Below are 144,179 nucleotides of genomic sequence, written 5' to 3' on the forward strand. Positions count from 1 at the left end.
TGTCTGAGTTCAAGATGCATTCGGATAACGATGTCAGGCACATGGTGGGGTTCTTGGGGTGTCCTGTGCAGGCCTAAGAGTTGGACTCAGTGATCCTTGTGAGTCCCTTCCAACTCACTGCATTCTACAATTTGATAATTACCAGCTCCCCAGCAGGGCCAAAGGCGTCAGTCATAAGCACAGATAAGCCTAAGTCCCTTCCTTTCATGGTCTGCACTGGAATCATCAGGGAACCATACCACAAACTGTTCTCATAATGGGTAATACCAGCAGGCAGCAGTGCTTTTCCCTAAAGGGGAAAAGTGAAGCATTCACTACAGCAAAATGCCTCATAGTGCTCCTCTTGCTTGGGAAACATGCAACTAAGAGACTCCATGAGACAGAAGTGTGGTCTAGAGAAGGCAAGGACTCTCACCTTCCTGGCAAAGCCATGTTGCCAAGCACAGGCCCATTTCCCCATCACTTCTGTGCCGTATGAAGCTGTGTTGATGTTTTCCAGTGACAAGCAACTCCTCATGCTTCCACACTGGGGAGTGCTGGGAACATGAAGAAGGAGGGGGAGCTGTATTTATTCCATGCTGATTCACAGATCCGTTCAAGTTAGCAAAACTGGTCAGCATGCGTGAAGTAATTTTTTACTGAAAAATCCTAAGCTGTTTTGCAAGAATATGTTCTTTTTACTGATACTTTCATTACAGGAGGCAAAAGTGCTCTTTGTCAGTTAGTGTCATATGATAGTCCTGCAAGGAGAAGGGAGTTAGACTTGATGATCTTTATGGGTCCCTTCTAACTTGAGACATTCTATGGTTCTATGAAAAGTGGGGTTTTTTACTTTTTAACCAATAAGGATGGAAAAATTTTCATGAGCTAAAAATGCCTCATTACATCTTTCTTATTTTGGACATTACTTCTGTATCAATACACTATTGTATCTTCATGTTAAACATGTAGATGTTTTCTCTCATTTTGTCTTTATTGCAACCGAATTGTTTTACTCAATCAAAATGTCTCATTGTGGTCTTACCAAAGTGATTGCTTCAGCCTGGATGTAACTGGTGATCACTTGTCTGTGTGACTCTGGTAAACAGTCACTGGATGTGGTCCTAATCAGGGTCTGCAGATTCACTCCTCATCAGCACGGCTTTGCCTCATGATGAGGAGTTTTGTCTGAATCTGGTTGCCATCTCTGGGTCTGCCCTGTTCAGCACACCTTCCCTGGTACAGTGTAGATGGGGCTTGGCTGATGAGGACCCTGCTCCAGCGGTTTTGGTTTCATGCTTGGGTTCTGGCTCACTGACTGACCTGCCAGGAATTTCTGGCCCCCACTGCATCCTGACAATCTGATTCTTAAGAGATATCCAGTTTCTGATTATTTATTCTGATTCAAAATAAAAACATATTACCAACTATCATTGCTTCTCCAACTTCTCATGTGCTTTGGGCCTGAAATGTTTGCAGTGTTTTTCTTTCACTTTAGACAAAAATGAATTCATTATAATTGCACTGGAATAGAGGGAAGTTACCTCATGTTTCAAGAAAAAGCAGCTTTAAAATGCTATTGTGAACAGAAAAATCATACATACAGACAAAATCAAAACTGAAATAAAAATACAACCTTAATGAAATTTAAAAATTTAAATGTTATTGCATACTGAATTTTTTACTTCCTAAACAAAATAATCTTAGCACATCATCCTGCTATATAAACAATGAGATGTTGGGTTTTTTAAATCTCAAAAACTTCAGTTGTTTCAGAATTAAACGTATGTAACAAGACTATCCAGTTAAAAGATGAATATTCCTAATTTATATCTATGCCTCAAGAAAGTAAATTACATTAAAATGATATTGAGTAGTGTAGATTATGTACTTCTTTTTGAACAAAAAATCCCATGTAGATATTTTGGCTAGTAGTCCAGTGACTTTGTTACATAAAAATCCAGAACTGGTGAAGGGCCTTGTTATAAATGCCAATACAATAATCCAATTAAAAATATAATTTTTAGTTTATTAAACAGGATCGAATTACAGAGTTTCGACAAAACCACCCGCAGCGGAGATACTTGACGATTTACCCGGGAATCGTCAAGGGTGAACTGGGATGCAGTATCTGGCCAACTGCCGTCCCCCCTGAGTTCACGAATTGGCCTTGTTTGGGGCTTAGTTTTTATACACTTTATTCCGCCTCTGGCAAAAATTTCCTCATAGTCCTTTTGTTTCCAAGCTAGTTATTCAAATTCATAGTCGTCTCTATGAAATTCATAGCTAGTTATTCAAATTCAGTCGTCGGCGCGGGCCCGAGAGCTGGCACAGCAAAGCCCCGGCGTGAGCCGTGGCGTGGCCCCGGCCCCACCGCTGCGTGCACGCGGGGCCCCAGCACCTAGAGAAGCCCCCCCCCGGAGCTCCCCCTGCCAGGCAGCAGCGGCGAGAAGAGCCCTGCAGAACAAGCACACCGTTCTCGGGAGCCCGAGCAGCCAACGCCCTGGACAGCAGCGAAAAGAATTCAGCAAAACAGCCATCAGAGAAGGAAAAAGCAGTCTTCAGCTGTGCCCAAGCCCTGCACCTCCCAAAACTCGGTTTTGTAAATTCTGTAACCTCCTTCCTCACCCTTACTCCCTCCTCCCCTCACTGCTCTTTCTCCCTAACCCCCCTTCCCTTAACAAACCCCCGAAAGTTAACCCCGTCCTGCTAAGCCAGGCACAGCATGGCTGACACCACGTGCGCTGTAGCCACATGGCCAACATGGCCACATGCTCTTAGTTCCACCTTCCGCTTTCCAAGTCCCACAAGGTAAAACCTAAGAAACCAAAACCCTAAGCTAAGGTAAATTTGTAATACCAGTTTTACAGCCTTGTATAATTGTTAATTCTACTTTATGATCCCCTTTCCCTGTTATTTTGCCCCTATCCCTTGCTGTTCTGGCCAAACAGCAGGGTGATCCAACCCCCTATTTCTCCAATCCATTTCCTTCCCATCCCCATGAAGTAGTTTTACAATTATGCCTTTCTAGTTTTTGTGTGTGTTCATATTGCAGATTCCACTGCTTTCAGTTTTAGAAAGCAGAGGCCTTTTCAAGTCACAAGGGTAAATCCATAGGAAGCAGTTTTTGAATTGTTTTCTTGTGAAGCGCAATTCAGTATTAGACTACTGAATCAGAGTCACTTTTGGGTTTATGCTGTCCTCAGTAGGTTCTGAGGGTGACTGATAACCTAAAATGGTGTCTGAGAAAGTATTTGATGGTTTTTGTAGTTTTTTTTCTTTTTGTTTTTCTTTTGATGACCTAAAACTGGGGGTCTTCTGTTAGGTCTCCCGACACTTCTAGTGCAAGTATAAACAAAAAAAATCCCCAATGGATGCATATGGACGAATGTAAACAATTGCATCAGAGTGTCGCTCCTTTGGTTGAATGAGTTGGAAAGTGAAAGGAATAATTTCGCTCAGATCCATGAGTAAGAATCTGAAGCCTTGTGTAGAGCCCGAGGAACTCCAAGTGTTTTCCTGTCCCTAGAATCGGAGCAGAAGTCAGCGCCATAGCCTAGAACTAGGGGCTGTAGTAGTCTGAAAAGCCAGTTGGAAAAGGCTAGACCTATTAAGCCAGTCACGCTAAAAAGGCTATAACAAATTTGTTAATTTGTTTAAATCTTGCAATATAAACCCACATAACCCGTTTATCGCAATTACATAGTCAGATAAACTGTTCACAGTATAACATAATCCTTACTGCAATTGTATTTGTTTTTATGCTGCAAAACTGTGTAATTACCGTTTCATTTTTAAATTGTTAATTGTCATATTTCTCTTCTCACATTTTAACGAAAAAAGGGTGAATTGTGGAATTGCATTTTATAGAAATGGTATGCTCTGGCTCACCCCTGGAAAGTGTGTGGTTTATTCCAAGTCTGTACCCTCCCTGCAGTATCGTGTCTCTGTAACCCCATTGGCTGAAGAATCTTATCGCGCCCACTTCGAAACTCCCTGTTAAGAATGCAGGGGGAAGTGGGCTCACCCTCTTTGCCCTGGAGGTCTCCGGAGGCTCTGTTCTTCCCTTCCCCTCTCCCCTTCCTTTCCCCCTCTCCCTCAGTGACCATGCTGCCTTCCTGGGGTCAAACTCCAAATAAACCCTCATCTTATCAGCACCTCTCCAGCCATCTAGAGTCTCCTTGCCTGCCTGCATGCAAACACCCACGACCTTAGGACCCGGGGAGCTCCCGGGGAACCTTCCCTGGGGACCTTCCCTGGGGACCCCCTAAAATCTAAATAACAACAAGTTTTTATACACTTTATTCCGCCTCTGGCAAAAATTTCCTCATAGTCCATTTGTTTCCAAGCTAGTTATTCAAATTCATAGGTGTCTCCAGCTTAGCTGAAAAGAGTTTCTCCTCTGCTGCAAGGTGTCAATTTCTAGTTTCCCGTGAGTGAATAGACACCACAGTTTATGAATGGTAAAAGCTCATCTCCGGAGATGTTGATGATGATGGTCCTCTGATGGTAGTGTTCATGCTCGATGCTCGGATGAGGGTGTTTCCATGGCTGAAGATAATGATCTGATGACTGTCATCCAGGGAGGGGAAGACTGATAGCTTATCTTAATGTGTCCTCCCCTGATGCCAAGGAGAGAGCTGGGTTTTCCGTAAATCCTTTGTCTCCTTTCTAAATGTTAAATTCCAGGGTGGTGCCTGCTTCTTGTCTCAGTGCATTTTCAAGGCAGACTGAAACTTAAGACTATATTCCCCTATACAATGTTTTTTATAATTTCTAACATGCCATAACCCATAAGAACGCGAATTAACATCCCATATTTTTCACAGCCTTGAAGGGAACCTGGATGAACAGGGGTGAGGTAACCTGGTCTGTTTAGCCTGGAGGAGACTAAGGGGAAAACCTCATAAATTTTCAACTTCCTCATGAGAAGAGGAGGAGCAGGCAGTGATCTCTTCCCTTTGGTGACCAGGGACAGGACCTCAGGGAATGGCCTGATATTGTGTTAGGGGAGGTTTAGGTTAGATATTAGAAAAAAGTTCTTCATCAAGAAGTGTGCTTGCCCCACCTTGAGTACTCTGTGCTGTTTTGGGCATCCAAAGGAGGGCCACAAGAATGGGGGAGAGTCTGAAGGGGAAGTGTTATAAACATAGATGGTTAATTCATGTTCTTATGATAAATTAGAAATTTATAAAGTTGTATAATGTGATATCAGGTAGAAGTTTATGTTTTAAGAAACTTTGCAGCAGACGGTGAAACTGACAGCCCTGAGACAGACAGCGCCTCCATTCAGAAGAGAACAAAGGAGTTTTCTGGGAAAGCTTGCAGCTGCCCAAGCACCAGGGAGGGGATCCCGGAGATAAGCTGGCACCAGCAACTCACACCTTGGGTGCCAGCTTCGCGGACCATCAAGCCACATCTTCGATATCCCGACCACTCATCAACTATAAGGACCTATAGAAATTGGACATTAACATTTGAACTAAGAAAAGAACTCTTTTCTGCTTGGTCAGGGAGCCTCCCGAATTTGTTTAGTTAGTGGGGAAACAATGGGAATCTGGGGAAATATTGCCACAGGCTAAATAAAGTGTATAAAACCCAAGCCCCAAACCGGGCGAATTTGTGAACCGTTGGGGGAGATAGCAGGCTGCCAGACCCTGTATCTCACGGTTCACCCTTGACATTTCCCGGGAAAACTCTGTCAAGTTTTTTCCGCTGTTGGTGGGTTATCGGAATTCTGTGATTTGATCTTTATTAATAAACCAAATTATTATTAAAATTGGAATATCTGATTGGCATTTATAACAGGAAGCCTTATGAGGAGTGGCTGAGGTCACTTGGTTTGTTCAACCTGGAGACTGAGGTCAGACCTCATTGTGTTCTTCAACATCTTCACAAGGGGAAGTAGAAGGGCAGGTACCAATCTCTTCACTCTCATGATAAGTGACTCAAGGAAATGGCATGAAGCTGAGTCAGGGGACGTTTAGGCTGGCTGTTAAAAAAATATTTTTCACCCAGAGGGTCGTTGGGCCCTGGAACAGGCTGTCCAGGGAAGCGGTCACAGCACCAAGGCTGACAGAGTTCCAGAAGTGTTAGGATAACATTATGGGGGCCATGGTGTGGCTGTTGAGGATGGTCCTGTGCTTTCTTGATTTATTAAAATATGAATATCTATCTAATATCAATATCCAACTGTGAAGGACAAAAGACTCTCTAACAGTTAAAGTTAGAAAGTGTATGTTTATTGGGACACGGGGCAGCTCGTGAGATATCTCCCTAATGTGCACTGCAAAGATCACAGGTAATTGCAAAGCCTTTTATTTACAAAAATGTTGAATACACAAAATACGAATGCATATTCATACCCCTGTCACTTCCTCTTCTCCACTTCGTATGCTAATTGACAAAAAGGCTATTAAGCATGCATAGTTTGTTCCCTGAAAGGGGTCGGTGGTCCTTTTGTGAGGAGTGGTCACCAAAAGGAGGAAGTAAAATGAGTCTCCCTCGTTCTAAACTTTCAACCTTTTCAATGCAGATGTGATTGATGGATGGTAGAACTCCCTGTTTCCTGTTTTCCAGGACTATTTCAGTGGGTTTCTGGAAACAGGAGGTCTGGTGTTGTATTGATTAGTTTCTCTGTTTGACAAGTGTTATAAATGCTCAGCCAATTTTCAAATTAATAAAATAATTTTTTATTAATTTAAGAAAATATAGAACAGAATTTTAAACATACCAGCAATCAAAAGGACAATGTCGATAGACCCGGGATCAGCATTGGGTGAACGCCTGTCACAGTCTCAATGTGATTCCCCCTCTGTTCACAAAATCCCACCCACTTCAAGTCCCCTTATATATTCCTTCGATATGTTGTCTGGGAGATGTGTTTTCCTCCGATGTGGTGTCTGAGGTTCGTGTAAACATCCAATGATTGACCCCTCAGTAGCCCTTGTCGCCAGACAAAGAGATGGCTCCTTCCTTAATGGCGGTGATTAGCGTCATCCCTCCACCCAGCTACACCTTTGTCCTTTCTGAAAAGTAACTTACAAGCCTGGGCTTTCCTGTTTCCAGGGCAAAACCCTTGCTTAGAAGTTAACTGTATTTTATACCCATATTCTTAACAAAATATAACAAAAAACATGAATTATCCCCGGTCATCTATAACAACAAGCAATGAGTTATTAGATCCGGGGTAGCTTATATTAAATCCGGTTTCTTTTAACCATCCTCTAATTTTTAACTGATTTCAACAAAGCTTATCTATTCATTTCAGCTAAATCAGCAACATCTGTTGTTAACTATAACCTTAGCTTTTCTAAAATCTTCAAAATTCGCGTCTCATTCTCACAATGCTTCCTTCGCCCTGATTCAGGACACACCTCACCATCCCACAGCTCCCCCCAGTTGCCCAAGGGGAGAACGCGCCTGTTCTGCATTAGCCCCGAGCCACTCGGGCCGCAGCGGATGCTGGCGACAGCTCTGCCGCATTCCGGCAACAACCGTGGGCCAGACAGGCCTGAGGCAGCCGCACCCACTCGCGAGCAGCAGGTGCAAGAAATGGAAGTGGCGCAGCCCAGGAAGGGCAGGGTGAGCGTGGCCCACGGGGAGACGGAGCTGAAAAGAACAGGGCATATGCCTTTATTAATATTCAGCTCTTTATTAAAGTGATCAGCTCATTATTAAAGTCATCAGCAGGATTGCAGAGTCCGATCAGAGTTTTCCACGCTGCTGCAGCCATCTAAAGGAGCAGGTGCTGTCCCAGTGGATGCTGAGTCCTTGTTCCCATAGAAACAGCTGGCAGCTCCCTCTGGTCAACCATCAGAAGGCAGAGCAGTGGCAGTCAGCTCTTTGCCTTCAGGGAAAAGTTTCAAGAGTTTCCCATTCTCTGCCTGAGTTGCTTCAGCTGGCTGGTTCCCATTCCATCCGAACTCCTCATAGGTCATGGTGAATCTTCAAATCAGGTCAGGGGGTGCATCCACTTCGTGCTCGGCCAGGGCACTATCTAATTCTCCTCTGACGCCTCTAGCTTCTTGTCTTGGGGTCAGTTTCCCTAAAAAAACCCTCCCAGGATCCACCAGGGTGGTTTTATTTGCATATACACATGCATATGCATTTGTCCTGGTCATAGCCGAGGTTACTCCTGCTGAATGAGGTAGTTATAAAGGACAATAGGGCTATCTAGGTGTGGGCAGCTTCTTTTCACATTTCAATTAGGTAAGGAAAAGTTGCCAGGCAACTTTCCTTCAGGGCAGCTCTCCCTACTCAGATTGGCTGGGGTGTGGGGGGTTACTCTAGCCAGGAGAGGGTCAGTTGTGGAGTGGTTTTTTTTGGTTTTTTTTTTTTTTTTTCCTAACAGAGCGAGGAGTGGGGCTGGCGGTGGCGGTATGGCCGCCCGCACGGGCCAGGCCCGCAGGCGGCTGAAGTCGCTGCGGACTGTGGTGGCATGGAGGGGCCGGGCGGAGTGGGACCAGGTGATGGTGGGGTTGTACTGCGGGGACAGCCGGCTGCAGCAGGACGCACTGGATCGCGTCTCGGCATGGAAGAGCCGGTACGGGCCGCGGGCGGGGAGCACAATGCGGCTCTCAGGGCCTCCACTCTGTCCCTGGAGCTATGTCTGTGTGCTCTCCGCCCAGGCTGTGCCCGGCGCTCGCGGTCCTGGGCCCAAGGGCCGCCGAGGACCCGAGCGCAGCTCCCCACCGGAGCGGCTCTGTGGCCAGGGCTGTGTGGGCAAGCCAGCGGTGCAGCCGGGCAGGTGGGCCCTGTCTTGCAGGGCTCCTTCGTTGCAGGAGGGTCCGGGCACGTAGCATATGCCAAGAGCACGGTGGCCCCATGGGAGCAGGGGAGGCAGAAGCCCTGCTCGCCTGCAACTTCTCGGGCTGATTTCTCGAGGCAGTGAGCATATCCAAGGCCCCTAAATTGCCTCTGCTGCATCCGTATACAAGATCCGACTAGGTAAAGCATCTTGTGTATGTGCTTAGTGTATCAGTAAGTACTCATTCAACCTGTGCTTAGGAGTAACCGTGTAACCACTGTGTTCCAATAGAAGTCTTCTGGAAAGAGCCTTTGATGCTGTCTCAGCATACCATTTCTTAGGCTGTTATGTACCACAGAGCACAAAATGTAGTGGGAAAGTTGCCCTTTTTACAGAGTGAGTGTATTTGTGTGAGCCTGCTCATCTGGTTTTCCTTTGCTTCTAGGTACGGTCCAAAATGCCTCTTGCAGTGGACTGCACAGCAGAACTGATTTGCTGTAAGGTCCTCGATTCATCTGGCAGACTGAAGTTACATGAGCTCATCCTCTCTTATGGGCTGGCTCTTTTAAGGTAGGGGCTCTTAAGGCCCTTGTGCTTTGAGACAAAGACCTGGACAGATGTCATTATTCCACTGTCTGAATTCACTTTGCATCTCTGGGACCACGGGGTTGTACAGCACATGGGGAGTTTGACTCTGGAGTTACAAGTTTCTCTGCAGCTCCTGATAGTCATTTATCTTTTCTGTAACCTGCATGCAGATTTGTCAACTTGATCACAGAAAGGAAACAGAAGATGGTCAGCATTCCTCTGAGACAATTAGCTAGAGGTAACTATTTAATAAGAGTTGCTTGATAATTTACATCTATACAGAAAGCATATGCATTGGTTATTAACAGCACTGAGTGGATGAAATTGTGGAGGGGTCATTCTTTTGTAACCAAAATAACAGATATAGAGGCTTGTTTATTCCAGCTGCAAAGTTTTAAACAGGTTTATTGCAACTGGATCTAAAACTTTATTCTTTGAAGTCACAATAAGAGTAACAAAGTCTGAAGATCATTAAAGGTTTTTGAATCACATGTGATCAAAAGTCTTGATTTACATGTGTAGTCCCACTTGACTTACTGTCACATTTCTCTTTCTTTGCTACTGAGATAGGAAAAAGAGCTAAATCCGTGGTTTATAAATCCTAGTCTTTGACTAGCAAGGCTGTACATAAAAAACACATTTGCAGTAGTTTTCATCTTGTGTGTCTTTCTTCAGGTGAGCTTTTCCACTCGTGTGTGAAGGAGGAAAGGTTCAAGCTGTAATTGTAGTAGCAGGACCGAGTCCTTTTACTGCCAGCTGCACTAAACATCATACCTGGGACTGAACAAGTTTTGACAGTGAAGGACAGACAATATTTGAGACTCTCCTCTATATGTTTGGGGCCTTGTGTGAGAATGATGATTTTTTTTTTCCTGGGTTTTTGAGAAAAGTTCTGCTTCTCACTTTTTAAAGCTGATCGAGCTTAAAAGCAAAGGTCTTGCATAGTTAAAGGTAGTTGTCCTCAGGAAAGTTGCAAAAAACTGCATGCAGATTACCATGTAAATTTCAGTATTATATATGATATTATTTGTATCTTTGGTATATAGTTATCCAGAATGTCTCATCCATTTAAATATCATTTAACTGCTTCTCAGTGTCATTAAATTACATGTAACACCTCTGTCTAAAAAGAAATCTCTTGTTGCATGTAACACTGAAGAACTTAAACTGTAAAATGCAAGTTTGTATGGATCCTAGGCCACAGGAGTGGCATCAGACAGCTGGGGGATCTTGGACCACTCTTGAAGTGGGAAACAAGGGAGCTACAGTGCAGGAGTGGCCAGGAAGGTGCCGTTCCCACCTGGTAGAGGCTCTCTGCAGATTTGCAGGGCTGCCTGCAGGTGTGGCCTCATGCAGTGGAAACAGAGAGGTCATGTGTGTTGGCTGTTTGTTGCAGGTGGACATCCCTGTGTGGATTGTGGACCTCTGTCATGAGCTGACACGCGAAGCTGCCATGGCTGGCTCCGTACCGCAAGGGTGAGTGCCACCAGCAGCTGGCATTGGGAGTGGTGGCCTGAGGCATGCTTGGGGTGGCAATGCCAGTGCTGCAGGCCCTGAGAGGAGCACCCCTTAGTTTTGGTGCCTCTTCTGTCCTCTCCTGGTCTGGCTCAGACTGCACAAAGATTTTGGCAGTATCTCAGGCAGTCATAGGTTAAGATTTGGTGCTTTCTGTCAGTGCTGAGCATATCTATGATGTACCAAGATCCCTGAATGCTGCTAGTTCCCAGCTGTTAAATCTACTGTTTGCAGAGCTATCTGGAATGATACTGGATCCCAGATACAGTATGCTGCATTTATTTGGAATAATACTGTTCAAACACATCTTGTAGGTTTCCTGTCTGGGATGACATGCACAGGATCAGCTTGGGAATGTCTGTGCTGCTTTGTGGTCAGGCCTGGTGGAGCTGTCCATGCATTGTCAAGTCCTTTATAACAACCTTGATGTATTTGGTCAGTACATCTGGTCATACACTTGGGTTAAAATGACAGCTTATTTGAGGATGTGTTCCAGTAAAAATGCAGAGGGATGAAGGGCATATTTTTGATGAGTTTTGAGCACCCTATTGTTTTCATTATCTTCTTTGAAGGGAAGAAAAGACAACAGTGTAACAAGCAGGTGTCTGTAAAGGAGCTGTTCCTCCATAAAGTTCCTTTGAAGTGGATAAGACTGACTGAAAGTTGCTTGCAAGCTCCCTGCTGGGCAACTCCACATCTTCAGCTGTAAGTTTGATGCTGTGACCTAGAAAAGGAACAGCAAACACTACTCTAACTGTCTCAATAGGACACGAAAGAAGCACACAGGGACTCAGAGATGTCTAAGCGGGAAAGAAGGGCAGAACTTTACTTTCTTTCATATTTATACATTTTGTGGCACCAGCTGTGGATTGGAGGATGGAATCACCACCCCTCCAACTACACTGGTCAAACAGACTGTCAATCAACTTCTCCTCCAGAAAGGAATGTAAACAAAAAAACCACTGTTGGGTAAACAGTTTTATTTATATTAAGAAACTTTTAGAATCGTGAGAAACTGACTCCAAGAAGGTAAACAATTCAGAAGGCTAGGAAAATTTCAAAAGAACAGGGCAACACTTCACCCTTTTTCTGTTAAAAAAAAGAAAACAGAAAAAAGAAAAATGAACCAAAACCAGGGCCTCTATTAATTACATGGAAGCTGGACTGAGCAACGCAGAGCACAACCAATATGGTGAAATCATGCGTTCTCCCCTTTATTCCCCGAAATGGCTGGTTAAACACAGTATCAGATAATTTACAGTTACAGGTGCTTTCTAATTGGTATTCAGCGTGAAAAGGAATGCAAACAATCTCAATTTAAGGTAGCTACCATAATTTCACTATAACTATCTTATCTAATGCATAAACACACCTTAATCTAAATTTTAACTGCACCACAGGCTTATCTACTTCTACAGAGGCCCAAACCTGAGCCCCGTTTTGGGATAGCTCAGATCTCGTTCCAAAATACCTCATGTCCATGTTCTCTAAGAAATTCTGTTACAATTCCCCCTTTTTCTTTCTGAGCTATCCAAACTGATTCTAAGGCATGGCTGGTTAATTTTTGCATACACTGTAGCAAACAAGGCACAATAATTAAAATAACTATAATAACAATAAAAATCACAACACTAAAACGGATCAAATCTTTGATCCACCCAGTGAGATCCCATGATCCCAGCCATTTGTCAAATGGAGTGTCAACAACTACAAGTTTTTTCATGTTGCTTCTCAGCTGTGACAGCTGTTTGTAAATCGATTGAGAAAGGTCTGACAAATTCATGCAACACATGCTTTCAAACTCTTCACATTCATGCCCTTGAGCCAAAAGGAGAAAGTCAACTGCGGCTCTTTTTTGAAGAACTGCATGACAAATGTCGTTAACATCCTTGGAAACTTCACTTAGCATATTAGATGTTATATTAATTTGTTTTCCTGTCCAACAGGCTAAGTTTTTCAACTGTGTGAGAGCTTGCGCTGAAGCAACTCCTGGGGCAAGGAATGATGCTGATATTACAGCTGCAGGTTTCCATAACTCAACCTGATCTTTACAGTCGGGGCTTAGTTGAGACACACTGTGTTTGGCTCGTCGGGTATTCTGAGACAACCCAAAAACTTGATGAATGCTGGGAGCAAACAATGTCAATTTGCCAAAATAACATGGACCTCCTAAAGCTTCTTGGGGAATTGCAGACCAGGCTCTATCTCCACATATGAGAAAGATCCCTGGTGGTAATTTTTTTGCAACACCTTTCAACGGTGTCACAGACTCAGTCCAATTGTTACAGTACTCAATATAATTATAATACAATGGGGACCTGGGAGACAGCCAAGTGTTGCCATTTTTCAGTTGCCTTTTGTCCACAATCAACAAACTTGAATTCATAACAAAGTGTCCAAAAATTAAACAGTAGTTTCCTGGCACAGAACCCAAAAGGTTGAATTTTTGGGGCTCAGTATTAGCAACTCTAAGACATTGTGCAATGGCAACAGCTTGTGTTCCCAAAACACTCTTAAATAAAAATAAAAATTGTTATATAAAAAATAGTAATACAAATACCATAATAAAGGTTAAACAGTTTAGAGTTAGGGCAATTACTGAAACAATAATATCAAAGAGTACAGCCCGGGCTGGGTCCCCTCTCCCTAGACAAAAGTCAGCAGGAGAAGGACCCCATTATAGCAGAATTCTCCTCTTAAGAGAAGTCACTTCATGATTATGCATATTTTATTTAAAACAAAACAAGTTATCTGGTCCTTGTCAAAAACCCTCTGCTAATCTCCCCAGGCACCTTTGAGTCTGGGTCCGACTTGAAGTGGTGGTCTTCGGTTGATCAGGAAGGCATAAATCTCTCTCTCTCTCTGGAAAATTTAGGGGTTTCTGTAATTGTTATCTCTATGCAAAGAATTTCCTGGTTATCTTCTCTTTCTCTTGAGCTAAAAAGAATATCTCACACACATAATTTTTATTTTTGATTACTACAGCTTAATGTTAATTACAAAACTACATTCACTATACTATTCAAAAGTTAATACAGCATAACTTTTCAACCTAGCATAATACATATAGTAAATATCTGCATAGAGCCATATAATATGCATTTTTCACATCAGTGTATGAAGAAATTGTTCCCATGTGCAGTTTATGTTCTGATGCATATTTGTATTCTTTATACTTGCATTTTGCATCAATTGCAAAAGCACTATAGCTTGCAAGCAACTTTCAGTCAGTCTTATCCACTTCAAAGGAACTTTATGGAGGAACAGCTCCTTTACAGACACCTGCTTGTTACACTGTTGTCTTTTCTTCCCTTCAAAGAAGATAATGAAAACAATAGGGTGCTCAAAACTCATCAAAAATATGCCCTTCATCCCTCTGCATTTTTACTGGAACACATCCTCAAATAAGCTGTCATTTTAACCCAAGTGCATGACCAGATGTACTGACCAAATACATCAAGGTTGTTATAAAGGACTTGACAATGCATGGACAGCTCCACCAGGCCTGACCACAAAGCAGCACAGACATTCCCAAGCTGATCCTGTGCATGTCATCCCAGACAGGAAACCCACAAGATGTGTTTGAACAGTATTATTCCAAATAAATGCAGCATACTGTATCTGGGATCCAGTATCATTCCAGATAGCTCTGCAAACAGTAGATTTAACAGCTGGGAACTAGCAGCATTCAGGGATCTTGGTACATCATAGATATGCTCAGCACTGACAGAAAGCACCAAATCTTAACCTATGACTGCCTGAGATACTGCCAAAATCTTTGTGCAGTCTGAGCCAGACCAGGAGAGGACAGAAGAGGCACCAAAACTAAGGGGTGCTCCTCTCAGGGCCTGCAGCACTGGCATTGCCACCCCAAGCATGCCTCAGGCCACCACTCCCAATGCCAGCTGCTGGTGGCACTCACCCTTGCGGTACGGGGCCAGCCATGGCAGCTTCGCGTGTCAGCTCATGACAGAGGTCCACAATCCACACAGGGATGTCCACCTGCAACAAACAGCCAACACACATGACCTCTCTGTTTCCACTGCATGAGGCCACACCTGCAGGCAGCCCTGCAAATCTGCAGAGAGCCTCTACCAGGTGGGAACAGCACCTTCCTGGCCACTCCTGCACTGTAGCTCCCTTGTTTCCCACTTCAAGAGTGGTCCAAGATCCCCCAGCTGTCTGATGCCACTCCTGTGGCCTAGGATCCATACAAACTTGCATTTTACAGTTTAAGTTCTTCAGTGTTACATGCAACAAGAGATTTCTTTTTAGACAGAGGTGTTACATGTAATTTAATGACACTGAGAAGCAGTTAAATGATATTTAAATGGATGAGACATTCTGGATAACTATATACCAAAGATACAAATAATATCATATATAATACTGAAATTTACATGGTAATCTGCATGCAGTTTTTTGCAACTTTCCTGAGGACAACTACCTTTAACTATGCAAGACCTTTGCTTTTAAGCTCGATCAGCTTTAAAAAGTGAGAAGCAGAACTTTTCTCAAAAACCCAGGAAAAAAAAAATCATCATTCTCACACAAGGCCCCAAACATATAGAGGAGAGTCTCAAATATTGTCTGTCCTTCACTGTCAAAACTTGTTCAGTCCCAGGTATGATGTTTAGTGCAGCTGGCAGTAAAAGGACTCGGTCCTGCTACTACAATTACAGCTTGAACCTTTCCTCCTTCACACACGAGTGGAAAAGCTCACCTGAAGAAAGACACACAAGATGAAAACTACTGCAAATGTGTTTTTTATGTACAGCCTTGCTAGTCAAAGACTAGGATTTATAAACCACGGATTTAGCTCTTTTTCCTATCTCAGTAGCAAAGAAAGAGAAATGTGACAGTAAGTCAAGTGGGACTACACATGTAAATCAAGACTTTTGATCACATGTGATTCAAAAACCTTTAATGATCTTCAGACTTTGTTACTCTTATTGTGACTTCAAAGAATAAAGTTTTAGATCCAGTTGCAATAAACCTGTTTAAAACTTTGCAGCTGGAATAAACAAGCCTCTATATCTGTTATTTTGGTTACAAAAGAATGACCCCTCCACAATTTCATCCACTCAGTGCTGTTAATAACCAATGCATATGCTTTCTGTATAGATGTAAATTATCAAGCAACTCTTATTAAATAGTTACCTCTAGCTAATTGTCTCAGAGGAATGCTGACCATCTTCTGTTTCCTTTCTGTGATCAAGTTGACAAATCTGCATGCAGGTTACAGAAAAGATAAATGACTATCAGGAGCTGCAGAGAAACTTGTAACTCCAGAGTCAAACTCCCCATGTGCTGTACAACCCCGTGGTCCCAGAGATGCAAAGTGAATTCAGACAGTGGAATAATGACATCTGTCCAGGTCTTTGTCTCAAAGCACAAGGGCCTTAAGAGCCCCTACCTTAAAAGAGCCAGCCCATAAGAGAGGATGAGCTCATGTAACTTCAGTCTGCCAGATGAATCGAGGACCTTACAGCAAATCAGTTCTGCTGTGCAGTCCACTGCAAGAGGCATTTTGGACCGTACCTAGAAGCAAAGGAAAACCAGATGAGCAGGCTCACACAAATACACTCACTCTGTAAAAAGGGCAACTTTCCCACTACATTTTGTGCTCTGTGGTACATAACAGCCTAAGAAATGGTATGCTGAGACAGCATCAAAGGCTCTTTCCAGAAGACTTCTATTGGAACACAGTGGTTACACGGTTACTCCTAAGCACAGGTTGAATGAGTACTTACTGATACACTAAGCACATACACAAGATGCTTTACCTAGTCGGATCTTGTATACGGATGCAGCAGAGGCAATTTAGGGGCCTTGGATATGCTCACTGCCTCGAGAAATCAGCCCGAGAAGTTGCAGGCGAGCAGGGCTTCTGCCTCCCCTGCTCCCATGGGGCCACCGTGCTCTTGGCATATGCTACGTGCCCGGACCCTCCTGCAACGAAGGAGCCCTGCAAGACAGGGCCCACCTGCCCGGCTGCACCGCTGGCTTGCCCACACAGCCCTGGCCACAGAGCCGCTCCGGTGGGGAGCTGCGCTCGGGTCCTCGGCGGCCCTTGGGCCCAGGACCGCGAGCGCCGGGCACAGCCTGGGCGGAGAGCACACAGACATAGCTCCAGGGACAGAGTGGAGGCCCTGAGAGCCGCATTGTGCTCCCCGCCCGCGGCCCGTACCGGCTCTTCCATGCCGAGACGCGATCCAGTGCGTCCTGCTGCAGCCGGCTGTCCCCGCAGTACAACCCCACCATCACCTGGTCCCACTCCGCCCGGCCCCTCCATGCCACCACAGTCCGCAGCGACTTCAGCCGCCTGCGGGCCTGGCCCGTGCGGGCGGCCATACCGCCACCGCCAGCCCCACTCCTCGCTCTGTTAGGAAAAAAAAAAAAAAACCAAAAAAAACCACTCCACAACTGACCCTCTCCTGGCTAGAGTAACCCCCCACACCCCAGCCAATCTGAGTAGGGAGAGCTGCCCTGAAGGAAAGTTGCCTGGCAACTTTTCCTTACCTAATTGAAATGTGAAAAGAAGCTGCCCACACCTAGATAGCCCTATTGTCCTTTATAACTACCTCATTCAGCAGGAGTAACCTCGGCTATGACCAGGACAAATGCATATGCATGTGTATATGCAAATAAAACCACCCTGGTGGATCCTGGGAGGGTTTTTTTAGGGAAACTGACCCCAAGACAAGAAGCTAGAGGCGTCAGAGGAGAATTAGATAGTGCCCTGGCCGAGCACGAAGTGGATGCACCCCCTGACCTGATTTGAAGATTCACCATGACCTATGAGGAGTTCGGATGGAATGGGAACCAGCCAGCTGAAGCAACTCAGGCAGAGAATGGGAAACTCTTGAAACTTTTCCCTGAAGGCAAAGAGCTGACTGCCACTGCTCTGCCTTCTGATGGTTGACCAGAGGGAGCTGCCAGCTGTTTCTATGGGAACAAGGACTCAGCATCCACTGGGACAGCACCTGCTCCTTCAGATGGCTGCAGCAGCGTGGAAAACTCTGATCGGACTCTGCAATCCTGCTGATGACTTTAATAATGAGCTGATCACTTTAATAAAGAGCTGAATATTAATAAAGCATTCCAATTCCCAACATTCTGCTCATCTTTTTGGTTGTTTCTTTCAGTTCTACTACTACAAAAAAAAAGAAAAAACAAACAATAACTGGTTATTACTTAACTCTAAATACTAAAAGTAACTTATCACTAAACTTAATCTTGTAACTATGACTATATAACTATTTTTCTGATTTTAAAAGTCAATTTTCAGCAGCTTCGGGTCGTCACAAGGTGCTCCAGGTAAGTCGCTGCTGTCACCGCGGTTATCACTGTTAGCTGGTGTTTCTGACTGGGGACATGCACAGGTAAATTGGCTCGGCACCCAAACGGGTCCTGCTTCTCCTGTAGAAACACACATATAACCATGACCATTAAATAACACAGGACTTGGTCCGTGACATTCACCCATTCGCATGTTCTTGTGATAAACATAAAGTCCTGGAATTGCCTGTGGTCTTCCCTCTTTCACTGCATGGTGATGTATCACAACTGCAGGCTCTTCTCTTCCTTCTGATAAACACAAATAGTTTAAAGTGAACAATACCTTAGATAATCAACTAGCTACATCAGTTTTATCAGTCTGTTTTTGCTTTGCTAAATATTTTTTCAGGGTACGATTTGTTCTTTCTACAATAGCTTGACCAGTGGGAGAGTGAGGGATTCTGGTGGTATGTTTGACTCCCCACTTCTGCATAAATTTAGCAACTCGCTGACCGACATAGGCTGGACCATTGTCAGTCTTGATTTCCACAGGCACACCCATCACTGCAAAACAGACAGATAGGTGTCTTTCAACGTGCAAAGCTCTTTCTCCTGATTGTGCTGTGGCCCAAATAAATTTAGAATAGGTATCAACAGTGACATGGACATATTTCAATCTCCCAAATTCTGGAACATGAGTTACATCCATCTGTCACAATTCTAAAGCTTTCATCCCCGTTGGGTTTGTGCCCAGGCCAAGGCCAGGCCCATGATGGCTACACTGAGGGCAGGCACACACAATCCCTTGTGCATCATTCAGGGGAATCTGGAATTGTCGCTGCAGGACCCTAGCATTTTGATGGAATGTTTCATGACTGTTGTGAGCCCTCACAAATTTGTTTTGTGGAGGGACATGGGCCACGCAACTGACTGCAACGTCTGCTGGTGCGTTGCCTTCTTCTAAACCGCTGTTGCATTGATGGCTGCGAATGTGCATGACACAAAAAGCATGCTGACACTGTTTCAGCACACTTCTTAACTGCAAAAACAGTTTTCCAAGGTGTTGATTCTGGATTTTCCAGATGAGTGCATCTTCAATTCTTTGCACAACTCCAACTACATATAGAGAGTCTGAAACAACACTGAGTGGTTCTTTGTTCCAGGTGTGCAAATGTGGCCGAGTTCCTCAGGTATCGTGGGCATGATATGCTCACAGATACCATTTGAGCTATTCCAAACTAGGCCGAACTAGGCCTCAGGCCTGGGTCTAGTAGGCCGCAGAACGTTCAGCATACGTAGTAGCAGATAAACTTATCTGCTACTAGGAACGTGTTAAGGTATGGACACTCGCAGCATAGAGGTAATGGCACTAAGTCTCCGTAGCTACCTTAACCCTGGATTGTTTGCATGCTTCTGTATGTCTACTGCCTATCATAGTGCACCTGCTAACTGTAAACTATTCAATCTGTATAAAACCCGCCATCTCACGGAATAAAGCTGAGTTCGTGCTGGAAACCATACTGGTTGGTCTCACGTTACTCTAGTCCCCGGCTTTACCAGAGCTCGGCTTCATGCAAAGCCCAACACACTGCTCTCAGTTCAAGGATTTTCAGACTGTCTCCTGCTTCATTCTTAATTAAATGCTGCATCCATTCTCCTTGCTGTTGCCAAACACACACACAGCCCTTCTTGTTTTTCGACCGGCATCAGTAAAAACTGTTCTTCCTTCAACTGGCTTCAAGGAACACAAAGGTCTCTCTAGCCACTGGTAACGCTTGACTAGAGTCCACATTGAGTCTTTTGGTTTCTGGTTGTGAACCACACCTGTAAAACCCAACAACGCTTCTTGCATTGCAACAGAATGTCTCAGCTTCCACTCTAAATCTTCATTTTTCACAGGAATGCTGATGTCTGCTGGCTCCTTTCCATCTATCTCTACAATTCTGTCTCTGCCCTTTTTTATCAGTTCAGCAAGGGCATCTGTTCTGGTCATGACATGGCTCTTTGGTTGCACAGGTAAAAACACCCACTCTAGTAAACTTGCTGTTGACCGAAACTTAGATCATTGTTCCCCCTTTTTCTTTTGCCATTGAAAAACAATGGCAAGTGGACAGGCATCGGCATTGGATAGGAAGAGTGACAGTGGGAGATGTTCCACACGGCGAGCACTCCAACTACATTGTAGCTTTTCTGACACTTGAATCAAAGCTCTTTGCTGTTCAGGGGTGCAATCTCGGGGGCTGTTGGCATCACCACCATGAAGCCATGGTAAAAATGTTTGTAAGTCATCACTGGTGATTCTTAAGATGGTACGAACCCATTTCAGGTCCCCAAAAAGTCTTTGAGCATCATGCAAGGTGGAAATGTTGGTGTCTAAAGTGATTTTCTGTGGGTGAATCTGTGCATCTGTGATCAGCCAGCCTAAATATTTCCAAGGAGCTGATCGCTGTATTTTTTCTGGAGCTACAGTCAGTCCAAGATGTTTCAATTGTAAAATCAACCAGTTTAAATCTGTTTCTGCCAGTGGCTGTTTGGTGGCAATAAGAATGTCATCAACATAATGATAAATCATTGTGTTGGAAAAATGCTGGCAAATTGGTTGCAAGGCCCTATCAACAAACAATTGACACATCGTGGGGGAGTTTCTGCCGCCCTGAGGAAGAATGGTCCATTCATATCGTTTTGCTGGGGCTGCTCTGCTGACAGGTGGCAGGGTGAAGGCAAAGTGTTGAGTGTCTTGTGGATGAAGCGGGATGGTAAAGAAACAGTCCTTCAGATTGATGACAACAATCTTCCACCCTTGAGGTATCATAGTTGGTGCTGGCAGACCAGTCTGCAAAGCACCCATTGCCTGCATTTGTTCATTTACCTTTCGGAGATCTGGTAATAGTCTCCATTTTCCTGATTTCTTTGGGATAACAAAAATTGGCGTGTTCCATGGACTCACAGAGGGCTGAATGTGTCCAGCCTCAAGTTGTTCTTGTACTAGTTGTTTAGTAATTTGCAGCCTTTCTTCTGTCATTGGCCACTGCTTGGCCCAAACAGGGGTTTCAGTCAACCAGGTAATCTTCAGAATGGGTGGCTGCACTGCAGTAGCCATCAAAGAAAATGCTGGTCAGTTTTCACTAATCCCTTTCTCTACCTACCAAGGCCCAACCAATCACATAATTACTTCAATCCAAACAATCCCACATCTTGCTGGATCTTGTTAAGATCTGTATTTTCTTGTGGATGGACTCAAAATGATCCTCAAGGTCCATGCAACACATTCCATCAAAGTCTTCACAACCAGGACCATGCGCTAATAACAGGAAGTCAATCGCGACGTGGTTCTATAACACCACATGCTGCACACTAAATAAGTCCTTAGCTAATAAAGATAAAACACTAATAGTAGCATTAGCCTGCCCAGCAAGCTAAGTCTTCTAAATTGCTATAAGCATTGCCATGCTTACTTGTCCAACTGTATATGGCCCATCAACAGGTGCTGGAGGAATCCCAGCCCAGGCGTGATTGCCACATATTAAAAATAGGCCAGCTGGTAATTGCCTAGGGTAGACCGATGACGTTGGGGTTGTTTTATTCTGAATCAGCTCCAAGCACCATAAGGATTCATTATTCCATCTGTTTAACCCTGTAACAAAAGTAGGCCTTACACGATTGTCACCCTTTATCCCCAATGGCCACCCATATGCTGATGCATTAAAATAAAAATGTGAAAGAGCAGTAAGTGTCCCAAGAATTTCAATCTCTTGAGGATTGCCTGGATAAAAGGGTAGTGTATGAATCCATGAATTGATTCCATACATACATTTTCCAGTAATCGAGGTAGAGCTAATCGCCAATCCATTTTCATAATAGTTTACCTCACTGCTACAAAAATCTATGGGGGTCTCAGTCAACAAATTTATGTAGGAGTCATTTATTGGAACACCTACTAAGCATGTCACAAATGGTGACATTGGGACAGCCAAACTGGCACAAAAGGAGGTAGTATTCAAGTTTCGTGCCAGCGTTACCCAAATATTTTCTCTGGGGTCAAATAAGGATCTACCTGGGTCTGCTGTGACAGTACCAACTTTGTGTAGTGTGGCTAGGATGGTGATTGCGACTACCATTATGGTGCCACTGCCAATATCAGCACGTCCTTTCCCAGCTATCTTCAGGAACCCCATGTTTAATAGGGACTTTCACTCCCCTACTACATTGCTGTTCCAAAATATGTGTATCCCTAAGGGTGACCACACGTTTCAAAGTTTGCTGGATGAGCCAAACGATCCAGGCTCTGCGTCTGGCTCCTTCATTTTCAAATAAACACTCTAAACTGTGATTGTCTAACTGTACTTCTCCTAAATACTCTCTTAATGCTGCCCAAGGATTTCCAGGGTGAAAATTACCATTACAGCTAATACAACAGGCAATCAAACGCAGGTGAATCCTATGGATCAAAATAATTCACTGGCAGACTCCACACTTAATCTTTGCCGACCAATCACAACTACCACATTCATAACAAGATTGTCGCAAGCAATGTAAATACACCGCATTAGGTCTGATGTTCAGCTTGTCAATGGCATCACTTGTCTTCGGCCTCCCTTCTTCCCCCTTTTTCTTTTGCCATTGACAAAGCACAGCAAACACAGTGGTGGGTCGTGTCACCACAAACAAATGATGTGAAGCCCATCGAGTGGAAATGAGATGACCAAGGCGGTTAATACAGTCTTTCCGCTCTTGAGTAAGTTCTGTAACTTGATCTGAATCAGTATCTCTGAGTAGTGGCGAGAGTGGGTACAATTCATCATTCATAATGCCAATTAGAGTTCGAACTTTGCACATCTGTGAGCGTGGAAATTTCAGTTTTAATGGTGACTTTTGCAGAGTAATTATCGCATCAGTTATGAGCCAACTCAAATATTTCCAAGGGCTATTCTGTTGAATCTTCTCAGGTGCAATTTGCAACCCAGCTTTCCTTCACTCTCTTTCCCTGTTGCTTCTGCAGAGGCTGCTTGCCATTCCTCTTCCAGGATCACATAGTGGATAACACCTGACCATCTATTTCCTGCTTGTTTAGGCTTTACCACAATTCCTTCTGACTAGGAGATAAGCACAGGTTCTTGCAGTGGTCCGATGGGTAGAGCTGTTGGTCTGCTAAAGTAATTAGGATTCATCAGAGATGGTTTTTCAGCATGCATATGCTTCGTCATTTCTTGTTCTGCTTCCCATTGTTTCTGTGGGAGACCCTTGTCTCTCCCAGCTGGATCGATTGCTTGGCTTGTTGCACTCTTTTGTTGGGCAAGCTTTTCTAATTTCTTCAGCACTTCCTTCATTAATTGCTGAGTTTCAGTTGTTTGACTTGGTTCTGTACCAGGTAGGTTCTTTGTAACCTCCATAGGAGGAAAAGGTGAAGGGGGTGACGCATGCCCACTGGCAGATGATGATCCATGTGAGCAGGGGACACAAGGCATTGTTTCTCCGCTAGCTGGGAGCGGAGGATAAGCTTGTGGTCGGCGAGCCGCTTCGCTCTGCTCTGATACATCATGACTTGGCGTGGGTTCAGAGACTGTGGCTGCTGTAGCGTGTGTGTCTTGCTGAGGCAAACCACCTGTTGACTGGACAGCCATTTCATCTTTTGTTACTTCTGCAGCAGAGGTTTTTGGCTGCTGCTGCAGTCCTCTTATCGGCCGCATATAATCAGTGCCAAAAAATCTTCCGATCCGAAAAGTCATTGTTTCAGGGACCTGGGGGGGAGTGGCTGGAGGGCGTGGCACCTCTGTAGCTGCCAGAGTGACCTTACGTTCTGCTTTCATCTGTAGTAATGTGTTGATTACACTGCGCCATAAGCTCCCCAGCTTTTTAGCTGATTTACTTTGTTCAATCGTCTTTTCCCATAGTGCATCGCACATCTCCCTCCATTCATCAGGGCTGAAGATCAGAGATACGTCTTTGATATATCCATGTTCTTTAGTCCATTTTAAAAGCTCTCTGAGCTGTCTCTCTCTGAGCTGTTCATCCCTTGCTTGGCAAGGATACATTTCAACAGACTGAGGGCCGCCTCCCACTCCATTCTTCAGGGTTAGCGGTCTTACCTCTATGCGGGTCTGACTTGAGCTCCTAGTCAGAATTCCTGCTATCTCCCTTGTTGAGACGCCTTCCCGCTCTGATCCCCGCTCTCCGTCTGCCTCTTAATTATCCGCAGATTTGAGAGTTCCCATTTCCTCTTCTCAGTTTTTTGGGCTCCAGAATGTTGGCCGGGGAATCAGCCAGAGTCAAGACAGCACTCAATATGAGTTAGAAATCCTGCTCATTTATTCAGCTATTTGGCTTACATTTATACTGTGCTAAGCATATCATGCACCTAACTCTGAACATCATTGGTTAAACCATAGTGTTCACACGTCGTTGCAGTATACATAATTGGTTCAGAAGCTCTGTCCACGAGGCTAAATGCTGCAAATCTTCCCTAACTTATGGTCAATGCATCCTGTCTAGCATCCTGTTACAGCTATAGTTCCAAGCTTTACTTCCTCCTTATCCCATCTATGGAATGGTTCAAGGACATTTCAGCTTCTACTCATCCTTTAGGCTAAAAGCAGGATTGTGCACATGTCCCTGCTTTTCCAGCCATGCATCCACAGTCAGTGGTTAAAACCATGCCAAGTTGAGAAAGCACATCTCTGCCTAGCAGTCCTGAAAGCTCTCTGGGCAAAGGCATAATGTAGGGTTGAGTCACGATGACTTGATTGTCTTCAAAGATGATGCTGATAGGATCTTTGCATATTGAAGGAACTCTCATTCCGTCCACTCCCACAACGTGGGTGCAAGGAGATTGCAGAGGCCAATCAGATGGCCAGAACATTTGATTGATGATGGAAATGTCTGCGCCAGTGTCAAGCAGTACTGTCAGGGTGATGCTGTGGGAACCACGCTGTAATTGCACTGTTCTGCGTGGGCGATCTTTCAGGTCTGTCGTGAAAAGGACATCATGGCCTGTTGACCCAAAGCCTCCATTTTCTCTTTTCAGTTGGTTCTCTTGGTCATTGACAAAGTGGTAAAATGTTTTCAAATGCTATAATTTGAGCGATTCTGCTTCCTTTCGGAATTGTCACAGGTGGTTGCAAGGCATAAGCCATTGTTTTCACTTGTCCGGTGTAATCTGTGTCGATGAGTCCTGGAAAGACGATTACACCTTGTCTGCTTGTGGATTATCTTCGAAGCAGCAAACCTCCAACTAAAGAAATTGTGCTGTACATTGGACCATACACATTGGTTGGAATTAGGGTCACTTTATCTTGCAAGGTGACATCCTCTGCTGTTGTTACATCCATGCCGAGCCTTCCCCATGTGGTCGGCTTGTTTTTAACTAGGAAACCACTCTCGGTGTCTTTAACTAGGAAACCACTCTCGGTGTCTTCTGGTCAAGGCATTGATTTGTGTCTTGGTGAGCTGCCTTGGCGCGCTGCCTTCGAAGTTTCCCTGCTTCCAACAAACTTCAGAAGCATGGGTGTCTAGATTGCATTTGTGACACCATACAGTCTTTTGACAGGCCCGTCTGTAATGGCCTGTATCACCACACAGAAAACAAACAATGCCAGGTGTTGGTTTTCTGTTATTGCTGGGATGGTTGACCTGTCCTCCTGTCAATGCAGCTGCAATGATGTGTCCCTGTTGATTCATTGCGTTTTGCATGGCCGCTGTGAACGCTGTTGTTTGGTTGTTTTGTTCAGCTCTGGTAGCTCTTACTAGCATTTCATCAACTGCACAACCTTGAGGGAGAGAAGCTAAAACGATTCTGGTAGGTGAGTTGGCATTTTCAAAGGTGAGGGAATGAAACAGATGTTCTTGTACTTCTGTGGGTAGGTCTTGTGCATCCTTTAAAGCAGCTGACAGTCTATCAAAAATTGTCCATATGGTTCTGTGGCCCCTTGTTTAATGTTAGCATATGATACAGGTTTTTTCTTGTCTGGAACTAAAAGTAAAGCTTTGTGGGCCAGTGCTTGAGACATCTGATGGATTTCAATTGGAAAAGTGAGTTGAAGGTTTGTCGTAGTGTACGGTCCTTGTCCTGTAAGCAAATCAGGCTGGAGTCCATAAAATGGATCTCTCAGCACTTGATGTTTATTTGCTTCTTCAGTTGCCAATTGTTTCCACTCTTTTTCAAAAATGAGAAACTGTGAGGGTGTTAACAATAGAGATGCAATGCTGGAACAGTGTGCTGGGCAAAGTACATTGGCCGTGAAGATGTACTGGATTATATTTCTGGCAGCTTCTGATCTGACCCCATAAGTAGAAATTGTTTGCTTAGCTGAACTTAACACTTTCCATTCGTGGGGGTCCCATCGAGCCTGATTCTGTTCTATAATGACTAGACAAGCGACAGAGTTGGCTACTTTGAAATTTCCCTCTAAAATGTCATCCTTTAAAATGCCTGCCCAGTGCCTCTGAATTGGATTCTGTTGGGTGGCTGGCAGCGCCATCTGCTGTGCAGAAGGCAGAAATGATGGGTCAGAGTGAAAAGAGGACAAAGCTGAAAGATTTTGCAGCTTTTGTGGAGAAATTTGGGATGCCGCAGCTGTTTGCTTTTCAAGTGTACTTTGGTGAGTTGACAACTCAGCAAGCTTGGCTATTATTTGTTGCAATTCATCTGAACGCTGTAATTTTTTCTGCGGCTCTGGCGCGCCATGAAAATTGGATTCAGGACTTTCGCCATCTGACTCAGAGTCAGGGAGGGAGCACCAGGCTGCCGTGATTTGCTGTGGGTGGGCGGCTGGCTGCACCGTTGCTGGCTATGGCGCGCCAGCTTTGGGCCAGACAGCAACTGGGGTTCCAGAAACGGTGGTGGGGGCCGCCATGTTTGTTTTGGTGGTTTGGGTCAGATGCGCCTACGTCATCACTTTGTTTTCTGGTGGGGGGAGGGTTTGAGCTGCCCCGCTCAGGTCACCACCCTGAACTCCGCCCCTCTGTTTCGTCTCTTGTGCCAGCCCCGTTCTGCCTTGGGCCACACCTGTCTCCTCATCTTTCACGACACCCACAGAGTCTGGCGACTGCCACACTTCCTGTTTGCTCTCAGTCTCTCTGATTGCTGGCGGGGGAACTTCTGGTGTTCGACCCGCGTGATTTGCTACAGAATCCACCACATCCGGCAGTATGGACCAAACAGGGGCTGCATTTCCCTTAACTGGATGTGTGGAACTAATACCAAAAAACCTCACAACTTTAGATGATGTCTGCAGTTCATTTTTTCAACGGCCACCCCCTCAAGAGCTTGGATCGCCACCTGGGCTGCTTTTCACTCAGCCGCAAACACTTGCAAGGTATTAACAACTTTCTTCCAAACCGCACCCAGCTCTGTAGCTAGCTTACTTTCTTTTCCCCCGAAATGTCTAAATCCCATAGCATTTTGCCTATTTCTTTCCATTTTGCTTCACTAAAAACAAGCAATGGTTGGCTTATGTCACTGTGAGCCTCGCTCGAAAAGACACACGGAGCCAAGAATTTGGGAGAGCAGAAGCAGCAGGGGGAATCTTCTGCTTTGTTTATTACTTCCTATTATATACTTTTAGCAAGGTGCCCATGGATTGGAGAGTGGTATTCCCACCTCTCAACCACATTGCTCAAAGGGACTGTCATTAAACCTCCCCTTCTCTTGGAGAAGGAATTCAAAACAATGGCAATATTTATAAAACACGATCTCCTCTTTACATGAACCAAGCGTGAGAAGGTGCAAAACCTTCTACTTAATATGAACGCTCAGCAAACTAGGAAATCTCATGGTAACATCTCACCCTTTTAACTGTTAAAGAAAACAAACAAACAAAAATGAACAATTGTACAACAGAAAAAAAAAAAGGAAGAAAAAAACCTTTACAAAGTTCACTGACCTTCATTTTGGTCATGGTGTGAAGGTTGCTTGTTGACCTGATTCTGCCTTTGCTCTGCAGGCTTTTACCCTGAATCCCCTTGCAGTAACCTGCTCAAAGTACCCCAAGCATGTTCTACAGTGGTTTTACCAGACAACCCTCATTTTCCAAATTTCTATATGATGCAAAGGCAGGAGCATTCCAAGAAAAAAAATTCATTCAAATCAAAGTTCTGTCCCAAACCACACCCCCAACCCAAGTGCACATTCCCTGCAAAGGTCACAATGGCTACAGTAACATAAAACTGAACCATCGCAAACAATTCCTCTGAGTCCACGATTAACACAGCCTGCTGGCTCCCACAGCATCACGCTGTTCCACCCCACCCTGCAACAGGCAGCTCCACAGGATCCAAAGCCACTATGGAGGCCATGCAGGAAAGGAGAGGATGGCCAAATCCGTGTCCATGTCAATCAGATCTTGAAGAGGCTTCTCTGATGGGTGGCATCAGGGTGGCACAGAGTACACAAGGTTTCAGGATCAGACAGGATCACAGTCCAGTGCACTTGAGGCAGCTCAGCAGACTTGAAGCAGCCGCCTTCACGACAGCGATACTCGAACCTGAGGACAGAAAACTTAAAAAACACAAATTGAACAAATTGAATTTTCTTAAAGAATGTGACATGGGAGGTGAGTGTGGAAACCATTTTGCACAAATGTGCACTTCGCAAGAGTCCAAAATGACCATTGCTACTGTGGTGACAACACCTCCTGAACTGCAGGTGCTGGCTGCAAACCAGCCAAACAAACTTGCTCTTGCCCCAGGACTTGGGAAACTGTTTGGTCCCCCAGCTGTCTTCGGTGCCTTCTCCGCTTCCGATTTTTCAGGCTTGGCAAGGGCTGGCCATCAACATGAACCACTTCTTTACATATGTCTGCAGTATGGTCTGGCCTGCCACACCGTGCACAGAAAAACAAGGGAGTCACTTTCTGTGCCTCCTTTCCCTGTTTTCCACTGGCCTGAACATTCGCCTGTGTCTGCTGCCCACCCTTCAGCCCCTTTTCAGATGGCTGTGAGGCAGCAGCCAGGGCAGACACCTTAAGGTCAGAGGTGTCCACATTCGCACAGGCCTGGATCATGTCCAGCACATTAGAAGTCTTAGGAAGGCTTCCAAGGAGCCTTTGGCAAGCAGCGTTAGCATTGTTCCTTGCAAATTGTTCCAGCAAAATTATTTTCAAAGTGTCATCCTCAATTTGCTTGTCCAAAGAATGCATCAGACGCCTTACAAATTGAACAAAGGTCTTGTCTGGCCTCTGGACTATACCCAGGAAATCTTGCTTTAGAGAGGAGGATAACATAGTTTTTATCAGTGCAGATATACCTATGTGTCTGCACAGATCAAGGACAGTCTAAGAAAAGCCAAATTGCACATCAGGGTAAGCATATTCACCTCTCCCGGTTAGCAGATCAGCTCCGACCCCAAACAAGGGATCTTCTTGAGACAATTGACTATTTTGGACAGCCACTTCTGTGGCCAGTCGTTCCCAATTGCCTTCAAAACTAGAAACCTGAACAGGTCCAAACAATGCCAAAGCCAGGCATCTAATATCATATGGAAGGATCAAATCTGCAAATTAATCACGGATCAGCTGTATGACATCAGAAACACCGACATCACACTTGGCCACGTCCCTTCGGAAGGGAGGCAGATCTGCCCAGGACAGGGCAGCATGGCCGTGAGGCTGTGAAACCATGCCCACAGCTCTCGGGACCGGCTGGAGCACATCTCAACATTCAGTCAGTGGCTGCACCACGTCACCAGCCGGGTTCTGCTGCGGTGCAGGACCAGAAAATGCGTCCCGGATCAGGGCAGGGCGAGCGTGCAGACCTTACAGCGCTTCAGCCTCGCCCGCCCCTCTCACAGCCGCCTCAGGCTGGCCGGGGGAGCTGGGTGGCGGAAGAGACGCCGTTTCACTCAGCCTCCGTTCAGCGCGGGGACGCATCCGCTTCGCTGGGCAGGGAGGCGTGTCAGGTCTGCCACAGCGCTCCGCCCCCTGCCAGTTCGGGGGTACCCGGGACCGGGTGCACAAGTCTCGGCCGACAGGGGATGGCTGCGGCACCGCCGTGGCGCCTGTTCCCTGCTCAGACCGCGAATGCTGGCCAGGGGAGGGGGGCGGTGGAGGTGCGGTTGCCGCGCCATTTCGCCCTGCCCAAGCTGTGCGGGGACGGGCCGCACAGGAGAGAGGGGGGGCGATGGTGGCGCCACCGCTGTGGCACCTGTGCCCTGCCCAGACCGCGAATGCTGTCTAGAGGAGGGAGGCGGTGGCAGCGCAGGGGAGAGGGGGGGCGATGGCAGCAGCTCTGCCTCAGGGGACCCACCACCGCTCTTGGCCGCCAAGCGGCCCCGGGCGGGCCGGGCTGGGAAGAAGCGGGCCGAGGTGCCGCCCCGCAGTCGCACACGCGGGGCAAGGGGAGGGGGTTTTCCTCCTCAGGGGCCCTTCCTGCCGGCACGGCCGCCAATGGCACAGGTGCAGGAGGCTCCTCCATCCCTACTCCAGGGCCGAGGGGAGGGGGAGGGGTGTGCTTCCGCACCCAGCGCCTGCGCAGAAGGCTCTGCCGATCCGGGAGCTGGGATGCCTTGCTCCCACGGCCCACAGGCCGCCCCAGCGCATGCTGACCCAGCAAAAAGACCTAAAAAAACTCCGCAGCCCTCCCAAAATTTGCGCTGGCCACACTCAACCCCCGACATGAGGGTGGGGACTTCCCACTGTGGCTTGAACCCTGCTTCAGACAATTCATCGTCCAAAGGGACAGAGGTGGCGGGGAACCGACTCTACTATCTGTCTCAATCTCAATCCCAGAATCCGAATCCTGAACAATCTCTCTCAGAAGCAGAAAGACTGACCCCCAAGACCCCAAGAGCATGCCCGCATTAGAATCTCTGTCAAGGACATATGAAAAAAGGCTTTTTTCCTAGGGTTTTCCATGGGGTGATTGAAAGTGCTTTCTCAGCACTATAAAAAATTCCACGTGTCTTTCCCCAAGTGTAATGTTCTCTTACATGTCCATTGGGTATCTCCGCAGCCCTCCCAAAATTTGCGCTGGCCACACTCAACCCCCGACATGGGGGTGGGGACCTCCCACTGTGGTTCAGAGACAAGCGCAGAGACTTTTCACCGCATTTAAGTGAAAAAACAAAACCGCATTCAAGACATAAAACCGCATTTAAGCAAAAAAAAAGGGTCCCTGGTCCGGTACCAAACGAAACCAGGGCCTCTATTAATTACATGGAAGCTGGACTGAGCAACGCAGAGCACAACCAATATGGTGAAATCATGCGTTCTTCCCTATATTCCCTGAAATGGCTGGTTAAACACAGTTTCAGATAATTTACAGTTACAGCTATTTTCTAATTGGTAATCAGTGTGAAATGGAATGCAAACAATCTCAATTTAAGGTTGCTACCATAATTTCACTATAACTATCTTATCTAATGCATAAACACACCTTAATCTAATATTAACCTGCGCCACAGGCTTATCTACTTCTACACAGGCCCAAACCTGGGGCCCATTTTGGGATAGCTCAGATCTCATTCCAAAATACCTCATTTTTGTTTCCTCCTGGTAACTTCAGTCCAATCCCGGCTGCCTTAGGTGTTCCTGGATAAGGGGTACTGTTAAGTACCTCCTGCCCAAGCACCTCAGGCGAAGCTCCCAGGCACAGGCAATACTTAGCAAGCTTCGTTATCAGTGATATTCAGCTCGACAGTGATAGCTCTTATAGTGATTTCAACTTTAGTGATATTCAGCTCATAAGCTTGCTAAGCGCCTTGGCAGACGCAGGGAGAGAGAGGAGAAGTGCTGTATGAAGTTCCACAGATGAGTCTTTATTGGCATCCTCCGTGAAGGGTTTCAGGGACAGCTCTTCCACTGAGCTGGACAAAAAGTGGGGTTTTTATAGGGTACCGAGGTTTTGAGAAATGGTACAATGGTATGAGTCAGGGTAGAAAGTGACCTGTTGTCTTACAGGGAGATAAGAGAGGGTCAGAGCACGGGAGAGGAGTTATTTGGCCTAGTCACCATGACTAGGCATTTCTGCCCTTAGGCAACTGACCACCAGAGAGGCCTACTAGGCCTCATGGCTGCAACACCTCATGTCCATGTTCTCTAAGAAATTCTGTTACAATGAACAGTATAAAAAGGGAAAATGAACAATGTTAAGTCACTGCTTGTGGAGGAATCATCAGAGCGATCACTCGCATTGTCTGCATCTGAGTCATCACTCGATGATTCGTCCACTTGATGTCCTTCAGTTTGGTCACAGTTTCTATTTCGCCCCTTGGCTGGATTCTGTCTGTGCGGTCACAGGTCAGGACAGACAAACTTTGAAGGTACCCAGCCTACCCCAGTATCTGTGGATATGCATGTATACTCACACCCCATAGTGATAAGGTCATAGGGACCTTCCCACTGTTTGGTCACCAGATTCCAGACCCAAACATTCGCTTGAGGCTGATGCATCTCGTCTGAAGCCTGCAACAAGAGAGGATGGTTCAAAATGACAGGGTTACTCAAGTTCTGGGGCACCGTAAGGCGATTGATGACATACAAGGCTTTTGCCAACCGTCTGTGCGAGGTTTCACCATGCATTCCTGGTTTTTGTTTTTCAAGAACCCGCTTCAGAGTACCGTGAGCGTGTTCTACAATAGCTTGTCCAGTCGGAGAATGAGGGATGCCAAACTTGTGTGACACACCCCATGACTGCAGGAACTGCTGCACCTTCTGCAAGGCATAAGCAGGACCATTGTTGGTTTTCACAGCAGAAGGTATGCCTTCAATGGCAAAGGCCTGCCTCCAGTGGGCAATGACATCACGGGTCTTTTCTCCCGTGTGAGCAGACACCCACATTGCAGAGGAGAATGTGTGCACCGTGACATGCACATACTTGATCCGGCCGAACTCGGCAACCTGGGTGACATCGGTCTGCCAAAGCTCCAAGGTCTTAAGGCCCCTGGGGTTTACCCCTGCCGGCAAAGGCGCAGCCGGTGCGTGATAGTCGTCACACGATTCGACAATGTCACGAGCCTCAGTTGGCATCAACTGGAACTGCTTCTGCAAGGTATGTGCGTTCTGATGGAAAAACCCATGCGATGCCTTGGCCTGCACGAGCGTGTCAGGCTGAGGAGCTACCCACGCTGGGTTAGGCAACTTGTCAGCCCTCACGTTACTTTCCGCTACAAACCCTTGCAAGTTGGTGTGACTTCTCGCATGCAGAACGTAGTATGGATGAACCCTGGCCTGAACTGCACACCACAAGGTCTTCAGTAATTGAAACAAGGCAGGATTACTGACCTCCTTCAAAACTGAATACCCCAACCGCTGTGCAATGTCGGCCACATAGGCAGAATCTGTGACCAAATTGAAAGGTTCCTGGGAAAATTTTTCAAATGCCATGACTGCAGGCCTCAGTTCAACCAATTGGGCTGACCCATTGTCCTGGGGTGACAGGACATTTTCATGCTTTGTATCCCAAATCGTGTGTTTCTGTTCCCATGTTCTCAGTTTGTTTTGTCTATAGCTGAGCCCCTCCCCCGGCTGCTTGCTTTTGGCTTGCTTGCTGCTAGCTTTAGGCTGCTTTGCTGGCTTTGCTCTCTTGCTTTCTGCTTTTTTGCTTGTTTTTTGCTATTTTTCTGCTTTTGTGTTTCCCCTTCTTTCCTTCCTCCCCTTCCCTGAAGACATCAGACCTGCTTCGGGAACGTCAAGGGACCCCCCCCCCCCCCCCGGAGTCTGCACCTGAGAGAAGCTTTGGCACCCTCCCCAGCAGAGACTGCTCACCCTCTCTTGGACTGGTGAAAACACTTGTCATCTCGGACTGTTTTTCTTGTGTTGGGGAGTGGTTTTTTTGTTGTTGTTTCTTAATAAACAAGTTTTTTCCACTTTTCCTCTGAGGAAATTCCTCCCGAACCCGGTAGTGGGGGAGGGAGTTGTGGGTATTTTCCCCTAAATTTGTCCTAAACTAGGACAAACATTTTTGGTGGCCCGTACGGGGAGGCGATCATACAAAGTGGAAAAAACTTTAGTCTAATAATATTTTGGTTTCAGTTGTTTTGTGGGCATATTGGTATGTCTCTTTTTGAAGGTATAATGTCATTTGGAGTGAAAGCCTGCCTCTATTTCTGGTCATTAGGGTTCTTTGAATTTTTAATACCTTTGTGGTCCCTAGGTTTATTTTCTTATCCAGAAATAGCTCCGGTATTGTCCCTGATGCATAGCTTTTGTAGCCATGGGGCACTAACCAGAATATTTATCGGGCTGGGCTTGGTTGTGATGATTTGCAAGAGGTTTATAAAAATGTTGCTATCGGTTCCAGGAATGTATGGTTCATGGTTGTGGTTGTGTACTCAGTTTGTTAGGGGAGAAGCAGGGGAGGAGGCTTTTCAGCCTTTGCTTTCCTTCTTCTCCTCCGAATTGTTTACATCTCTATTAGAAAATGTTTGGTCCTCTCTGACTGCAAAGGACACCATCTTTCTGGCATTTAATTTAGTAAGCTTTCTTTATACTGTCTGCAGTTTATATAAGATGAAGGCTGAGATTTCTAGAGGGGCTGGTGAGACTCCTGATTTAGGAGTAAAACCAAGGGTGAAGAATTCTGAGTGGCGTGGGAAATGGGAGGATATGGGCCAAATTTTAAAGGCGTTTTCTGATCCTGTAGTCTGGGACTTTCCATCTGAACAAATTCAGAACCCAGCTGAGGTGGTAAAGTATCTGAAAGAGAGGTGCCATGGTAACACTAAGGAGGAAAGGATCATTGCAGTGAGCTGGGCCCTGGCACATGCTTATCACACCCTGCTAGACACTGTAGGGCAGCAGATAGAGGAAAGGGAACAGGGAGATAAATTAGTTACTATCCCAGTCACTCAGGCTGCAGCAAACATCCCAGGCTCCAGGCCAGTAGTTAAACCAGAGAGTAAGCCCCAACCAATGGCTGTTGCTGCTAATACAAGAGGTGGAAAGTGTACAAGCAAGACTGACCGAAGGGTGGAGGATGATGATGATCCAAGAGAAGGACCATCACCAACATCAGAGACCACACCAAGTGGCACAGATTCCGGAGCCAATATTGATTCCTTCTCCCTGAAGGACCTTCGAGGCCTAAGAAAGGATTATAGGCGACAGCCCGATGAGTCTATAATTAGTTGGCTAGTCCGCCTTTGGGATGCGGCAGGGGAGGCTACCATTCTGGATGGCACCGAAGCGAGGCATTTAGGATCCCTGTCACATGATCCTGTCATCGACCAAGGCATGATGAGCAGGGCTAGCCCTCACAGCCTCTGGGAACAGGTCCTGGACAGCGTAGCACAAAGATACCTGTGTGCAGATGACCTCTGTATTCAGCAGACACAGTGGAAGACCATAGAACAGGGGATCCAACGCCTGAGGGAGATGGCAGTGGTAGAGATCATTTTTTCAGATGACATAACTAGGAATCCGGACTTCGTACCGTGCACACCTGTAATGTGGAGGAAACTTGTGCGCCTTGGGCCACCTGAATACGCTTCTGCTCTAGCAATAATGAAGCGGGATGAGGTATATGAGACTGTGCTCGATATGGCAAAGAAGCTTCGGGCATATGCAGATACTGTACATGGCCCGACTCATGCCAGAATTGTAGCTGTGGAAACACGACTGCAGAAATTAGAAGATAAAATAGAGGAAAGTCATAAGAAACTCAGGGAAGAGATTAAGGAGGACCTCCTCCAAATCTCAGCTGTACAAATTAGAGGCCCTAGTATCCAACGCAGACGTTCCCTTGTTGGGGAGAGAAGGTACACCCCACGAGCTGAGTTGTGGTTCTTCCTATGTGAGTCTGGAGAAAACATGAGGAGATGGGATGGGAAGCCTACTGCTGCTCTGGCACAATGGGTGCGTGAATTGAAGGAAGGTAGGAAAAGAGAAGCAGCTCCAGTTGCCCGTAGTCAAACTGTCAGGCATAATAATGACGATGACTTGTCCGATCCCCTTGAAGGAACCTCCAAGACATATGTCTCAGGAAAGAAGGATAACCAGGCTTAGAGGGGCCCTGCCTCTAGCCAGGTAGAGGTTAGGGAAAACCGAGTTTTTTGGACAGTATGGGTTCTATGGCCTGGCACATCAGAGCCACAGAAATATAAAGCTTTGGTTGATACCGGTTGTCAGTGTACCCTAATGCCATCAGAACATGAGGGAACAGAACCTATTTCCATTGCCAGTGTGACGGGGGGATCACAAGAGTTGACCCTGTTGGAAGCCAAGGTGAGCCTGACCGGGAAGGAGTGGCAGAAACATCCAATTGTGACTGGCCCAGAGGCTCCGAGTATTCTGGGCATAGACTATCTCAGGAATGGCTATTACAAAGACCCTAAGGGGTTCAGATGGGCTTTTGGAATAGCTGCCGTGGAGGCAGAGGACATTAAGAAATTGAACACCTTGCCTGGACTGTCTGAGAACCCATCTGCAGTAGGACTCCTGAAGGTAGAAGAGCAACGAGTACCTGTTGCCACCTCGACAGTGCATCGCCGGCAGTATCGAACGAATCGAGATGCTGTGATCCCCATTCACAAGATGATTCGAGAGTTAGAGAGCCAAGGGGTGGTTAGTAAAACCCACTCACCCTTCAACAGTCCCATCTGGCCTGTGCATAAATCTCAAGGAGAATGGAGATTGACCGTGGATTACCGTGTTTTGAATGAAGTGACTCCACCACTGAGCGCCGCTGTGCCGGACATGCTGGAACTCCAGTACGAGCTGGAGTCCAAGGCAGCAAAGTGGTATGCCACAATCGACATCGCTAATGCGTTTTTCTCCATTCCTCTGGCTGCAGAATGCAGGCCTCAGTTTGCTTTCACCTGGAGGGGCGTGCAGTACACCTGGAACCGACTGCCCCAGGGGTGGAAGCACAGTCCTACCATCTGTCATGGACTGATCCAGACTACGCTAGAAAAGGGTGAGGCTCCAGAACATTTACAATACATTGATGATATTGTGTGGGGAAACACAGCAGCAGAAGTGTTTGAGAAAGGAGAGAAAATCATCCAAATTCTCCTGGAAGCTGGCTTTGCCATTAAGAAAAGTAAAGTTAAGGGACCTGCTCGGGAGATCCAGTTCCTGGGAGTGAAGTGGCAAGATGGATGGCGCCAGATTCCTACTGATGTCATCAACAAAATCACAGCTATGTCCCCACCAACCAACAAGAAGGAAACACAAGCTTTCTTAGGTGCTATAGGTTTCTGGAGGATGCACATTCCTGAATATAGTCAGATTGTGAGCCCTCTTTACTTGGTTACCCGCAAGAAGAACGATTTCCACTGGGGCCCTGAACAGCAGCAAGCCTTTGCCCAGATCAAGCAGGAGATTGCTCATGTGGTAGCCCTTGGCCCCGTCAGGACAGGACCAGAGGTGAAGAACGTGCTCTACTCTGCAGCTGGGAACCATGGCCTGTCCTGGAGCCTTTGGCAGAAGGTGCCTGGTGAGACCCGAGGCCGACCATTGGGATTCTGGAGTCGGAGCTACAGAGGGTCTGAAGCCAACTACACCCCAACAGAGAAAGAAATCCTGGCCGCGTATGAAGGAGTCCAAGCTGCTTCAGAAGTGATTGGTACCGAGGTACAACTCTTCCTGGCACCTCGACTACCCGTGCTGGGGTGGATGTTTAGAGGAAAGGTTCCCTCCACCCACCATGCCACCAATGCTACATGGAGCAAGTGGATTGCCCTCATTACACAGCGTGCCCAAATTGGGAAACTAAATCGTCCTGGGATTTTGGAGGTAATTACAAATTGGCCTGAGGGTGAAAGCTTCAGTCTCACTGGTGAAGAGGGAGAACAGCAAGTGACCCGTGCTGAAGAAGCTCCACCATATAACCAACTGCCGGCAGAAGACACACGCTACGCTCTTTTTACTGATGGTTCCTGTCGCCTTGTGGGGATGAACCGGAAGTGGAAAGCAGCCGTGTGGAGCCCCACACGACAAGTTGCACAAGCTATCGAAGGAGAAGGTGGATCGAGTCAACTTGTGGAGCTCAAAGCCGTTCAGTTGGCCCTGGACATTGCTGAAGCAGAGAAGTGGCCAAAACTTTACCTTTATACTGATTCCTGGATGGTAGCCAATGCTCTGTGGGGATGGCTGAAGAGATGGAAGGAGGCGAACTGGCAGCGCAGAGGAAAACCAGTTTGGGCTGCTGAAGAATGGAAAGACATCGCTACCTGGTTAGAGAAACTACCTGTGAAGGTTTGCCATGTAGATGCCCGTGTCCCTAGAAGCAGAGCTAATGAGGAGCAGCAAAACAATCAGCAGGTAGATCAGGCTGCAAAGATAGGGGAGTTGAAGATAGATCTTGACTGGGAGCACAAAGGAGAGCTGTTCCTAGCACGATGGGCCCATGATGCCTCAGGCCACCAGGGTAGAGATGCCACCTATAAGTGGGCACGAGACCGAGGGGTGGATCTAACCATGGACAGCATTTCTCAGGTTATTCATGACGTGTGCTGCCATTAAGCAGGCTAAGCGGGTGAAGCCCCTCTGGTATGGGGGGCGGTGGTCCAAGTACAAGTATGGGGAGGCCTGGCAGATTGATTACATCAGGCTGCCTCAAACCCGCCAAGGCAAGCGCCACGTACTAACCATGGTAGAAGCCACTACGGGATGGTTGGAAACCTACCCCGTGTCTCATGCTACAGCCCGCAACACCATCCTGGGCCTTGAAAAGCAGGTCCTTTGGAGGCATGGTACTCCTGAGAGGATTGAGTCAGACAATGGGACTCATTTTAAAAATAATCTTATTAACACCTGGGCTAGGGAACATGGCATTGAGTGGGTGTACCACATCCCCTACCATGCACCAGCTGCAGGTAAAGTGGAGAGGTACAATGGATTGTTAAAAACCACTTTGAAAGCACTGGGTGGGGGGTCTTTCAAGAACTGGGAGCAGCATTTAGCAAGAGCCACCTGGTTAGTTAACACTTGAGGTTCCACCAACCGAGCAGGTCCTGCCCAGTCTGAGTCCCTTAATGTAGTAGATGGAGATAAAGTCCCAGTGGCCCATGTCAGAGGTTTGTTGGGGAAGACAGTATGGATTAATCCTGCCTTGAGTACAGGCAAACCCATTCGTGGGATTGTCTTTGCTCAAGGACCAGGTTATACCTGGTGGATAATGCAGAAAGATGGGACAACCCGTTGTGTACCTCAGGGAGATCTGATTGTGGGATGATATCATTGTTTGCTGAGCGTTACCACCATTATCTGTACGTTAGATCATACAGATATGAGACAGAAGGAAACGTGAAAGTGTCAAAGGTCTGAGCAAGTAAGATGGAAGGAAATGTGTAAGTGTGGAAGGTTTGAGCAAGTGAGAAGGAAGTTTTTCCACTGTGTTCAGGAACATGTTCACGATATGGGATAAGGGGTGGAATGTCCTGGGGTGACAGGACATTTTCATGCTTTGTATCCCAAATCGTGTGTTTCTGTTCCCATGTTCTCAGTTTGTTTTGTCTATAGCTGAGCCCCTCCCCCGGCTGCTTGCTTTTGGCTTGCTTGCTGCTAGCTTTAGGCTGCTTTGCTGGCTTTGCTCTCTTGCTTTCTGCTTTTTTGCTTGTTTTTTGCTATTTTTCTGCTTTTGTGTTTCCCCTTCTTTCCTTCCTCCCCTTCCCTGAAGACATCGCACCTGCTTCGGGCCCTGATTCGGGAACGTCAAGGGCCCCTCCCCCCGGAGTCTGCACCTGAGAGAAGCTTTGGCACCCTCCCCAGCAGAGACTGCTCACCCTCTCTTGGACTGGTGAAAACACTTGTTGCCATCTCAGACTGTTTTTCTTGTGTTGGGGAGTGGTTTTTTTTGTTGTTGTTTCTTAATAAACAAGTTTTTTCCACTTTTCCTCTGAGGAAATTCCTCCCGAACCCGGTAGTGGGGGAGGGAGTTGTGGTGATTTTCCCCTAAATTTGTCCTAAACTAGGACACCCATCCTCATGGCCTTCCAAAACCTGCCACTCAGATCCATCCTGCCAAGCAACAATGGCCTTCCCTGTTTTTCCCAAACCATCAGTGAAGACAGTGGGTCCTTGCACTGGTTCCTGGCTATTTTTGGGCCACAAAGAAATCTGTGTGATTTTTTCCACTTGCAGTAGCTTGTGGCTGAGCAGATGATACATGATCTACCCTGAAAAATTCTCCAGAGCACTTTGCAGGGACACACTGTTTGCAAGGCTCCATTCAAAATCCTTCCGCTGTACCGGGACCATGATCTTTGTGGGATCTGCACCCATCAATTGCAAACACCATTGCCAGCATTTGGTTATCAGGTGTGTTGGTTTGAAAGACAGGTATCTGCTAGGAAGGGGGCAGGACCTCCCTAGAGATGGAGAATTCGAATCCCCTCCCTCCAAATTATTCTAATTTAGAAAAATTAAGAGGCTTTCAGACAGAGGTATGGGGGTAGGAATAACAGTTCTTTACTAGTATATATGACAAAACAACAAACAAACAACTACTACAGCATTAATAATAAACAGAACCAAGAACCCTGAGGGCTTTCTTTCACAAAAGGCCCGGGGCAGTTTGATCTCGGTGCCCCTGCAGGACTCCGAGAGGCCAAGCCAGAAGGGTGGAAAGTCCCAGGCTGGTGGATGAGATGAGGAGCTCTGCGCTGGTAGCTGGAGCGTCAGGGGGTGTCCCGGCAGGGCTGGGCAGTGCAGGGCTACAGAGTAGCAGGAAAGCCTCAAAGCTCCGAAGAAACAGCGGCGGTGAGGGGAGGGCTGGAGATAACAAGCTCAGGATCCCCGGGTACACGAGCAGATGATGGTAGATTTCCCAGGACGAGACAGAGGCAGAGTGGTGGCCGTGAACTCTTCCTGCAGCGAGGGGCAGCTTGACTATCTTCCTCTATGCTGAGAGCAAGAGTGAGCCACTGCTCCCCCCAGCTCTGTCTTTTACCTTTCCCAAAGCTCAAGTTATCTCTCCCCTCTGAGGGATACTCCCAGAGACTCAAAAACAATAGGTGTAGCCTTGTGCTGCCATGTCCTTCAACTACTCCCTTTGTCCTGGCTGAGTACTGTTGTTAAAGTTTCTTAGAAACTTATGGGAAAAAAATCTGTAAGTGAAAAAGAAGCAAATCTCACCCCCAACATCAGGCGAGCAATTAGCTCAAAGAATGCAGTTGCTGTCTTTTGCAGCTGATGGGGCAGGAAGACCCATTCTGAGACAGGCAAGGGATCAGATCATTTGTCACTCCATTGGGCAATGATGGCCGTGGGATGTAAATCTGGAGTGGTGCTAGACACAGTGATATCAACGGAAGGTTTAGTGCAGTGAACTTAGCAAGCAGAAACAGCTTGCTGAACCTCCTCCAGCACCTGATGTGCCTCAGGGGTCAGTTCATGAGGTGACTTTAAATCAGAGTCCCCTTTTAGTAATTCGAACAAGGGAGACAGTTGTTCATTGGTCAGTCCCCAGTACAGACGTAACCAAGTAATGGCACCTACCAATTTTTGGGCATCATTCAGTGTCTTCACCAAATGCACAAATTGCATCTCCTGGTGTCAGATTGTCCGTTCCAGAATTTTGACCCTGAAATATTTCCACGGGCGCTGCTGTTGCACCTTTTCTGGAGCCACCTGCAGTCCATGTGAATGCAGAGCATTCAACAACTGAGGCTGAATCCTCAGCAGCTCATCCTGGGTGGACGCAGCCACCAAAATGTCATCCATGAAGTGGTAGACATGAGGATCAGGGAACTGCTTGTGAACTCTAGACAAGGCACGGGCCACATACCATTGGCATAACAAGGATGAGTTCCGCATTCCTTGAGGGAGAACTCTCCATTGATATCTCTGTGCGGACTCAGCGCTAATTATTGCTGGCACTGTGAAGGCAAAATTCACTCTGTCATCAGGATGCAGAGGGATTGTGAAAAAACAATCCTTTAAATCCACAATGAGAACCTGCCAATCTGAGGGAAGCATGGTAGGCTATGGCATGCCAGCCTGCAGTGTTCCCATGCTTTCCATTGCAGCATTGACTTTTCGGAGGTCTTGTAGCAACTTCCATTTCCCGGACTTTTTCTTGATGCAAAAATCAGGAGTGTTCCAGGTACTGGTAGATGGTTCTAGATAACCCTGGTCTAATTGCTCCTGTACAAGGCCTTGAAGGGCGATTAATTTTTCATGAGGGAGGGGCCACTGGTTTTCCCAGACAGGTTTGTCCACCAACCACCATAAAGGAGGCATCAGACGCTCTGCGCCCTTCATCGCAGTGGCCCCCATCAAAAATCCATCCCGATGCGCACCCCCCACGAGGCCAGAACATCCCCCCCTCCAGAGGTTAGTCACTGTCTCAGTAACATGAGACCAGACCATGGCCATCTGTACCTCTGGGTTCATGATCAACACGGGCTGCTGGCTCACATAACATTGTGCTGTTGCTCCCAGTCTTGTGAAAGGCGTCTCCACCCGGTCCAATGGCCACTCCGGGGGCCACGTGGCTAGGGAGAGAACGGTAATGTCTGTCCCAGTGTCAAGAAGTCCACAGAGATGGATCTCTGGCAGCGTGGCACCAGGCATGGACAAGGTACACAGCATCCTGGAACGTTCCTTGGCCAGGACAGCGGTCCAGTGAACTTGAGGCGTCCCAGTGGATCCAAAGCCTCCCTCTCCTTGTGACCGGTCCTCCGTCCTGCGAACAGAAGACTTAAACAGCGCAAGTTGAGCAGTCTGCGTCCCTTCCAGAATAGTGACGGGGGCGGGGGGGGGGGGGGGGTGTGAAGGCCATGGCATAAATCTATCCTGTGAAATCCACATCAATGAGTCCCAGGTGCACAAGGATACCCTGGATGGTGGCACTACATCTCCCCATAAGGAGAGCACTCATGCCGTCACCCAAGGGACCAAAGGCATCCAGGAGGACCCTCTGCACTTTGTCAGAATCTAAGACGACAGTTGCGGCTGTGCAGACTTCAACGCCTGCTGAACAGGGGTGCTGGCTGCAAGCCGGCTAAGCAAACCTCCATCAGTCCTGGCACTGGGAGGGAAACTTGTGTCTGAGCACGTCTCCCGCACACTCTGTTTCATGTTTCCTGAGCCCAGCAAAGGCTGACCATTAGCATGCACCGTCGCCTTACAGACATCTGCAACATGGTTTGGTTTTCCACACCAACCACACAAAAACAAGGGAGTTGTGACCTTCTGTACTTTCTTTCTCTGTTTACTGTTGGCCTGAGGAGTCCCCTGCCATCACTGCCTGCTTTGCGGGACTATCCAGGCAGGCTGCAGAGCAGTAGTCACGGTTGGTTTTACAGCCGTAGCCACGGCCAGCTGCACAGCAGCAACCACGGCAGGCTGCACAGCAGCAGCCGAGGCAGCCATTTTATGACCTGATATGGCTATCTTTGCATAGGCCTCTGCCATCTGGGGTACGGAAGGGTCACTGGGAAGAGCCTCTATGACTTTCCTACAATCAGCATTGCAGTTACTCCTCCCAAGGTGCTTGAGCAAAAGCTTCCTTGTGTCAGGGTCTCCCACCTGCTTCTCTACGGAGGCAGTCAGCCTCTCTGCAAATTGCAGGAATGATTCATCAGTGCCCTGGACAACAGTCACGAAGAATTTCTTAGGGGAAGCCATTTCTATAGTCTGGACCAAAGCTGCCATGCCTGTCTGCTGGCACTGCTAGAGTACCAGGTCATCAAAGCCAACCTGCCCGTTAACATCAGCATAATTGCCTGTACCCAGCAGGATATCGGTGCAAATTGTACACTTGGGGTCCTGTGGGCCCAGCACAGCATTTCGCTCCACCTCCCTGACTGCCAGTTGAGTCCATTTAGACTCAAATATGTCATATTCCACAGGCTGAAAAAGAACACGAGCCAAACTTCGGATGTCGTATGGTGTCAGCAGATCAGCATTAAAGAAACAAAGCATCTGCATGACTTCACTATACCCCAGACCATATTTCGCAACCTTATCACAGAGTTCCATCATCGCCTTCCACGATAACGGCTGTTAAGTGTAATGCGTAATACCCCTAAGCACAGGGAAAGCCTTGCAACCCCCCGGTAAGGTGGCAGCACCTGCTAAGTCCTGTCCCGTGGACCCCACAGGGAAAGGGGTAGATGCTTGACCAGGAGTCAGGTCAGCATCACCCAATACCGCATCCCCTGCTGTATCACCTGGGCTAGAGAAGCCATCCCCTCTATCCAGGAGGCGCTGTGCAAAGGCCCAATCCACCATCTCTTCAACCTTAGCCTTGAGTTCACGCCAGAATCGTCCCTGTTCTCTCGGATGCATGGTAGCCTGGCATGGGGGAAGGGTCCAGAAGGCCTCTGAAGCAGACCTACCAGTGCGGGGTCCTTTAGCCTTGGCAAGGGCCGGCGGCATACCGGTCATGTCGCCGTCATTGCCAAAGGTAAACACTGCGGCGCCTGCCGCAGTCCTAGTGTCCGTGGGGGGCAGCAGGGGCGGAGCTCGGCCACCCGCCACCGCTGGGGCCGCTCCAGCCTCATCAGGGCTTTTGCCCGTTTGCAGTGCCGGGATGCCAGCCACTGGGGACCACTCAGAGAGTCCCATGGCAGGCATGGATCCTAGCGGGGCTTGCAAGCCTGGTACAGACTGAAACGGAGGCGGTGGGGGCAGCGGGGCTGGGCCAAGCAGCACCGGGGCCACCCCAGTTCTCGCGCAGCCAGCGCCCGCAGTCAGCGCCGAAGTGCCAGCCGCTGCCGCACACCCCGAGGGTCCCACGGCAGCAGCAAACGCCAGCACTGCTTGCAAGCCAGCTTCAGGTCGGTGCAGGGCTAACACAAGGCCTCTGTCTCCTGGCGCGGGGGGAGAACTGTATGTGGGCATGGGCGGTGCTCTTGGAGCCGCAGCTGCGCCGTGCGCCACAATCAAAGGTGCATGTGCAGGTCCTGCAGGGGGGCTGAGCCGAAGGGAGAGGCCCGGCCTGTGAGCCCCGGCACCGCTCCGCACCCTGGCAATGGGGGCTGGGCCAGGCGGCGCAGGGGGAAACGGAACCAGGGAGGGGGCGGGAGGCTGCGCAGAATTGCCCATGCCCTGGCCAGTCCCTGCCTTGCGAGCACCGCCTCCCGCTGCGCCTGGCAGGGCCAGGACGGGGGCATCTGGAATAGTTCCTGTTATGAACAAGCTTCCCGGATGGGAGGGGCTGGGCTGCCCCTGTCCTGGCCCCATGGAGGATGGTTGCCCAGTCCCCCCGGGGAAAGCGCAGAGCACGCATTGGCATGTTAAAAGAGCTCTGGGAGTGCAGCCCCCCTCCTCCCAATTTGTGCTTTCACCCAGCCTTTTGGAAGAATGGGGGTTTTTCCTGGTTGTAACCCCCACACCCTAGCAAGTTTGAAGACAGAGGGAAGCTGCCCAGAAGGGAAAGGCAGCATTCTTCTACCTCATTAAAATGTGAAAAGGAGCGGCTCCGGCCTTGATGGCCCAGCCATTGTTTGCTGTAACTACCTCTTTCAGCTGGGATACCTCTGCTTCTGACCAGGACCAATGCATATGCATTTTTATATGCAAATAAAACTGCCCCTGTGAATCCTGGGAGAGTTTTTTTGGAGAAACTGCACCCCAAGATAAGAAGCTAGATGTGTCAGAGGAGAATTAGATAGTGCCCTAGCCGAGCAAGAAGTAGATGCACCCCCTGGCCTGGTTTGAAGATTCACCATAACCTATGAGGAGCTTAGATACAATGGGAACTGGCTAGCTGAATTGACTTAGGCAGAGAATGGGAAACTCTTGAAACTTTTCCCTGAGGGCAAGGAGCTGACTGCCGCTGCTCTGCCTTCTGATGGTTGACCAGAGAGAACTGCCAGCTGTTTCTATGGGAACAAGGACTCAGCATCCACTGGGACAGCACCTGCTCCTTCAGATGGCTGCAGCAGCGTGGAAAACTCCGATTGGACTCTGCAATCCTGCTGATGACTTTAATTATGAGCTGATCACTTTAATAAAGAGCTGAATATTAATAAAGGCATATGCCCTGTTCTTTTCAGTTCCCAAGAGGGTCCCCCTGGAGAGGCGTAAGCCGACAGCAGTCATCGGCCCCCCAAGCGAAGAGGGGCAGGCCAGTCACCTACCGGGGTGGGGTCTGGCAAAAATTTGATCAGAACCCCCTCCTCAATGGCTGCCACTGCCTGCGCATGCTTGGCAGGCAGTGCAGGTGCAGAGCCGTTCGATGCCCCCTTCCCCGGGGCCAGGATTGGCAGCTGGGCAGCTGGCTCCACCTCCGCCGCAGTCAGGGGGTAGGCGGTAGACACCCCACAATTCGGACAAAGGGTTATAATAGAATCAGAACCCCACTGAGGGACAGACTGAGCCAAGAAGTCCTCACCGCCTGTCAGTGCCGGGAAAACATGAGGGGAGGGCAGCCCTCCCCCACCCCGCCACCTACATGGAACAGGGATGGGCGGGGTTGGCTCTGCCAGCTCCACGGAATCGTCAAAGGCCAGTGGAACTCTGCCACTTCGTCAGCCAAGCAGGACCGGGGGGCTGGGATCCCGTCCCCCCTCCAGGGAGTCAAAGTCAAAATCCGAGAGGGAAATCTCCAGCGCAGAGGCCGGAGGGGAGGGGAGAGCTCTGTCGCGCATGGAAAATCGAGATCAAACGTGGATGGGACTTCCGCGTCTTACAGGACGACCCCGCCCTCCTCCTCCAGCCATCCATCCACCCCCAGGGCAGGAGAATCGCCCTGAGAGCTCCACATATCTGCTGAAACCTCAGAGCCAGAAGAATCCAAACCCTGCACAAACCTGTCAAACAGTTTCTATTGTACCAACAAGCATACTACTTCTATGCTATAATCAGCAGAGACAGCCTCTATCAGGCATTCTCCCAGTTGAGACCATGCCTCTTTAGCGAACGCGTCTTCAGGCGATGGGAAAAGTCCTTGATCCCTGGCCCACAAAAACAATCTTTCAAACCTGCTCTGGGAAACACGAACCCGTTTCCTTTCCATTAAATCTTTCCAGATCTCCAGGACCAATGAGTCCTGTGCAGAAACCACAAGGGGTAGCCATAACCACGGGAGCAGCAGGCAAAGCCAAGCGCTCGCAAGGACCACACCAAAACAGGGGGAGAGGAAGAAGAACTCGTGAGACCTCACCACAGCTGTTCTACACACGTTGGCCCACCAGATGTTCCAATAGGACAGGAAAGAACCACACAGGGACTTGGAGATGTCCAAGTGGGAAAGAAGGAAAGAACTTTACTTTCTTTCATATTTATACATTTTGTGGCACTGGCTGCGGGTTGGAGGATGGAATCACCAGCCCTCCAACCAACACTGGTCAAACAGACTGTCAATCAACTTCTCCTCCAGAAAAGAATGTAAACAAAAAACCACAGTTGGGTAAATAGAGTTTTATTTACATGAAGAGACTGTTAGAATCATGAGAAACTGACTCCAAGAAGGTAAACAATTCAAAAGGCTAGGTAAATTTCAAAAGAACAGGGCGACATATAAGAGCTTTGGTTCCCTAGTGATATGCTGAGTGATAGCTGCACTCCCTTGCCTTTCTTTGCATCTCGTCTAAATTGTAACAGGTGCATATAAAGCCATGCTTGCTGCTATTTATCTCTCCATTGATTATACACAAAGAGAAGAAAGAAATGAATTTTAAAGGATTGCACCTTCAAAATGAAAGCAGTGGTTATCTGGGGAGGTATTTAAAGAAGCAACCTTTTCAGAAGCAAAGTGACTTGGTAGAGATGTGACCCTTTTCGGGTGATAGGAATTTACCACAGCTCCTAACTTCTATACATGAAAACAACAAAGCAGTAATTCTGGTAGAAGTATCCCAAGTCCTTAATTTTAATCACAAAGATGGAGTATTCCAGCATCCAGTGACCAGGAAATAATCAGTTTTTGCCTGTTAGATGAGCTGTGTGGGCCCGCTGTCCTGGAGAAAACAAACACTTAGAAGCAAAAAAGAATCCAGATGAAGATTTATCAACCCTTGTTGGAGTCCATGTTTCCATGGATCCTCCGCAGAGAGTGAGAAGTGCAGGGATTGAAATAAAACCTTTAGAAAAATTAAAATATATAAAGCCACACACACATAAAATAGAGATTTAAGCTTCAGCTTTAAGCTTTACATATCCTAAGGGCCTAATTGTTAGAAGTACAGAGTTTGAGGCCTAGTGATAGAGTTTAGACATAACAAAAATAGAGTACTGTTTATAAGTTTTGGTATGAATTTTGCGCAAATAAGATAAAGTTTCTCACGTAGGTTTTTGATACTACTTTTCATAGTTTTTCGTAGTTTTATGACCTTAGAAAATTGCACCTAGATTGGGTAGCGTGTAGATAAAGGTATGAATATGCATTTGTAACATATGGATAAAAAGCTTCTGGGTTGGAAGTGGAGACATTGATAGATCAACCTGATTTATCGATCCAACCTCCACCTTCTGCAGCCTGAGGAACGAGCCCTGCCAGGGAGCTGAAATGGAATTTTAAAGGTACTATCTGTTGTAGTCTTTGTCGTGGGGGATCAGGGCCCTGGGGTCCCCTTTGCCTTTCCCCCTTGTGGCGTTTGCCCCGGAACTCTGTTCAGGGCTGCTGGGGACTCTGCAAAGGTTTGGGACCCCGGGACCCCTTTCTGTCCCTGCAATCCCTGCGGCCGGGGACCCTGCTTAGGATTCGTGATCTCGGGACCCTTTCCTGTCACTGCGATCTCCACGGCCGGGAGCCCTGCTTGAGATTCGGGACCTTAGAACCCCTTCCTGTTATTACGATCCCTGCAGCCGGGAACCCTGCTTGGGGTCAGGGGTTGAAGGTTGTTTTATCCTAAGGCTGGAATGTTATGTTTAATTCCATGTTAAGACTACTGTTTATTCTGGAATTTTATTTCTAAGACTTTATACTCATAACTGATTGTGAGACTGTAAGACTGCTCATTTAGAACTCTCACACCTTCAGACATACTTTCATGTAATAAACAACTCTGTATAAGACCTTAAAATGTTCTTGGACCTTTAAGATCTATTAACCTGTAGAAACGGCCTCGGCACCCTGTAAGACTTTTCCATTGCCCTTTTTCCTTTCTAGGATCCTCACAATCATGAAACCTTGCTTGCCATGTTCTTCTTGGAAAAACCTTCTCTATCTTGCTTCCATTTACACAGAAGGAGGTACCCCTTTGTCCAGTCCAGGCCTCTCTTCAGATGGCAGTGAACAGCCAATTTATACTATGGAGAGCTTACAGTGGAGACCCAGGCAAGAAAATCAGGTTAAAAATCAAGGGCAGACTGTAGAGAAACAAGATGTACCAGAGAGAGACAATGGTGTAGAGGAAGAGGAGGAAGAAATGATGACTGAAAAAAATCCTTTGGAAGGACTTGCTCATTCTGGTACCATGATGGATATTGCTGAGAAAAGGGCAGCATTGCAAGGGTCTGCCTGGCAGATCACTGCAGGTAAAAAGTGACTCTAAGACTTAGACAATCTTCATCACTGATAAATGTAATTGAAATGCAAAGACATCTCAGCCCTTTGGCCCTGGCCACAATTAAATTGTGCTTCAAAGTCATCTAAATGCCAAATTACTGAAACTCAGACTTCTTGTTTTTGTACTGTTTTTATCTAGATGAAGTATGATGGAAAGACTTTCCTCTTAGGAAACTCCCAGGTCAGACAGATGACCCTGATGGTCTCATGTTGGATAATTATTCTATGATGTCCTTGCTTGATCAGCTAGTGAGGGATGAGTGGAAGTCTCTCAATACAAAGTGAGTAATGGTGTGGACTTGGACTTGGCCCCTGAACCATGAAATGCATTTCTCTCTTTGTGCCTTTTACTATATCATGTGAAAAATTAGGGCTGAGATTTCCTTTTTACTTTTATTTAAATAGTTTGACCCAAAAACCTGCTGTTCTCTCTAAACCTAACCCTAATGGTATCCTTTGAAGATGCCATCTTCTAATATTGCTATCTTCACTCCTCCTGCTTGTTGCCCTGTTTTTGAAGACTTTTCTAAGCCTGTTGAATTGTCCTTCATATTGGAGTCAGAATTTTTACTTTATCACAATTTCTACTATAAACAATAGCCGTGTTTTGCTAACTGTCCTTCATTGTTTACATATTTTTAGGTAGGAGGAGAAAGTTGATTGACAGTTGGCTTGACCAATGTGGTTTGAGAGGTGGGATTCCATCCTCCAATCCACAGGCACCATTGGAAATGTATAAAATTGAGTTTTGTAAATAAACTCGTCCTTTTTCCTGATTTGCTCATCAGCGTGTCCTCGTGCAGTTCTTTTTGTGTCGTCTATGAAACCTGCTCTTTTGTAAAAGAAACCATTCCAAGGATTGTGAAATACTGCTGTTTAGCAGGTATCAGCACAGCCTCAGCAGGCTTGAAAATTGAAGTTTCTATTAGTTGGGGCTTTGATCTTCCATATGTTGGCCGTGCCCAGTGACCTTTTAGAGCTGTAGCTAGTAATTTAGAGCTGCAGATCTGACCTCAGTAAAGAAACACGGATTGTCCTGGAAATAACGGGGGTGTTCTATTAAGCTTTAGTCAGATCACCTTTGTCACTAAATGAAGCTTACCCAGTTAAAGCATCCCATTGGAGATCACAGAATCACAGAATCACAGAATTAGTAGGTTGGAAGAGACCTTCAAGATCATCGAGTCCAACCCATGCCCTAACACCTCAACTAAACCATGGCACTGAGTGCCACATCCAGTCTTTTTTTAAACATATCCAGGGATGGCAACTCTACCACCTCCCCAGGCAGGCCATTCCAGCACTTTATTACTCTCGCTGTGAAAAACTTCTTCCTAATATCCAACTTATATTTCCCTTGATGCAGCTTGAGACTGTGTCCTCTCGTTCTGTCAGTTGTTGCCCTGAGAAAGAGACCAACCCCCACCTGACTACAACCACCTTTCAGGAAGTTGTAGAGAGTGATATGGTCACCTCTGAGTCTCCTTTTCTCCAGGCTAAACAACCCCAGCTCCCTCAGCTGTTCCTCATAAGGCTTGTGTTCCAAGCCCCTCACCAGCCTCATTGCCCTCCTCTGGATGCGCTCAAGCATCCCAGCATCCTTCCTAAACTGAGGAGCCCAGAACTGGACACAGTACTCAAGGTGCGGCCTCACCAGTGCCGTGTACAGGGGAAGAATGACCTCCCTGCTCCTGCTGGCCACACTGTTCCTGATACAGGCCAGGAGGCCATTGGCCTTCTTGGCCACCAGCGCACACTGCTGGCTCATGTTCAGCCGGCTGTCAACCAGTACCCTCAGGTCCTTCTCTGCCTGGCCACTGTCCAACCACACTGTCCCCAGCCTATAATGCTGCAGGGGGTTTTTGTGGCCAAAATGCAGGACTCAGCACTTGGACTTATTAAACTTCATCCTATTGGACTCTGCCCATCCATCCAACCATTCCAGGTCTCTCTGCAGAGCCCTCCTACCTTCCAACAGATCAACACACGCTCCCAGCTTAGTGTCATCTGCAAATTTACTTATGAAAGACTCAATCCCCTCATCCATGTAATCAATGAAGATACTGAATAAAACAGGCCCCAGCACAGATCCCTGAGGGACACCACTGGTCACTGGGCTCCAGCTGGATGCAGCACGGTTCACCACCACTCTCTGGGCTTGGCCATCCAGCCAGTTCCTAACCCAGCAAAGAGTGCTCCTGTCCAAGCTGTGGGCTGCCAGCTTTTCCAGGAGTATGCTGTGGGAGACAGTGTCAAAGGCCTTGCTGAAATCCAAACAGACAACATCCACAGCCTTTCCTGCATCCACCAGGCAGGTTACTTGGTCATAAAAGGAGATCAGGTTGGTCAAACACCACTTACCCCTCCTAAACCCATGCTGGCTGGGTCTGATACCCTGGCCATCCTGTAAGTGCTGCATGATAATACTCAATACAAACTGCTCCATAACCTTACCAGGGACTGAGGTCAGGCTAACTGGCCTATAATTACCAGGATCCTCCTTCCTACCCTCTTTGTGAATGGGTGTCACATTGGCCAGCTTCCAGTCATCTGGAACCTCACCAGTGAACCAGGACTGTTGGTAAATGATGGAGTGTCTTTGAAAGCTCATCTGCCAGCTCCCTCATCACCCTGGGATGGATCCCATCTGAGCCCATAGATTTATGAATATCCAAAAATCTCAACAGTTCTCTGACTGCCTCCTCCTGAATAATGGGGGGACCATTCAGTTCCCTGACACCATTTACCAACTCAAGAGGACAATTTTCCTGAAGGCTAGTCTTCCCACTAAAAACTGAGGCAAAGAAGGCGTTAAGCACCTCTGCCTTTTCTTCATCTAATAAAGGACAAAGGTTAGTCTTACCCCTCCTTTTATCATTAATATATTTGTAAAAACATTTCTTATTATCCTTTACAGAAGTTGCCATTCTAAGTTCAAACTGAGCTTTGGCTTCCCTAATTCTTTTCCCACATGTTCTAGTGGCCCCCTTAAATATTTCCCAAGAGACCTGACCTTCCTTCCAAAGATGATACATCCTCTTTTTGTTCCTATGTTCCTTCAAAACCTCCATGCCCAGCCAGGCCTCCTGGGCTCCTCTTTAGGCACACAGGGACAGTCTGTTCCTGTGCCCTCAAGATCTCTCTTTTGAAGCACGTCCACCTTTCCTGAACTCCTTTGTTTTTAAGGACTGCTTCCCAAGGAACTCTTTGGATAATCCTCTTAAATAGGCCAAAGTCTGCCCTCTGAAAGTCCAATGTAGAAGTCTTATTGATATTCCTCCTGACTTCACCAGTTATCAAGAATTCTATAATTTTGTGATCACTGTGCCCCAACCGGCCTCCAACCACCACATTTCCCACCAGCCCATCTCTATTTACAAACAACAGATCTAACATAGTCCCTCCCCTGGTGGGCTGACCCACCAGCTGTGACAAAAAGTTGTCCTCCACACACTCTAAAAATTTCCTGGACTGCCTTTTTTCTGCTGTATTAAGTTCCCAGCAGATGTCTGGCAAGTTTAAGTCACCTACAAGAACAAGGGCTGATGATCTTGAAACATTTTCCAGCTGCTTATAGAATAAGTTGTCTACCTCTTCTTCCTGGTTGGGTGGAGGATAGCAGACTCCCAGCAGGATATCAGACTTGTTGGCCTTTCTCTTAATTCTTACCCACAGACATTCAATTTCATTATCATTAATTTCAACATTCATAGCATCAAAACCCTCCCTAATATAAAGGGCCACCCCTCCACCTATTCTCCCTTTCCTATCTCTTCTGAAGAGTTTGTAGCCATCCAGTGCAGTGCTCCAGCTATGTGAGTCATCCCACCACGTTTCTGTGATGGCGACTACATCATAGCACTGCTGCTGCACCATGGCTTCTAGCTCTCCTTGTTTGTTACCCATTGTAATATATGATGTAATTCGTGTTCATGCAATATAAATGTATAATCATTCATGTTCATGTAATATGATGGTATAAATTCAGCCACGTTTTAGAAGGAATATGGTAGCAGTCACTCGGACTTGGAAATAAAGTGAAATTATTAAGAATTGTGAACGCCCTTACTCGAAACTCAGGCAAGGACCATGATTTACAACAGAAAGGAGGATGACTACAGGAAGAGATAACCCCACTCTGGAGATGGACTCGACAACGACCGACAATTATCATTCGATATGGATCTAGACTTCATCATCTGGGGTGTGCATCCCAAAACAAGATTCCCCAAAATTGAATCAAGTATTCATCTGTCAAAAATCCAATCAACTGTCTGGCAGTGAGGACAGAACTACATGAATATGGAAAAGGAGTTGAAAAGGACAAAGGAGTATGAAGCAATGCCCCGTCCGACCAAAAACTGTATGTAAACTGACCCTGCTGGGACTGAAATTGTGAACAGGGGAGCTCCGGTGCGATAGAGGCCAAAGCTAGGTTCACCCAGTGCCAACCCCGAGCTCGACACTGACTTTGTTTGTGGCTTTTTCATTTTTGCAAATTCTGTTTCCAAATTTTATTTTGTAAATTATTAATAAAATTCTTTTTTTTTATTAATTTGATTGGCTACGCATTTATAACAAACTTGGGGACTAGTCTGGGATCCAGTTTTTGGGGTCTACGGTCCCCGTCTTTCCGTCCGGGAGGCACCCCACTGATTCAGCGGCCCAGTGGAACGGGCAGATCTCGTGGAACCAACTGGACATCCGAACCAATCAGAAAAAGCCACAAGCAAAAGAGGACAGGATAAGAGCTGGCTCAGGGGCTCTCTGAAAACTCAGGGAGGACTCGGGGTAAGGGGTCCTCGGAACTGCGGCATAGTTTCACTCATAATATCGACATGTGCGAAGAATCCACACAGGAAAAAGGCTCCCTAAGTATTGCGTGGTTGAGTGGGGTGACTGAGCGTGAGTGAGACATGATATTATCACGAGGCAAGTGCGGACCCCATGATCGCAGTTCCATTAGCCTGTGAGGGAGACGGTCGGTCACGGGGGAAGCGAGTGATTTATCTCATATCAAATCCGATCCGGGAAGGGTCAGATATTGGTCATGGTGGCTAAAGGGAAGGGACGTCCTTGGGAGCTGAAGGGCTGGTAAACCTTTTAGTCTAGGACCAGGATAGGTCCAGGAAATTTAGGCAAATAGAGAGGTCATCACCAAGTGAAACCCTCCTTGTCAGACCCTTGCGGGGTTAGTAGTCTGGTGATACTGAAATAAGGAATTAGAAAATACAGTAACGGGTAAGTTCAGAAATTGCAAAAGTCAGAGAAAGTCAGGACTTCACGTGTGACAGGCTAAACTGCAGTAGCCTAGATAATATGGGACAGCGAAAAAGTAAACCTCAGGAGAAAACGGAGGAGAAATCCACTGAGAAACTAAAGGATGGCACACCAGAAATCCCATGGGGAAGCCCATTGGGGTGGTTACTGGAGCATTGGGACGAATGTCCCGTAAGAAGAAGAAAATCTAAGGAAAAGATGATTCATTACTGTGTAGAAATCTGGGGAGAAGAAATAAGGAGTCCTGTAGTTTGGCCTGTGTTTTGAACATTTGAGCAGTGGGTATGCAGAGCTTTGTGCATTTATGTAGCCGGCAAACAGACACAGGATGATGAGGAATATGAATACACTAAGGTATGGGAAAGGGCGGACATCAGGGTCTACCCGATGAAAACTAAAAACCCTGGTGGAACCCAAGGCAGCGCATGGGAACCTCTAGATAATCTCCCACCACCCTATCTACAGCCTTTACCCCAGCCTGCGCAAGTCCCAGCACCCCCGGGACCCCCACCCCAATCCCTGCAGGTGGCTCGAGCCCCCCAAAGGGGGCTTTGGCACTTCCACCTGATCAACAACCCCCACTGGCAGGAGTTCAGTCCCTGCCCCCTTCCCAACCCCAGGATATCCTACCCCCAGAACACCCACCTCCCGAGCTGGACTCGGCACCCCCTCCCAGCCCTAGCCCCTCCACAAGCCTTCCAAAAGTGACCTCCACCCTACCAGCCAGGAGGATGTGGCAAAAATTATAGAAAATAAGTGAAGGAGATAGCAAAGAGGAGGAAGATATGCCCAATCTTCACCCTAAGGGAGGTGCCGACCGCCCCAGAGGTTATCGGATACGAAAATGTACTGATTAATACTAGAGATGTAAGAGCTTTTAAAAAGGAGATAGGAGAATTAAGAGATGACCCTTTGGGGATCTCAGATAGACTTAATGAGTTCCTAGGCATGAGTATTTATTCATACGAAGCAGTGCCAAGGGGACAAGACATTAGCAAGGTATTCAGAGAATGCCAGGGAAAAGACGAAACACCTTCAAAGTAGTTAGACAGATTAAGAAAAAGTCTGCAGACAGACCCTAATTCTCCTATAGGAGAAGTGTTGTTAGAAACTCAATTTGTAGCAAAATCGTAGGAAGACATATGGAGGCAACTGGAAAAAGAGTTTGAAATGGAGCAGGCAAGAAAAAGAGGAGGAAAGCTAGAATCTCTTTGCCTCAGTCCCCATACAGCCCCTACAGCTTGTGCCGCCTGCACCCGGAGTGGCCACACTGCCCACAGCGGTGCCACCCCCACCTGCGCCCCAGACACTGCTTGTAGCTCCAGAGGCGCCAGCTGCAGCTTTGGCCTCGCACCTGCTCCTGCGAGCAAAGAATTGTTGTAAAATGCATGAGTTTTCTGTGTGATTTTTAACCTGATTATTGTAGTAGAAATTATTAACCTGTTTGAAATAGTATATAAGCTTTTGGGAAACATGAGTGTAATAAACGCCAATCACTCGCTTTTGAAATTTATGAAAATTTAATAAAATAAAAAATGGTTATAAAAAAATAGTAATACAAATATAATAATAAAGGTTAAACAATTTAGAGTCGGACAATTTATGAGACAATAATAACAAAGAGAACAGCCCGGGCCGGGCCTCCCCCTTTCTAGACAAAAGCCAGCTAGGAGAAGGCAACGTTAGAGAAATCTTTCCCTTAAGAGGACCCCCTTCATGATTATGCATACTTTATTTAAAAGAACCAGTTGGCCTGGTCCTTGTCAATAACCCTTTGCTAATCCCTCTTGGCGTCTCCTAGTCTGAGTCCAGCTTGGAAAGATGGCCTTTGCTGATTTAGGGAGATATACATCTCTCCCTCTGGAAAATCCAGGGGTTCCTGTAATTGTTATCTCTGGGCGAAGAATTTCCTGGTTATCTTCTCTTTCTCTTGAGCTAAAAAATATCTCACACACATAGTTTTTTATTTTTGATTACTAAAGCTTAATGTTAATTACAAAACTACATTCATTATATTATTCAAATGTTAATACAGCATAACTTTTCAACCTAGCATAATACATATAGTAAATATCTGCGTAGAGCCATATAATATGCATTTTTCACACTGAGTAAAATGGAATTCTGATCACCGAATCAGTCTTCCCGTCTCTCATCAATTGCCAATAATTGGTGCTCCGTATGACCGGAGAAGAACCGGCTATCTGCTGGCAACTGATCGTGACGATGAAAGAACTGTGTTTGGGCCCGCAATCATCTGTACGCTTGACGTGACAGGTGAGCCAGGGGAACTAAAGGTATGGGACAGGTCGTGTCCAACGAGAGAGACGTTAACAAAACCATGCAACGCTTGCTGAGCAAGCATGGATCCCCCATCCTTAATCAGGACTTTAAATCACTCCTACGATGGGTGTCATGCATGTTCCCCAATACCCCCCTTCCTCTGTTTTTACTCTCCGCTATTGGGACAAGGTCAGCGTAAAGCTCTACGACCTGGCCACGAGCCAGAGCTACGCCTGCTTCCTGCATGGAGGGCAGTCATGGAAGCGATTAAAAAAGAGGGGGGGAGTGAGGCAGCCTGCGATACCACCGCGGAGATGGCCCCGGAGGCCGTGCTAGACCAAAACCTGCCCAGGTCCCGCTCCCTGTCCCCCGTCCACACCCCCTCCCCAACGAATGCCAAAGATAAAGCCCAGCCACCAGCTGCACCCCCACCGGGATCCCACCAGCGACCCCAGAGCCGCCGAACAATAACCACTTATGAGGACTCTGACTTTAGCAGTGACGGGGAGTCTTTTGATCCCGGCCTCGAAAAAGATCTGGGCTTACTCTCTTCAAATAGGCATAACAACTGGTTACGGATAAAAAAGAAAGCCCTTAAGGACAGAGACTTTGATACTGCAGCAGAAATATTTGTAGCCCCTGTGCAACTCGGCCCGAGGGGGGGGAATCCACGACGGGAGCCCTTGGGCCGCTCAGAAATTAAGGAACTGCGCCATACCATGGCAGAACATGGTCTGGGGTCCCCTTTCTTCAGTAATTTGTTGAGAGCAACTTTCACTACTCACCTCATGACCCCTCATGATATTAAATCCTTAGCAAACCTTTTGCTCACCCCAACGCAACATGCGATATTCACAGCACAATGGAAAAGGAGACTGGAGAACTTAATTGTAACATATGCAGGGCAAGCAAACCAAGCCCTGGTTGCCTTAACTATTGACCACTTAGCAGGGGAGGGAGCGCATACCGATCCTTATGGCCAGGCTGCCTTGCCGAGAGAAGCCCTGGAAGGGATCACGGAAGCAGCTCGTTTTCCATTTCTTAAAGTCCCTAATGCAAAAATCCCGCAACAGTCCTTCATAAATATTAAACAGGCTCCCCAAGAATCCTATATGCAGTTTGTGGACAAATTGAAACAAGCACTGGAGAGACAGATTGATAATGATCAAGCCAGGGAAGTTGTGCTCCTCAAACTGGCTATTGAAAATGCTAATGATGACTGTAAACGCCTCTTGAAAGCCCTGATCCCAGAACCTGAGCCCACACTGCTTCAAATGATAGAAGCCTGCAACCGCCTGGGGACATTGCAGCACACTATAGCAGTGTCCTACCAAGCTGTGGGACAAGGCATAGCCGATGCTTTTGCCGCTTTAAAGATAATACCCAAAAAGCAGTCGGTTTGTTTCAGCTGTGGGGAGCCCGGGCACATTATAAAAGACTGTCGAAAGGCACAAAACCCAAGAACACCGAATATGTGCCCTCGCTGCCAGAAAGGTCCTCACTTTGCTAATTCCTGTAGCTCTAAATTTCACAAAAATGGCCAACCTTTGCAGGGAAACTCATCTCACAGCACGGGACAGCAACGAGTGCAGACACAAGTCCCACAGCCAACCCAGCAGCTGTCACAACCGGAACCAACCTTCAGCTTCCAGCCAGTGCAGACCCTGTCCACTGGACTGTCTCCAACCTACGTGCAGCCACTCCAAGAACTGCAGTAATGTTGTCTAATTGCTCAGTTTTTGTCTCCCTACAGGAAATCTATGGACTCTTCCCAGGTCCTCTCAGGAGTGGGTGGAAACAGTCAAAGCTATCAAAGCAAACACCTGGTACAGATCACAGGGCCTGAGGGGAGGGTGGCAACTGTCAGGCCTTATGTGTTGTCTGAGCCGCTAGATTTGTGGGGGGGAAATGTTCTGTCTCAGCAGGGAATTTTTATGCAGTCAGATTTTGTATAAAGGTCATTAAAGTGTGCTACTTTAAAACTAACCTAAAAAAAAAAAAAAGTTTGGTAAATTAATGTCTCAAGTTTTTAACAGGAAAGGGGGAGCAGAGGATGGCACCCCTGCTGAGAAGACTGCAGAAAGCTCTTTTACATTTTCATTTTTTTTTTGTTCTTGATGAACTCTAAACAAATGGTTACAGCCTTTGAGTGAGAACTTAATGCAGAACTGCTTCTCTCCTTCTCTTGTTTAGTTTGTCATCAAACCGAGGTTAAATGCAAATGTGTTGAATGTGAGATACTGTAGTACTGTGCATCTCATAAAAGACGAGGTATTTGCTGTCAACGTGATCCATCAAGATGCATCAGAAATAATGCACAAATTCAACGATTAATGTGTGTATATAAGTTTGATCCACCTGAACAATTAGAGCACAGTGGCTTACTGCCACTGAGAATAAGGATAGATGATTTCCTGACTATCATAATATTTACTGAGAATTGTTTCTAGTGCTCAGATATAGCTTGTTAAACTTACATGCTTTTGACAACTTACATGCTTTTGACAAAGATTGTGATAACCAGTTTGATTTTTAGTTCAAAAGACATCTCCCTGGAAATATTTGGGCTGGCGAATAGGCATGCATTCAATTTCTGCACAACCCTTGCAAATTTCAACTGAAATCAAAACTTTACATGATGCACAAAATTTGCTGGGAACAATAAATTTGGTCCGTCCCTTGCTTGGGATTTCAAAGGCAGATTTAGACCCATTGTTTGCCCTCCTGGGAGGAGAGCCCAACCTCTTATCACCCGGATGCTTAAACAAAGAAGCACAAATTGCGCTTCAAAAGGTAGCTGATGCTGTCTCTCAGAGGCAATCAGCTAGGTGGGCTCCAGAACTGCCATTGTGGCTTATTATTCTGAATCCTAACAAACAGCCTTATGCCTTAATATTTCAGTGGGACTCAGAAGAACCAGACCCTCTGCTAATTATCGAATGGGTCTTTTTGCCTAAGAATATGCCCAAGACTATTTCCATGCAAGATGAACTTATGGCCATGTTGATTGTCAAGGCTCGTCAAAGACTGACCGCTTTGGCTGGGATAGATTTTGATTGTATCTATCTACCTCTCACAATGTTTTATTTGAATTGGTTGCTACAGATGTCTGAAAAACTGCAAATTGCTTTAACAAATTACCCAGGGCAGATATCTATCCATCCGCCTAAACACAAATTATTAAGTTCATCTTTTAATTTAATCCCCAAGCCAAAGAGAAGTGAGACTCCTTTGCAAGCTATGACAATATTCACAGATGGGTCTAGGAAAACCCATAAATCAGTGATTGTATGGAGGGACCCTGAAACTGGAACTTGGCAATCTGATATTGCTGTTGTTGAAGGGTCTCCACAACTAGTGGAACTAGCTGCCGTGGTCAGAGTGTTTCAGAAATTCAGCACACCTTTTAATCTGATTACTGACTCCGCATATGTTTCAGGTATTGTACAGAGAGCAGAGAATTCTGTTTTGAAAAATGTTAAAAATGACATTCTTTTTTCCTGGTTAAAACTGCTGGGCTCTCTGTTAGACCAAAGGACTGCTCCTTACTTTGTGATGCATATCAGGTCACATTCCAATCTATCCGGCTTTCTCACTGAAGGTAATGCCCAGGCAGACTTGTTAACCTTATCAGTGCAGCATGTTTTGCCTAACAAAATAGAACAAGCTAAACTGAGTCACTCCCTTTTTCACCAAAATGCTGGGGCTTTGGTAAGACTTTTCGGATTAACTCCAGCACAAGCCTCTAATATCATTTCTATATGCCCTGACTGTCAGCGTTGCTCCCTTCCTAATGTGAACACAGGGGTCAACCCGAGAGGTCTACAGAGCCTGCAAATTTGGCAGACAGATGTGACACACATTCCCGAATTCGGCCGCTTGAAATTTGTGCATGCTTCTATTGATACCTTTTCAGGTGCTCTGTTTGCCTCAGCTCACAAGGGGGAGACAGGGAGAGACGCTTGCCATCATTTTGCTGCTGCCTTTGCCACCTTAGGAATTCCGCAACAGATTAAGACAGTCATGGACCCGCATACATTTCCCATAGAGTTGCAAACTTCTCTTTATGGGGTATCACTCACAAAAGGGGCATACCTCACTCACCCACAGGAGAATCAATTATAGAAAGCGCCCATGGCTCTCTCAAACGTCTTCTGTTACAACAAAAGGGGGGAGCCGGGGACACTCCTGCTGAAAGATTATGCAAAGCCCTGTATGTTTTTAATTTCTTGAATTGTTCAATGACAGACTTAAATCCCCTCAAATTATTGAACTTGCTACTGTTGTCAGAGCTTTTCAAAATTTTTCAGTTCCTTTTAATCTAGTAACAGATTCAGTTTATGTTGCAAAATCGTGAAGCCTCAGCCCTAAAAGAAAGTGTAAAACCTGCAAACAGATGATAGATTTGAATAGCTGAATAAACTCCTAAGAAGCTAAAGACTCCATAAATAGATTAGAAATTTAGTTAAAACAAGCTTATATGTATTAAGCATTATATTATGTATTGTTATAATTATTCCTTATATTTTACAGTGTGTTTAAACTAAAAGTAGAATCTGGATCTTGGCTAGATAACCTGTTTAGTGGCTGGGGTTTGACACCTTGGCTAAAAGATTTTCTTAGGATAGGAATGCATGTAATGATTTTAATAATAATTGTATTAGTTATGATACCTTGCTTGCTTCTATGTGTACAGAGATTAATTAATAAAGCCATCAAGGGGCTGTTCTTGGTTAATACAGAAGGGGGAGATCTGGGAATAGACAAGACAGAGAGTCAGACTTGATTAGCATAGCTAGTTTGATAACCAAGATGCCATGGCAGGAACAAACAGAACTGTGAAAATTACAGGAGATGGGATTACACCTGCTTACGGGAAGAGAGAAGATTCAATCAACTTCTGCAAGCAAAGAATTGTTGTAAAATGCATGAGTTTTCTGTGTGATTTTTAACCTGATTATTGTAGTAGAAATTATTAACCTGTTTGAAATAGTATATAAGCTTTTGGGAAACCTGAGTAAAATCAAATTCTGATCACCGAATCAGTCTTCCCGTCTCTCATCAATCGCCAATAAGTGGAGACACAATTAGATGCAAGGGCACAGGTCCTGGCGATCGAGTGCCGGATAACTAACAAAGTACCCTGTAACGATGATCCAGTAAAGCTACCAAGGTGGGGCGCCTTTAAGAGGAGGTTCGCAGCTCAATCCAATTATAGAACCCCGGAAGAATACCCTTGCTGCCAGGAAGACATTCTCTACGCATTTATAACACCCATGCTGCATGCATTAGTATACATGCAGCTCAGCTTGGCTACTGATTTCACCCCTAACTCAGGTTTGTCACCCTTGGGCCTGCTTCCAGACAGCCCAGCTGCATCCCCTTCCCCCTTTAAACCTAGTTTAAAGCCCTCTCAACAAGTTCTGCCAGTTCATTAGCTAAAATTCTTTTGCCTTTAACAGAAAGATGAAACCCATCTGGTTTAAGCAGGCCAGGTGCCATAAAAGCTGCCCCATGATCAAAGAATCCGAAATTCTGCCTATAACACCAACCTTTGAGCCACTTGTTGATAATGTGAGTTCTCCTATTCCTTTCATCGTTCTTCTCAGCCACCAAAGGGACTGAGGAAAAGACTACCTGTGCCCCTGCCATATTAATCATCTGACCTAGTGCCCTAAAGTCCCTTTTAATTGTCCTGATGCTCCTCTTTTCAATCTCATCACTGCCAGCCTGGAGTATCAGCAATGGGTAATAATCAGAGGGCTGAATCAGCCCAGGAAGTCTCTCAGTAATGTCCCGTACCCAGGCCCCAGAGAGGCAGCAAACCTCCTTGTGGGATGGGTCCGGACGACATATGAGGCCCTCTGTTCCCCTCAGAAGGGAGTCACCCACTACGACTACCCTTCTTTTCTTTTTGATGTTAGAAGTGGTAATCTGTTTGACAGATGAATCATAATTAGGAGGCAGATAATTTTCTTCTGAATCATCTGGCTGACTCTCTAGATCCAGTAGCTCATACCTATTCTGAAGTGGCACCTGGCTGGGGGATGGGTCTGGAGGAATTTTTATTATTACCTCCCCGAGCAGGGACCTGTTCCCACTCCCCTTCATCCACCAGTTGTCCTTCTATTGCTTGACAACGGGAGGCATAGGAGTCCTCTGGCTCTTGGTGGGCCTCCCTCACAGATGGGAGGGCTGAGCTCCACCAATCTATTTCCCTTTCACTTTCCCTGATACTCCTTAGTCTTTCAACTTCCTCTCTAAGTTCAGCCACCAGTGAAAGGAGATCATTCACCTGTTCACACCGCAGGCAGATTTCCTCCTCAACACTCCCTGAGAACACTGATAAGCTGAAACACTCCGCACAGGAATGGGTCTGTACAGACACATCCTTTTTGGAGGGTCCCGTTTGGTTACATTCACTTGTACTAACTACACTTTTGGACCATGTAGAAACCATTACATACAGAAACCCCAAAACTACCCAACTAACAGAAACACTGGAATCAACCAACAGCAAACCTTACAATCAGGGAAACCTGCAACCCTGCCTGCGCAAGTTGTGCCACACCCTCAGAGTCGTGCCACTCCCTCAGAGTCATGCCACACCCTCAGAGTCGTGCCACACCCATTTGCCCACTCCTGTTTGCAACGCTCCCTAGAGGCCTCTTATAATCAGCCTCTCAATCGCCTCGCAATTGCCAGAGGAAGCCGCACCCTCCTCCTGCCTGACTCACAGGTGCCACAGATGTTTTAATAGAGTCATTATTTCACATTTTCAAGTAATAGGAACTTGAATGCTGTAAGCTGTCAAATCAGTTTCATCACATACATATAAATTCATCTCCTATTATTTTGATCCAAGGGATGCTTCAGAATATAAATGAATTGTAGTTATTTTCCTTAACACTCGATTGGACAATTTTCTAATCACTGATTCTTTTCTGTGGTTGGTGGGCCCAATCTAGTAGCTTCATTGAGAATAAATCTTGCACATGTTCATATTTTCACATATTCAGAGTTGTGTTCTGATTCCAAGCTTCCAGTTTCAAATCTGAGAAGAGAAGGACTTCCATTTTTCTCCATCCCCTTGGTCATCCTCCCTGGCATCAAATTATTGACCTTCCCTTATCAGTAACATTCTGTTCCTTTGGAGGAAGATGCCCTAGACTGCATTTTGAAATATGATTTAGTCATGGTGAGGACTGATTGTATATTAATTGCAGTCTAAAAAGCTACAAGCCAGATTTGTAAATTTTCAGGCTGTTTTTTGAACAGCGTAATGTGTCGTGCAGCTCATATTACTGGAAAATATTCATGTAGAAAATGAGGAAGCACATACCAGGCCAAAAGTAACGTGTTTCTGCATCTCTTTGTGTGGGGAAAGGGGCAGACAGTTTGTTCCGCTCAGATTACAGCCTGGCAGGATGCCAAGGAAAAACATCTTAGAAAGAAACATGAGCAAAACCTGTTGCTACCACAAATAGAAAAGAGCAGAACCTATTTTATTCCTGTAGCTGTGCCTGGAAACAATCCAGGTTTCATCAAGAGTGCTACAATGGCAGCTTGTTCATTATTCTTATCTCCCTTGCACAGCAGCTTTTCCATTTGCCAAAGGACATGTGGTATTAGAAAGGTGGTTGGACTTCCCAAAGGCAGAAGGAAGAAGATTTTTTTGACTGCTTACATTTTCTTCTGTGTAGAAACCTTGTCCTTTGTCTTGTAGCTACATGGGTTTTTTGCTTCCCCCATCAAAGGTGTTTGTATGGCCTGTTCCAGAAGGGGTATTTGCTATTTACTGTTTTAGTATTGCCCTCTAAGTTCTCTGTCTGCAGAAAGCTGTTCTACCAGGCTCATGAAGGGAGGTACTAAAGGATGGCATGAGAGATTGTGAAAACTTGATGTTTTACTTTGAAAATACCCATAAGGTGCTTGGAAAAGGCATCTGCAGCATAGGCAATGGGACACACCCTTTCTAAAAGCAATGCCCTTTTTTATCTTTCTGCAATTCCTTCCTCCCAAAAGATTGTGTTCATTTTTTGATGGGTTTTCTGGTGTATGCTGTGCATGTGTATTGTCAAAGTTCATGTTTACTGTTGCTGAGGCAATCTCTGAAGCTTTGAATAGCTGCTGTCATCCTCAGGCAGATGTTTTGGGTTTTGTGATAAGCATATGTGCTTTTTATTGACTCCCAGTGTCAGTTTTACCTGACAGCAGGAGCAAATTCAGCAAATAATGACCACTTGAAGAGTTTTCTGAGGGTGGAGTTGCTGACATGCTGTTGCTTTAGGGGTTGCATCCTTGAATGTCTCTAAGTCCCATGATTCTTTCTAAAGCCATAGAAATGGGTAGTATTTTAAGATTTATAACTTGTGAGAGACTGTTCTCTTGTCAGTTGCATGCTGTGCTAGCATTTCACCTGAGCTTGTATTCCTAGCTGCAAAGGACTGATGAAGGTTCAGATGAGAATTGTTCTCTGGATATTTTTGCAGTCATTTCTCCCTCACAATTGTTAGTACCTGGTCACCCTTCATTTGGTTTGTGCCTTGTACCTTTCATGTTTTGGGACTATTGCCACTCTTGAACAAACTGATTAAAAACTAAGGACATATCAGCAGACAAATGTTTCAGAGCTAAAATGAGATTTTTTTTGAAAATAAAGTGCTATCAAAATTACTTTGGTGATGTGAGCTTCCAAACCAGCCCACTGCTAATGTGCTTTATTCTCTTCCTCACAGCTCTGCAGAATTGAATATTCCCTTGACAGGAGGGTTATTATGGACCAAGAATGACTTCCATAAAATAAAAAGTGGCCTTCAACTTTTCTGAGACAGCAGCAGAGTGCTCTGTGACTTTTAGTATTGCACAATTTAGGTGGCATGGAAGACCTAGTAATGGTGATGGGAAAATAGTCACTCCAGCAGAAGTTGTTGCTGTGATTTATTGATTTTTTACCATGTAAAATCAATGTTTTATAAAGGTGTTGTGTTTTAAGTTGCATATACAGTAACCATTGTCTTGCTTAACCAGTTGAAGTTTGCCAAATACACTTAAGAGTACTTTGGAATCCCTCCATGTTTCTTAACTTTTTCATAAACAAATACAACTGACTGAAGGCAAACCTTGCTCCCGGATGCTGTTTCTCAGTTTTCACTCTGGAAAGTGTCCTCTGGCCCTTACTAGCGAGACTATTGAGCCCTTCTTATTTCAGTGATGCTGATACTGTCCTGGAGGAGTGATTGTGCCAGGATAATATTGTGCTACAGTTTTCACCTGTCTACAATTTCACATGAAGCTTCAGGGATCCATCCTAGCTAGAGCATGGCTGAATGTACTGTGATACATAAATACCTTTGAAATGTTTTTGTCACAATGTTATTTCAAGTGATAGTCTTGAAGCCACTACTGTCTCTTTTTGATTGAAGTGTTTTGCTTCATGTTACTTCTGTTCCTGATTTTGCTGATATTCATAACCAGTACTGTGGTGTTTGCTGGGAGCTGGTATGATTACTGCAGAAATGGACTGAACAAGTACCTTGCTGGAAAGTTGTTGAGAAAAATGGCTTCCAGATAGTTTTTCCTAAATTCAGTTTTCTTTACCTGTATTTCAGGTTCTTAGAACTTAAGAGGCTTCTGCAGTTACTTGTCAAAAAACCCAGGAGTTTAGGTGCATATTTATTGCAGGACTCCTCAGTAAGAATTTGTTAAAGTGCATCTGCTAGAGGGTAAAACAGAGGCTTTCTCTGAGTCCATCTAGTAATTTTCAGGTTTTACAAACTAAACAGAATGAATAACATGTCAGTAGGAAGGGATACAAAAAGGGACATACAACTTTAGCAGTACATTGCATAGGGTTGAAATGCATGTTCAGAACAGCAGCTTCACAGATGCTTTGGACTGGCTCTGAAGTAAAGGCTTAGCTAGATGTCCAGAATGGAAGTATTATTTCTTTATTCCTTCTTCTCTAGTTTTTTGTTATCCTGCTCTACTGCAGTTGCTTGTTACCACACATCCAAAAAATGGAACATACATTGCATATTTCCTTCTGTAAAAGCAAGCAGTGCCAATGCAAAAGGAAAAAAACTTTCTGTTATGAGGGATTTTTCATGGAAGCCCTTCCCCTTTCAAGTTTTTTTTAGAAATACTTCTTTTACCCAGTAATTAATTAGGTTTATTTAAGAAATTCTGAGTGAAAGGGATTTGGTTTTTTATTACTGCATTTAGCTGAGTATGAAATTACTTAAATTACTGTATTTTGTATTGCAAACAAGCATAACAGTTCAAATAGGGATGTGTGGTGCTAGCACATACTGTACTGAAGGAGAGTTTCCGTGACGGTAGAATTGGCGACAAAGTATCTCAATAAGCAATGAGCAGGGGTAACACGTGGTTTATTGTGAAGGCCTTGCTTGTAGCTGCTAGGCACAGCTAAAGCAGGCCAGGAGAGCAGGAACAGCGAACCGAGCCGAGAGAGAGACAGAGCCCCGAATCCCGTACATTAAATATCTTTCTAAGTTGAAGAGTATGAGTTGGACCAACCAATCTAATACAAGATGACAACATATACAGCCAATAGAAATGTCCCACCACCCAAGGCAAGCAGAAGGGGATTGTTTAATCAAGGGAGCTGGCCCTCAGCTTAGCAGAAGTATATTGTTTAATCAAGGGGGCTGGCCCTCAGCTTAGCAGGTCGTTGTTCACAAGCTGATGGCCCTGCACCCCACACCCTAAATCTCAAAGCATGCTTTCATTTCTATCTCGCTTGTTGAACTCAGACTCCCAGAATCTAAACCACTATATTTGTAAGGTCTTTCTACTTCATCCTTCCCAACATCTCCCCCGTTCTGATGAACAATTAAAATACTAGAAACTGCTTTACTCATAATTTTCTGTACACACTGAAGTATGCAGGGAACTGCTACTAAAACTACAACTATTACTATTACTATTAAAATGAACAGGCTTATTTTGCAAAGTTCCTTTAGCTAAGGTACAAAGCTCCAACTATCAAACAAACGATTGAGCTATTGTCTTTTAAAAGTGTTGTTGATTTGGAGGTTGCCAAAGTTCGCCAGGATCTTGGTGGTAGTAGGTCTGGGTCAGTACTTGGGATCTGACTGGTAACGTAGCGGAGTGTTGTGGAGTCGGGGCATTCATAAATTTTGCCTCGGGTGCTTGGGATGCCACTATTTGTTACGTCACGTGATGGCATTGTGCGCTCACTTTGGAGTTTTTTGGAGAGTGGGTTTGCCTTGTGTCACGCTTAGCTTGACATTGCCAGGCATGATGTTTCCCTTTCTTGCAGGCATGGCAGCGATGTGGTGCTTGTGCACCCCTTTTAATTTCTGGGCAATTTCTCACAATATGACCAGGTTTTTTACAAAAGTAGCAAGGTGCTGAGGTTACAGAAGTTTGCATAACAGCCATGGTGTTGTTTTGTTGCTGGGAGTTCAGGTGCAAAGCAGCTAGAATTTCAGTCAGTTTTTGGTCTCGTGCCTCTGCTTGTGTTGCCTGAGCCGTAAGAGCTCGTTCAATTTTTTCTCCTAAAGTCTTTCCAAGTTCATTTGCTTGGATAGCTGCCACTTGCTGTGGACTTCCAATTTTGTTGCAAGCTTCAATCATTTCAGGTACTGTGGGTCTTTGTTTTCCTAGGGCTTTGATTACTCTTTTACATTCAGCATTGGCGTTATTTTCAATAATGTCTCTTATCATAATTGGGCGAGCTATATCATCGCCACATTGCCTTTCTGCTGCTTGTATCACTCGGTCTGCAAATGCAGTAAATGGTTCAGACAGCTCTTGACTAATCAGATTGTAGGCTTTTTCAAAACTTCCTGCAGGCTGAATCTGCAAAAAGGCTCTATGAGCCATTTTTTTAATGTCATCAAATACTATTCTGGGTAGGTTCACTTGATCTTCATTCTGGTCATCAGGATGCTCACCAGTCAACTTAGATATGGTAAGGGTGCGAAGGGTTGCATCAGTGCTTTGCCTGTAAGTGGTCAAAACTCCTGTAAGCATTCTTTTCCATATGTGTTCCCACAGCATATATTGTGAATCTGTGAGAATTACACTGGCAAGATTTTTACAGTCATTTGATGTCAGCGTGTGTTCTTCTATCATACTTTTAAGCAGTTGTTTAAAATAGGGTGAGCAAATGCCACTGTCTTTCACTGCTTTTCGTAGTTCTTTTATTTCATGAGGTGGGATAGCTGTCCATGTTCTTGGACCTTCGGCTTGCTGGCTGAATAGCACAGGCATAGCTAGAGGATTCAGACTTTCCTCTTTGCAAATCAAGCGTTTGACTTCATGCCAGTCTGTGAACTGGGAATTGTCGAAGCACTTCTGGGGGTTTTGTACTTTTGGGATTGATGTTAGTGAATAATCAGGGTTTAATGTCTCATTTTGGGTTGAGAAGTCTGTCCCAAACACAGGGACAGAGGGGCCTGTAGAGCTGTTTGGGAACAGACTTAGTTGTTTTTCAGGGTTCTCTTGTATTTGAATCAAAGGGTTGTCATTTGCAGAGACAAAATAGTTCTCTGTCTGTCCTGTATTCATTGAAGCAGCTGTTGTATTCCACTCTCCCCCTTTTCGTTGCACGGTTTGTGTGCATGGCTGGGACTGTATGGACGAGTTGTGATACAATGAAGTCTCATTCGGTGCTAGGGGTGCGGAGGGTGGGAATGCAGCTGGGTGACCAAGGAGATTCGGTGGCTGGGGTAGGGCAGCAGGCATCGGAGGCAGAGGAGCTGACAGTGAAGGCACATCAGCTGTTAGCTGGGCAGGGTCGTGCGCTGGTGAGGGGTCTCTCAAAGATGTGGCTGGGCTTGGGACGGCGGCGTATGGCAGAGAGGGTGGCACAGAAGGATGCATCCAAGGCGGTGCAGGAATCGGCTGTATTGGTGTTGTCTGTGGACTCAGCGGTGGCGGCGGAGGGATGTTTGGGGGCTGCAGATGCGTGGGTGCCGTGTGCTGGTGCCTTGGTGGTGGCGTGGCGGGCCGAGCTGCGGGAGGGATTATTTGCGGAGAGGCTGCAGCTGGGGCTGTCGGAGCAGGAACTGGCCGGGCTGGCGGCGCGGATGGATACAGTTCTGGAATTGCGAATATCGGCTCTGGTGGCGGCGGCGACGGCGGCCGTGCAGCTTGGCATGGGGGCGGCGGGCACAGGGATGCCGGCTGGGGCTGCACCGTGGCAGGCGGCGGGAGCAGCGTGGCAGGGCACAGGGATGCCGGCTGGGGCTGCACCGTGGCAGGCGGCGGGTCGGGACCGGGAGGCTGTGTCAGAGCCGCGGCAAAGGCTGCGGGGGGCGGAGGCGGGGCGTGCTGGTTCCGGGGAAGCGGCAACTGCGCATGCGCGGGCTACCCCAGCGGTTCCGCGTGATGCGGGACAATGGCTCACGTGCTAGGCAGGGCTTGCCTGTCTGTGTCCATCAGCGCCGCAGCCGGGACTGGGGGCGCGGGGGGCAGCGCGGCCGCGGGCGGGAACGGGGCATCGGCGGTGGCAAGAAGCGGCGGGGCGACTCCACGCAGCAGCTCGGATGCAGGGGGCCGCGGCGGAGCCGGCACGGCCCGGGACGGAACGGCGAGCAGCGGCGGCGCGGCGAACAACGGAGGCGCTCCGGGGGGACCGGGGGCGGGAGGCTGGGCTGCCGCTGCGGGCGCGGAGGGAGGCACGGCTCTGGGCGCGGCGGCCGCAAACGTAGGGGTCCGTGTGGGCATGAGCGGAGCCGCTGGGGCGGCGGGACCGGGGGGTCGGGCCGGAGCGGCGGCGGGAAGGGGGGAGGGCGCCGTTTCCAACACGGGAACAGCCGCGGCGAGTACCGGGGCTGGCGGCGGGCGGTGCGCCGGGGCACCGGCCGCAGCTGGGGCTGCGGTGTTCAGCGCAGCTTCTACGAGGTCCCGCGCAGCAGCGCCGGGACAAGGGAGCTCTGCCGGAACACCGGGGCTCGGAAACCTCGGCGGTACACCGTGACAGGGGAACCGCGCCGGAACGCCTGGACCCGGGAACCGCGTAGGAGCCCCGAGGGGGACAAAGGGAGCAGCGGGCACGTGCATAGGGGGCGCTGGGGGAGGGGAAGCGGCGTGGCGCCGTGGGGAACACGTGGTGGTTGAGGCCGCGGCCAGGGGAGCTGGGACGACAGCAGCTGGCAGAGACGTGCGTGGGCAGGGGCAAGCGGCCGGCCCGGCGGGACTTAAAGGGGCTGATAGGGGCGCAGGGACGGCGGTGGGCGGGCTCGCTGGGGCAGAAGTGAGGAGGGGGACTGCGGCAACGCCGGTGGAACCGGGGGCCGACACCGCGGGAGCCGGGGCAGCAGGGAGCAGCGGGATGGCGCGGATCGGGGTGGAGGGGGGGGTAGTGGGGGCAGGTGCGGTGCCAGGGGCCGCGGGGAGAGGGGACGGGGCGGCAGGGGCTAGCGGGATGGTGGGTACCGGAGCCACGAGGTTCGGCTGGAAGGCGGTGGGCGTGTCCTGCTGCAAACTCGCGGCGGGAACGGCGTTCTTCAAAGCAGCTACCGCGGGTCGCTCGTTCGCAGCAAGAATTTCTACAAGTGCTCTGCAGGCTGGGACGAGCTCACCGGCCGCGAAATCACGGCGGGAAATGTTATTAAAGAGCTTATTTCCGACTGTGTCCCAAAATTCTTTGGTGAATACAGCTGACCGGTCAACGTTTGGGAAATTAATCAAAGTCCATTCTAAGAGGTTTTTTAGCTATTCTTTTGGTAACTTACTTTGACTAGAGTACAATAAATGCTTTAGTTGCTTATAAAGATATTTATCACCGGTAGAGTGTGATTGCCCCATTATTGATTTTTTCTTTCTCACCTGTGTGTCGCCAAAGCAGGGTCCTTAGCTCAAACGGCGTGGAGTGTTGGCCGGGCACTCCCGTCGGCGTGGACGCTGCTTCACGTCCCTCCTCAGAGCACCGGCTTTGGCTTGCCGTGCTCGGGACGTCCCACTCAGAGCTGTAGTGCGGGCGGTGCTTTCAGCAACACTCGCGTGTGCTCTGACACGTAGCAGATTCCCTCAGCAGAGCTCCGGCACGCCGCTGCCAGCAACGGCGAGACAGGGCTCGAGGGTAGCTACGCAAATCCTCAGGAGAGCTCCAAGGAGCCGCTGCTCAGCGGCGGCCCCGTGCTCGAGGACTGCCAGGTAGATTCTCCTGAGAGCTCGCGGAGGCTGCTACGGCAGTAACAGCTTCCCGTGCTCCAGGTGTACCTCGGCAGATTTTAAGAGCTCCAGCTATGGCGCTGCGCTGCAGCCCTAAGCTGTGCTCGCGACACTTTCAGGTGGCTAAAACTGGTTATTTAGTTACCGTCCATGGAGCAATCTCCTACGGGTGGAAAAGGCTGGATCCGTCGTTCATCCACGGCTGGGCGCCAATTGAAGGAGAGTTTCCGTGACGGTAGAATTGGCGACAAAGTATCTCAATAAGCAATGAGCAGGGGTAACACGTGGTTTATTGTGAAGGCCTTGCTTGTAGCTGCTAGGCACAGCTAAAGCAGGCCAGGAGAGCAGGAACAGCGAACCGAGCCGAGAGAGAGACAGAGCCCCGAATCCCGTACATTAAATATCTTTCTAAGTTGAAGAGTATGAGTTGGACCAACCAATCTAATACAAGATGACAACATATACAGCCAATAGAAATGTCCCACCACCCAAGGCAAGCAGAAGGGGATTGTTTAATCAAGGGAGCTGGCCCTCAGCTTAGCAGAAGTATATTGTTTAATCAAGGGGGCTGGCCCTCAGCTTAGCAGGTCGTTGTTCACAAGCTGATGGCCCTGCACCCCACACCCTAAATCTCAAAGCATGCTTTCATTTCTATCTCGCTTGTTGAACTCAGACTCCCAGAATCTAAACCACTATATTTGTAAGGTCTTTCTACTTCATCCTTCCCAACACTGTACCATGTGTAACTTTTTTCCTCCTTGGAGGAAGTGCACTTGGTAAAATCATGTTCTGCTACTACTACTACTACTACAATACCTTTATCAGCTGTAGTTACTCCCCTGTGTATCTGCCATTACCCCACCTAGAGAATCTGGGATTTTTTTCAGTCAATCAGCTAAAAAAAACCCACCAAGAAATCACTTGGACAGACTGCAACAGTTGTTTTGGGCACAAAAGCTTTTTTGGGGTCTTGTCTAAAGAGGGTTGAGAAATAAAAAGCTAGAAACAATCCAATGGCTCTCAGTTTTATTAACTAAGCATTTTTTAATATACAAACAATAACATATTTCATATTATTAAATAATTGTGCAAAACATTTACATATAGCAGGAGGGGAACACATGATAGCCTATACTTCCTTTAGATTCTTGCAATTATTTTAATACATTTACAAACTTTAAATACAGATCAAAATCAGCAATATTGTATAATGACTCTTCAAAGGCTAACCAAACACCGGCATAAGACTAATTTACGTGATGGTGCAATTGTATTTTTCCAGTTGAAATGTTGCAGGAAATACACTTAATGAGGGCTCTGTCACACAAACAAGCAATAGGTACATCACAGGAGTGTGAAAGCTGAATGCTTACCATAGAGGTAACTGTGACAGATCTAAAGGTCTGACTGTTAAAAGTCCTGGAGTACTAATGCTTCAGGTAAACTTTTAACAAGATATAGTAATATTTCAACTTTGGAACAAAGTTTCACAGAAATTATGCATGTTCCTTCCCCTTAGTGTGGAGTTTTAAAAATTACAAAAATTGAATGTTCCTGTTTGCAGGTTGATATAGATCAGGTATGCATACATGTCACCAAGTATTTTTAACTTTATTATTTGAACAAAATACCAAAATGCATAATGTGAGACAAACTGGCATTAGAAATATGTAGGGGGAAACTCACCTTCTTAGATTTTTTGGTTTTGGCTCCTACTTGTTCTAAGCAACCATACTCCACACCTACTTTTAACTTTACAGCTAAAGCATTTTTACAAAAGCTGAACAGACTCATGCTAGTAAATAAATTACACGCTGCAGCAAATAGAGCAGTGCCCACTTACCACTACAGAGATTTAAGAATACCACATATTGGTTTAACATCCATTTTCACTCATTTTGTCATTAAGACTTACATTATATTTGGGTCAACCAAAAAAACCCAAAGAGATTTATAAAATTTTACAACAATTAAACAGTAATGTTTAATTCTACAAATGAATAAAGTCAACTACTGCAGCTCAATATAACAGGACTAACAGCAATGAAATAATGTATAATTTACTATATTACTGACATGTAATTTTTACAAAATCATGAAATAATTTAACTGACATCCCATAAAGCATTTGGGTTTTGATTTATGAATTTAAAGTTACACACTTTTAAGTGACAAATTATGTGAAAGTAATATAGCTGAAGATGAAAGATAAGGAAATCAGAACTCCCAGAGAATGCTCTGGCCCCAGTAAAGCACTAAAATCTACTGCTCAACTCTTATCAACTGCAGTAGTCCATGATTACACCTTAACACTCCCCCCCCCATCTAGAATCGATTTTTCATGGATTTTATTAAAATATAGTTTCTAGAACTGTTCTTTTACATATTTAAAAGCATTTAAATACCATGCTCTAAAATAGAGCATTTATACAAAGTCTTATATTTACAATATAGACAGTTATGATCAGGTGTTAATAAGATCAACTCTTCCATGTAAGAAGAAATCCAAGCTTATGCACTGAAGATTAATGAATGTGTCAGTGTTTTGAACTGTCTTGTAAACATACCTGAAAACAGGTGTGGATGACCAAATTATCACTTAAAGTAGTTGATCAGGAAAGACTACATCACAGAAAAGTTTCATTACCTCTAAGAAGGACTAAACAAGCACAAAATTTGCAGGTTATTTCCACAAGGCTACTCTGCCAATTTTGTAACTATGCATGAGAGATGCCAATAGCTTCTCAGAATAAGACCATTTGCCTTTGAAGTGCCTTAGGGAAATTGTATGCTGGGTTTGTATTCTCACAGCATCCCCATTGTTTAAAAAGGAATTCTTCCATCAGTAAAACAAAGGTTAGTGAAAATTAAAATGACAGGACAAATCCAACAAAAATGGATATCTCCATAAGCCACCCAGCACTTCATACAGAAATCTCTGTTGAGTTTTCCATATTAGAAAACATCAAAATCACCTACTAACCCTCTCTTAAAATAGCTTATCTTTATAAATGGAGAAAAATGGAACAAACATTTTTCTGCATACAAATATTTAATTCCATGCAAGATGGAAAGCATGAGTGCACAATAAGCTTCATCTTATACCTAAATAATTTATAAATTAATTGGTTAGAATAAAATAGGGTCTATAGCAATTACTGTTACATTTTAAACACATGCAGATGAGTCAACAGCAACATTTTTACATAAAGTTTAGTGCAAGAATGTATCTGCTTAATAAATAGACTGAAAATACCTATGAAATGCTTTGTGTACACACAGTATTGGTGCACATCATAACCTGGTTCTGAAAAATTGTCCCTGTTTGTCTATAAACTACAAGTGCCCATTTTAAATAAAAAAAATCCATAATTACTCATGGGCTACTTCCCTGTGACACATGGTGCCACAAACATTGTAGTGAAAATGTAATACTGAAGTTAATCTAGAGATTATTTTTTATACACAGTTTTTATACAATCAAGAAAAAGAGATACAATTTGTATCAACAAACAAAAGGTCATTTCTGGTTATTTGAGGCATTGCTCTCAGCTGCTTATACCATGCAAGAGAAGAGAATAAGAATTAATTTCAAATTAAAAATATGAAATGCTTTTGAAAACTGGTCAAGAGTTAAATCTGTTTTCCCCCAGCTATTATAAGTCTGAATTATTTTTCCCCACTAACAGAGATAATAACCAACTAATTAAAACTTACTTTTAAACACCAAGGGTAAGTACAGAATCACCTTCAATTTACTTAATTTCAAATACATAATGACATAGTCATTATATACATCAGCTGTACCAACACAAGAATATTTATCCTGTGTGAAATGATACAGTTATCAAACGTCAGTAAATTAACTGTAGTTGCACCCATAATTGTGGTTTCTTGTTGGTTCATTTGGTGGGGTTTTTATGGGACAGGAACCTATTTTGCACATGATAAAGAGCCCACAAGATATTTTGAATCAAACCAACCACAACAGTAATACAAGTGGAGAAAATGATAAACTTTGTTTCTCAGACAGATAACTAGAAAGCAGCATGCAAGCCATTATCAAAACACCAGAAACAACCCTGACTGCAGCCTCACGTTCTGTGTGTTTCACAGTAAGAAACATTTAGGCAGTGCCACACCTTCTCATGAAGAAACAAAAGGCCATAAACCAGGCCTTCTCAACTTTCATGAAAAAACTACAGTAGAAGTCAACAAGTCCTAGCTCGAGACATGTCGAGCTAGTCATGGTTCAAAATGTTGAAATATACAGTGGATTCAAAAAAGGCCATACAGTCAGTGCAGCTTAAAAAAAAACCCAATAAACGCCTCTTTTGGAGACATTTAGCTACAAAGGTTCCCACCTTGAGCAAGATACCAGTTGCGCAAACAATGCCACAAAATTATCTCACTTGCTGAAACAGGAACTTTAAAAGCCTTCCCGAGGCAAATGCACACCTTTGCGTGAATCTGAAGAGCAAAAACCAGGACAGCTTTGCCACAAACCCAAACTGGAGCATCTCTTTTCAAGAAGCAGCCTTACCCCTCCACCCTTTTTGAAGCTGATGTTGTATAGCCACCTTGAATGTCAGGCTCACTCAAATGGCATCCTTGCTCCCAGAGGAAGGGCTGCAGGTTGTGATGAACTTCCATGTTAACATCCAGTTTTTGCTGCTTCAAGTTGAGTAATCCAGTTTACATAATACTAACCATTTATTTTCAGCTGGTCTAGTCATTTGGGCCAGCAGCTGCTTACTGCACGTTTGAGAGGAGATTCTGGAGAGAAGATACAGTTAAAGTTTCAGTTTACTGAATGGCATTTATGCCTTTACATTCCTTAATGTTTTAGTCCTAATTTAATAAAGTATTTGGCTTCTGCTGGATTGAGACAACATATTGAACAATGTAATAGTTATTCAAACTCTTGAGGAACAGTTCTGAAATTTAGGTGCCAACAACCATGTTGACATTGAAAAACTGAAAAAAAGTTTTTTCTTTTATAAACAACTTTAATTTTTAGCAAATTTACTTTTTCTTCAGTACTTAAGATGCCAGTAGGCAGTATCAAATGACAAAGCTGAAACCCTAAAAGTCATCTGGGTGTGTATAGAGCATACTTTTAGAGGCCGATTAGGTATTTATAAGCAAATTCTAAGTGTACACTAATACATGCAATATAATTGCTAACACTAATTTTGTAGTAACAGCTTTGAGACACTGACATTACAGTTCTTAGTGAGCTATCCATGCAGCAAGGTATGCATTTCCTATAAAATACTATTAGAAATCCCTATATTTAAAATCTTAAAATTTGCAATACAATCAACTTTTATATAGTGCCTCAGCACATATATGAATGCTACTGTGTATAGAATTTTATACTGTCTTAGAAAAGATTTACAATAGATTGGCCTTTTCCTTCATGTAAGTTTTCCTCTGGGTCCTATGTGCTGTACAGGTTCATTTATCCAAAAGAGGCTGTACTGCTCTAACGCCCTGTTCTTAATTTGGCAACAATCATAGCTGCCAGCTGTTGTGCATCTGTCACGTGGGGATTCTTTTCCATCACAGACAGGACAACACTTGGAGGGAAAATATTGCAGAGGTTCTTGTATGTTTGATACTGATGTTCTGGTATGATATGAGGTTCCTGTGGCTCACCACATATCCCAATCCAGGGATTTCTCCAGAGTTGCTCCATCTTCTCAGGCATGCTTCTTACCATGACAGGTTCATAACATGGCTGCATGAGGTTGTTACTCAGTGGATATGAGTGGTAAGTGTAAGAGTCTGATGCACACGGTAATGGATCCCAGCTGGCATGCTGCTCTCGACAAAGAGGTGGTCGTCTCTGCCTTGTAGGGTTACTTTCATAAAGCCGTGAGTCAGAAATACTGTCCATTCTTGTCATCACCAAGGCACGGCTTGGTTGTACAGTTGATGGATGAACATTTTGAGGCACAGGGTATTCTCCTGGACAACTGGACCGTGCTCCAACAATGGGATGCTGGGCATGTAGGCCTAAGTGGGAAACTGACTGTTTCCGAAGGGATTGCTTAGGCTCTTCAGTTCTGTAACTCTGACCTCTATTTAAGGCTTCATGGTAACCATGAGGGAAAGGCTGAAGACGATTTTTCGATGGCAGTCTGTGGCTCTTCACATTGTCTTCTGGACTGGCATCTGCTATACCCAGATACAAGTCATTGTAAGAGGAATAAGAATCATTACTTGTATGGCTTAAGCAATTATCAGGACAGGGGCTTGAGTTTCTAGAATACATCCCCTGGTCCATATCAGCCCCGTAATAATCTGAGTTACGGATACTACTTATGCTTAAGTTGGAGAAATCACTGAGTAAGGAGTAATAGCCATGGTCCCCCAGTGACTCATATTTGGGATACTGGCCAACATAGCTAACTGAGGTGCCATGGCTATTGGTGACTAGTATAGGAGGATATTGCAAACTGGACATATGTTCCAGTGAGGATTTCTGATGTATGAACTGTGAGGAACCTGGCACCGGACTGCTTGCAGAACGAGTATTTAATGCACCAGCTGCATGGCTTTTTGGTGGAGGGAGCGTTGGTACACTTAATGCAGAAACCAGAGATGGGACAGAGCTGGCCTCGGACTTCCGGGCTGCTGATAACTTTTCCACAGGCTCCACAGCTACTGACCTAATGCTTGGATCTGACTGACGTTTTGGGGCAATGTGTTTCACTTCAGAACTGATTTCTCCTTTGGAGCTGGATGGCCCTGTGCCACATTTGGCCAAGGCTCCCTCACTCATAGTTTTCACAGCAGATAATTTGGCACTTATTCGAAGCTCATCCGCTACTGACCTTTGAGGCTGGTTTGCACGTTCTGGGTGGTAATATTTACATTTGTGCCCATAGGTGCACTTTTTACCTGGAAGAAAAAGGTTTTCAGGTTAAATAAATCAAAAACTCATTAACACCACCAGCTGCTATCTTTTTTCTTTATATCTGAATTTCACCCCTTTTCAATAGTAGTATTTCTATATTAAACCCCTAAGGAATAATTATGTATTTGATATATACAGACAGTCACAGACTCTGCTGCCTGTATCCATGTCTATCTGCATCAAAGGCAAGACATACCATTTTTTTTCCTACTGGCTCATGATTTCAATAATGACAACATACACACAGTGCTATATAAAACAAATCAGCTTTAACACAGTTTTATTAATTACGAATCTCCTCCCTCGAATACAAAGCAGAATAAAATAACAAAAAGCTGTATTACCCACAAGGTGTATCTGCTAATCTTTAATTTTCTGCTACACTGTTTTTATAAATATGTGTATGAAGGGTATAAAAGTGCTTGGATAACAATATGAAAAGTAGTACTTTTTTTGTTCTGGTAATGACAAGATGTTAATTAATTGCTTGCTTCACCTACCTTTAAATGCAACAAATCAATCTGACTTGGGCACTTACCATAAGGACACGGTTGTTTCTTATGTTCAGGAATAACTGGCCTTTTTCTTAAGAAATTTTCAAGGCTTGGACCATGGCGTCCTAAAGGATCATCTGGAGGCATAAATCTAAGGGAAGAGAAATGAAACATGATCAGTTTTTCCTCAGAATGCTGAATTAGCAAATTCACTTACTTTTGGAGAAAAAACCCATACTTGTCATTCACAAAAGAATACATTAGCAGCCGCTCCTCTATGAACTTCTTCCATTCTGGTTTTTCATTTTGAAGATCCCGATAGTTATCATTTGACACAATGATGCCATCTGAGTCGAAAGCAAGTTTTACTATGAATCGATCATCATAGCAAACAACTCTTCTTCCCTGAACTCTTCGAGACGGGGTGAAAACAAGAATTTTTTCTTTCTCCAATTTATGTAAGATTTCTTGATCTGTAAAACAATTTTAGTTGAGCAGCTTTTTAAAAAGTTTTAAAAGAAAGAAATGCAACCTTTGTATTAGGAAAATTCTTGCCTTTTTTGTCTGACAAAGTATACCGCAATTATATTTATACACAGTCCTCATTATGACTGAAAAACACCTAGATGTGGATTTTATTTCTGAGGTTTCAAAGCACTGAGTAAACATTCAGTATGTGAGCTTTATAACCACTCTGTAGCTATGTACCTTTACTCAGTCTTCCTGAACACATCAGGAATTCAGGTGTTACTGTATTACAATAGCCTTGTTAGCCTAGAGTAAAATGCAAGGACTTTGTACGGGTCAAAACATATGCTGCCTTTTCAGTGTTCAAGGTAATCCTACTAACTGAGTCCCTGGCCTGTTACTACTTCTTTTATGTTCACCCAGCAAATAACACTCAGTTCCCGTATGCTCAATAACATTTGTGAATGGGAAAATTTCAACTATTGCTTCTCAAAAGTGTTGAAACTATCCAATAATGCTACAAACCCCACATCATTGTTTACACATGCAGATATTTAAATGCTTGTTTCCTCACCAGTGAAACTGTTGTGTTTTCAAACAAACAGTCGAGTGCAACATGATCATCACCACATCCAGAGCCCAGTACTGGGACCCATCAGAAACACGACAATAATTTTCATTTTTAACCAAGGAGTCAAAGAAAATCATGATGTTACCTGTAATTGGTGCATCAGGTCGAGATTGTTCTTTTCTCCATGCAGGTACAAACACAGTGATATCTTTATGTCCTTTTTCCAGAAACCAATCAACAGCTAGTTGAATTCCCCGGCAGGAAAATCCTTGTTTGTTCCCATGGCTGAAGAACATGCAAGTTTTAGAAACAGCAAGGACAAAAGTTACCTTTGGTTTTGGGTTTTGTTGTGGTGGTTTGGTTGTTTTTTTCTTCTAAAGCTGCCATGGTCAAAGGATAAAAGGAAAACAAATTCTGTAAAGTTTTATTAGGCCTCCTTACATAATTGGAAAAAGACAACTGTACAGAGATATTCAGTCATCAGATTACAGCAACCCTACTACTTAAAAAGTCTATAAATGGTGAAATTTCACTATCCCCAGAGCAAAAGCAAGTAAACAAAGTTTTTCAGTTTTTTTCATTTTATTAGCTGACCTAAGAAAAAAGATCACTTTCCCTGACAAACTGAGCTCACCTTAAGTAGCACCATAAAATACTATCGCAAAAAGAGGAATGAACAATGCTGACTGCCATGGGTGATAAGTGCTTTTAAACATCTATATTAATAAAATCTTTTCCTCTGATACTAAATGTTCTGCATTTTTATTAGAACTTTTTATAGGAAAGAAATAATTGTGTCAAAGTTGTTTAAGTCCCAACCCCATCAAAAATTTGTTTTCTGAAACACAAAGGAGTCTCTAAAATAGCACACAATTCAAATAAAAGAGTTTAATTTTTAAAAAGGCCTAAGAAGTTTCTGCAAGGGAAAGGAGGAATTTTTAAGAGGTTTGATAGAAACCAAGGAAAAGCTTAATTATTAAACTTATTCAATCTCTATCTGCATCATCTATAATTGCAATATTTTTAAGCAGGAGAACTGCATAAGCCTTACACTTTTCAGATATTCTCAGTCTGCAGAACAGATTTTGCATAATTAGGAGACTTCCATCATATTAAAATTGTCTTTAAAATCCATAAAATCCTATGGATTATCATTCAAAATTTCACCTCAAAGTTGCTGTTGTTATTGTTATTATTGTAGAATGACATCACAGATTACTGGACTATGTTTTCCTGGGCTCAAAACATAACAGAAAGTAACACCGAAGCAGACTAAAGGCAGACAGGTCTAATGTCTTCTCTTTGATTATGGATCACCAGCATAGTCTAAATCCTCAGAACTTAAATAACTAATACGGAAGCCACAATGTTCCTTGCAGTGATTTCACATTTGCTTGTCTCTGTTAAATTCAGTGCAGTGGTCTGAGTGTTTACTTTTTTGTCTCTGAGAAAGGATCAGGAGAAAAGCAAAGTAGGCTTAAACTTAAAGGTATATAGATTTATTAATATACACTAAAAGAAAAAAAAAGAGAATCAAAATGAAACTTTTAAAACACTCCTCCTCCCCCTACAAGTGTTCACTCTCCTACTAACAACATAAAGAAACAAAAATTAGAACTTTTAGTCAGTTACTATTCATAAAATACTTTTTCATCAGTTCATTTGGAGAAAGAAGTCTCTTTAGTTTACTATGGAATTTCCCCCACTGATAACTTAGAACAATTTTCTTGTGGGTTTTAACTGTCATAAAAACAGCCGCCTGGGAACCTGCTTTGTGAAGTCTCTCCCATCGGCAGCCTTCTCGAGCTGCATATGGCTTATGGATGCTTTGGCGTGTCATATTAAAGATAAGCAACTCTAAAGGTAAAGGATTTCTTCATCTTATGGAACAGAGATTTCTTCTTCACTGGCACAGAGGGCTTCTAATCTCATCTCTTTCTGTTCAAATATCTCATAGGATCACAGGATTACAGTTACTAGTTCAATATTCACTCAGTCAATCACAGATACCTTTGCTCAAATCCACAAATTTGAATAATCATCTCCCCAAAATGTATATTTTTCCCATGGTTTAAAGGGATATTCTAGCATAGTACAGTCTGTTACTACGGCTCACAGAAGACTTTCAGTCTAGGCATCTTCTCATCTCTTCCATCTAAGGGGTAACTCTTCCTTCACTGACTTTGATATCTTCATATTGTCCCTTTATATGTCCCCAATTTGGCCTTTTCTCTCACTTAGAGAAGTGTTAGGGCTTTGGAAGTTTCATCTGTGCAAGGAAAAAGTTAATATCTTGCCCAGGGCCTGTGGTGGTCACATGATCTCTGCCAGGCAGCAGCCTCCCACACCAAGGGATGTCAGAGCGGCCTAGCTGGTGGATGCCTCCTGCCTACCCCTCAATGACAATCAGGGCAGGCCCGACCTAACCCAAGCCTGGAGCTGCTATCAGGGGCCCGGCAGACATCTTTGTCCTGGCCAAGGGATGGGAGGGGAAAGGCCTTAAAGTTAGCTAGATGTTAAGCTGTAGCCTCCCCTTCCCCCCCCCCCAGCAGCTGATGAGGCCTGGGGGCACAGCCAGGCCAGGGCCAGGTCCCCACAACAGGGAGGAGCGCTGGGCCTGGCCGGCCTGGGCTGCTCCACCTGCTCCTCTGGCTGGAAGGGAAAAAAGGCAGGCTTGGACACAGTCAGGGCTTTATATGTGTTTCCCCAAAGTTGCATCCAGCTTCTTCAATGGTTAAACAATATGTCAGTATTTAAGAATTAGCTTCTGATGTCCCTGTCTTTTCCAAAACAATTCCAAGGTCCTCACAGGGAAAAAAAACCAAGCTGTGTTAACCCATGACATTCCTAAAAGCATGTTCCTTAAATTTTTATACATTTCAGATTTTACAGAACTTAATATTCTTTAAAACTTTCAGATGCATATGCATTTTGTTATGAGTCGGACTTGATGATCCTTATGGGTCCCTTATAACTTGAGATAGTCTTATGGTCCTATAAATATTGCATCAGATCTGAACTATGAAATAGTCAGAGTACACACCCTTTTTTCTCCAGTTGCTGCCTGCCACATTATTCTCAGAACTAACTCAAGCAGCAGAGATTTCAAATACAACAGGCACAGAAAAAAAAAAAGAAAAAAGTTAAATCCAGTTTTGGCAATGATGCTTTACAGAAATATCTTATGGATTGATGTAACCACAACGCGACACTGGAAATTTCTGTATATAAAATACAGGATTTGAAGGGTTTATGTATTTGAAGTCAGCATACTGAACACACCTATAAAAACCTGAATTTTCTTAATAGACTGAAAAAATAATAATTCATATCACAAGTTCTTCTAGAGCAGAAGACCAATACTAAAACCAATACTAAAAGAAGTCTATTGTATGAACACTACCTGAAGAAATCTTGGTATCACTGATCACTAAATAGACTTTAAATAACTCCCTCATAAAAAAAATCATACTTAATGATAAACAAATCATTGGCTAGCTCAACTCTACTCTACAGACACGTTCAAAAGTGGCACAGGACCGGTATCTCTTTGGTTAGTGTTGACCTACACAGCCAAGTGTACATAGAATATCCTGAGTCAGAAGGGACCCACAAGGATCATCAAAATCCAACTCCTGGCCCCATGCAGTACACCCCAAGAATCCCACCATGTGCCTGAGAGTGTTGTGCAAACATTTCTTGAGTTTGGACAGGCTGGGTTCTGTGACCATTGCCCTGAGAGCCTGTTCCAGTGCTCAACCACTCTCTGGGTGAAAAACCTTTTTCTAATATCCAGTCTAAACCTCCTCTGACTGAGCTTCATGCCATTTTCTCAAGTCCTGTCACTGGTCACAAGAGTGAAGAGATTGGTACCTGCCCTTCCACTTCCCCTCGTGAAGATGTTGAAGAACACAATGAGGGCTGACCTTTGTCTCCTCCAGGCTGAATAAACCAAGTGGCTTCAGCCACTCCTCATAAGGCTTCCCCTCCAGACTCTCCCCCATCCTCATGGCCCTCCTTTGGATGCCCAAAACTGCACTCAGTACTAGAGGTGGAGCAGGCAGCATAGCTGTGCAGGTCAGCAGGTTTAGCTCATGCATTATCCCTGTTCTGACACAGCTAAATTGCTTTGAATACTCAGCAGGCTCAACCATCAAGAGCTCAAATACCATGAATTCACTGCATTTCATTACCATACACTGCATGTCACTTTAGAAAGAACCAAGTTTTCCTACGCTACTTGGTTACTTTCCTTTAATGTCCAGAAACAATTTTCAGTATTGTTCAAGGACTTCAACATACCAAACCCATCCACACAAAAGCACACTACAAATAGATTGCTTGAACAAAAGATTTGAGGTGAGAACTTGGATTTAAGACGAGGGCAAGGGAACTGGAATATGGATTACATATAAAGGAGTAACGGCATAATTAAAAGCCTAGACTAAAGAGTCCATAAAATAGATGTATTATCAGTGTAATAGTCTCCATGACTTAAAATGACTTTGCCATCAATATTGTTTTTTTCTTAAATATTTTAGTGATTTATTATTTTCAAATATTGTGACAGGGAGACCCACCTCATAGCAACATTGCTTCCATCAATGACAATTGGCCTCAAGTTATCACTGTTATCCACCACTTCATCTTCCAGTGACAATTCAGGGCTTGCTATTTCCTTTGGGCAAGGGCCTCTTGGCACCAGAGCACCAGTGGTAGTGCTGGCAATGCTTTGTCCCTCTGATTCACTTTTGTTGCCAAGTCTCACAAGCTCTGCAAGAACATCATTGATGAGCGCATCTGCTCCCAACTTATTCAGTACAGCCTGGATCTGATCTCCTGCATACCCGAGCTTTAAAGCAAAATCCATTTTAGCTTGGTATTCCTTGTCCAAATTTGTTTTGCATTCATCTAACTTCAAGTCTTGTGTGATACTGCTCTCTGAAAAACTTGGGCGATCCAGACATGGGGACCGGCAGAGTGGCCAATACGGTTTGGTGGAAACCTCCTTTTCTCTCCACTGAGTACTGCTTCTGAAGTATGGTTGCTCAGGCTCACTTTCTGAGCTTGTCCATTCCTCAGATTCAGCACTGCATTCCCCCACATCTTGTTCCACATTTCTGTCTTCTCTGGAGTGCCTCTTCTCCATTTTCAACTTCCCTACCATAGACCAGGCCGTCATCACGTTCAACTTCCAGCCAGAGCGCTCAGTTCTCTTTCATTTCCAAAGCCACCAGGAATTCATACTCAATTGCATCATGTTGGCCAATTAAAAGTTTACACCAGGCTGGGGCTAATTTGCCTTGCTTACTGTATTCTGGCATAAGCAACATCAACATGAAGTTCCTTTAAAAAAAAAAAAAGAAAAAAAATTAAGAATTAGGTTTTGATCAATTCTGCAAAATATTCAGTTACAATGATTTTGTCAGTAGATGTCCCCAGTCATTCACATTTCTATGTAAACTGATTATAATAAAGCATATAATTACACTGTCTCTGTAATCACAAATAAAACTCTCCCTCCCTCCCTCAGTTACTCTACCTACAAAAAAAAAGGACAATCCCCACACAATAAATGTAGAGCTGGAATGAATGGATTATCTCAGTTATATCTGAAGTTAATAAAACAGAAAAGGGTGAGCCACCATTTCCACTTGAAACCCATCTTCTACTGCAAGAATAGCCTGTCTACACTAGGAACAACTGTGCAGTGTTCCAGTAGACATAAAATTTAACACAAACCATTTCAGCCTCTTTCAGTAAGGATTTACTATCAGAACCAACAAGTTCGCCTAGCAAAAGTATCTTCCGGAAAACAAATGTGTTGGCTTGGAAAGACAGGAATCTGTCAGGAAAAACTGGAGTTTCTCTTGGAATGGAGAAGGCAAAAACCCCCTCCCTCCAAATTATTACAATTTTGCAGTTAGGAACTCTCAGGCAAAAATATGGGAATAGGAATAAATGTTGTTTGCTAGGAATATTTAAAAATACAAATGCAGTAGTACAAAAAACAAACAAACAAACAAAAAACAAACAAGCAAACAAACAAAAGTCCTAGAGAACCCTGACAGAGACAGAGATACGACCTGACACCCTGTTGTCAGGGTGTTGGAAGCAGTCCAAATAAGTCTTCCTGGAGTAACAGGTGTTGTTCTGTGAAGTAGAGATGGTCCTGTAGAAAAAAACAAATAAACAAACAACAACAAAACCAAAAAACAAACAAACAAAAAAAAAAGTCCAGTGCTGGCAAGATGGGTCAGGTCTTCCTCTGAGAATTCAGAGGAAAAACCAGCTCTCTTGGTGTTTGGGATTGCTGGTTTTATCCCGGTGGAAAGGCTTTGGCTCCTCCCACTGGGTGGAGCATCTCACAATGGAATGAAGTAATGTTATCAGGCATGTGAGAGGCCTTAAATGGCCCATTCACAGGTGATAACCCTCAGAGGAGGATAGGTGGAGGAAGAGATAAGAAGGCACTGCCATATCTGGTGTTATCAGGTGTCCCATTAACAGAAGGCATCTGCCCTCTTTCCACCCCTAGAGTTACAAGAGATAAAGAATAATATCTCCCAACCAGTTATAACAAATGAAAATAGAATACACATTTTTGGTTACATTTTTCAACCCAAGACAACAAAACAGACATTTAACAAAATAATATAAGCCATAAAAGAAAATTAAAAGCGTCACCAGTGTGCATATAAGTCAAAGCTTATTCATTTTAAGTTTTCATATCCTTTTGGTTTTAGGTTAATAAGATGCAGAAAATCATAGAACCTAATATACCACTCAGAGAATCATAGAATGGCCTCTTCATCATTTGTGAGAGGTCATCCCTAATTCCTTTGGGACAATTCACAGATGTTTCCCTGCTGCTTCCTAGAGTGCTGGTGTGTCCTGGTTCCTCTCTGACACTCAGAAGCACATCCCTTCCCCTGATGAATTTAGTTCAAGTCTCTGCTAGTAAGTCTTAGAAAGGTTTCTTTCTTGACTATTTCCCTACATTAAATGGTGGGTTTCTGTTGCCTATGGGAATATTTCAGAGAACAACAGGTCTAGAAGAGTGATAAAATTTGATAAGCAAAACCATAAAAATGTCAAAGGATCTCTGAGACAGGTCCATATTGGCCTAACAACAACCAAACTCCCTAAAATTTTCTCAAAGTGAAACTAAGATTATTAACCTGCAGAACCTTTCTACAGTAATATATAATTACCATAAACAGGCAAAACAGTAACATTCTACCAGACTGCACTCCAATTTATGCAAACAAAAATGTACACACATGCAGAGACAGCTGCTCAAAAGCCTATTTTCCTTAGGAAAATGCTAATCACTTGTACCTAAAAAAAAGCCTAAAAGGTCAGTTTTTCAGTCAATCAACACTATTTTTTAATAAAGAAGAACCATACTTTTTTGTATTTTCATATATTCATATTATATTTATATTTTGTCAGCCTGGAGAGGAGGGTCAGGGACACCTTATCACTCTACAACTGCCTGAAAGGAGGCTGTAGCCAGGTGGGGGTTAGTCTTTTCTCCTAGGCAACCAGGATTAGGACAAGAGGAAATGGCCTCAAGATGTGCCAGGGGAGGTTTAGGTTGGACATCAGGAAGGATTTCTTCACAGAAAGGGTTGTCAAGCATTGTATTTGACTGTCTAGGGAGGCAGTGGAGTCACCATGCATGGAGGTGTTCAAAAAACAACCAGATGTGGCACTCAGTGCTCTGGTCTATTTGACAAGGTAGGGACTGGTCAAAGGTTGGACTCAATGATCCTGGAGGTTTTTTCCCAACCTAAAGGATTCTGAGACAGTCCAAGTCCTTTATGCCACATGAAATAAAAACACAGTTTCCTTGCATTTGAATGGCAATTCCAGTCTTGATTAGTTAGGTTTAAGTTAGACTTTAAAAACTGCTGTTTTTTCATGTTATTTATTCAAAGAGTATCTCTCTAAATACTTAGGTATTATTTTTACAGTACTCTCTATTTTCATTCCAAGTGATTTTTCTCTCACATAGCACTAATAGCAGTATATTTACAACCCAAGTACTTGCCAACATAGATGCATTAATAGCTTAACCTGGAATGGATTTTAATTAGGTCTCATACATAACCTTGTACCTTGCCAACACTAAAAAAAAAAAAAAAAAAAAAAAAGGTTATATAAAAATGATTATAAAGAAGGCTAAAAAACAAGGTTATCAGCACACGGCACTCGCAGCTTACAAAATATTGCAATGAAGGAACGCTCTACAATACACGTGGCAAGACTAATTTTTTTTCAATTATTAAGACTACTGCTTTGGCACTGGACAAAGAACAGCATGATTCTGTTCATCCAAGTTTAAAGAGCTCCATTCTTCTTTCCCAGTTATCTCTCTAAGCACAATGTCACAAGAATTTGGCTTTGGTTAAATTTATCATCTTGAAACCTCCATTCTCTCCCCTGATCCCTACAATGCCTTTGATGCCTCCCCAGACTGTCCAAGTCATATGCAATCACAAAACACTTTTTCCTTGCGTCCCTCAACTGTGTCCCACATTCCCTCTGTCTGTGAGATGGCCCAGGCAGCCCCAGGCTCATGATGATTGGTGTCACCCGCACAGCACAGGGCTGGAGGCTCTCTATGACAGCCCCCAGAGAAGCCTGTGCTGGGCTACCATTTCTCTATGTTACTGGAGTTCTCGTGCTGGCCATTGTAATCCCAAGCTCCTTTTTGGTTCTGAAGATAAGTTTATATCACACACTGTTATCAGTTTATTACAAACATTTCAGGCAAGATGCATTTTTATTACTATGGGTAGATAAATATCTGCATTTCTGCTACTTGAACTTCTTAGGGTAATTTGTTACAAGTCATTCTTTACAATGTTTTCCATACAGGTGATTGAACTGTGACTCAGAAGACAATCAAATTATATTCTAGCATCATAATAAGAGATGAGAAAAGGTTCAAACAGCAAAAGCATGATATACAAAAAAAATATTGCAGTTCTTAAATATAAAATTAAATATTACATATTATACACATTTCTCAAATATCATGTTGTGCCCAAACATTGTCATTTTAGCTTTATTTGAAAAATGATTTAATAAAGTGCAAAATGCAAAATTACAATGTAAAGAACTCAACATCTGAAATGATGTACCCTTGTTATGGAGTTTAAAGCCTATCTTTGTTTCTAGTAACTGAACAGAGCACACATTTCATGCAGTGCTCTTAAATCTTCAAACTTCTGCTAGAGCTATATGTATTGAATTTCTTTTCTAACAATAACTTTATGGCTTAATATTTTTTAATTGGCCAAATCACCACTAAATTTTTCTACAAAAAAAAGAAGTGATAGTCTGCATGTAATATACATAATTTGTATATATACAGTCTGAAAGAAAATACATGCAACAATAGAAAACTTTTTTTTTTTTTAATAAAAGACTATTTGGTAGTTTGCATATTCCACACCCAAAACAACTCCTGGATATTAATATTCCTCCTGTTTCCCACTTTAAGTGACAAATTCCGTAATTCCTTTGATACATGTGAAAACAACCACCACAATTATAGCCACATCTCCAAGAGTACTTCTAGTCAGCAGGAACATATTTATGCAATTAACTCACTGGCATTTAGACTAAAAAAATCCCAGGAGCAACAACAGTATAGTTTGTTTGTTTATTTGTTTTTCCACACTGCACTTCTCAGAAATTCAAATGTCATCTTGCAGAGTACTTGACAATAACCAAATTTCTTTCCTTTCTGATCTATATTATTTAGTAGTGGTAGTACAGTTGTACCTAGGGATCTCTATCAGTTTTAAGTCTATTCTGACCATATAGTCCCTTGCACAATGAATATACAATCTAGAATTATGATGACAGGCTGGAATATCAGAAAAACCACATAGAACAGTTTGGTACTTTTTGTCCAGACATCTTTAGAATGTAGTACTTTCTGGGCACACTGGGAGTTTATGTGGGGAAAAAATCCACTAATTAGCAGTTCATAGAACAACCCTTGTGAATAATTTTCCACTCTTTTCTTTTCTTCCTGCTTATACTGAATGCTTGTTGTGGGTTGAGAAATGTAACCAAAAATGTGTATTCTTTTTTTATCTGTTGAAGTTGGTTGGAAGATATTGTTCCTTATCTCTTGTAACTCTAGGGGTGGAAAGAGGGCAGATGCCTTCTGTTAATGGGACACCTGATAACACCAGATAAGGCAGTGCCTTCTTATCTCTTCCTCCACCTATCCTCCTCTGAGCGATATCACCTGTGAATGGGCCATTTAAGGCCTCTCACATGCCTGATAACATTACTTCATTCCACTGTGAGATGCTCCACCCAGTGGGAGGAGCCAAAGCCTTTCCACCAGGATAAAACCAGCAATCCCAAACACATAGCCTGTTTCCACTGGATTCCCAGAGGATAATTGGACCTTTTCTTGAGGATCATCTCTACTTCAACAGAGCCACAACTGTCACTCCAGGAGGACTTACTTCAGGATGCTTCCAACACCCTGACCAACAGGGTTTCAGGTTTGCATTCTGACTCTGTCAGTGGTCCTTTGTACTACTGCATTTATTTTATTTTAATTTAACTTAATTATTTTATTTTTCAAATTTTTCTATACATTTTTTATTTATTTCTTATTTATTTCTATACATTTCTTATTTATTTTTATTTATTTCTATATAGTTCTTTATATATTTCTTATATTTTTTTATTTATTTCTTATTTAATTCTATATATATTTCTTATCCTTTCGTACCCTCTCTTTTCGTACCCTCTTTTCGTACCCAGGTAGACAAAACAAATCCTTTCCTGCTGAGGACCAAGGACAACTTTCAAGCCCAAAAGCATAAACAATGGTGGACTGAAGGGAGGAACAAGAAGTATGAGACTTCACAACCTGAAGCTGTAATTGGACAATTAAACCCCAATATGCAAATGGACCAAAACTTATAAAAATGTAAGATCTCATGACCGGGGGGGGCATTTTGTGGCCATTCTTAGTCCACCCTGGGTGCAGCCTAGGTCAAGTCCCTGTCCTGCCCAAGGTGGATCCTGGAGGCCTTTCAATAAATACCTTCTTTATTCTCTAGCTCTGTCTAGTCTCTGTTTCAAGTCAGCCTTCCAACGTATCACTAGAAATACTCTATTCTAAGACTGTTCATTTCAGCAGGACCAATAGAAACTCAGGTAAAAGAATGGATTGAACAGCTTCTTTTGGTCCCTTATGGCACTGCCTTTCCATCATCTCAGAGTGCTCTGAGCCATGCCCTTCAAAGGTGCAATTATATGATACACACATCTACTTTGAAGAACAAACTTTAAATGAAATATTTTATCAATTCCTTTCACCAACTTTTAAGCATTTTTACTTTTATCCTGTCATTGCAGATACTAAAATGCAAAATTAAAACAAAGAACACCAACTTGTGTATTTTCTCAAATATCTCTCTCACCTGGATAAGAAACACTTAATAATGATTCTATACTATTTATTTTAAGGAAAGATAGGTTGGTTTGTTTTCCCTTGTGTACTTTTGAGATACATTTAGCTAATCAGTAGGATTTTTTTCAAATAACTCCCCAAGGAAAAAAAATCTAACTGAAAAATGACATATGAAATGGTAACATCTAGGGGAGTTCCACATGCACAGCAGGGAATAAATATTGCAAATTTCTCCTTTTGTATTTCTTAAATTGTCTCAACAAACCAAACTAAACCAAATAAACAACTTGACAATCATTAAAAAACCAGGTGTGGTTTTTATTAAGAAAATTAAGTTATTCCCTCCATGGCTTCAGCATGAATTTTAATGCCTTAGTGTCTCTCTGCAATCTATTTCACTAACTTATCAGTAGCATGCACCTATGTGTAGAAGGTATCTTTCTGGAAGGAGGCTGTTCTAAACAACAGCCAAGCCTTTGATTACTGTGGCTGTTTCTACATGATCAGAAGCTGACTGAAGTACACAAAGGCATCTATCCAAACTAATTTTCATGTCACCAGTTCTGACAGGAAAAGCAACACAGACCTCAACAGCAATTGGGTGAACTTATCATGGTCCCAGGTTGCTTGTTCTACAAATGAAACCAAATCTATCGCCTTCACAACTAAACAATTGATCAGGCTGGCATACATATCTACAGCTACGCCTCATGATTAGAGTGTAGACAGTATATAAGCCTACTAACAGAAAAGCTGACAACTTCTTTGTTACACACGCACCAGCTATTGTCTAAAGAGTCCAAACCCATGGAACCAATATAAATAAGCAGAGACAAAGAGAAAGAGAAGACTTAAAAATTATTTTAAATAGTGTTCAGGGACACTACAATCAACAGGACCTCTAGCATTGTACTGTGCTACAGCACAGACCAGTGGTTACTCTAAACTCTGAAGTACTTGCCAGGTACATTTTTCTGAGCTTTAAGAACTTCCCCAACACGACTAATTGCCATTTTAAAGCCATTGTGATTCGAGCCTGCAGTGCACATACACAAAACCCCAACAAACCAACCAGCACCACAATGCACTGCACACATCTTCAGGAATGTGACAGAACAGCATTTGTTAGGCAGTAGTTATTGTCAGAGGACACAGACCAGGCGCAGCTCAAGATGCATAAATGGTCCCAGATTTTGGATTAGCCCTTGATTTTGAAAACTGCATTTCTACAGTGCTTATGAAGAAGGTAACACAGCTAAACATCAGTGTTTTCATGGCACTGAAGACACAATTATCTTGTATTCTTATCTCAGGAGCAGCACAGATATTACACATTGCTGCCTGCTTTGAATATCTTCTGAGGTAGTGAACTATTTTATCTACTAAGAAAGTGCTCAAATATGAGTCACAAATAAAAACAGTAACTTTTTCTCATTCTAATTATACACTTAGGTAGTAGACATCAACTGGGACAGATTCACAACTGAAGAAAAACAGAGAAATATGCTAAAATTAACATTTGAGTATTTCAGAATGGATTAAAAAATTGGAAGAGTTGTGCTGCATGACATTATTGATACTGTTTAGGTTTTGCCTTTTTTTCTACGTTCTCTGTATTCTTCACACATATTTGTAGCTCTGTAGCCTATTGTATTAGTGACTAGTTTTCCCAGTACTTTTCCATGGCCTTTCCTTAAGCAGAAAGACAAAACAAATTCCAGAGCTCCAAGCCCCAGGAGGTACAAGACCCCTATCCTGTCTTGGTTCTTCCTGGGAACCAAGGCCGAGAACAACTCTTCCAGATACATTCTCATGGACAAAGTACAACTAGTGCTGAAAGGGGGGCTCTAGAGAAGGCGCTTGACCGGGGGGGGGGAGAATCGCATCACCGCTTGCCCTCCTAATTGGTGCTTTTTTGCTTTTTATCAATTATGCTAATTTCCTAAAACCTATAAAAATGTACTCACCCCTGGGCGGGGTGGGCTTTTGTAGACATCTTTCCATAACTGCCTCTGAAGGCCTTCAAATAAAAATCCCCTTTTATATTACCTCCTTACTAAAATTATCTCAAGTTTCATTTCCAGTTTGGGCAAAAGGCAACATTATAGGCAATTATCTCTTGTCCTTAATAAAATGGCAAAGAGCTGGAAATTAGTAGCATTTTGGCTGTGTGTATGCACACCTTGAACTACTAGATTTTCATACTTATGATTATTTTAAATAGAGGTAACAGGAATACCTTACAGGTTACATATGCATATCATAATAACAAATATGTTGCAGTTCAACAGGAATTAATCACTGTCATCAATTTATTTTTTGAATGTTAATTATTTTCACTACATAACAAATGTGGTAGCTTAGTATATTTAATTTTCATTTGCCGTGTCAAATGTTGCATGACTGTAGGAAAATAGGACAAAATAGGCCTTTTAGAAAATTTTCTTATTTAAATTGGCCATTTGGAAATTAAAGTGACTCCAAAATTTGGTGCTTTTAGAAAATGACAATATTCACAATTTGTAGTCACAGTTTAAAACTATTTCACATAGTTTCATTAAGACTGTCCTAAGAGCTTCTATACTTAGCCAACAACACTCATATAAGCATCAAATCAGTGAAGATCTATAGCATATATATTCTGATATAGCTTCCATAAAAAGTCCAAAATACATATAAGTGAAGGAAAAGAGGTATATAAGGCTTTAAAAGCAGCTATTGTTTGATAAAAATGTTTGACATTACCAGTGCTTACAATACTGTGCTTGCTGAGGAGTGAGGAATCTTATTTAAAAGGAATACTTTAATTTTAAGATGCTTAAAATGAATACATGTTCAAATAGTTCTTGTACTTTTTAGTCTAATAAATTAGATATGGTCTAAATTAAGATCTGAGCACAGATCCGCAGCTCATTTATACATTTAGAAATGTATAGTAGTATTCACAGATTATGTGCTAAGTCAAGCAGCATTTTTAACAGAAGTGTTAAAATGGCAGATCAGGCTTTTCAGTCCTTTGATAATTAGAGCTATATAAATGACAGCATTTTGATTCCGTTTAATGATTTTTTTTCTTATCTTACTATGCAATGTCAGTCTCAACACATTCCTGGGAAGTCTCAACACTGTCATTTTGATGAACGGAGAAACCTTAAATTTACACAAATCAAAAGCCTAATATTGTATAGTCTTTTATCAAGTGAAACTCAGTACAATGTCAAGAAAAATATTTTACTTTTTCTACTTATGGCTTCTCTGAAATAAAGCACTAATATACATTAAATCTAAAGTACTAGCTGTTTACACCAGCCGTAAACACCTTGTCCTTAAAATTAATATTGAAACAGCATCTAAAAAATAGCCTGCTAGCTATGGTTAGTAATAAATTTTATTTAGAAGCTTCCTCTTTTCTGAGTCAATTCAGACAAAGTATTTTAAAAGATAAACAAATTTGCCATTTCTGTTTCCCCATCTGTCTCCCTCCCTTAACCATCTTTGGAGAAGAACAATAAGGAATGTGACTTAGCATTCTTCTATTACAGAGGCAAAGGACAAAGGAATTTTTTCAGTGTTGACTCACCAGTTAAATGTAATTGTTACCACCACCCAACCCTGAAGGGGATGTTCTTCCTTGACAAATGCCAATGGAACACTTGTAATAGTAAGAAAAGGTCAGTTGTGCAGAGAGGGCTGAATTTCAGGAATTCATACACCAGAATATAGAGAACTGGAAATTACTTTAGAAATACCACTAGGCTTTACCTTTCTGATCTATAGTCTATATTGTAGTTCTTGTCTACACTGAACAGTGATGGAAAAACCCCACCATATGCACACAGAAATAAATACAGATAGATAGATATGCCCATATATGCATATACATGTAAGTTCTAATTCTGTCAGTGTATCACTCAATATGTTTCACAGATCAGTTCAGAAAAATGAAATAGAGCTCTTCCTTCCCAAATGCTGCAAACACTTAAAAGTTTGGATGTTCTCCTTCCTCACCAAGCTCTAGCCCACTGCTCCTGAAATCCTTTTACCACAGTTGGCTCAGTTTAAGAAAGTTATGAATGCTGTTTGAAAACTACGGAAATGCAGGGCACTGCCAGTGATGCAAAGTAAGCCCCTGAGTTAGCAGATCAAGCAATTTTCAAACATCATGAGAATATCATTGAGTGGGTATTGAAAAACTAGATTCATGAAATCATGCCATGGACTCTTCACCAAAACACCTAATTAACTAGAACCTACTTGTTCATGGCTCTCCCTAGATGTATGAAGAAGCTAATGGGCTCATCATGACAGCTGGAAAAGAGATTGGGTGGGAATTTTTTCAGGGAGGAATTAGTTTGTTTCTTAAACATAGATCAAGCTTACAGTGCACCTCAAAAAAAATAATTGCACCTGTGAAGCAGGGAACAACATCCTGCAACACAAGGGCAAGAAAGACCCATCATGACAAACAAAAATGTATAAGCATTGTCATGCAAGAAAGTAATTGTGCAAGTACCACCCTAAGAACCCAAGTTTCTCACTTTCCTTTTCAACACTGCCAAATGCAAGTTATTGGTGTTTGGCTGGATTATTGAACAGGAATCAGAGAGTGACAGTATCCTTCAGCAATGACAAGACATTCAGCTGAATAAGATTCAGTCCTTACTTCCCAGACTGTGAAAAGTAATGAGCACAACTCTGCCTTTATATGGTCTTTTTATTTCAGGAAAATCAGATTAAATACTGCATTTCTAGTGATCATGACTTTAAAAAAATCTAACCCAACAACCTTAAGAAGCACATCCCATATTTGCAACTGAGTTGTTACACATTTCAAATTTAGATTTTTTTTTGGGGGGGGGGAGCTGACCTGGATGAAAACTTCCTCATTCAGCTTAGCAGAAAGTGTACTGAGTTACTATGCTACTATGCTCAACCTCCTGATAACAAGCAAGAAACTAAACAGAAAAGCAGAGTACTTTGCTGCATCAGAAATAAGACCTCAATGAAGGTGCTCAGAACTTCATTTTATTTTTCTAACTCTGCTCAAACTGTGGATTTGTATATCACAAACACTAGGTGTTGGCTCTGCAAGATTGACAAGAGTATGACTAAACATTTGTGGCACCTTTTATAAAGGGTTCAAAAATTAACCTAGAGACCTTTTAGAAAATGTCAGGAACAGAAAAACATTAAGCTACCAACAAACACCAGGGAAATGAGAACAAGCATTTTGATTAGCTATAGGTTGGAGAAATCATGGCTATTTCTGAAAACCCAGAATAAAATATATTAAATACTAGGGTCACAGTAGATTTGGAACATTAAATAAAACAATGTTTTCTTTGCTATGCAAATATGTGATCAAGCCCTCGGCCCAAATCTTTTCATCAAAGATTTTTACCCACAGCTTTTACAAAATCTGAACTTGCCAAGAAGTAATTTTGTTTTCATCATGACTGCACGATTTAACTCAAACTGCATGACAGAAACAACACTATAGAATAGAAAACTTAGTAGGAAAGTATCCATTTTTACTGCACTCTTAGCATACTGTGGATGTGAAAAAGGCTTGTTGTGTGTGTGTGGCTCTACGCAGATATTTACTATATGCAATATGCTAGGTAGAAAAGTTATGCTGTATTAACATTTGAATAATATAGTAAATGTAGTTTTTAACATTAAGTTTTAGTAATAAAAGAATTGTGTGTAAGATATTTTCTTTAGCTCAAGAAAAGAAAAAAAAAAAAAAAGGGAGAGGCCCAGAGGTGTTTCTCAACAGAGATAACAGTTACAACAAGAAGAAGAGAACCCCCCTTAGAATTTTCAGAAGAAAAGATGCATATCTCCCTGAATCCACAGGAGCCACCTGGTCAAGCCAGACTGAATCCACACGAGCCACCTGGTCAAGCCAAACTCCTGGACGCCAAGGATTAGAAGGGGGACTCTGGGCAAACAGGTCTGTCTTAAGATAAAGATTGCATAATTTTGAAATTTTGGTCTTCAAAAAGGGGACATTCCTCCCGAAGAGTGCCCTTCTCTTTCCTAGCCTTTGTCTGGGAGGGAGGGGGGACGACAGTCCGGACTGCCTTTTTTTTCTCTTTGCTCTTAGTGTCTCATTATTTGTCCTGTCTCTAAAAACTTTTTTAACTTTTATTATTGTATTAATTTTTTTGTAACCAATTTTTATTCTTTATTAAATTTTCATAAATTTCAAAAAGCGAGTGATTGGCGTTTATCACAGTGGAGTTTTGTTAAACTGAAAAATTGTTCTAAAAAACTACAGCAACACCTCAATGTTTGAGGTACTTCAAATTTACTTCAGCAAATACTTCCAGTGATCACTGATATATGTATTGGACTACACATAAAAGCAAGCTGTGTCTAGCATATCACATAGAGAACTTGAAATCAATTGTGAAGGAGTCAACATAGGAAGTTTAGGTTGGATATTAGAAAGAGGTTCTCCCCCCTGAGGGTGGTCAGGCACTGGAACAGGCTTCCAGTGCAGTGGTCATGGTACCAAGCCTCAGAGCTCAAGAAGCCTTCGGACAATGTTCTCATGCACATAGTGGGGTTGTTGGGGTGAAGGGCCAGGAGCTGGACTTTGATGATCCTTGTAAATACCGTCCAACTCAGTATATTCTATAATTCTGTGAACTACAAATCAAGTGTAAACTGAAGAGAAATGCAAAAGTAATATAAAATTTAAGCACCTTGCCTCAAACTTCATTAATTTTGTCATAAGTATGAATTCAAAGGGACAGAATGGGCATAGTTGGAATTATAAACAGAGGAAGCAGCATTTTACCTCTTTCTTAAGTTACATGATTCCTGTTTGGAGTTAACCCAACCTAGAAAGAACAGGTAGTGCTGAGCACAAGGCAAGTATAAAGTACAGGCCTTCTAAAGGGAAGAAAATGGAGCATTTCTATTGCATTAGGTATTTAATCATTATTTCCTAAGACAGAAAAAAAAGGAAATAATTATCCATTGAACACACATTTAAAAACAGGTGTTCTAACAATAATATATTGTACCCTTTTTCTACCAATCTTCCCTTTCTAATAATCTTAAGGAGCTACAGCTAGCATTATTGCTTCTCAAAAGGCCTGTTGTCCCTACTAAGGCAACATTTACACTTCAGTTGACAACATTACATAAAATAAAAGCAGACATGTAACTCCTTAAAGCTTATTTGTGGGCAGTTCCTTATAAACTGAGATGATTTATTTGGATCTATGACCAGAGGAATACACTAGTTCTCCTAATCCACATTCTGATAGGAGGCCATTTGGTACTACCTACTCTGCAGATATAAATGACTCATTAATGCTCTGTGAAGGGGAAAAAAAAGTTGACTGCAGCTAAGTCAAAGACACATCAACGATGTAATGCATCTGTAACAGTCGGTCTGAAGATTTCTCATCTGCCTCACGACTGTCAGAGGCTGAGACCCCCACGGACCCTGGGCCGCAGCACAGGAGTTCTGGCCTGATTAAGGTGGGATCCAGGGCCTCTCCCTGCAGGTGCACCCTTTAGACCAAAATGCCCTTCTCAGAGATGAAGAATGGACGCTGTTACGGTTCCTGAGGCATGTTTGTGGAGGCCATGTTTGCTCTTCTGTACCGACCATACCTGCTGTGAAGGCTCGGGCACACCGCTCCTCCATCGTGAGAGAACACCTGCAGTGCCCATGAGATCTCTCCCCCTTCCTGGCATGTTGCCCTTTGCCTCGAAAAAGAACTACAATAATCACCCCCAGAGAGGAGACTCTCTGAGATCTCCCCGACGGACAAGACAGATTTATTGGCGCGTGCTACGAGGACTGCGAAGGTGGCCTTGGTTTCCAGTGTCACGAGGACTCTCGCCTGTTTAGTTGGTAGCTATAACCCCCCCTTTTCCTCTTTTCTCTCTCTCTCTTTTTCTTTCCCTTCTCTTCTATCGCATAAATGTGTGTATCAATGAAGATACAACTGATTTTACTTGAACTAAGTTCTCATTGCCTCTTTTTGCACTTTGAAATCAAAACGAACCATCACGACCATACTTTGGCTTGTGACAGCATCTTATCATCTTAACTTACACTAATTCAATTTGTAATTGAATATTTAGAACACTACTTTGACAGACTAAACCAAATGTTCCTTTAACCAAAATTCTCATCCAGAAGCAATCTTTGAGAAACCTGAAAAAAAAAAGGTATTCTGTTTCTAAAGACTTCAATATACTGGATGGACCCTCACATGCTATGCCATCCAAGAAGAGGCAGGATGGACTCACCTGTTAGGACAGAAGCTTTCTGATAAACTGAAACAATCACTTTAGAAACTACTAAAAAAAAAGTCTGAAGCAGAGAAAGACACCTCATTCAGTAAGCATCAAAGAGTACCTTTATGGAAAGCAGCAAGAGGAGCTTGAAGGCATCTTGTGACTATATTTTCACTCCAGTTACCTTGCTTTTGCAAAAAAAAAGTCAGTACATGGCTAATTAAGTCTGCTTTAAGCATGGTGTTGGACTAAGTGACCTCCTGAAGCAAGTCCAACACAAACTAATTCTTTTATGCTAAGATTCCTTTATTCATATAATGGCAACATTGCTCATTTCCAAGGTGAAGAAGCTGGAAAGTCATCAAGAAAACAAGAGAAAAAGCCTAATACTCTGCTTTTGAAAATGAAAACGGCAAATCCCTATGCTCCAGCAACTTCATCACTCCCTTTCTGAAGGAAGATATACCTATGTACAAGACCTGAGGGAGGAAGGTTTTTTGGTGTGATGGATTATTTTGTTTTAAGGGGTGGGGGTTTTGTTTGTATTTTAAATCAGGACAATCTAGAAATCAGAAAAGGGAGAGACTTGGCAAAGAGATGGAAACTAGTATTTGATATTACAAAAAAACAAAGAAAGCATCGCATCAGAGGGGGCAATAGCACGTGGTTTTAGTTTGAAGTTGTCAGACTTAGTTTTGACTTTATGTGATTTGGCTGAGGTGTCTGTGGGCTCATCAAAGGAGTGCATACTTCTTGTGGATGTCCTCACTAAACATAAGAGTCTAAACCTTTGCCTTTAACCTAAGGTTGATACTCAGCCCCTGTTACAGCATTAAATTAAAATAGAAGTTGAGTCAGCTAATGAGAACGCATATTAATCTTGATGAGGGTCTCTCTCCAGATGGAATGAATGCAGAAAGGGGCTCTTACATTCTGACTGTGTAACAAACAAGCACCTTGGCCTATGCTGGGATTTGTAAAATGCTTTAGTTCTACTGTACAATGATTTCCTAATGAAGTTCTAGAAGAGGCCTACAACAAATGACGTAAAGCCCAGGTTTGATTTTGACATGGTGAATCAATCTGATTTCTAGCAAGCCATGTCAAAAATAACCCACAAAAGAAAATTAAATACACCTACCTTTACAAGTCAAAGATACTTAGCTGAAGTACTTATTTAAATATAGAACATATATATTTGAATCAAAATTGTCAGCTAATGGAGACTTTTTCTTATTATGGCCAGTTTCATGAAAAAAATGGAAAAAATTGGTCACCTCAGAAGAATGAAACTACACCTCAGGAGATGTTATATTGCTTAGCTCTGCACTTCCAAATACGTTTCCTAACTCTGAAATATATCTAATGCAATACTACATATCATGGCACCAGACAGCCTGGATCTGTAAAGGTGGTCATGGTATTCTTATTTCCAGAAGAATTATCTGTGATACTATGAATATATAATGTAAAATATAGCTTTTCAACAAAAAGGGACAGTTCATAGGAAACTAAAAACATCCCACATTAACAGATGGTAAAGCATTTTAAAAATACCAGTATTATTGCTCAAACAAGCTTTTCATTTACAGTGTAAAAAAAAATAGAAGTATATAGTTGTCCAGCCATGAAAGTATGGCTCTTCAAAGCCCTTTACTGTCTAGTAGATTCCATAATGCAAATAAGGACAGCATTCTCAGGGATGTGTAGCATTACAGCCATTCGAGTTTTTGAATTTTTTTTTCACATCGTGAGATGGACAAATCAATATATCAAACTAATTTCCAATGTGGCAACACCTGGGAACTTCTTCCAAATTTATAAATTGCTTTTCTTCATCTTTCCAAGCCCTGCTTTCATAACTGAACTTAGATGCTGCTTTCCTTATTCCCAAAAGCCCCAGTGCTTCTGCTCTTGATTCAAACAGTAAAAAAGAGCAAATGATAGAAGCAATTTGTTTTACTTCTATTATTCACAGATTTATAGTAGAATTATAAGTGTTCAACTAAATAACATTTCAGTTGCAAACTGTAAACTGTCTAGGAAAGTCAAAACCAGCAGATGTCTACAATGGAATAATTTTCATTGGAAAAGGCTTCCATAAAGATCAAAGAACAGAAAGCCAGAACTTACCTAATTTACAGCTGTTGACAGTAAGAATTTACTTTCTTACTAGTTCATCAGCATATAAAGTGCCATTGGTATCCATTCATCCATCTTAACCCTTTTTCTTGTCATTCTTTCCAAATAGTGAGTTTGGGTTATGTTTAGATTTAGCAGCTACATTTTTTTTTTAAATACTTTTTATTGAGATCATTCAAGTGAAATTGACTTAGGAAGCTTTATGGGTTGCTTCTATTAAAACTTGCTAAACATCAGATTATTTTAGAAGCCAAACAGATCCAGAAAATGTCAACAGTGACAGGACAGATATACGGAAAACATATGACATTGAAAAAGAAAAGACATATTCCAAAGGCAGTTAAATGACTTTATATTTGAAGATGACCTTGACAGTCCCACTAACCCATTTTTCCATTAAGAAGCAAAAATAATTTTATCAGTGGCACTAACCAAATTTGTGAAATATACCTTCCAGTCCTATATACCACAGTTCAGTTATAACATCTGGCAAGCAAAAGATATATATTACCAATGAAGGATCTCTCCTATACAAAAAAAAAATACTTGACAGGCTCTTCCATTTCAATAAACAAACATACCAAGCATAAGAAATCAGATGGACCTGGAATGCTGCATATTCCCAAGCACTCAGAACTATTGATATGCATAATGGAAGTTCATAAATGACCAGCATTTTAATATGCCTCCTATTCTTACTTCCCATTTATGGCAACACTTGCTAATCACTGCAACACATTGCAAGACTAAAACAAAAAAAAGTAAAACTATATCAGATATATCTCAGTAAACCCAAATAATTTAGATTCACATTTATCAGAAGACACAATATAGCTTTTGCTTCAATTTTACTGTTTTGCTAGCTTGTGAAGTAAACACCTCCTGTGAAATATAATTTCCGAATGATTTAGTGACAATTAGAAAAGCAGACAGCTATGAAAAAATAACATTTTCAAATGAACTGATTAAAAAAGTATCTCAAACCTCAAGCATACTGCATGAGTGAGCAGTTCCTTATTCACAGCTGCATTATAAAGCAAAATGGAAGGGTGAAAGTTGCAATCATTAGGTATCCGCTACAAAAGTAATTTCCTTATTTCACCACCTTTCTTCGTTAATGCAAGTTTTTTGCATTGTTCTTTTGTTCAGACACTGTACACCTTCTTAAACAGCCTGTTAATGCAGCCTTTGCAATCTCTCCTTGAAGCTTTAAAATACTAAACGACGCCAGGAGAATTTCCCGGCTCCGTAACCCACTGTCCAGGCCGTTTCACCTGCCCTGCCACAACAGCCCGCGGTCTCTGAGCACGCTCCCGCAGGCTGTGCGAGGACGCTGCAATGGGTCCTCGCGAAGGCCTTCTGTCCCCTCGCCCAGCATGCGGCTACTGCGCGGCAGCAACCAAGGGCACCGGCCCCGCAGCGGGAAGGGACGCGCCAGACCAGGCGGCCGCCGCTCCCGGTGCGCGAAGGGCGGCAGGGGCACCCCTGGGCAGCGGCGCTCCCCGCGCTGTCCCCGGTAGCGGAGAGCGGGCGGGCGGCGACCCAAGGCCGCGCCGCGGCTGCGGCCGGGCCCGGACCGCGCCCGACGAGCGGCAGGGGGCGCCCCGCAGCCCCACTCCCCCCCGCCGCGCGGACCCCCGGGAAAGGGGAGTGCTCCGCCGTTCCCCTGCTCCGAGTCGCCCTCGGCACCCCCGCCCCCGGCCGGGGCCTCACCGGCTGCTGTCGCTACGGACACCCTCCGCGGCTCCCTGCGGGATGTGGCGGCGAAGACGTGAGGGACGGCGGGGCTTGGCGCGGCCGCGGCACGGGCCCCACTCCGGCGGCTCCCCCCGCATGGAGGGGGAAGGGTTGGCCGGAGCAAGGGGAGATGAGGGGGCGTGGAGGAGCAAAGCCAGAACGGGACGGGACGGGTAGGGATGGGGGAAGTGCAGGCGCGGAGTTCAGCGCCGACGGGAGCGCAGGGGCCGCAGCCGCCACCTCATCGCCGCCCGCGCCGCAGCCCGGCCGTCGTCGCCCGGCAACGCGCGCGCCCCCGCTGCTGCAGGCGCGCAGCTCCGCGCGGCGCCCCGCGCGCTCCCGGGACGAGCGCACGCGCAGCCTGCACGTGGCGGCGCGCGCCGGCCTTCCCTCCCCCTCCCAACTCAAGGGGGCGCTGCAGGCGGTAACAGGGACCGGTAACGGGGAAGGGCACCATCGGCTGACCGCCAGGGAGTACTGAACCGCGGGAGCGAGCCACGATGTGGCTGTATGGTGGGGCTCCGGAAGAGAATGGGAAAAGTGAGACAGTTTCCCTTGGTGTTGTCCCCTACGGACATCCGATCCCCTTGCTGAAACAGGAGGAGGAGGCTTAGCGAGGGCAGATGGGAGCCAGGCGCTCTATAAAAATACTGTGTTTTCCCAGTTTTGCAGGTTACAGGGTTGGAGGATGAAATAAAGGACATGACCAAATGCAGGTATATTTAGGCATACTTTTGGAATGGGATAAGATTAACATATGCAGGGACTTAAACTTTTAGCTAGGTAGGATGCTCTGACACAGGATAAATAAAATTTGCAAATACTGAAACATGAAATTGGAAACTAGAGGATATTAACCATAGAAATTAGAAGATATTTATTAAGAATAGGCATTCAGATGATGTGTGTTGCTTAATACTTGCTGCTCTGTGCTGTATCAGTTGCCTAAAGAGGGAAGAGACAGGACTGTGTGTGGGAACAATAAGGAGGAATGCAAGGATGTCTGACAAGGGGAAGGGTGTTTATGGAAACAGGAGACAAGAATACAACATTATCAGAGATACTGAGATAACGGGGCTCCTCAGCCCCCCACGACCAGATAAGACTGGGCTCATAGCTTGGACTATGACCAGAGGATCAGTGAGCATGCACAAGGCAGTCGGGTCAGAAGCTCATCTCGAGAGGAAGGCTATTTCCTTCATCCCAGAGACCCCTGAGACGACCACCAGAGACAACTGCACAGGCGCAGGTGCAAAGGACTGATAAGCTAATTAGCATAAGAAGCGGAGGGGGGGGAGCCAAGGGATGAATATGCATGGAGGTATTGCAAAACTTGCTGCATATGTAACATTCTAGAGGATAAAAGAAAATGGCTGCACATGCCTTTGGGAGCTATCCTGCATCGCATCCAGCGCTGAATAAACTACATACCTACTTTAAAACTCACTTCGTCTCTCAGTTTGAGAGTTTTTCCATGGGACATTTTTGGCCACCTCTCAGGGTTGCTTTCCCCTGAGATTCTCCTTGGGGATGCTGTTCCCTGAGGTATATAGGGTTTTCGAGCTTTTCTTGTCCGAAAGGTCCCGTGCCAGAGCCAGAGAAGACAGAGTCTGCCAGTCTGTGTTTCCAAGGTTGTTTATTCTTTCATTATCTCTTGGTTCTTTCTCAGCTCTGCAAGGCATCCCCAGCACAGCAGGACATGCAGCAGACTGGCTGGATCAGAGGGTCCCGGACTTTATGTATGGTCTCCCTGACCCAACCACCATCCAAAACGTACTTTTTATTTACAAAATCTTACCAATACTTACTACCTATGTTAACATGTCATTTCTACTCTAAACCAATCCTTGTGATACAACTCAGCAGAAAATGGGGGATGAGAACAAGAGCAAGGAGGACAGGACCACTCCCCAATTCCTCCATCTTGCCTCTTCAACCCCATATACTAAAAATCCTAGATTCTACATTTACACTCTGTGATTATCTAACTACTACTTATTTCAAATTCTCTCGGCTTGTGATTCTTCATACAATGTGGGCATTCACTCCCATGGCCAGGGATCAAAAGCAGTGTCCTCCTGGGCTCTGTGTGAGGCTGGCTGACCCCCTTGTACAGATCCCAGACCCCCCTGTCCGGTCTCCAAACCCTCCAGGGCGACCAGAGGGATATCCTGGACTCCAACAGCCACCTCAGATGGGATGTTCTCTGCCCAGCCTTAGGACCAACTGAGGGGCGGACTTCCTAAGGCGCCCCCAGGATTTTCTCTGGAAAGAAACTCCACTTCTCGGGTCACTCACTGCGGGGACAGACAAACGACCCCTGAACAATGGAGAAATGGTATGTATTTCTTTTAAAAGGGGGCCCCCCTAGAGACCACTGATAAGCCGCACAGAGACGTCTGAGCACACAGAAAGGGTCTTGGTGGGTTTGGGCTTGCAAGCAACCGCTGACCAAAGGAAAGGCAGCGGGGAAGGGTTTGTTGACTGTGGATTGGCCGCTAGCAATTTTGAGGGTAAATTGAACGAATTCCTGTCTTATTGCTGCTATTTGGCTCTGTGTGTGAGTTTTAAAAGTTCGGATGTGTTTTGTGTTTAGTTTTGTGTGTGCCTGAAAGTTTGTGTTAGGTGACCATGGTTTTGGGAATTGTGGTGTATTTTGAGGTAATACTGCTGTCTTGTGTCAAAAGTCATAATTGCATCAAACTACCACTTACATTTTCCTGTGTGCACTCTTTATGTTTTACTTTTCATATTTTCTTTTTACCGCATGTTGTTTTAGGGCTTGTTTAGTGTTGTTTGCCAGGAGTTCTGTCCTTAAGGTTTGGGGTTTTTTTGTGTGTGTGTTCTACTATGGTGAAGTGCTTTCTATAGGAATTGTTGGTTGAGTATTGCCTTTAAGATTTGTTTCATAAAGTGCCATTTTTCTTTTGGTTGCTGCTGTTTGTTTTAATGCTTTTATTGTGAGTGTTGCCTTTAGGGGTTGTGTGATAAATGCTCCTCTAGGTTAGTGCTGTTCGTTTTAATGTTCTTTGTGTGAGTATTGCTTTTTGTTTAGTGTGCCTTGCTGTGGATAGTGCATTAGTGACGGTTGTTCTAGCCATGGCAAGATGACTGGAAAGGGTCCCTCTTCCCCAGTGGTTTGGGCTCAACCCTTGGGAGTTTGTAACCCCCAAAAATAATTGGGTGGTAAGGGAGACACCAGGAGGTTTATTTAGAGAGACTATATAGGACTTTTCCAGAGAATGCGGTTGCATTAGACTACAGGCAGCCTGCACGAAAAAGATCTGAATATTCAGACAAACAGAAGGAGTGGGACCACCTGTTTCTGTAGGCAAGGTGTCTTGGTTTGAAAGACAGGTATCTGCTAGGAAGGGGGCAGGACCTCTCTAGAGATGGTGTAAGAGTCGGTCCGAAAATCCCTCATTTCTGCCTCACGACTGTCAGAGGCCGAGACCCTAACCCATGGACCCTGAGCCACAGCACAGGCCAAGTTTTCCCTGCACCTGCTGTCACTGGACCAAGACGCCCTCCTCAGGGACCCATGCATGAAACAATGGGGGACTGTTACGGTTTCTGGCCATGTTTGCGAAGGGGTGTTCCTGTACTGACCGTACTTGGTAAGACCTGAGCTGCACCGCTCCCCCTATTGTGAAAGAACACCTGCGATACCCACAAAACCGACCCCCCTTCCTGGCATCTTGCCTCTCGCTTCGAAAAGAACTATAACAACCCCACCAGGAGAGCAGGCTTTCGAGGCCTCCCCTTCGGACGACGGCTCCATTGACCCGCGTGTCACGAAGACTGCGAAGGTGGTCTGTTGGTATCGGCGTCACGAGGACTCCCGTCTGTCAGTCGGTAGCTATCACCCCTTTCTTTACCCCCTTTCTCTCTCTCTCTCTCCCTCTCTTCTTTCCCCTTCTTTTCTATCGCATAACTGTGTGTATCAATAAAGATACAATTGATTTCACTTGAATTAAGTTATCACTGCCTCTTTTTGCACTCTGAAATCAAACGAACCATCACGACCATCCTTTGGCTCGTGACATTAAATTGGCGTCACCGTGACAGGGTCCTGATTGACAGAGGGGTTGCAGGTTGTTTATAGTCTGTACTAGGAAGAGGAAGATTAGCCTCAGCCGCACCTAGCACGTCACTTCGGTGAACGAAGCTAGAAAGCAAGGGGGGCTTTTCTGATTCTTTGCACACTGTAGACACCTAGGTGAAAGCATCCCTATACTCTATTGAGGTGTATCTGTCTTCAGGATTTCACAAAAGATCTCCTAGTGCAAAAAGAGAAACTTTTTGTGTGTGAACTGTCTTGTTGAGAGAAGGGACACCTTGACGTAACTAAACAGTGCCTCAGCAGACAGGTTTTGTCCCTTCACCCACCCCAGGGAAAGAGGTGAAAGCAGCGTAGCTGTGTCAAACATTAACTCCCTGTTGTGGCTTTTAATCACCTCCACAAAATGACTGATGATAATACACATAAAACCGCATTTTATGCACTGTTAGCAAAACACAATTGCAAGCCATCTACTGGTGGCGAAACTTGGGCTCAAGAGCATTGGTTTGATCTTGAAAGTGTGATGAATAGGATTTCCTCTTTACAAAGTGAACTCAAATATAAAATTGGCAAAGACAAAGCAGTAATTTGCTCTGTCCTGGAAGCGTGTCTCACAGCTGCAATTGATGATCGCCATAAGCGATATGAGGAAGACAAAGCTGTGATAGACTCCCTCCAAAATTTAGTAAAAATATTACAAAGCCAGCTAAATGAAGAACGCAATGAAAATCACATACTGAGAAATGCTTTAAGAGATGAATATTGCAAAAATCAAATGAATTCTGACTCCTTAAAGGAGACAGAACAAACTGACACACTTGACACCAAACAAATTTACCCACACAAAGAATTGGAAACAGTCAAAAATTGTGGTGAATACTGCTGTCCTCATTTGAGGCCTTTAATTAAAACAGAATTCAATTACATTGGAGATGACGACTACGACCCGCATATCACATCCAAAGAAACCCCTTTTACAGCCACAGAGTTAGTTAGACTGAAAAAAGAATACAGCAGGCTTCCACATGAGATGGAGACAGAATATGTCTTCCGTGTGTCTCTTACAGGAGGAGACCAAATCAAACTAACTGAACAGGAAGCCAGTGGATCTTGGGGCCATGGAGTCTTTTTAACAACAGGAGACAAACGTAATGCATGGTCCATAACCCAACGGGCTGCCTTTTGGGCTGGCGGAATTAATGCCTTGGAAAGGGGTGATCCTGTAGCTATTCCCAGCACCTCCGATAACATACTGGAGAGTGTACAAAAAGCCGCCCGCCTTCAAATGATACATGAAAGGAAATTAATTCCTGGATATGACTCTCCTATGCAATTGCCTGTGAAGCCCGAAATTATGACCCCTTTAATCCGTGGGCTTCCAGAGTTCTTAAAACCAACTGCAATTGCTTTACAAAAGACCATTACTGCACTAAGTCCTGTAGAAAGACTTGAGAGATTTCTTGGCAACCCCAGCGAAAGAAATCCATCTAATGACCAAAATTCCAGCCCGAATTCAACTTCTTCCCACGCCACAACCGCTCAAACCAATCCAGCTACTAATGATCGTAAAGTCTGGGTTTGGAGCGAAATTGCAGTTGAATTGATAAACTACTGTAGACAATACGGGCCAGTTTCCACATCACAAGACACCTCACAGAAAATCAAAGGCATTAGAAATGTTAAAACTGCTAAAAATGAAAACTCAGACAAAGGGAAAAACATCTCTACACGTCAACACGGGTGGCTGTTAGGCATTAAAAGAGGGGTGCCAAAAGATGTCATGGATGGCTTGCCGCTAGACAAATTGCAGAAAATAATCTCAAACTGGCATTTTAAAAAACCAAGTTTGCCAGCTCTAGCCATTGGCAAGAAAACACAACCTAACACACATTCTTCTTCTGATGATCTGGGCAGTGAGCCCAGAAATAATCAAACAATTCAAAGCACTGCACCCCCTGCCACACAGCAAGCAAACAACAAGTCACATCAAACCCCCCCCACTCAAGACCTAATTGACTTCAGCAGTGAACCAAAAAAGGTTTTTCACTGAGACCATTACTTAAAGGTGAGCGAAGTAATGGTTTTTGGATTTATCTCAGAATGCTCACAAAAACAGAAAAAGGAGACCTAATAATCACAGCCATCACAGGTCCCAAAAGAGCACCCATAAGTTACCTAGTTGACACTGGTGCTCAAATCTCTGCTTTAACAATTAGAGATGCACAAAAATGTGGAGTTGTGCCAACAAAAAAGAAATACTGTGTTTTAAATGCACTTGGAATATCTGAAGTTATGAGAGCAGCTCTAGTAAGAATTCTCCTGCCAGGAGATGAAAACATGCTCTCTATAGACATAGTGATAGGAGACATTCCATACAGTCTCCTAGGGCTAAATGCAATCATTGGCAAACAATGGTTTGACACCGAGGGGAATCTCTGGTCTTTTGGCACACCAATGCTCAACATTAGATTACTTCAAACAGCACCACCATTACCACACAGCAAAGTGACAAATGTCAAACAATACCCACTTGCGTTAGGAGCCAAAGAAGGAATAAAACCAGTGATACAAGATCTAAAAGAACAAGGAGTTATAGTACACACACACTCTCCCTATAACTCACCAGTCTGGCCGGTCAGAAAGCCAAACGGCAAATGGAGACTCACAATAGATTTCCGCAGACTGAATTCAAACACAGAGCCCCTAACAGCAGCAGTTCCAAATTTAGCTGAATTAATAATATTAATTCAGGAAAAAGCTCACACAATCATGGCAACTATAGATGTCAGACATGTTTTTCATGATACCTTTACAACCAGGTGACAGAGATCGATTTGCTTTCACCTGGGAAGGCCAACAATACACATTCACCAGACTCCCCCAAGGGTATCGACACTCTCCCACCCTTGCACACCATGCTCTAGCCCAAGAATTGGAAAAAATACACATACCTGACAACATAGGTGTTTATCAATACATTGATGACATTCTTGTAGGTGGGGAGGAGGTAGAAGAAGTGGGAAACGCCCAGCAGAAAATAATTTCCCACTTAGAAAGCCTTGACTTAAAAATCCCACCTGAGAAAATTCAAAAACCTTCCAATGAGGTAAAATTCCTGGGCATTTGGTGGAAAGCAGGTATGACCTGTATTCCACATGACACTTTAACCTCTCTGGACCAGATTAAAATGCCACAATCCAGGAAAGAACTGCCACAAGCTTTAGGATTACTAGTGTTTTGGAGAAAACACATCCCAGATTTTTCAATAATTGCCAGACCCCTTTACAACTTGCTGAGAAAGGGAAAAAATTGGGAATGGGGTGATTCCCAAGAAGAGGCTTTAAAATTAATAATTTTTGAAGCAACAGCACACCAGGCACTTGGTCCCATTCACCCCACAGATCCTTTCCAAGTAGAATGGGGTTTTGCTAACTCAGGACTGTCAGTGCACATCTGGCAAAGAGGTCCTGAGGGACCCACAAGGCCTGTTGGTTTCTTTTCCCGTGGTTTCAAAGATGCAGAAAAGAGATACACTGTTTGGGAGAAAGGGTTGTTTGTAGTTAGTTTAGCTCTGGTAGAAGTAGAGAAAATCACAGGACAAAAGCCCATTGTTCTGAGAGGTCCCTTTAAAGTCATCAAAGCAGTCACTGCAGGAACCCCGCCACCAGAAGGGGTGGCACAGAGGGCCTCAGTGAGAAAATGGTATGCCCAAATAGAACATTACTGTAATATGTTCTCCATAACTGAAGGGGCTATAAAGAACTTACCCATACAAGAAACAGAAAACTTGGATGACAGCCAAGAGAAACCAGTTCCAGTGATCAAAGTAGCTCCTCCTTTCACACCCGAGCAGTCAGCAAACTCCTGGTTCACAGATGCTTCAGCCAAGAGAGAAGGAAAGGTATGGAAATACAGAGCTGTTGCTATTAACACTTCCTCTGGTGAACGTATTATTACAGAAGGGGAGGGCAGTGCCCAGGTGGGTGAGCTCATAGCAGTGTGGAGTGTTTTTGACCGAGAAGCACAGAACACCTCCCCTGTCTGTATTTACACTGACTCCTATGCTGTGTTCAAGGGATGCACTGAGTGGCTTCCTTTCTGGCAACAGAATGATTGGGAAGTTAACAGGGTCCCAGTGTGGCAAAAGGAAAAATGGCAAGAAATTTTAAATATCGCAAGCCAAGGAGACTTTGCCATTGGGTGGGTGCCAGCTCATCAGGGAGATGAGAACCCTGCAGGAGAGTGGAACAACAAAGCTGATGAGCTAGCAAGACTGAGTCCCCTGAAAAATAACCAGATAGCTGAAGACTGGGAGTACCTGTTAGAATGGTTGCATGTAAAAAGACATCACACTGGTATAAAAGATTTGTACCAGGAAGCCCTTGCCCGCGGTTGGCCAGTCACCAGAGAAATGTGTAAAACATTCATATCAGCCTGCAGCCAATGCCGCAAACGATTAGAAAGACACCCTCTGGAAGATGACCCTCTGCACCTCAGAACAGGTAAAGGTTTATGGGACGCTTGGCAGGTAGATTACATCGGTCCCTTCAAGAGGTCAGGAGGTAAGCGTTATGTGTTAGTAGGAGTAGAAATAGCATCTGGATTAGTTCAGGCTAATGCATTCAAAAGAGCTACAGGAGAAAACACTGTTTCAGCACTGCAAGAGTGGTTTGGAACCTTTCCCAAACCACAAGAGATCCAGTCTGATAATGGGTCTCATTTTACTGCTAAAGTGGTGCAAGACTGGGCAAAAGGTGAAGGTATCAAATGGATTTTTCACACCCCTTACTACCCCCAGGCGAACAGAATCGTAGAAAGGACAAATGGTCTCTTGAAACGATTTCTAAAACCGCATGAAGGAAACTGGGATCTCCGCCTGTGGGAGGCAGTGAAAAGTGTCAATGACAGATAGGGGGTAAATGGATGCCCCAAAATCACTGCTTTCTGCCCAAAAGCCCCAAGCCTCATCCCCTCACTGCGGGGACCAGATGACTCCAAAAATCCAGCTCATTACCCTGGACAACCAGTTCTAGTGAATCTCCCTGCTATCGGAGATGTACCACTAGTACTGAAAACTCCTCTGAATAAATTTGCGTGGGTTGCATCTGATGCCCTAGGGAAGGAGCATTGGATAAACACACGCTGGATAGTCCCTACATTTTAACTGCTCTGCCCCTTAGTGGCATATTTTTTGTTGTGTTTGCTTTCAACAGATGGCTGAAAGAAGATGACACGGACCATGCTAAAGCTAGTGATCCTTCTCTGCGCCCTTCTACAACTCCGTGGCCAAGAATCAGCTGAGTGGCCATGGACCGAAGCCACCTACAGACACACCACCACCATGGGGTCTTACTCCAGCCTCGGAGGACGTCGCCCGACCTTGGCAACGGTGGTACTGCACAACTCTGAACCGTATCGGCCAAGTGAATGGAGGTGGGATCGGAATGCTCACTCGCACGCCTTGAGTGGAATCGTAGGTGAAAAGATCCAGGTGTCATGCAGAAAGGTAGAAGGGTCTTTTTATGAAAAGGCTTCCTCAGTTACAGTTTCTGGAAAATTTTTTGAGCCAAGAGAAATGAAAGCTTTGCACCCCAAACTCACTGCAGAATTTTGTTCCACAACTAAATGGAAATGCATTAAACAAATCCCCCTTAGAATATGCTGCCGTCACACACAGGATCCTAAGGTTGACAATGCAGTAATTACAAAAGAGTGCAAAACTGAACCTGCCGACTGCTGGTATAATTTTACCCTAACTCAAACAATGGATGTATCATGTAGTTGGTTCAATAACTCGGCAAACCGGTTAGGTCTGAGAGGCTTAGCACATAAATTTAGAATAAATGCCATCGCTAGGCCCATACTGAGAACAACAGCACCATCTGTCATAGAAGTAACAGAGAGCACACCCATTACATCCCGGATCGTAGAAACAACTCAGAGCACTCCTATCACATCCCGAATGGTAAAAACAGTAGAAAGCACTTCTAGCCGCTCCACCACACCACAAATAGTACACACAATCACACCGCAAAAGGTAGCAACAACATCTCAAAAGACAGAGATAACTACCTTCAACTATTCTGTCACTCCCAACTCACAAAACCTAATTAACACCGAATGGCCATGGTCCCAAGCTTTTACTCACTTTACTGGATCCATGGGAAATGTGAAAGGTTTGAACCTGTTAACTGTTGTTATGCATGATAATCAAGTGTACACTGGGTGGGAGTGGGAACACCGAGATAGGATTTGGCAACTACAAGGGAGGATAGGAGAGAGAATTAGTATAGGCTGTCGGATGATTAATGGAACTGTTCAACACAAAGCAAATCAAATTACTGTTACAACAGACCAGGCAAGGTATGGCAAGGTTTGCACGTCCCCTAGAGTACAGGATTGTTGGTATGATTTTTTCTTAACACAAACTGTAGAAGTAGTTTGTCTTTGGGCCAACGATGATGATGGGCTCTCTGTAAAGTTTAAAATAAATGCTGTAGCTCAACCTGTTACTGTCAGCCCTAGCACTCAAGCAAAACCACCAGTTGCACTAAGCCCAAAAATCTTCAAAATTGGACCATATATAATCAGGAAAACGGGCCAACAACAATTATTGTTCAATCCGACATGGTCTCTTAAACAAGTTAAGTTATTGGTGCAAACTAACGTCTCTGAAATTCAGCCTGCTTGTTCACCTTTCCTGCAAACTTCTTTTGAAGGATGGACGACATGGTTGAGAAGGCGCAGCCCCCCTGAAAGGCGCGTGCCAAGAGACGTCACCGGTGCCATAGGAACAGGATTGGGAATCTTGAACAGCATTGACTCAGAGGTATTAATGAACAAATTAGCTGCCTCAGCCAGAAATTTGGCTAAATTACAGCACCCTCTACGGTTGTCCTTATTGGCTTTAGGAACGACTCAATGGCTTTTGTCCAACATATTGCCTAATTGGGAAAACGTAAACACAGACGATCACAATTTGATAATTGATGCACTTAATGTTACTCAAAACAATATCTCTCTGGCTCTCAGCTGTGTCCAAGCTCAATTGTGGATGCAGTCGGTCGCCGCCTCGATCATAAGAGAGGGCGAAGAAGGCATTTTCCCCACTGAAATTCGGAAAATAATTTGGGATAATGCCAATGATTTTGAAAAAGATTTCCAATCCTGGTGGAACTTAGTAAACTTCACTTACAATTCAGTAACAAATACAGCTACAGCTTTGTGTTAACTATTAGCAATGCTTCAGTGTACACAATTTTCCCCATCATTGCATTAGGACTGAACCATGATGGAGCTACTCTCTACCCTCTCGAGCATAGGGAGTGGGCCCGTCAAGTCGATAAAAAATGGCAAACTGTTAACTTAGAATCCTGCATCGTCCGAGAACAACAAGGCTTTATCTGTGAAAGTAACGCAATCACAGCACGGGACATTTGCTTAGATACAGAGCAGAATATCTGTCACTTTGAGGTACACCCTAATGAAACTTCTGAAACAGTTCTTGTGTATATAGGCAATGGATGTGCATGCTTTAGGACTGCTTGTGATGTAGTAACCATAAAGAACGTTATACTAGAAACTAAAAATCATTCGAATTTTTGTGCTTGTAACTTTACCAAAATAACAGCCTGTGATTTCTCATACTCAGCTCCAGTTACATCTTACCAGCTTCTGCAATCTAACTACACACTGATCCACAAGCTATGGCCTACACCGATTGGTATGAATCTTACTTTAACAAAACAATTCTTGCTCCACCAAGATCTAATTAGGATTTTAAGGAAAATTAAGAAAAACGGACAAAAGACTCTGATAACTGTCCATCACAATGTGGAAGAAATCCATCGTGTTCTGGAAAGGGTAAGAAAGGATACCGAGCACAGGTGGATGGATACACTTTTTGGGTGGTCACCCACAGCCACGAGTGTCCTGAATAAATTGTCTCATCCCATCGTTGTTCTTTTGATTTTAATTTTGATTGGTTTTGTTTTGTCAGCATTCTCATTCTTTCTGAATTGGAGAGTGATGAAAGAGCTCAAACGACTAGACTCTGTAATGTATGCACGCAATCTGGTGTACATACCTCCCCCGATAGATATACTCAGAGACAATACACATATTTAGAGATGTTGACACAAGACAAACTATACAAGTAGGCCATAGCCGCGGACTGTGAAATGGATTTTGCCTAAGTAATACATATATTTTCAGACAATTATGTATTTTGATTTTTTGGGATTTGTGTTAATCATTTTAAAATTTGTTCATGTTACTTGAAAATTGTTTTACAATAATTTTTGCCTTGATTGAAAATTGTTTTAATTAATATCACTATAATCCTCTTAAAATTTGTTTTAAGACTTTTTGCTTTGAATACTTGAAAAATTCTTTTAGTTAATAATAATATTTTAATTAATATCGTTAAGATTTTTTGTCTTGATTATTTGATTTTTGTGAATCATTTATCATCATGATTTGTTTAAGAATTTTATTAATCAACAACAATTATTTGTTTTGAAATTTTAAATATCATTGGATTTGTTTTGTCATAATGATTTCTTTTGAGATTTTAACAATCAATATTAATCATTATGATATCTCTTGTTTTTCTTTTTCCCTTCTCTATTTCTTTTTCCCCTCTCTCTCTCTCTCGTCTCTATTTTCCGGGGTATACCACTGACACTGACAATGAGTCCTGAAGACTTCAGAACAACGCAACGAACTCGACTGATGAAGCTCTCCTGCCGACCAGTCATGAGTCACGGGGTGGTGTAAGAGTCGGTCCGAAAATCCCTCATTTCTGCCTCACGACTGTCAGAGGCCGAGACCCTAATCCATGGACCCTGAGCCACAGCACAGGCCAAGTTTTCCCTGCACCTGCTGTCACTGGACCAAGACGCCCTCCTCAGGGACCCATGCATGAAACAATGGGGGACTGTTACGGTTTCTGGCCATGTTTGCGAAGGGGTGTTCCTGTACTGACCGTACTTGGTAAGACCTGAGCTGCACCGCTCCCCCTATTGTGAAAGAACACCTGCGATACCCACAAAACCGACCCCCCTTCCTGGCATCTTGCCTCTCGCTTCGAAAAGAACTATAACAACCCCACCAGGAGAGCAGGCTTTCGAGGCCTCCCCTTCGGACGACGGCTCCATTGACCCGCGTGCCACGAAGACTGCGAAGGTGGTCTGTTGGTATCGGCGTCACGAGGACTCCCGTCTGTCAGTCGGTAGCTATCACCCCTTTCTTTACCCCCTTTCTCTCGCTCTCTCTCCCTCTCTTCTTTCCCCTTCTTTTCTATCGCATAACTGTGTGTATCAATAAAGATACAATTGATTTCACTTGAATTAAGTTATCACTGCCTCTTTTTGCACTCTGAAATCAAACGAACCATCACGACCATCCTTTGGCTCGTGACAGATGGAGAATTCGAATCCCCTCCCTCCAAATTATTCTAATTTAGAAAATTAAAGAGGCTTTCAGACAGAGGTATGGGGGTAGGAATAACAGTTCTTTACTAGTATATATGACAAAACAACAAACAAACAACTACTACAGCATTAATAATAAACAGAACCAAGAACCCTGAGGGCTTTCTTTCACAAAAGGCCCGGGGCAGTTTGATCTCGGTGCCCCTGCAGGACTCCGAGAGGCCATGCTGGAACGGTGGAAAGTCCCAGGCTGGTGGATGAGATGAGGAGCTCTGCGCTGGTAGCTGGAGCGTCAGGGGATGTCCCGGCAGGGCTGGGCAGTGCAGGGCCACAGAGTAGTAGGAAAGCCTCAAAGCTCCGAAGAAACAGTGGCGGTGGGGGGTGGGCTGGAGAAAATGAGCTCAGGATCCCCGGGTACACGAGCAGGTGATGGTAGATTTCTCAGGACGAGGCAGAGGCAGAGTGATGGCCATGAACTCTTCCTGCAGTGAGGGGCAGCTTGACTGTCTTCCTCTATGCTGAGAGCAAGAGTGAGTCATCCATCCCTGTCCGTCCCGCCCCCCCCCCCCCAAGGCTCTTTTTACCTTTCCCAAAGCTCGTGTTATCTCTCCCCTCTGAGGGATACTCCCAGAGACTCAAAAACAATAGGTGTAGCCTTGTGCTGCCATGTCCTTCAACTACTCCCTTTGTCCTGGCTAAGTATTGTCATTAAGGTTTCTTAGAAACTTATGGGAAAAAATTGTGTAAGTGAAAAAGAGTCAAATCTAACCCCCAACATTATCCAAACCAAATTTTTTCTCATACCAACCTATTACATTGAATTTAAACCTTTAAAAATATATACGCATATGCACTACTTAAATTATATACATATATACGTACAGATATGGGTACAGACAGTGATGTGGGTAGTTCATCCTAAAGCAAGGTCTCCTTGAGGTATGCATTGGGTCTCTCCATCCTTTTGCATCACCCACCAGGTGCATCCTGGTCCCTGAGTGAAGACAACCCCATGGATGGGATTGTCTTTGCTGGAGGCAGAATTAATCCAAACAGTTTTTCCCAGCATACCTCTCATGTGTACTACTGGAACCTTATCTCCATCTGTTGTTCTCAGGGGCTCAGATTGGGCAGGGCCTGCTCGGTTGGTGGAACCTCGAGTGTTCACTAACCATGTGGCCTTTGCTAAATTAATCTCCCAGTTCTTGAAAGCCCCCCACCCAGTGCCTTCAAGGTGGTTTTAAGCAGGCCATTGCACCGTTCAACTTTCCCGGCTGCTGGTGCGTGATAAGGAATATGGTACACCCACTTAATGCCATGTTCCCTCGCCCAGGTTGTTATAAGGCTGTTCTTGAAATGGGTTCTATTGTCTGACTCAATTCTCTCAGGGGTGCCATGTCTCCACCGAACTTGCTTTTCCAGGCCCAGGATGGTGTTCCGGGCAGTAGCGTGAGGCATAGGGTAGATTTTCAGCCATCCAGTGGTGGCTTCCACCATGGTCAGCACGTAGCGCTTGCCTTGCCAGGTTTGGGGAAGGGTGATGTAGTCAATTTGCCAGGCTTCCCCATACCTGTATTTGGACCACTGCCCAGCATACCATAGGGGCTTCACTCACTTGGCCTGCTTGATTGCAGCACGTCTCACAGTCATGGATAACCTGAGAAATGCTGTCCATGGTTAGATCCACCCCTCCGTCTCGTGCCCACTTATAGGTGGCATCTCTACCCTGATGACCTGAGGCGTCGTGGGCCCATCGAGCTAGGAACAACTCTCCCTTGTGTTGCCAGTCTAGGTCTATCTTGGACACTTCTATCTTGGCAGCTTGATCTGCTTGCTCATTTTTTTGGTGCTCCTCATTAGCCCGACTCTTGGGGACATGGGCATCTACATGGCAAACTTTTAAAGGTAGCTTCTCTACCTGAGCAGCAATGTCTTTCTACTCATCAGCAGCCCAGACTGGTTTTCCCCCACGCTGCCAGTTGGCCTTTTTCCACCTTTCTAGCCAACCCCACAGAGCATTGGCTGCCGTCCATGAATCAGTGTAGAGGTAGAGCTTTGGCCACTTCTCTTTTTCAGAAATGTCCAGGGCATATTGAATAGCCTTGAGTTCTGCAAGTTGACTTGATCCACCTTCTCCTTCAGTGGTTCGTGCAACCTGTCGTGTGTGGCTCCATATGGCTGCTTTCCACTTCCGGTTCATCCCTACGATGCGACAGGAACCGTCAGTGAAAAGAGCATGGCGCTTTTTTTCTGCTGGCAGCTGATTATATGGTGGAGCTTCTTCAGCACGTGTCACTTGCTCTTGTTCCTCTTCATCAGTGAGACCAAAGTTTTCACCTTCTGGCTAGTTTGTGATTTTGGAGATAATCCCAGGGCGATTTGGGTTTCCGATACGGGCGCGCTGAGTGATGAGGGCAGTCCATTTGCTCTATGTGGCATCAGTGGCGTGGTGGGTAGAGGGAACCTTTCCTTTGAACATCCACCCCAGCACTGGTAGTCGGGGTGCCAAGAGGAGTTGTGCTTCTGTGCCAATCACTTCTGAGGCAGCTTGAACTCCTTCATAGACAGCCAAGATTTCTTTCTCTGTTGGAGTGTAGTTGACTTCAGACCGTCTGTAGCTCCAACTCCAGAATCCCAGTGGTCAAACCCAAGTCTCACCAGGCACCTTCTGCCAAAGGCTTCAGGACAGGCCATGGCTCCTGGCTGCAGAGTAGAGCACGTTCTTCACCTCTGGTCCTGTCCTAACTGGGCCCAGGGCAACTGCATGAGCAATCTCCTGCTTGATCTGGGCAAAGGCTTGCTGCTGTTCGGGGCCTCAGTGGAAATCATTCTTCTTGTAGGTAACCAGGTAGGGAGGGCTCACAGTCTGGCTGTACTCAGGAATGTGCATTCTCCAAAAGCCTATGGCACCTAGGAAAGCTTGTGTTTCCTTGCTGGTCAGTGGAGACATCGCAGTGATCTTATTGATGACCTCAGTGGGAATCTGACGCTGCCCATCTTGCCACTTTACTCCCAGGAACTGGATCTCCTTGGCAGGTCCCTTGACTTTGCTCTCTTTGATGGCAAAACCAGCTTCCAGGAGAATCTGGATGATCTTCTCTCCTTTGTCAAACACTTCCCTTGCCGTGTTCCCCCACACAATGATGTCATCGATGTACTGTAGATGTTCCAGAGCCTCACCCTTTTCTAGTGCAGCCTGGATCAGTCCATGGCAGATGGTGGGGCGGTGTTTCCACCCCTGGGACAGTTGGTTCCAGGTGTACTGCACGCCCCTCCACGTGAAAGCAAACTGAGGCTTGAATTCTGCAGACAGGGGAATGGAGAAAAATGCGTTAGCAATGTCACTTGTGGTGTACCACTTCACTGCTTTGGACTCCAGCTCATACTGGAGTTCCAGCATGTCCAGCACAGCGGTGCTCAGTGGTGGAGTCACTTCATTCAAGGCACAATAGTCCACAGTCAGTCTCCATTCTCCGTCAGACTTGTGCACAGGCCAAATGGGGCTGTTGAAGGGTGAGTGAGTTTTGCTGACCACCCCTTGGCTCTCCAGCTCTCGGATCATCTTATGGATGGGGATTACGGCATCTCAATTTGTCTGATACTGCTGGCGATGCACCGTCAAGGTGGCAACAGGTACTCGTTGCTCTTCTACCTTCAGGAGTCCTACTGCAGATGGGTTCTCTGGCCGAGGACACTAAATCCTGGGGCAGCGGCAAAAACCTCAAAGCGTGGGGGAAAGTTGAACAAGCCTTACGCCGAGCTGTTGAGGAACAAGAAACTTGGAAGGCCACCCGCAAATGTTTATTAGCTATACCCAGGCTGGGGGTGGGGGTGGCCACCCAGACTGCCTTTGAGGGCGTTACTTTCCAAAAGCGGGGATCTGCGTGAGCGGGATGCCTTCCCTCCCTCTCCAAACCCAAACCCAAACCCTCCGGTACCCCCAGAAACCCCCCCGACCCGTCTTCCGAACCCTTCAGGACCTCCCCAATCCTCCCCGGAACTTCCCCAAAAATCCGCGGTCTCCCTGTCCCTCACTCAGCCGCCGGTACAGGATCCATTGTTAGAGGCACAACAGCGTGTGTGATCCTTCTGGGGTGAGCTGGCAGAGGAAGCCAGAGATGCTGCAAATGCAGCTCTTGAGGGGCCCCGAGAAATCCCACTGCCCTATACACCCAAGAATGGCTCTGACCGGTGAGGGGATGGGCGGGGCATGGATGTCCTCGGCAGGAAAAAACGGGAGCTGAGTACTTTCGTAAACTCGCACGTGCAGGAGAGAGGCGGGGAGGAGGGGGGAGAACACACGTCCAATCGGGGGTCGCGCTCAATGCTGCTTCCGTTTAAGGGAGAGACCTCCCCTTGCGGGAGGCGGGGCAAGCCCAGGGGGAGAGAGCGGTACCACCCCCGAAGGGAGGGGTGGGGCCGAAGCCGCTATAAGAGTCGGTCCGAAAATCCCTCATCTGCCTCACGACTGTCAGAGGCTGAAACCCCCATGGACCCTGGGCCACAGCACAGGAGAGATCCAAGTTTTTCCCTGCAGCTGCACCCACTGGACCAAGACGCCCTCCTCAAGGACCCGTGCATGAAACAGTGGGGGACGGTTACGGTTTTTGGGCCGTGTTTGTGAAGGGGTGTTTCTGTACTGACCGTACTTGGTGAGGTCCAAGCTGCACCGCTCCCTCTATTGTGAAAGAACACCTGCGATGCCCACGAGACCTCCCCCCCTTCCTGGCATCTTGCCTCTCGCTTCGAAAAGAACTATAACAACCCCACCAAAAGAGCAGGCTTCTGAGGCCCTCCCCGGCAGACGACGGATCTATTGATGCGTGCCACGAGGACTGCGAAGGTGGTCTATTGGTACCAGCGTCACGAGGACTCCCGTCTGTCAGTCGGTAGCTATACCCTTTCTTTCCTCCTTTCTCTCTCTCTCTCTCTCTTTCTTTCCCTTCTTTTCTATCGCATAATTGTGTGTATCAATAAAGATACAATTGATTTTACTTGAACTAAGTTATCGATGCCTCTTTTTGCACTCTGAAATCAAAACGAACCATCATGACCATCCTTTGGCTTGTGACAGCCGCACAAAAAGGCACCGGAGCCCGGAAGTGCTCTGGCAGTCAACTTCCGACTCCGAGCCCGACACCAGCAGCTCCGGCGAGCTGACGGAAACTGATTCGGGCTCGGAAACAGAGAGCAAAGCAAGCGTGGTTTAAAGCGGAACCAAATAAAGCTTTAAGCCACACTGAAAGGGAATTGAAATACGAACCAGCCCAGCTCACCAACTGGGGAAAAATAAAGATAGCTTGTGCAGAATGGGCCCCCGCAGCCACAGTCCAAGCTTTTCCAGTGAGGGTTACCAGGCCAGAGGGAAAGGAACAGAGGATTTATACCCCGGTAAATCCCACAGATGTTCAGGCAATTGTCAAAGCGATTGCAGACAGGGGTATCAATTCGGCCATGGTCTCCACTCTTGTGGACGGCCTTTTTGGCAACGATGACATGCTCCCCTTTGACATCAAACAAATAGGTCCCATGATTTTTGACTCTATGGCTGATAACCCTTCCCAATGCAGATGGGACACCCCCCGGAGAGGAATCACTTTAAGCTATCTCACTAGCCAAGGCGTATGCTTCGGCAACGCGACTCTGGCGAGGCGAAGGGGGAACATCTGTACCGAGGTGATCACACCCCTGAGAGGACCCCGAAAATGGATGGTCCCATCCCAGCTGGGAATGTGGGTGTGCCATTTGACAGGCGTGAGTCCCTGTGTGTACCTTCCCAAATTTAATGATTCTGCAGACTTTTGTGTACAGGTCCTGATCGTTCCCAGGCTTTTGTACCACAGGGAAGAGGACACGTATCTCCACTTTTAGGACCCCGGCCACCAGCTCCTGAAGAGAGAGTTGCTGACAAGCATCACCATTGCCATGCTGCTCAGTCTGGGAGCAACAGGTGTGGGCACAGGTATTTGTTGTAGTTTAAATTTTGGGGGGGGTCCCCGGGGAAGGTTCCCCGGGAGCCCTCCGGGCTCTAGGGTCGTGGGTGTTTGCATGCTAGCAGGCAAAGAGACTCCAGACAGTTGGTGGGGTGCTGATGAGATGAGGATTTATTCAGAGTTCGACTCTGGGAAGGCGGCATGGTGATCACTGAGGGAGAGAGGGGAGAGAGGAAAGGGGAGAGAGGGGAGAGAGGGAAGGGGAGAGGGGGAAGGGAGCCTCCGGAGACCTCCAGGGGAAAGAGGGGCAAAGAGGGCGAGCCCTCGGCATTTGCACCCTTAACACAGAGGTTCAAAGTAGGCGCGGTAAGATTCTCCAGCCAATAGTTACAGATACACAATACTGCAGGGAGGGTACAGATTGGGATAAACCATACATTTTCCAGGGGTGAACCAGAGCATACCATTTCAATAAAATGCAATCCCACAGTATTTCATCCCTCGTCACCCAGAACCGAGGCCTCTCTCAGCTGCAAGTCACCATAGACGAGGACTTGCAACGCATTGAGAAGTCCATCTCCTTCCTGGAGAAATCCGTCTCATCCCTCTCCGAGGTCGTGCTGGAAAACCGGCGCAGATTGGACCTTCTTTTTATGCAGCAAGGAGGCATTTGCGCAGCCCTCGGAAAGGAGTGCTGCTTTTATGCAGACCACACGGGAGTCGTTAGAGACTCCATGGCAGAACTCCGAGATAGATTGGCTCAGAGGAAGAAAGACAGGGAAGGTCAACAGGGTTGGTTCGAGTCCTGGTTCAATCGGTCACCATGGCTCACCACCCTAATTTCCACCCTGATAGGTCCACTGGCAATGTTGCTTTTAGCTCTTACCTTTGGACCATGCCTGCTGAACAAGCTGGTCGCATTTGTTCAGACCTGCCTGGAACAGGTCAACATTCTGTTTGTGGGCCAGCAACAAATGCTGTAAACCGAACTGCGAACACTGCCAGTTGCTAGTTTTTTCTAATTTGCCTCGTGGAGTTCATTTTAGTGCCTATGTTTATGACTACCTCATTTATCGGGGGGGGGGGGGGGGGGGGAGATGTGGTAAGTAGGGACAGGCGCTCGGAAGATCTCAGGACGTACGGTAAGTGGGACCCTTCCCCCCTCACTTCCCGTGGTATGCAATCCCCTAGCCCCAGTAATTTTCCATTCCGTTACTAACCCTAGTTAGACCCAGCTATGACCATCCCCAGCTACCATCCCCCTGTGACGTAACATAACCTCCCCCAGACTATATAACCCCACGGTGTAACGTAATAAACGCCATTTGACCATCCACCCCATTGGCGTCAGTGTGTCAGTGGTCCAAGTGGCGCAGGTGGGGCCAGGTTGCCATGCCGCTTCTTGGGACCAGGTTGCCCGCCTTTCAGCAGAAGGCAGCAGATCTCGACCTATCTGTTTCACCTATGTGGCATGGATTTCAACGTGTTCACCACAAGGAGAAATTTGCTGATCTAGCACTGGCATAACTTGTTCCACTGCATGCGATGGCAAAGCAATGACTTTGGCTATTGAAGTACTTTTAGGAATGATCAATGAAGGATGTAGAGGTTGAGCTAGAACTGTTAATTCTTCACTGCGATTTGCTAAAATGATTGATGTATAAATGATGAGCTTCAAAATGTTACTTCTGTCTCTACCTATAATTAAAAAATCTTGCCTTTTCTATGATGTTCTACTGACCCCTGTGGGTATCACTGCATGATTCTCATCCATGAAGCATATTATTTTGGAAGTTGCCAAGTCACATTGCGATCCTGGGGGCAATAATTCTCGATCACTGGGGATCCTGCAGATAATTCTGCTGAGGGAGTCTGATTGACGTTCCCCAATGATTGTGCCTCTTGTGGAGTCTGGGTTTGAGTCATTGCCATCACTTGTGTCGTTGCGCGTTGGCAATTTGCGCTCTTGTTTGAGTTTCCCTGAAGAGGTAGAGGTCTTCCGTCCACATCTGCTTTGGAATGACATTGACTTGCATGATGTTTTCCTCTTCGACATCTTGGACAAAGGTCTGGAAATTTCGTAGTTTTTGCAAGCTCTGGGCAATTTTTCTTGACATGCCCATGTTTGCCACATTTGTAGCATCTTCCTCCTACAAATTTTTTCGCCCTCACTTCTGTAGAGTTGCTTTGTTGGAGTGATGGTTGAAGTGCTGCAAGAGTTTTTTTAAATTTTTCACCTTGGGCTTTGAGAATTTTTTCAATTTGTTCTCCCCAAATGCTTGCTTGAATTGTGCAACATGGTGAGGTGTGCCCACCTTTACTGCATGCCTCTATTTTCTCAGTCAGAGTGGGTTGACCAGGCATGGCACTGATGATGCATTTGCATTCCATATTGGCGTTTTCAAATGCAAGGCTTTGAAGCAGATGTGGCTTTGCTGCTTCATCACTCACTTGCCTGTCCACTGCCTGTGTGAGATGGTCAAGTGTCCTAGGGTAACTTTATGATGCTTGTGTGCCCAATCATCTGTTCTGTTTGCACTGTATATTGAGTTCTGTGCCTTTAAGGCTAGCTCTGAGAGCAAAGCAAGGAACAAAGAAGTGCCAAGTTTGTTTTGAAAACAGCTCTCCTCCTGTACATTCCTCTCCAGACTGTGTTCGTCTGAAGCACAGACCAGCACCTGTGACAAAGATCTTTTTTTTTGCTTTTTAGTTATTTTAGCTAGCTAAAGCAGAGAAGTTCCCTGGACTGTTTTTTTCCCTTTTTCTTGAGACTCTTTGAATCTGCTCCAGACTGAAAACCCCAGAAAAGCACCAAGGGCTTGCACCTGCGGCCCACCGGGCCTGGACCTCCAGAGAGACTGAGACTGATAAAGAACTGAGTGAGCCAAGCCACCCACGGCAAGGATTTTCTCAGGTTTACCATCTCTGTTCAGAGCAGCGAGAGGTTTTATTGTTTCATATTATTCATTCTTTATGCTTGTGGGCATTGTGTTGTTAAATAAATAAGTTTTTTCCACTTTTCTCCAAAGAAGTTCTTTTCCCAGACCGGCTGGGGGGAGAGGCCTTTTGGGTTTGCTTTCCAGAGGGACCCTATTCAGAGGTTTCCTCCCAAATTTGCCCTAAACCAGGACAATACATTTTTGTTATTGGTGCCCAACGTTGGGCTTGAGAGAGTGGAAGAAACTTGTATTGATTATTGATTGCATTTTGGTTGTATTTTGTGTGGGGGTAAAACAGTCAGTAGCCATGTTGCTGCTTGAATTCATAGTCTCTCTAAGAATAAAGTCCTTCTTGTGTTTCTGTTCCCTAAGCTTTTTTGAAGTTTTAATACCTCTCTGGTCCCTAAGTTTGTTTTCTTATCCAAAAATAGCTCCAATGTTGTCTCAAACCCATAGCTTTTACACAAGAAGTGCATGAATTAAGATTGCTATTTTGTTAAGCTCGGTGATCATGATTTATAGAAAGTTTATAAAGGTACTGGAGTTTGTGCCAGGTATGTTTGGTTTGTAGTTTCTTCGTCCTACCCTGCGTCCTAGTTCCAGTAGCATGTTTTGGAGATTTATTCATAATTGTACCCAGTTTGTTAGAAGAGGAGTAGAAGATGAAGCTTTGCAGCCTTTCCTTTCCTTCTTCTCTTTTGAATCTGTTACATCACTTTTTGAGAATGTTCAGTGTCCCCTGAATGTTAAAGATACCACCTTCCTGTATTTCATCTAGAAGGCTTCCTCTATATAGTTTGTAGCTTGTCTAGAGTGAGATCTGAGATTTCCAGAGGGGTTGATGAGACCCTTGACCCAGAAGTAGATCCATGCGTAGAAAATGCTGAGTGGTGTAGAGAATGAGAGAGAATGGGCTGAACCTTGAAGGAATTTTCTGATCCCCCAGCTTGGGAATTTTCATGTGAACAAATTCAAAACCCAGATGAAGTGAAGAAATATCTGGAGGAGTACTGCCATGATGACTCTAAAGAAAAAAAGCTCATTGCAATAAGCTGGGCCCTGGCATATGCTTATTGCACCCTGCTAGATACTGTAAGGCAGCAAATAGAGGGGGGGGGCAGAGAAATAAATCAGCAGCTACCCCAGCCCCTCAGACTGCAGCCAACACCCCAACTACTCAAGCAGCAGCTAAACCAGACAGTGAGCCTAAGACACTGGCAGTCGCTGCAGGAAAGAAGGGAAAGAAGCACACACGCAAAACTGATCGACCAGTGGGCAGTGATCCAAGTGAAAGACCCTCAATGCTTCCCGACACACAATCAAAAGCTGAACCAACTGACACACAGTCAGAAGCCAAAGCAACTGATACACAATCAGAAGCCGAACCAACTAATAGAAAATCAGAAGCTGAACCAACTGACAGAAAACCAAAAGTCCAGCCATCTGGCACAAGATCAGGAGTCCAACCAATTCACACAAGATCAGAAAGCCAATCAACTAGTACAAGATCAGGAGCCTGACCAACTAGCACAAGATCAAAAGCCCCACAGACTGACACAAGATCAAGAGCCACTATTGAGTCCTTTTCCCTAAAGGACCTTCGTGGCCTAAAAAAAGATTACACTCGACAACCTGATGAATCTATAATTAGTTAATTAGTCCATCTTTGAGATGCTGCAGGTGAGGCTAAAATTCTAGACGGCACTGAAGGGAGGCATTTAAGATCCCTGTCACATGATCCGGTTATTGACCAAGAAATTATGAGGGAGGCTTATCCTTGCAGTCTCTGAGAACAGGTCCTAGAAAGTGTGGCACAAAGATATCTGTGTGCAGACGACCTCTATATGCAGAAAACCCAATGGAAGACCATAGAACAAGAGATCCAATGCTTAAGAGAAATAGCAGTAGCAGAAATTGCCTTCTCAGATGACCTAAACATTAGGAACCCAGACTTAGTACCATGTACACCTGTGATGTAGTGAAAACTTGCATGACTTGGGCCACAAGAATACTCTTCTGCTTTAGCAATAATGAAGCAAGATGACACAGAGGAGACCGTGCTAGATATGGCAAAGAAGCTCCGAGCGTATGCAGATGCTGTGCATAGTCCAACACAAGAAAGAATTGCAGCTGTAGAAACACATCTGCAAAAATTAGAAGACGACAGAGGAGTGTGGATGCATGGCTGGAAAAGCAGGGACATGTGCACAATCCTGCTTTTAGCCTAAAGGATGAGTAGAAGCTGAAACGTCCTTGAACTGTTCTTTAGATGGGATAAGGATGAAATAAAGTTTGGAGCAATAGCCATAACAGGATGCTAGACAGGATGCGTTGACCATAAGTTGGAGAAGGCTCACAGCATCCAGCCACGTGGACAGAGCTTCTAAGCCAATTATGTATACTGCAAGGATGTGTGAACACTATGGTTTAACCAATGATGTTCAGAGTTAGGTGCATGATATGCTTAGCACAGTATAAATGTAAGCCAAATAGCTGAATAAACGAGCAAGATTCTTTAACTCATATTGAGTGCTGTCTTGACTCTGGCTGATCTCCGGCAACATTTCTGGCGCCCGAAGCCCTCAGATGGGGAAATGGGAACTCTCAAATCTGCGGATAACTGAAAGAGGCAGACAGAGAGTGGGGATCAGAGTGGGAAGGCGTCTCGACAAGGGAGATAGCTGGATTTCTTACTACGAGCTCAAGTCAGACCCGCAGAGAGGTAAGACCGCTAACCCTGAACGATGGAGTGGGAGGTGGCCCTCGGTCTGTTGAAATGTATCCTTGCCAAGCAAGGGATAAATACCGAGGAGAGACAGCTCAAAGAGCTTTTAAAATGGGCTAAAGAACATGGATATATGAAAGACATATCACTAATCTTTAGCCCTGAAGAATGGAGGGAGGTGGGTGATGCCCTATGGGAAAAGATGATTTTAAGGCAGTAAATCGGCTAAAGAGCTAGGGAGCTTATGGCGCAGTATAATCAACACATTTCTACAGTTGAAAGAGGAATGCAAGGTTGCTCTAGAGGCTACAGAGGTGTTACGCCCTCAAGCTGCAGCCCCCTCGGTCCCTGAAGCAACGACTTCTTGGATCGGAAGATTTTTTCGAACTGATCATATGCGGCTGATAAGAGGACTGCACCAGCAGCCAAAAAACTCTGCTGTGGAACTAACAAAAGACAAAGTGGCTGCCCAGGCACCAGGTGGTTCTACTCACCAAGACACAGTCCATGAACCCATGCCAAGTCATGATGTAACAGAACAAAATGAAGTGGCTCGCCAGCCACGAGCTTATCCTCCGCTGCCATTTAGCGGACAAACAATGCCTTGTCTCCCCTGCTCGCATGGATCACCATCCGTCAGTGGGCATGCGTCACCCTCTTCACCCTCTCCTCCTATGGAGGTTACAAAGAACCCACCCGGTATAGAGTTAAGTCAAACAAGTGAAACTGAGCAAATAATGAAGGAAGTGCTGAAGAAATTAGAAAAGCTTGCCCAACAAAAGAGTACAACAAGCCAAGCAATCGATTCAGCTGGGAGAGACAAGGGTCTCTCACAGAAACAATGGGAAGCAGAACAGGAAATGACAAAGCATATGCATGTTGAAAAACCACCTCCAATGAATCCTAATTACTTTAGCAGACCAACAGCTCTGCCCACTGGACCACTGCAAGAACCTGTGCTTATCTCCTCGTCAGAAGGAATCATGGTAAACCCTAAACAATCAGGAAATAGATGGTCGGGTGTCATCCGTGATGCGATCCTGGAAGAGGAATGGCAAGCAGCCTCTGCAGTCGCTTTCTCTGTAGTGCTGCAGCAAACAAAAACTGAACTAGCTGCAGAATGTAAACCATATGATTGGAAGCTTTTACAACAAGCAAAAACCACTGTTACCCAATATGGACTGCATTCAGAAGCTGCAAAAAACATTATCCATTATTTGTTCACCTCGGATATTGTGTGCCCAAATGATTGCATGAACATTGCAAGGTTGCTATTGACACCATCACACAGCTTGTTATGAGAGAGAGAATGGGAACGACAAGCTCAGAGAGGCACAGAAGCCACGACAAGTAGGGGATCCCTTGTATGCAGTCCAAGTGGAACAGCTGACTGGAAGAGGAGCTTATGCAGATACCAATGTACAGCTCACATTCCCTATACAGATGCATCAGGCTGCTGCCGCCACAGCTGAACAAGCAATGCTGTCCATCCCTCATGACCGACGAGAACCATAGTTTACAAATGTTAAGCAAGGCCAAACGGAGAATTTTTCCAATTTTGTAAATCGGTTGCATGAGGCATTAGAACGTCATCCTGACCTGACTACTGAGATGCACAGTAACATGTTTAAAATTTTGGCCTTTGATAATGCTAATTCCAAAACAAAGATGATTCTCTCAATGCTTATGAATGGTGCCTCAGTAGACGAAATGATGGAAAAAATGGCTAAACAAGACTTGAGTCAAAATGCTGCACTCACTGCCAAAGCAGTGAAAGGTGCTGTACAAGGCCAGATGCAAATACTGGCAGCCACATTGAAGCAACAGGGAAAGAGAGTGAAGGAAAGCTGGGTTGCAAATTGCACCCGAGAAGATTCAACAGAAGAGCCCTTGGAAATATTTGAGTTGGCTCATAACTGATGCGATAATCACTCCACAAAAATTCACCATTAAAACTCAAATTTCCACGCTCACAGATGTGCAAATGCTACTTGGTGGTCTACAGTGGGTTTGAACTCCAGTTGTCATTATAAACGATGAATTGTACCCACTCTTGGCACTACTCAGAGGTACTGATTCAGATCAACGTACAGAACTTACTCAAGAGCAGCAAGACTGTATTAATGGCCTTGGTCATCTCATTTCCACTTGATGGGCTTCACATCATTTGTCTGTGGTGACACCACCCACCGCTGTGTTTGCTGTGCTTTGTCAATGGCAAAAGAAAAATGGAGAAGAATGCTGTAATTTAGATTTAGGGGGGTCCCCAGGGAGGGTTCCCCGGGAGCCCCCCGGGCTCTAGGTTTATTGGTATTTGCATGCTGGCAGGCAAGGAGACTCTAGATGGCTGGTGAGGTGCTGATGAGGTGAGGATTTATTTGGAGTTCAACCCCAGGAAGGCAGCATGGTCACTGAGGGAGAAGGGGAAGGAGGGGGAGAGGGGGAAGGGGAGAGGGAAGGGGAGAGGAGCAGAGCCTCCAGAGGCCTCCAGGGCAAAAAAAGAGAGCCTGCTTCTCCCTGCACTCTTAACAGGGAGTTTTGAAATGGGCGCGGACAGATCTAGAGGCCAATGGGGTTACAGACACACGATACTGCAGGGAGGTTACAAACTTGGGATCAACCATACACTTCCCAGGGGTGAGCCAGAGCATACCATTTCAATAAAATGCAATTCCACAGAAGAAGGGAGGCCTAAGACAACAAGTGATGCCATTGACAAGCTGAACATCAGACCTAATGAGGTGTATTTACATTGCTTGCGACAATCTTGTCGTGAATGTGGTAATTGTGATTGGTCGGCAAAGATTAAGTGTGGAGTCTGCCAGTGAATTATTTCGATCCATAGGAGTCGCCTCTGATTGCCTGTTGTATTAGCTGTAATGGTAATTTTCACCCTGGAAATCCTTGGGCAGCATTAAGAGAGTATTTAGGAGAAGTACAGTTAGACAATCACAGTTTAGAGGGTTTATTTGAAAATGAAGGAGCCAGACGCAGAGCCTGGATCGTTTGGCTCATCCAGCAAACTTTGAAACGTGTGGTCACCCTTAGGGATACACATATTTTGGAACAGCAATGTAGTAGGGGAGTGAAAGTCCCTATTAAACATGGGGTTCCTGAAGATAGCTGGGAAAGGACGTGCTGATACTGGCAGTGGCACCATAATGGTCATCGCAATCACCATCCTAGCCACACTACACAAAGTTGGTACTGTCACAGCAGACCCAGGTAGATCCTTATTTGACCCCAGAGAAAATATTTGGGTAACGCTGGCACGAAACTTGAATACTACCTCCTTTTGTGCCAGTTTGGCTGTCCCAATGTCACCATTTGTGACATGCTTGGTAGGTGTTCTGATAAATGACTCCTACATAAATTTGTTGACTGAGACCTCCATAGGAGATTTTTGCACCCATGGGTAAACTACTATGAAAATGGATTGGTGATCACTTTTACCACAACAACTGGGAAATGTATGTATGGAATCAATTCATGGATCCCTACACTACCCTTTTATCCAGGCGATCCTCAGGAGATTGAAATTCTTGGGACACTTACTGCTCCTTCATGTTTTTATTTTAATGCATTAGCATATGGGTGGCCATTGGGGATAAAGGATGACAATCGTGTAAGGCCTACTTTCGTTACAGGGTCAAATGGGTGGAATAATGAGTCCTTATGGTGCTTGGAGCTGACTCAGAATAAAACAACCCTAGCGTCATCAGTCTACCCTAGGCAATTACCAGCTGGCCTATTTTTAATATGGGCCGGGATACCTCCAGCACCTGTTGGTGGGCCGTGTACAATTGGACAAATAAGCATGGCAATGCTGCACCGCCATCCTAATGTCAGTCACCCGAAGGTCAAAATACAATACAGCCAAACTAAACCCACAGCCACTATATCCCTTGGAGAAAACTGTAACTATGAGGTAAAGTTATGGAGAAAATGGCAAGTTGTTTTGTCAGCACTGTTTCTCCCTGGAGCTGCTGCTGGCAATGCCTATAATAATTTAGAAAAGCTAGCTTGCTGGGTTGTTAAACAGGCTAATGCTACTACTAGTGTTTTATCCTTATTAGCTAAAGATTTATCTAGTGTGCAGCATGCAGTGTTACAGAACCGTGCCGCGATTGACTTCCTGTTATTAGCTCATGGTCATGGCTGTGAAGACTTAGATGGAATGTGTTGCATGGACCTTGAGGATCATTCTGAGTCCATCCACAAGAAAATACAGAGCTTGCAGCAACATGTTAACAAGATTCAGCAAGATGTGGGATTTTTTGGATTGGAGTCATTATGTGATTGGCTAGGCCTTGGTGAGTGGATAAGAGGTCTAGTGAAAACAGGAATTGTTGTGTTGTTAGCAATCCTCTTGGAAGTGTGTTTGTTTAGCTGCTTGTTATCATGTGTGCATAGAGTGTTTGCTAAGGTAACCGAGCAGGCATGGATTGTGCAAAAAGAAAACGGGGGAATTGTGGATGCATGGCTGGAAAAGCAGGGACATGTGCACAATCCTGCTTTTAGCCTAAAGGATGAGTAGAAGCTGAAACGTCCTTGAACTGTTCTTTAGATGGGATAAGGATGAAATAAAGTTTGGAGCAATAGCCATAACAGGATGCTAGACAGGATGCGTTGACCATAAGTTGGAGAAGGCTCACAGCATCCAGCCACGTGGACAGAGCTTCTAAGCCAATTATGTATACTGCAAGGATGTGTGAACACTATGGTTTAACCAATGATGTTCAGAGTTAGGTGCATGATATGCTTAGCACAGTATAAATGTAAGCCAAATAGCTGAATAAATGAGCAGGATTTCTAACTCATATTGAGTGCTGTCTTGACTCTGGCTGATTCCCCGGCCAACAATATATCACAATCCCTCCCCTTATATTGACACATTAATTTGTGTTCTTTTATTTTCAGGTTTTTTTCTTGACCACTTTTCATCCCATCTGCCCACATGAGAACAATCCACTGTTTACCAAACTTTTACCAAAGTTACCCTTATACCAACAGTATTTCAGTGTATGTGGCATTACCATGAGGTAATTCTTAAATAGTTTCCCTTGTCAAAATAATTTTATTCTAGTTCAAAACTATCTTTATAGTCATCCCAAAATGCTGCAGAACATCCTTCATAGTTGTCCCTCTCTCCTTTTCCCGTGCTTCAAATTTTGCTAAAACCTCTGCTGCTTTACTTTTTTTGTCTCCTTTCTTTAACTTCATTATTTTAAGTACTTTAGGGGTCTGCCCCACTTTTCCTGCGGCCATTTCTTGATCTGTAGGCAGTGCTGCTATTTGCATGCCTTGTACTACAGAATGTATTAGACGAATGAAGCATGGTATCAGGCAGGGCAAAAATATTATCCCAGCTACGGAGCATAATATAAAGAAGCCTACCTTCTCCAAACAATTGATCCCACCATGAGGCCTGAAGTATAGAATTCCATTTCTGAACTGGAACGTGTGCTACTTTCTTAATTTCTGCTGCTAGATCTTTTATAGTTTCTCCATAATCATCGGTCTCTACACAACACTCGGATTCATTAAATTTCCCACAGACTCCTCCTTCCCCAGCCAAGAGGTAGTCCAATGCTATTTGATTTTGATATACAAAAGCTCACATCTGAGAATGCTGCTTGGCCAATAGTTCGAGAGCATCCAAGGTGCAGTTTGATAAGATTTCCACCACTGCCTATAATCTTATGAGTCTGTTTAGCAGATAGATTGGGGTTCGGTATCCCCAGCTTCCATCCTGGGCCCAGGTCGCAGGGCCATAGTATTCTATTATCCTTTCTGCGGGCCAATCCTCGTTTCCCCATTTTTGATTCCCATCTGCATTTGGGGGTTCTTTCTTTAATTTCCTTTTCTCCCTGCGCAGGGCTTCATACAGCAGTGCTCCTAATAGACTACTCTCAGATCTAGGAAGTGTGAAGAAGGAGGGCTGAATCATTCCCAAAGTACAAGAGTCTTTCCACCTGTGTGGCAACTCACTGTAAGCTTTCTTACCACATATCCAGTATATTCCGCCAGGGGCTTTCCACTCAGTATTTATGGTCCCTGGCTCTTCCCAGTAACCCCTCAAATTCTCCAAAGATTGGTAAGGGTTAGCTCCAGAGCCTTTGTGCCAACACAACCTGACTTGGTCAATCCACTCACAATTTTTCTCTTTTTCTCAACTCCAATATCCCATGGGAGGTTCCAGTTGCCAGACCTTGGTTTTGTTATTAGAATTTACAGCCAAAGTGGATATGTAGGGAGTATACCCCACTACTTCGGTAAATTCTCCTCCCTCCCTGCTAATGCAAAGTGTTCCAATTATTCTTTGATCTAAAATCCATCCCTCAGGTTGTGGCATTGTTTTGGATATTTGTGTATTGTCCCATTTGAGAAGCTGCTCTGGAGTTAAGCTCTCACCTTTCCAAGGCCATTTCTCAGTGGACTTCAGTCCTCCACAGATCCAGCAATTAGATAAACCCAATTCGGTCATGATTTCTTGCATTAAATCTATGAACAGATTTTTCTTTGAAGCAGGTAATCCCCTATCACTGTACTGCTTCTCTAGCTGTTCATACTGCTCACTCAATGTTTTTAGCCTATCTTGCTCCATCCTTTTCTTTCTTGCTTCTGACTCCTGCCTCTTTAACTCCTGAGCTACGTGTTTTATTTTACTCTCCGGATCCATCCCTTCTTCATTTTTCGAAAAACAAAAAGTTTCTTCATATTTCAAGCATATTCTCTCATCATAATCTCTTAGGAGATCTAGCATTATAGGCTCATTCTTGAGCAAAAGCTTATAATATTTAAGGTTCTTCCCCACCCAATAAATCTTCCCGTTCATTACACACATCTTTAACTGATCCTTGTAATAGCACGACTTATTTATTTGAAAATATGCTACAAATGTGGATTCCTTTCTACCTCCAATCCACACTGTACGATTGCACCGGTTACAAATAGGGATAGTAGGTACCCATTTAGCATCCTGTTTGTATCTCACATGGGTTAAAGTTTTTCCCCGCTTAGGTGGCAAACCTGGCTGCTCGTTCTTAGGCATTGCTCTTGGGTCGCGGCAAACTATTTCCCCCCTCCAATCAACACATTCTAAATAGAGTACCATTATAGGTACAGTACCCATTTTCTTCGTCATTTTGGCAATTATACTGGGCTTGGTATGCCATAGTCTTAGAAACTGTCTGCCCCTTCAGGACAGTTTTAAAGCACGGTTCACATTTGTTTGCAGAACTCTGCCCCTCAGTGCTGAGCTGATTCTCCAGAGGCAGGCCAACCATCTGGCACACGACTAGGCTCAGGATCGCTAGGATTCCCCATAGGTGTACTCCTCTGCCTAGGCCTGCGCCCACCGGGTTGCAACCAGTGGTGAGGTAATCCATCTTCTTGGCAGCAGGGATATTCTTCAGGGGTTCCATAATTGGACTGAGCTGCATACCACCTCTTAAAGGTGATAACTTCTTAAACCGTGATAACTTCACTGGATCGGCGTTACAGGGTACTTTATTAGTCTTTTGGCACTCGACTGCTAGGACTTGTGCTCTGGAGTCAAATTTTCCCCTTATCCCTTTTTGATGTATGAGAAGCCACTCGTAAGAATCTAACTCCAGTAAATCCAAGTTTGTAGCAAGCACTAGGATACAACTTTTTGCTCAGTTTCCAGACACTTAATACACAGACCCCTAGGTCTATATCCTCCTCTGCAATGTACAACCCAGATCTCACGACAGTAACCACACTTAAAATGAATACATGGGTAGCATGGACATCATGGTTTCAAACAACTTATCCTGTTCTCGTCAGTCATTTATCATGCCGACAAAGTTTTATCCTCAGGTCTCCTGGGGAAGAGGTTACTTTCCACTCAGGCTTCTCCTCTTGTCGTTCGATCTTCTTCACCTGAGAAGCACACCACCCCTTCTCAGCTGTTCGAACTGCTGTGTCTGTGGTTAGAAGGACAAGAAAGGGACCTTCCCAATGTGGAGTTAGGAGACTTCCCTCCAGGCTTTAACCAGTACCTCATCTCCTGGTTGTATTTTGTGTATGGCAAACCCCAAAGGGGTGCTTTGCATTATTACTCCCTTCTTTCTTAGCTCCTCTAAGTTCTTATTTATTGCTAGCAAATACAGCTGAATTTGGCCGTCTTCTAGCCTGGGGTGCCCAACTGGCATCCCATGCTCAAATGGCATTCCATATAGCATTTCAAAGGGTGTGATAATCCACTCTTAGAATGGGGCATAGTTCTTATATTTAGCAGGGCTAAAGGAAGGCACTTAACCCAGGACATTCTAGTTTCCAACATCAATTCAGACAACTGTGCTTTTAGTGTCTGGTTCATCCGTTCTACCCGCCCTGAGCTCTGAGGGTGCCATGGCGTATGATAGTCCCAGCGGATCCCTAAGGCATCTGCCAATTGCCCAATAATCTTTGATGTAAAATGAGTCCCTTGATCTGAGTCTATATGGTCTATTATACCATATCAAGGGATAATTTCCTCTAACAGTATCCTTGACACTGTCTGAGCTGTAGCCCTGGAACTAGGAAAGGCTTCTACCCAATGTGTTAGTTGATCTACTATTACTAGCAGAAATTTGTACCTCCCTACTTTGGGTAGTTCGGTGAAATCTACTTGAATCCTTCCAAACGGACGATATGCAAAGGCCGGCCCCCTAATTGAGTATGACGAGACCTGGTCCCATTTAGTCTTTGGCAAATCATACACCCCTGCACCTCTAGTTTGGCTAATGCATAAATCCCCTTACACCCAAAAATTTTAAAACCAGTTCTGTGAGTGCTTGTGCTCCCCAGTGGGTCTGCTGGTGGAGCCTGTTTAGGATCTTCCTTGTATAATCTCTAGATAATATTTCCCTCCCATCAGGCAATCTCCATTTTCCTTCTTCCCACTTGCCTCCTATGCTCTTATATCCTTCAATTTCCTTCGAGGAAGGACGGGAGGGATATTCCTGGGTGTTATTGTCTTGGGTTGAAAAATATAACCAAAAATGTGTATTCTATTTTCATCTGTTGAAGTCGGTTGGGAGATATTGCTCTTTATCTCTTGTAACTCTAAGGGGGCGGGAAGAGGGCGGATGCCCTCTGTTAATGGGACACCTGATAACACCAGATATGGCAGTGCTTTCTTATCTCTTCCTCCACCCATCCTCCTCAGAGGGATATCACCTGTGAATGGGCCATTTAAGGCCTCTCACGTGACTGATAACATTACTTCATTCTATTGGGAGATGCTCCACCCAGTAGGAGGAGCCAAAGCCTTTCCACCGGGATAAAACCAGCAATCCCAAACACTAAGATAGCCTGTTTCCATTGGATTCCCAGAGGACTACTGGACCCTTTCTTTAGGATCATCTCTACTTCAATGGAGCCACAATTGTCACTCCAGGAGGACTTACTTTGGGCTGCTTCCAACACACTGACCAACAGGGTTTCAGGTTTGCATTCTGACTCTGTCAGTGGTCCTTTGTACTAGTGCATATTTTATTTTATTTTATTTTATTTTATTTTATTTTATTTTATTTTATTTTATTTTATTTTATTTTATTTTATTTTATTTTATTTTATTTTATTTTATTTTATTTTATTTTAATCTTTCTTGTTGTTTGTTGTCTCTCTATTAAATTGTATTTCTGACTTGGAGTACCACTGGTTTTGCTTTCAAACCAGCACATATTTTTTTGCTCCCAACGTGGGGCACAAGAGCTACTGAGAAAAGTGAGAATTACAATTTTCTTTTTTTGAAGGAGACACCTGTTCACTATGATACTCAACATGCATACATGGGTGTTGTACCTAGCTCTCTATATTTTTCTGCACATGGGTCACTATCTGCTGGTCTTAATACTCCTGTTTAGACCAGGGTATGGTATCAAATTTGCTTTATTGGTGTATTATGTCTATTGCATGATAACCTCCGAGCAAGGAACATCATTTGGAATACACACTCGATTTTTTTTGCTTGTCCTAGTCTAGGATGCTAAGTCTGGGGCCTCTACAATCACACCCAACCCCTATGGGGAGGGGTAAAGAATGATTTTTTTCCAGCCTTTTAGGCCTGACACAGCAGTTCTTGAAAATATTGAGTTCTCTCTGGATGCCAAGGACAGCATAGGGTTGTTGTTGGCTCTGCTTTGTCTTCTCTGCACGGCCTGCAACATGCTTAGAAACAAAGCGCTACATGGTGTGGTGCAGCGTATTCTTGAGGAAGAGGAAAAAAGAAGCAAAACAACAGCATCCATGTGCACACAGGCTGTCACAAAGGAGAAAAGAACTAAACGCAAAGCAACGGCGTCAGTGTCTACACAGACTGTCACAGAGGAGGAAGGAACCAAATGCAAAGCAACAGTGTCTGTGTCTACACAGGCTGTCACAGAAGAGAAAGGAGCCAGAATCAAAGCAACAGCATCCACGTCTACACAGGCTGTCACAGAGGAGAAAAGAACCAAAAGCACCATCAGCCTCCCCATACAAACCGTCACCGAACAGGAACCGCCTAAACCAGTAGCAGTTGCACCAGTTCAGAAGAAGAAATCAAAGAGCAAATCATCCTGACAAGGATGCGGCAGGACCTTCGCACCCAGCAGAAGAGACAGAGCCGGAGATCATCACTCGCTCTCTATCCCTGGGTGAGCAGCGTGACTTGCGGAGGGAATTCACCCTCCAGACAAACGAGTCCATCCTGACCTGGCTGCTCCGCATCTGGGATGCTGCAGCCAATGACACCATTCTGTATGGAAGTGAGGCCAGACAACTGGGATCGCTGTCCAGGGATGTGGTCATGAACCAGGACATTGGGAGAATCCAAGGAACTCTCAGCCTCTAGCAGTGACTCCTAACAAGTGTGAAGGACAGATACCTCTGTAAAGAAGACCTCCAGATGCACCAAGGAAAATGGAGCACAATGGAACAAGGTATCCGGTGCTTGAGGGAATTGGCTGTCCTAGAATCATTTTTTTCAGAAGACAAGAGATGTCCTAAAAGCCGAGATGGTGTCCAGTGCACATCACAGATGTAGTTGAGATTCACACGGCTTGGACCAGAGATGTACTCCCGTTACCTGGTGTCACGAGCCAAAGGATGGTCGTGATGGTTCGTTTTGATTTCAGAGTGCAAAAAGAGGCATCGATAACTTAGTTCAAGTAAAATCAATTGTATCTTTATTGATACACACAATTATGCGATAGAAAAGAAGGGAAAGAAAGAGAGAGAGAGAGAGAAAGGAGGAAAGAAAGGGTATAGCTACCGACTGACAGACGGGAGTCCTCGTGACGCTGGTACCAATAGACCACCTTCGCAGTCCTCGTGGCACGCATCAATAGATCCGTCGTCTGCCGGGGAGGGCCTCAGAAGCCTGCTCTTTTGGTGGGGTTGTTATAGTTCTTTTCGAAGCGAGAGGCAAGATGCCAGGAAGGGGGGGAGGTCTCGTGGGCATCGCAGGTGTTCTTTCACAATAGAGGGAGCGGTGCAGCTTGGACCTCACCAAGTACGGTCAGTACAGAAACACCCCTTCACAAACACGGCCCAAAAACCGTAACCGTCCCCCACTGTTTCATGCACGGGTCCTTGAGGAGGGCGTCTTGGTCCAGTGGGTGCAGCTGCAGGGAAAAACTTGGATCTCTCCTGTGCTGTGGCCCAGGGTCCATGGGGGTCTCAGCCTCTGACAGTCGTGAGGTAGATGAGGGATTTTCGGACCGACTCTTACACCTGGCAACACTGCAATGGAGGGAAGGTAAGGACAGGGTGGGTGCCTTGGTCAATAAACTAAGAATTTACGAGGACACTGTCACCGCCCCTTTTTGCACCCATGTCTTGTCTGTGGAAACAAGGCTGTCGTCTGAGCAAGTCAGAAGCTTGATTAAGAGGGCCATCAGAAACTGAAAAAGGAACATAAAGAAGAAATTTACCACATCTCGCCAGAACCAACAAGAGTCTCTGCCAGTAGAAGCAGGTGTCCCCCAGCCAGGGAGAGTCTCAGGGTTGCTGTTCCCTGAGATTCTCCTCGGGGTTGCTGTTCCCCAAGGTAACAAGGTTTTTCGTCTTCTCTAGCCCTAAGGGTTTCACGCCGGAGCCAGAGAAGACAAGCTGAGTCCGCCAGTGCATGTTTCCAAGGTTGTTTATTCTTCATTATCTCTCAGTTCTTTCTCAGCTCTGCCAGGCCTCCCTGGCAGGGTACATTATCTTAGTTCTTTCTCAGCTCTGCAAGGCATCTCCAGCACAGCAGGACACACGACGGACTGGGCGGATCAGAGAGCCCCAGACCTTTTGTACCATTTCTCTGACCCAACCACCGTCCACAACGAACATTTTATTTACAGAATTTTACCAATACTTACTACCTATGTTAACATGTCATTTCTACTCTAAACCAATCCTTGTGATACAGCTCAGCAGAAAATAGGGGACGAGAACAAGAGCAAGGAGGACAGGACCACTCCCCAATTCCTCCATCTTGCCTCTTCAAACCCATATACTAAAAATCCTAGATTCTACATTTACACTATGTGATAAACTAGCTACTTCTTATTCTGAATTCTCTCAGCTTGTGATTCTTCATACAATGTGGGCATTCACTCCCATGGCCAGGGATCAGAGGCAGTGTCCTCCTGGGCTCTGTGTGAGGTTGGTTGACCCCCTTGTACAGATCCCAGACCCCCCTGTCTGGTCTCCAAACCCTCCATGGTGGCCAGAGGGATGTTCTAGACTCCGACAGGAGAGAGGCTACACTCCACAAGGTAACCTTTGGTCTTTTCTTTGAAAGCATGGAGAACACGTGAGTAAATGGGATGGAAAACCCACCTCCTCCTTAGCAGCCAGGGTACGTGAACTGAAAAGAGGGACACCTACCACGAGGAGCTCATCTAGAGTCAACGCTGCTCCGGTCTCTCGTGCACGGAACTCCAGACAGTATAGGAATGATGATATGACTGATCCTCTTGAAGGGACCTCAGAAACATATTTACAGGAAGAGAGCAACGTGCAGCATGACCAGGAATAGAGGGGCCCTGCCTCTAGCCAGGTAGAGGAAAGGGACAATCGGATCCTTTGGACTGTGTGGATGCCATGGCCTGGCACATCTGACCCACAAAAATATATGTCTTTGGTTGACACTGGCTCCCAATGCACCCTGATGCCATCAAGTTATATAGGAACAGAATCCATTTCTATTTCTGGAGTGACAAGAGGATCCCAGCAGCTGACTGTATTGGAGGCCTGTTGGGAAGGATGAAGTAGAAAGGCCTTACAAATATAGTGGTTTAGATTCTGGGAGTCTGAGTTCAACAAGCGAGATAGAAATGAAAGCATGCTTTGAGATTTAGGGTGTGGGGTGCAGGGCCATCAGCTTGTGAACAACGACCTGCTAAGCTGAGGGCCAGCCCCCTTGATTAAACAATATACTTCTGCTAAGCTGAGGGCCAGATCGTTTGATTAAACAATCCCCTTCTGCTTGCCTTGGGTAGTAGGACATTTCTATTGGCTGTATATGTTGTCATCTTGTATTAGATTGGTTAGTCCAACTCATACTCTTCAACTTAGAAAGATATTTAATGTACGGGATTCGGGGCTCTGCTCTCTCTCGGCTCGGTTCGCTGTTCCTGCTCTCCTGGCCTGCTTTAGCTGTGCCTAGCAGCTACAAGCAAGGCCTTCACAATAAACCACGTGTTACCCCTGCTCATTGCTTATAGAGATACTTTGTCGCCGATTCTACCGTCACAGAAACTCTCCTTCAATTGGCGCCCAGCCGTGGATGAACGACGGATCCAGCCTTTTCCACACGTAGGAGATTTCTCCATGGACGGTAACTAAATAACCAGTTTTAGCCACCTGAAAGTGTCGCGAGCACAGCTTAGGGCTGCAGCGCAGCACCATAGCTGGAGCTCTTAAAATCTGCCGAGGTACACCTGGAGCACGGGAAGCTGTTACTGCCGTAGCAGCCTCCTCAAGCTCTCAGGGGAATCTACCTGGCAGTCCTCGAGCACGGGGCCGCCGCTGAGCAGCGGCTCCTTGGAGCTCTCCTGAGGATTTGCGTAGCTACCCTCGAGCCCTGTCTCGCCGTTGCTGGCAGCGGCGTGCCGGAGCTCTGCTGAGGGAATCTGCTACGTGTCAGAGCACACGCGAGTGTTGCTGAAAGCACTGCCCGCACTACAGCTCTGAGTGGGACGTCCCGAGCACGGCAAGCCAAAGCCGGTGCTCTGAGGAGGGACGTGAAGCAGCGTCCACGCCGACGGGAGTGCCCGGCCAACACTCCACGCCGTTTGAGCTAAGGACCCTGCTTTGGCGACACACAGGTGAGAAAGAAAAAATCAGTCTAATAATGGGGCAATCACACTCTACCGGTGATAAATATCTTTATAAGCAACTAAAGCATTTATTGTACTCTAGTCAAAGTAAGTTACCAAAAGAAGAGCTAAAAAACCTCTTAGAATGGACTTTGATTAACTTCCCAAATGTTGACCGGTCAGCTGTATTTACCAAAGAATTTTGGGACACAGTCGGAAATAAGCTCTTTAATAACATTTCCCGCCGTGATTTCGCGGCCGCGGAGCTCGTCCCAGCCTGCAGAGCACTTGTAGAAATTCTTGCTGCGAAGGAGCGACCCGCGGTAGCTGCTTTGAAGAACGCCGTTCCCGCCGCGAGTTTGCAGCAGGACACGCCCACCGCCTTCCAGCCGAACCTCGTGGCTCCGGTACCCACCATCCCGCTAGCCCCTGCCGCCCCGTCCCCTCTCCCCGCGGCCCCTGGCACCGCACCTGCCCCCACTACCCCCCCCCTCCACCCCGATCCGCGCCATCCCGCTGCTCCCTGCTGCCCCGGCTCCCGCGGTGT

The 144,179-nt window shown here is 44.8% G+C and overlaps 5 protein-coding genes and 1 long non-coding RNA gene across 8 annotated transcripts; 3 read left to right on the forward strand and 3 right to left on the reverse strand.

Annotated features, from left to right (window-relative positions):
• Nucleotides 1-7,956: 7,956 nt before the first annotated feature.
• LOC134565241 (ribosomal biogenesis protein LAS1L-like) lies at nucleotides 7,957-65,836 on the forward strand. The gene is given in 9 exon segments (XM_063424738.1): nucleotides 7,957-8,537; nucleotides 9,174-9,298; nucleotides 9,487-9,571; nucleotides 10,713-10,753; nucleotides 10,755-10,792; nucleotides 11,404-11,536; nucleotides 49,046-49,413; nucleotides 49,584-49,725; nucleotides 65,746-65,836. Coding segments are annotated over 9 exon segments (1,200 nt in total). The 5' UTR covers nucleotides 7,957-8,360.
• Nucleotides 65,837-70,395: 4,559 nt separating this feature from the next.
• On the reverse strand, nucleotides 70,396-72,327 carry LOC134565224 (basic proline-rich protein-like). The gene is made up of 2 exons (XM_063424720.1): nucleotides 72,321-72,327; nucleotides 70,396-71,700 (listed from the first exon to the last, which is right to left on the reverse strand). Exons 1-2 carry the CDS (start codon nucleotides 72,325-72,327, stop codon nucleotides 70,403-70,405), a joined length of 1,305 nt encoding a protein of 434 aa, XP_063280790.1. The 3' UTR covers nucleotides 70,396-70,402.
• An 859-nt stretch (nucleotides 72,328-73,186) lies between these two features.
• Nucleotides 73,187-104,632, reverse strand: LOC134565237 (probable ribonuclease ZC3H12B). 3 transcript variants are annotated; one of them, XM_063424733.1, is made up of 6 exons: nucleotides 104,215-104,632; nucleotides 85,214-85,979; nucleotides 80,779-80,918; nucleotides 79,833-80,067; nucleotides 79,639-79,745; nucleotides 73,187-79,084 (listed from the first exon to the last, which is right to left on the reverse strand). In XM_063424733.1, the coding sequence occupies exons 2-6, from the start codon at nucleotides 85,813-85,815 to the stop codon at nucleotides 77,664-77,666; spliced, it is 2,505 nt and encodes an 834-aa protein (XP_063280803.1). In that variant the 5' UTR covers nucleotides 85,816-85,979; nucleotides 104,215-104,632; the 3' UTR covers nucleotides 73,187-77,663. The 3 variants fall into 3 exon arrangements, with proteins under 3 accessions (XP_063280803.1, XP_063280805.1, XP_063280804.1); XM_063424735.1 differs by having other exon boundaries at nucleotides 85,214-86,805; XM_063424734.1 differs by lacking the exon at nucleotides 104,215-104,632 and having other exon boundaries at nucleotides 85,214-88,032.
• Nucleotides 104,633-108,121: 3,489 nt separating this feature from the next.
• Nucleotides 108,122-110,360, forward strand: LOC134565238 (uncharacterized). The gene has a single exon (XM_063424736.1). It carries the CDS (start codon nucleotides 108,705-108,707, stop codon nucleotides 110,349-110,351), a length of 1,647 nt encoding a protein of 548 aa, XP_063280806.1. The 5' UTR covers nucleotides 108,122-108,704; the 3' UTR covers nucleotides 110,352-110,360.
• Nucleotides 110,361-113,768: 3,408 nt separating this feature from the next.
• Nucleotides 113,769-116,188, forward strand: LOC134565239 (uncharacterized). The gene is made up of 2 exons (XM_063424737.1): nucleotides 113,769-115,130; nucleotides 115,953-116,188. Exons 1-2 carry the CDS (start codon nucleotides 113,877-113,879, stop codon nucleotides 115,995-115,997), a joined length of 1,299 nt encoding a protein of 432 aa, XP_063280807.1. The 5' UTR covers nucleotides 113,769-113,876; the 3' UTR covers nucleotides 115,998-116,188.
• Nucleotides 116,189-116,836: 648 nt separating this feature from the next.
• On the reverse strand, nucleotides 116,837-122,629 carry LOC134565240 (uncharacterized). The gene is made up of 2 exons (XR_010083828.1): nucleotides 122,431-122,629; nucleotides 116,837-117,338 (listed from the first exon to the last, which is right to left on the reverse strand). It is a non-coding gene; the product is annotated as an uncharacterized LOC134565240 (long non-coding RNA).
• Nucleotides 122,630-144,179: the final 21,550 nt, after the last annotated feature.

Source organism: Prinia subflava, assembly GCF_021018805.1.
Source record: "Prinia subflava isolate CZ2003 ecotype Zambia chromosome W unlocalized genomic scaffold, Cam_Psub_1.2 scaffold_41_NEW, whole genome shotgun sequence".
NCBI lineage: Eukaryota > Metazoa > Chordata > Aves > Passeriformes > Cisticolidae > Prinia > Prinia subflava.

What these genes read in the sequence shown, in the direction of transcription:
- LOC134565237 (XM_063424733.1), bottom strand. Translation starts at nt 85,815, where the DNA reads ATGACGGCCTGGTCTATGGTAGGGAAGTTGAAAATGGAGAAGAGGCAC. An exon ending in ACCTGATGCACCAATTACAG is followed by an intron (nt 80,068 to 80,778) that starts GTAACATCATGA and finishes ATTGTTTTACAG; the next exon opens with ATCAAGAAATCTTACATAAA. An exon ending in TATTCTTTTGTGAATGACAA is followed by an intron (nt 79,746 to 79,832) that starts GTATGGGTTTTT and finishes CTCTTCCCTTAG; the next exon opens with ATTTATGCCTCCAGATGATC.
- LOC134565238 (XM_063424736.1), top strand. Translation starts at nt 108,705, where the DNA reads ATGACTGATGATAATACACATAAAACCGCATTTTATGCACTGTTAGCA.
- LOC134565239 (XM_063424737.1), top strand. Translation starts at nt 113,877, where the DNA reads ATGAAAGCTTTGCACCCCAAACTCACTGCAGAATTTTGTTCCACAACT. An exon ending in TGAACAGCATTGACTCAGAG is followed by an intron (nt 115,131 to 115,952) that starts GTATTAATGAAC and finishes TCTCATACTCAG; the next exon opens with CTCCAGTTACATCTTACCAG.